This window comes from Melanotaenia boesemani, chromosome 8, assembly GCF_017639745.1.
Source record: "Melanotaenia boesemani isolate fMelBoe1 chromosome 8, fMelBoe1.pri, whole genome shotgun sequence".
Classification (NCBI taxonomy): Eukaryota; Metazoa; Chordata; class Actinopteri; order Atheriniformes; family Melanotaeniidae; genus Melanotaenia; species Melanotaenia boesemani.
The window spans coordinates 33,299,970-33,442,447 of NC_055689.1; the positions used below are offsets into that span (position 1 = coordinate 33,299,970).

At 41.2% G+C, this 142,478-nt stretch overlaps 9 protein-coding genes and 1 long non-coding RNA gene across 14 annotated transcripts; 6 read left to right on the top strand and 4 right to left on the bottom strand.

Annotated features, from left to right (window-relative positions):
* The first annotated feature begins 6,748 nt into the window (after window positions 1–6,748).
* On the top strand, window positions 6,749–13,571 carry cldn15la (claudin 15-like a). Its single transcript, XM_041993573.1, has 5 exons — window positions 6,749–7,102; window positions 9,553–9,717; window positions 11,337–11,418; window positions 12,883–12,996; window positions 13,151–13,571. Exons 1-5 carry the CDS (start codon window positions 6,886–6,888, stop codon window positions 13,230–13,232), a joined length of 660 nt encoding a protein of 219 aa, XP_041849507.1. The 5' UTR covers window positions 6,749–6,885; the 3' UTR covers window positions 13,233–13,571.
* Window positions 13,572–16,118: 2,547 nt separating this feature from the next.
* On the top strand, window positions 16,119–28,659 carry saga (S-antigen; retina and pineal gland (arrestin) a). Of its 2 annotated transcripts, XM_041993534.1 has the most exons (17): window positions 16,119–16,198; window positions 18,888–18,972; window positions 20,393–20,453; window positions 22,646–22,690; window positions 22,868–23,067; window positions 23,303–23,362; window positions 23,701–23,768; window positions 23,852–23,987; window positions 24,102–24,186; window positions 24,258–24,330; window positions 24,660–24,797; window positions 24,882–24,959; window positions 25,043–25,057; window positions 26,105–26,157; window positions 26,312–26,321; window positions 27,988–28,137; window positions 28,246–28,659. In XM_041993534.1, the coding sequence occupies exons 2-16, from the start codon at window positions 18,925–18,927 to the stop codon at window positions 28,112–28,114; spliced, it is 1,197 nt and encodes a 398-aa protein (XP_041849468.1). In that variant the 5' UTR covers window positions 16,119–16,198; window positions 18,888–18,924; the 3' UTR covers window positions 28,115–28,137; window positions 28,246–28,659. The 2 variants fall into 2 exon arrangements, with proteins under 2 accessions (XP_041849468.1, XP_041849467.1); XM_041993533.1 differs by having other exon boundaries at window positions 27,988–28,659.
* Window positions 28,660–31,391: 2,732 nt separating this feature from the next.
* LOC121644996 (inner ear-specific collagen) lies at window positions 31,392–36,256 on the bottom strand. The gene is made up of 4 exons (XM_041993270.1): window positions 35,815–36,256; window positions 34,940–35,020; window positions 32,530–32,610; window positions 31,392–32,348 (listed from the first exon to the last, which is right to left on the bottom strand). Exons 1-4 carry the CDS (start codon window positions 36,254–36,256, stop codon window positions 31,432–31,434), a joined length of 1,521 nt encoding a protein of 506 aa, XP_041849204.1. The 3' UTR covers window positions 31,392–31,431.
* An 8,399-nt stretch (window positions 36,257–44,655) lies between these two features.
* proca (protein C (inactivator of coagulation factors Va and VIIIa), a) lies at window positions 44,656–52,575 on the top strand. Its single transcript, XM_041993524.1, has 10 exons — window positions 44,656–44,730; window positions 44,998–45,032; window positions 45,116–45,199; window positions 45,385–45,542; window positions 46,456–46,480; window positions 47,736–47,846; window positions 48,351–48,491; window positions 49,096–49,214; window positions 50,176–50,293; window positions 51,893–52,575. The coding sequence occupies exons 3-10, from the start codon at window positions 45,130–45,132 to the stop codon at window positions 52,459–52,461; spliced, it is 1,311 nt and encodes a 436-aa protein (XP_041849458.1). The 5' UTR covers window positions 44,656–44,730; window positions 44,998–45,032; window positions 45,116–45,129; the 3' UTR covers window positions 52,462–52,575.
* A 5,304-nt stretch (window positions 52,576–57,879) lies between these two features.
* On the bottom strand, window positions 57,880–62,893 carry dusp28 (dual specificity phosphatase 28). Of its 2 annotated transcripts, XM_041993589.1 has the most exons (4): window positions 62,798–62,893; window positions 62,176–62,214; window positions 61,312–61,728; window positions 57,880–58,400 (listed from the first exon to the last, which is right to left on the bottom strand). In XM_041993589.1, exons 3-4 carry the CDS (start codon window positions 61,654–61,656, stop codon window positions 58,299–58,301), a joined length of 447 nt encoding a protein of 148 aa, XP_041849523.1. In that variant the 5' UTR covers window positions 61,657–61,728; window positions 62,176–62,214; window positions 62,798–62,893; the 3' UTR covers window positions 57,880–58,298. The 2 variants fall into 2 exon arrangements, with proteins under 2 accessions (XP_041849523.1, XP_041849524.1); XM_041993590.1 differs by lacking the exon at window positions 62,176–62,214.
* Window positions 62,894–67,609: 4,716 nt separating this feature from the next.
* Window positions 67,610–72,469, bottom strand: LOC121645127 (zinc finger protein 391-like). Of its 3 annotated transcripts, none has more exons than XR_006011352.1 (3): window positions 72,117–72,469; window positions 69,138–70,658; window positions 67,610–69,036 (listed from the first exon to the last, which is right to left on the bottom strand). XR_006011352.1 is itself a non-coding variant. In XM_041993523.1 (2 exons), exons 1-2 carry the CDS (start codon window positions 72,286–72,288, stop codon window positions 69,502–69,504), a joined length of 1,329 nt encoding a protein of 442 aa, XP_041849457.1. In that variant the 5' UTR covers window positions 72,289–72,469; the 3' UTR covers window positions 69,046–69,501. The 3 variants fall into 3 exon arrangements, 1 of the variants encoding a protein (XP_041849457.1); XR_006011353.1 differs by lacking the exon at window positions 67,610–69,036 and having other exon boundaries at window positions 69,046–69,254; window positions 69,353–70,658; XM_041993523.1 differs by lacking the exon at window positions 67,610–69,036 and having other exon boundaries at window positions 69,046–70,658.
* A 1,097-nt stretch (window positions 72,470–73,566) lies between these two features.
* On the top strand, window positions 73,567–77,787 carry LOC121645125 (oocyte zinc finger protein XlCOF6.1-like). The gene is made up of 2 exons (XM_041993522.1): window positions 73,567–73,835; window positions 75,706–77,787. The coding sequence occupies exons 1-2, from the start codon at window positions 73,667–73,669 to the stop codon at window positions 76,875–76,877; spliced, it is 1,341 nt and encodes a 446-aa protein (XP_041849456.1). The 5' UTR covers window positions 73,567–73,666; the 3' UTR covers window positions 76,878–77,787.
* Window positions 77,788–82,535: 4,748 nt separating this feature from the next.
* Window positions 82,536–90,051, bottom strand: vcpip1 (valosin containing protein (p97)/p47 complex interacting protein 1). Its single transcript, XM_041993407.1, has 3 exons — window positions 87,244–90,051; window positions 84,628–84,714; window positions 82,536–83,608 (listed from the first exon to the last, which is right to left on the bottom strand). The coding sequence occupies exons 1-3, from the start codon at window positions 89,879–89,881 to the stop codon at window positions 82,836–82,838; spliced, it is 3,498 nt and encodes a 1,165-aa protein (XP_041849341.1). The 5' UTR covers window positions 89,882–90,051; the 3' UTR covers window positions 82,536–82,835.
* A 394-nt stretch (window positions 90,052–90,445) lies between these two features.
* On the top strand, window positions 90,446–108,933 carry LOC121645160 (T cell receptor beta chain MC.7.G5-like). The gene is made up of 6 exons (XM_041993566.1): window positions 90,446–90,460; window positions 91,726–91,905; window positions 91,998–92,306; window positions 104,784–104,861; window positions 107,334–107,642; window positions 107,722–108,933. Exons 2-6 carry the CDS (start codon window positions 91,866–91,868, stop codon window positions 107,859–107,861), a joined length of 876 nt encoding a protein of 291 aa, XP_041849500.1. The 5' UTR covers window positions 90,446–90,460; window positions 91,726–91,865; the 3' UTR covers window positions 107,862–108,933.
* A 4,426-nt stretch (window positions 108,934–113,359) lies between these two features.
* LOC121645220 lies at window positions 113,360–125,969 on the top strand. Its single transcript, XR_006011390.1, has 3 exons — window positions 113,360–113,830; window positions 124,763–124,905; window positions 125,907–125,969. It is a non-coding gene; the product is annotated as an uncharacterized LOC121645220 (long non-coding RNA).
* Window positions 125,970–142,478: the final 16,509 nt, after the last annotated feature.

Genomic DNA, 142,478 nt, shown 5'->3' on the forward strand with positions numbered 1-142,478 from the left:
ATCCACAACTGTGCAATACCTATCTTTACCCCTAGATGGTAGTAATTCTTGCACACTGTATCTTTAAAGTGTGTGATAGCACCAGGTTATTCTACAATACATCGTCCAACATTCTCTGAAAAGTTCAACGAAAAGTTAAAAGATTTTTCTTTACAACCCAAAGGTTTTTATTTCCTCTGCTGTGCGGAAACCAGTCGGATCACCAGTTTCAGAGACATCCTTGCGCAGATGGAGGAAGCAGCAGGTTGTACGTTAGTGTGTGTTTGTGTAATGTGTCAGACTTTGGACTCTCATCCTGAACAAATATTATCTCACCAAACATAAAACCATAAAACACACAACCACTCAGACAGCTAACCAACCTTTCTGTTTCTTTATATTTCTGTTTAAACCAGCACACACACACACACACACACACACACACACACACACCCCTGTCACAGATATTTCATCTCATAATAAATACATCTACATGTCCCAGTAGCAGGTTATTATTATTTGTGGTGATTAATTTGCAGTCTAGGACAGCGAGTTCCCTTCACAGATAGAGGAAAGAGATTACATCATGGATGAGGAGAGGCAGCGGACATTATTACATGTCTTTTATTCATCATAAGGAGGTGGAACCAGAGCTTTTTGTTTGTATATGGACACTTCTTTCCCTTTCTCTTCTCACAGTCTTTAACAGCTGATTATACAGAGGAAATACCTGAAAAATGAACTTGTGCTGCAGTTTCAGTTCCTCTTCATGTTCTTTATTTCTTCTTTATTTATTTGACTCAGAACAAATGAAGAATGGGACTGATAAGTCTGATGTTCAGCAGGTGTTTAGGGGACCTTAACTCACTTTCAAAGCAACAATTTCTGCAGCTTCGTCCAGTTTCAGTTTCTGTTTAAGCTCCGTCACATGAACAGTTTTAACCAGTTTAACTTACTTGTGTTTACAAATAATCTTATGCACATTATCTTGCACAAAATGCAAACTATATTATTGATACTTTACTACTAAATCTTTATTTAATCATCCACTGGGGAAAATGTGAGAAAGGGAGAGTCGATGTCATCAATTCTTTCTATTGATCAGTACCGGGAAACAAAAGAATTCCTGTTGAATCTAACTCATTCCTCAGTTAGCTCAGAAACCCTGTGGTCACTTCTACAAATTTAGAAGTTCAGAGCTCGATTAAGAAGCAGAAATTTTTAATTTTCCTCCCATCTGTACCATCCAAAGCCGCTGATGGGTATTTTTCCATCATAGAATAAGACACAAAGAACTCAGAGTGAAGTCAGCTTCATCGCGATGGGGAGAGACGGTGGTTCAGCACTCAGAGAGTGTCTGGTGTCAACTCCGAAGTCTCAACCCCAGTGCACCCTTTTTATTGAGCAGCTATCACACTTCAGAAGAGCAAGCAAAGTTCTCGCAAACTTCAAACAGGGAAGCACATCAGCATACAACACTTTATGACCCTTATCACACAGAGCTGTGACCACCACATCCTGTCCTCTGCAGGGTGGGTGAGACCGCAAATCATTACCCATCCTTAAGGGAGAAAGTTTAAACTGTTAACTTTAAATTGTCAACTTTGCTTACTCTAACATTTACCTCCTGTTTGACATTTAAAGTTATCAATTCCAAGCATAAACCAAACATAAATCAAAACATAAATCAAAAATATGTGAAGAAATGCAAATATAAAACGAAGTCCACTTTTCAAAGCATCAGACTGTATCACTTGTCTTCACATTTTCAATACAGGCATCATAACAGTGAACATTACAGACCTATGTCTGTAGCATCAACTGGGAGTGGAGCATACTCCCGTGACAACGTAAGTTGTTGCGCATAAGCATGTGAAATTGCTCGAGAAATCATGGATTTAAGACATGGAATCACACAAGAAATCAGAATGCAAAACAGAATCAATACTGATAGGAATGGAGCACACACCCTTAATATCACAGTCCACCATGGTCCACTAGTAAGCCATGACCAGAAACCCCACTCAGGGGGTGGCACACGATCTGCAGCCATACTGTCCCTGAGATTCCGCAGGCCAGCCATTGCCTGCGCCACATCTCCATTAACTTCATCAGGAATATAGGTACAGCAGGTGGTATTTATCATCACGCAAACGCCTCCTTGAGCAGCAGTGAGCATGTCCAAGACTATCCGGTTCTGCATGACCATCATCCTGAGTGCATCAATCTCTATATTCTGCCCTTCGTTGATAGCGATGGAAAAGTTCACAAACGTTTTAAACCTGTAGTCAATCGTTTCTAAACGGAGAATGTTCTTACCAACACCGGTCCAGGGAAACAAAGCTAGGGTCACTTTTCCCCCAACAGTCCAGTGCTTGTGTTCTTCAGGTACATCAGTCCCCAGTTTGTCGTCATGTGGAGCGAAGGTGGGTGGAATGATGGGGCTTAAAGCTCTTTTCTTCCTGGAATGTGTGGTTTCGATGTGTTGCAGACTCACCAGAATGGTGTGATCGGACAGATGCACAGGTGCGCAGACACCTGTCCAGTTGAACGGCAGAGCTGCATAGACCTTTCTTCCACACAGCCACCAGCCCCCCTCAAGAAGAAACGTGGCGCCTCGTGCCAGGCTGTACCATTCGTCTTTAGGGCTGGACTCGATGTTGTCGCATTGGCCTGGTGGTATGGATCCAACTGGTACTGTCCCTATGGATTGGTTGTAACACCACGAGAGGTTCACGTGGGCAGGTAGATATGCCTGTTGGACAGGTGGTGGACCACCCTGAGGAAGGCGGCCTCTGCGGGCCACAAAGATATTGAGGTGAGAGATGTTAAACTGTGTTTTGCGGCAGTCACATCCCCCGAAACGGTACGGGTTGTACCCTCTGCTTGTGAGATAAGCAAAACATATGGCATCACAGTAGGTCATGGCTCGTGCATAAAGGTCAGGTTGGCTGGATGACTTTGGTATGACTGAGCAAACATAGCAGTCGGTCTGGTTCTTCAAGTCGGCCAACATTTTGGCATACGCATACCAGAGGTTGACGTCCTGTAGCTCCAAGGGGTTATGGTCTTTCCACAGGTGTGCATGATGGTGCACATACCTCTTGATCATTGTTTCCGGTAGCGGTGCAGGGTAGAACCATCTGTAGATTGTTGGCCACAGCAAGAATAATGCAAAGGACAAGGTGGTGAGACATGCTACAGTCACAGCGCACGCGTAGGTCCAGCAGCAGTGACGCCTTGGTCTATGTCTCTGCTCCAGATCCTCCATTTGTGCTGGTTTCTGCCGCTGTTCTGCTGGTAACTGGTGAGTCTGCAGCAGGTATAACACACCTGATGGAGTTCAGCTGGATAAGTAAGAAAGGAAGGAAAATTTTATGTCTATAGCACCTTTCAAGATATTGATCCCAAAGTGTTGTACAGAAGAAAACTAAAAAAAGAGACACCACAACAAATGAGTTTGGTAAAAGCAGTTGTAAAAAGATGTGTTTTTACAGGTCCTATAAGGGGAGAGAGCTCCAGAGTCCTGGTGAGAAGGCTCTGTCATCTTTAGTTTTCAGCCTCATACATGACTCAACCAGCAGGTTTTGGTCACATGACCTTCGGGACCTGCTGGGGACATACAGACATTAAGAGTTTAAGTGTACTCTGGAGTGGACGGAGAGCCAATGGAGCCAGACAAATCGGGCCGATGAGACTACCGAGCTGATCTTGTTCAGCTATCTAAGCAAACATAAAGCTAAACGTGTTCCTGTGGCAGAATTATTAATTGTTCCTGAGCTGTGTTCAATTTATATGATTAATTTTATGCAATTTTGCAACAGTTTAACATCAGTGAAATATTTCCAGCACCCCCATGGTAACCACCAACCACACCCTCCTCCATCAGCGAGGCAACCATTCAAAACATCTCCCGGGAAATAATAAATCTAAATCTCTCTTTTCTTTTGTTGGTGTGTATGCCACCGTCCAGCCTGTCAGACTTCAGCCATGTTTTATGTCACTCAGAGCCAGAACCATCCATTCAGTGATCAACTGTTCAGTAAAATTGCTTTGATATTGATCACTTGCAAGATGATCTTAAGGAATTGTTTTTATTGCCTTTAACACATCAAATCAAACTTTATTTATATAGCCTCTTTTTTTTTTAGAGAAAAGTAACTTTGTTCTAAAGTGCTTAGAACAAAGCAAACATACACACAAAGAAACAATGTTAGAGCAAAGATAAGAACATAAGAGAGTACAGAGTGTATAAAAGCAGCTTCTCCAAGCAGGAAAAAAATACAATTAAATACAAAATTAGAAGAACAGTCAAATGCAACAGTGAAAAGAAAGGATTTAAAAGTGATTTGAAAGAAGTCAGTATTTTAGCTGACATGCAGGTCTGTGGGAGCCTTTTCCAAATAGAAGGTTCATGAAAACTAAAAGCAGCTTCATGTTTGTTCCCAACTCTGGGAAGAGAAAGCAAGCCTGCACCCAATGATGCAAGCTGCATGGAAGGTTAATAATACATCAGGAGGTCTGACATGTACCATGGCCCTATACAGTTTAGAGCTTATAGAGGCAGAATTTTACATTTCACATTATTGTTGCTTTTTGTGATTCAATATGAATGATGTGAATGTGTTAAATCAGCATGATATATAATCTCATATTGATGACCGGATCCTGAATCAAACTGTGGCAGAGTTTTGTAATATCAGCAAACACTGAATCACTAAACTCCCACCACTTAGCGTGACTCTTCCTATGTGTTCACACAACCATTACACTGGTGCCAATGTGCTAAAAACCTAAAAAAAAAACAAAGATATTTGAGGTAAAAACAGTTTCGTAATGGCCACAAATGTCTATTGCACAATTTATAAACGTGTAAATGATTTTTTAGTAGTTTAGGGAACTTTTGAATGTATGTTTGGATCCACACACAAATATCAGGCAATTTGAGCAAAAGTACAGCTTTACAAGCATCCTTCCTGCAGTGGGACAACTATAAAGGGAAATAACACTTCAAGCCCAAATGACCCAGCACTTCAACACAGCATGTCTTTTATGGAACTGTGATGAGTTCCACGTGCATATGCAAGCTGATATGTGCTGTTCATGCATTTACAAACATCCAACAATCTGTATGGAAAGGAAGCTTTTAAACACCTGAGACCATCTGTCAGGCTGAGGGTGAAATCTGATCCGTGTGCAGATTATTCATATTTGTACAATATTTCATGTATTTGTGTAAAGTTATTTTACGTGAGTTCATATTGTTTGATACATTTATGTTTCAATCACTTATTTGCAGGTACTCTAAGCTCCTCAAACATGGATTCATCCATTTGTAAATCTGTTACCGTTAGACTGATAACTCCGTATGAACCGTGTAATGTGCAAAACATCATTGGTGAAATTAAAATACGAAAAATTAAATAGTTGAGTTGTAGAAGTAGGAAATTTGTTTGCATGACAAGTTGTTTAATGATCACGGCAAGAGACACAAAACATGCTAAATAACAGAGTAATTACTCATGCAGCTCATAAAACCTGTTTTACATTCATGTGATGCTTTGAATCGACGCTGCACTTCAGAGGCCTGAGAATGTTCAGCAGGTGAGGTCTGGTGCAGTGAAATCATGGTCATGTTCTAGAAAGCAGGTGGAGATGATCTGAGCTTTGTGACATGGTGCATTATCCTGCTGGAAGTAGCATCAGAAGATGCTCCACTGTGGTCATAAAGGGATGGACATGGTCAATAACAATACTCAGGTAGGCTGTGGTGGTTAAACCAGGCCACGTTGGTACTAAGGGGGCCAAAGTAAGCCAAGAAAATATCCTCCACATCATTACACCACCAGCAGCCTGAAGCATTGATCCATGTTTTCATGATGTTTCCACCAATTTCTGAGCCTAGCATCTAAATGTGGAGTTGAAACGGAGACTCATTAGACTGAACAATGTTTCTCCATCAATGTTTCTCCAAGGCTGGGTGTGTTGTGTGCTCAGAGATGCTGTTCTGCAGACCTTGATTGGAAGCAGTGCTTATTAGACTTCCTGTTGCCTTTCTGTCATCTCCAACCAGTCTGTCCATTCTCCTCAGACAAGACATCAGTGGTCACAGTTTTTACATTTACCAGGTCCCTCTGATCACTGGCTCAAGTCATTAGAAAAATCAAGCAACTCTGAGTTATTTGACAGAAATTTCTGAGGGAGAAGCTTCCCGTTCAGGGTGGATTTTTCCAGTTGCCTTCAATCAAATCTCATGGTCAGATGCAGCTAAGAAAACAGATGATTGGACATCAGGTTTTTCCACCCATACAGCTGGATACGGTATTTCTTTTGACTATACAAACGTTTGTCAAGCTTGCAGTGGAAAGAGAACCTGATTTTATATTTCATTTTGACTAACGAGTAAATATTTAGAAATAAGTATTTGTTTCTGGTATGACAGAGACCATGCTAAAGAGCTATAAACCACAATAAATACAGCCTGCCTTTAACTTTCTAACAGCATCACTAAGCAACAAGATGCTGTCACGTTAGCAGAAACTTCCCTCAGAGAAGCTGTCAAGTATATCTGGGGTGTGTCCGAGGACTTTCTGTCACCATCATCATCATCATCATCTGAATCATTACAGAAGTGAGGGGAACTACAGGGAGTGGCCCTCTGGTTTATGGCCCCTGGTAAGTGTAAAGTCCTCCAGTTTGAGCCACAGATCCCATTATCAAGACTAACCTGCAGCCGAGAGATCAGAGCCTCCACCTTCACCTTGTCTGACTTCACCTCAGAAGACTTGGTTATTCCTCCTTGTTTGACTTCCTGAGGGCTTCGCTGCTGCTTCCAGGCTACGTTCAGTGACTGGATATCCTCCTCAGAGGCTGTTTTTGAGGGTCGTTTTCTGGAACTTTGCAACCATGTCGACGGCTGTGGAGGCGTCCGGGTTTGTCATGTGTATCATCGGCTGGCTGGTCACCGGAGCGTCGCTTTCTAATGACTACTGGAAGATTTCCACCGTGTCCGGCAGCGTCATCATCTCTTACAGGCAGTTTGAGAACTTGTGGCACACCTGCGCCGAGAACAGCGCCGGCATCGCCGAGTGTCGGGACTTTGAATCTCTTCTCGCCCTCCCTGGTAAGACCACATCATGACCGCCATCCCTGAAACCGCCCTCTCTAAGCTTACAGACATTTTAGAAAATCCCTAGATTTGTTTCTTCAGGACAACTTTTAAATCTTTGTTAGATATTTGCCAAAATAAATGATAAATACGCTTTTCATGCTAGCTGAGCTACACTGAATTAGCTAACGTCTGAAATATATAATGACAACTCAGATCAAAGGACTCTGGGTTAAGATGAGGATGTGAGGCCGAGTTTCTTGTACGACCAACTTCATAAAGCTGCTGAACTGAATCGTACCTGCAGGGTTTGATCTGAGCCGGTTGCTTCACAGAACTTTTTATTCTCATAAATACAATGTGAAACGTCTCTGTGTGGTTCTCTGAACTGTTCCCAAAAAGCAGGTCAGTCTGCCTTGTGGCACAGCTGCTGAACTGGTGGGTCAAAGGTCGGTGGACGTTACAGTCCCCATTTTCCCGCCTAAAACTAGATTCAGATCAGTCAGTGGTTAAACTCTTTTCCATGAAACAACTTTAAACCACATAGTTGATTTAAGAAAATTCTCTTTAAGTAATTTTTCCCTCCATTGTGAGGTTATCTTTTAGCCACCATTTTGAACTTCCTCCTCTACAGGAAGTAAAATGAAAGAAACACAGAAGCAACAAATTCTGCTTCACTTTACTTTGACTTGGATGTTTATTTACAAGGTTTAAAGTAAGTAAGTAAGTAAGTAAATGTGTATTTATATAGCACCTTTCAAGATAAAATCACAAAGTGCTTAAAAAAAAAAAAAAAAAAAAAAAAAACATTGATTAAATGTAATTTTAATGTCCAGGTGATTTTGTTTAGTTCTCGGCCATGTTTGGTGAGATGAACATTTAGGTTTAGATTTTTTTACAGTTTTCAATGATTATTCTGCATCTTATTAAAAATTATCAGTAAAAGTAAATCTGATAAAATCATCTATTCTATACATAACTGTAAGTAAGCTTAGTTTTGTCATTACAATTAAAAAAATGTTAACCATAATTTAATATTTCACCATTTTAAAAAAAATTTTTCATTTGTGACTTTTTTATTCTTTCCCTCATTAAAAGATTAAAATTAAGATCCTGTTTTTTTAGTTTCTAGATAAAAACTAAATATTTGAGGCTGTTATACTCAAATGGAACGGTTTGACTTTTATTTGGACTTGTGGATGAGTTTTAAAGTAAAAAAATATCATATTATTTTGTCTTGAGGTGGTTAGTGTTGAAAACCTGGTGATTTCAGCACGGTGTTACATTCTGGGACTGGTTTGTGTTTGCCAGCTCACTCCTCGTCTCTCCTGAAACTCAGTAGGGTCATAAAAAGGTGCGGCAGGTTTTTATAACCTCAGGTCATTTTTGTTAATAAATTACTTCAACAGCTATAAAACTAATATTCCTCACATTCTTCACTGTTTCTGCTATTTAACATCAGGGCTGGTAAAAATGACGTTTAAACATGTTAAACAGTGAGATTAAGGTAGATTTATTTTTTTAAATTTCTATCTAGCTGTTTTCCTCTTCATGCTAACAAGCGAGTGTAACTACGTGTTCACTGTAAAAACATCAGCGTTGAGTCAGTTTTCAGACAGAAATAATTCCCAAATAAATAGTTTTTAAACTTTAAAGCTTAAATGTAGAGAAAGAGTATTTATAATGCGATTGTTAGCTGGGAACAGATAGCGTGTTACATCATATCAGTTTGGTCTAGTTTTAACATCCTACAGCCTCCTGAAGTGTTGAATTTTCCTCAAACTTAAAAACTTTAATTATGGGGTTACAATTTTCTAACATTCTAAATTTCAGCATATATATATATATATATATATATATATATATTCAAACCCAACTATCATAAATTATATGAAGATATTTAACTCTTTCATGCTCTGTAGTGGCCTCCTATTTAAAGCCTGTTTTTTGGTATATGTGCAGGTGATGATAAGATGTTTGCAAATGATCCACTTTATTGAATGTTAGTTAGTCATCCAATAACACTCGGAATAATAAATTATAAAAACTTCATTTCTATAAACAACTGTAATTACCAAGCTTGTTTCACTTAAACAGGAAAAGTAAATACAGCTTTTTATATAAACATGACAAAATATTTTATAAATATTTCATAGAATACATTAAAAAGCCAAATAAGATTAAAAAAGAAAAATCACTTTCCATGTCTATGGAAGTAAAATATTGTGTGAATAAATTGTTTTTATCTACTGAATTAGATTTTTTAAAAGTTGAATATTCGTTAATTGTAAGAACTTTAGAATATTTTATCATCGATATAAAAGTGCAGCTATAATGTCTTTATACTCATTATAACTTTAATTACTGATGTTAGACAGCAGGTTCATGTTCTGATTTAATGTCTGTTTTGTTTACAGATTGTTGTTCAGTGTTTGTTTACTGACGTCTTCTCTGCCTGTTTGCAGTTCACGTGCAGGTGTGTCGCGCTCTGATGATCATCTCTCTGCTGCTCGGTCTGGCCTGCATGTTCATCTCTCTGCTCGGACTCAAGTGCATCAAGATCGGCTCCACCACCGACCAATCCAAGGCCAAGATCGCCGGAACGGGAGGAGTCCTGGGCCTCCTGGCAGGTCTGTCGAGCAGACACGACGCCCCACATCATCTGGACAGATTTAGATGAAGCTGCAGCTGGGAAGCAGATTGTAGCAAAGAAAAAAAATGCTCTGGAAGAGAGACTCTGCTAATGTGAATCACTACCCAACCTCAGTGTTTTTATTTATTTACGGCTTGTGAATAGAGGGTGAACAGAATGCTGCAAATCTTCAAGGTTTTTTTTGTGTGTAACCTTGAGGGTGTAAAGACACATAGGGGCTTCAATAACAACGGTGGGTGTGGGTCAGACATGCCATTTATTGTATATAACTAAAAGCTTAAAAATACAGAAATGAAAGACAGTATGACAGAGTCGTGCTACGGCTGAGAACCCAAGCAACCGAGGTTATACTACATATAAAACGTAAATCCAATTAATTCCAAATAAACACACTATGCTACAAACTACGTGCAACCACAAACCAAATCACCGTCTAAGTGAACTCCCAGTATCTAGATGGCACCAATGAAAGGAGGACACACCAGCAGCACTAGAAAAGAGGAGGAGACAGGGTTAAAAACTAAAAACAACTTAAACGACCTATACTACAATAAAAAACGTAAAACCAAACCATATAAAAACTAAAATAAATGGCAGCCAGTGCTGTCCCTAAAAACAAAGCACATAAAACAGTAAGCTTCTTATTACAACTTATGGCAGACCCACAATTTAAATGGTAAATGAAAAAACCATCAATTAAAATCATAAAAACAGTGCAAAGAACACACAAAAAAAAGCTCCATCTCACCGGCAGTGAGATGGAGCCACAACCTGCAACCACACCTGCCACCAACCACTTCCTCCTGGTTGATCTCCAGCCCTGTGGATAAATGTCCAGCTACTGAAGCCCCCTAGAGGCCTGCTGCTACATCTGTAACGTCTCTGCAGGAAGTGTTGAGTTTTAGAGCCGAATGATTCAAGAGCAGGAAAGTGAAAGCATGTCAGAGTTGTTATATTAAGGCCCAGAGCTCACGGGCCCCGTGAGTCAGGGGCCCGGGTTCAAATTACAACTACCGCTGACAATTATGAGAGAGGAGCAGCCAAATATTAAACCACTAAAGAGAACTGCAAAAAGAGAAAATAAATAAATAAAAATAAAAATAAAACAGGCCATAAACATCTACAATAACACAAAACACAAAAATACTTTTTAAAGCTGAATAAAAGGCAGAAATGCACAAAAAAGGATTAAAATGGCCAGAAAAAGATACAAATTCATGCAAATATTTGCAAACCTGAGTAGAAAGACATGAAATGACTGGAGGTGTAATAAGGAAGAAATCAGGTGAAGAGAAATGCAAAGTTAAAGTTAAAGAGATAAAGAAGCTGCAAAGTTAACAATAACAGAGTAACTTCAGGAGCAGGATAATAAAAACAATAAAAATACAATAAACTGCTGATTCTAAACAAACTACAAAAGTAAAGGAAACCTAACTGGCATGAGGACAGTTTATCTGACATCTATTTATTTATCTATTTATCATGATGCATTCACTGTCCACAAGATGGTGTGGGAGCATCTTCCACATGGAGGCATCAGCACAATCAGGACATAAAACCAGTTTAAGATAAGAACTGAAGTAAATGTGTTTGCAGGTTTGTGCTGCATCATCGCTTGTTCCTGGTACGGATTTCAAGTAGTCCAGGACTTCAACAACCCTCTGTATGGAGGAGTAAGGTGAGTACTGGCACAAAACTATATTCTGCTTCTTCATCCTAAATATCAGTCATAAAGTCATAAAGTTAGAGGTTAACGGAGAGCTACGCTCATTAATTAAAATGACTAATTACATGAAGTCATTTCTCAGTTATTTATTAATCTTTTTTTATTTTTATTATTATTTAAATGTTGGCAGAATGTTTTTACATCCTTCCTTCTTCAGAAGTTTGAATTTCCAAGTCCATTCTAGCAGGTGTAAACGTACGTTCTACTTATTCCATCAGAAAACACCTGAAGTACATTACAAAAAAACTATGTTTAACATTTTAGAGATGCATTCAGTGTCTTTTGTGAAGCATTTATAGATTTTCTAAATTATTAAGAGAAAACACTCAAGTCAGATAAATAAATAGGTAAATGGATTAATCCATCAATACCACCACGGAAAAACATTAAGAGATACACTCAGCAGTAAATGATAATTAAACAAAATATTATAAATATATAAAGAAGCATTTATATAAAGACTATGTTGAGTATAAGATTGTGTGTTTGAGTTATGGACACGTTGGTAAAGGAAGCGGTCAAGTACAACTGAAACTGTCAACAGCTAAATATTAAAATATTTAGTTACCATCAGTCTAAACAAATGAGAGGGATTGATGATCATCCATCACGCTGTTGCTGTTCAGTTCCACACGTGATGCTACGGCCTGAGTGAGAGAGAGATGTACTGCTGCGCTGGGCCATTTCACATAGGCGGAAGAAAAAGTAGTTCCTGCCAGCTGGGTATAATTTAGAGAATAATCTGATATTAAAGTTACTTTCCACTGTATTCCAGTTTTTTGATAGACTGAATTTTTTATCTCAAATCAGTAAAATATCTATATTCCAACATGAAAATCGATTTTAGAACATAAAAAGTTGGTATTATAGTATCGTTCCGTAAGTATCGATCCGCACATCACTAGTATGTGCAGGTTAAGGAGGATGTGGGGCAGTGGTACAACCATCCTGGAAAATAAGCGTTCGGATGTAAACACTTTACTTTATGAGCTGGTTTCAAAAATGAGCATTTACAGGCTCCCAAAATGCCTAAACCGAGTCTTGCCTCCATGTCGACATTTAGCTGTCAAACCTTCATTTATACAAGATCTACAACGCCTAAAATAAATATAAAATCACAACAAGAATAAATAAATAAAGTTAATAAATAAAAATATAACATATGGAGAAAATTATATCATTATTTAAGAAGTGCACATATTTATTGAAAAATTAAACAAATACACATAAATAATTACATAAGCAACATTAAATGCATTAAGTTTTCTTAGATTTTGTCATTTGTCATCATATATAAAGATGTTTATTCTATTTATTTTGAACTATTAAATGATTTATTTTTATGCTTTTACAGATTTTTCTCCTCAGAAAATGTGTAAAATGTGATTTTGTGGTAACAGAAGTGTGTGTTTGCAGGTTTGAGCTGGGCACCGGCCTCTACATTGGCTGGGCTGGAGCCGCTCTGTCCATCTTGGGGGGGGGGCTAATCTGCACAGCCTTCAAAAGGGCGTCATCTGGTGGCAAAAAAGGGTAACTGCAAGCAGCGCTGACTCCGTTTTATCTCGTTTTACCGTTTAAAGACGTTCTCTGTGTTTTGTTTTGGTGTTTACATAGAGATGATTTTAGGACAGAAAAACATGTTGAAATGTGTGGTGTTGACTCCCTTGTCCTTCTTGTTTTACAGTGGTTACTATGGAAACGCACCACAGAAGGTCTACACTGCTACAGCCAAGTCCGACCCAGATTCAGGCCGAAATTACGTCTAAACAACTACACAAGCGTTAAAAAAACACACACAAACAGATACACAGCTTGTTGTTATTGGGTTTTAAAAAAGAAAAACCGTCCTGTGATTGGACGAGCTGAACGTCTCCCTCTGTCCTCATCACAGACAAACACACTGTCTCATATATTTTTCTACTAACACAGTAAACACAACCCTGATGTGTGATGAAGTTCAGCTGTTTTCTGACCAGTTTCTTACTTGTTTTGAAGTGTTTTTGAGCAGAAATCTTTGCTGCTGAGTTCCTGAATAGAAGCAGATTTGTTGATGAGTGATGGTGATTATAATGAACCTGGACTTTGTTTTTAACTGAATAAAGTTTATACACTAAACGAATCAACAAGTTGAGTGTTTTATGTATAGTAAAGTGACATAACCATGTTATTGTTTTAATTTTAGATGCACATTATGTCATTATCTTAATTCAATTACTTAAAGGTACAATGTGTAAGAATTACTGATATCTAGAGGTAAAGATGGGCACAGAAAATAATTCAAATTCCAAGTACAGCTGTAAATGTATGGTGGTCATCAGTGGCCAAACTTCTTTCAGATATGAACATGTTTTCATCTGCGAGTGGCTCCAGTGGCCTCCTTTTCAAACAAAGCTGGTTCTAAAGCTTTAAAGCTTCACACACACAGTTGTTTGTCCATTTAGAGACACCATAGTGAAAAAGGTGGCACAAATATGGCATCTGTCATGTAATTGGACCCACAAGTAGATTTAAATGGTTAATTCTAAGAGCCAACTCCACACATTTGGTCATGCAGACATGGTGAAGGCGACTGGCTGAAGTTCAAACTCAGAATGAGGGAGAAAGAGGATTTACATCGTCGTTGGTCTGATTATTTACTGGGATTTTCACACACAACCTTCTCTAGAGTTGTTACAACCCTGGCTCTGCCAGAGGAAAAGGGGTGGCAACATTAAAGATAAGAAATAAAATTGTAAAATAAAAAGGTTTATTAAACAACAACAAAAAAGCAATCCCAACAAACTGCTTCTATCGATAACAAATCAAACCTGAGACATAAAGCCGCTCACAAAACTAAAGCAAAAGACCCAAATCAGCTCACTTTAAGGCTTGTTGAAAAGGATCAACCTGGTACATAGCTCATCCAAAAACACACAACACAACACAACACAACACAACACAACACAACACAACACAACACAACACAACACAACACAACACTGAGTCCAGAGACATCTAATGACAGGTTGTACTGAACAATCACAGCTGCCCTGAACGCTCATCAGCAGCCTGCTTAAATAGTCGAGCTCCAGGTGGACGTCAGACGATCGGGCCAATCACAGGCAGGTGATGACAGAGCCAGCCAATCACAGACGGGTAATGGCACAGTCAAGTAGTTGCTAAAGATGCCAGCCAATCACCTGGTTGCAACCAAACACATACATTTACAGACAAAGACCAAATCCTGGGGCTGTAGCTAGGGTTTACAGAGAACGGTCTGAAGAAGAGAAAATATCCAGCGAGCTGCAGTTGTCTGGACCAGAATGTCTGGTTGATGTCAGAGGTTAGAGGAGAATGGGCAGACTGGTTAGAGATGACCAACCAAGGTCTGCAGAACAGCATCTCTGAACACACAACACATCCAGCCATGAAGCAGATGGGCTCCAGCAGCAGAAGACCACATCTGGTGCCTCCCGTCTGTCTTTGGTCATTTTGAACGATGTGTACATGTTAAAAACATGCTGAGGATTTTCTCACGTCTCTTCATGATGTGTTACATTTGATTCCCTTTTTAGCTGTGTGGTCATTTTGTAATTTGTTAACACATTAATGTGTTAGTTGTCTTATGTTCAGCACTTTGTTCAGCAGCAGCTGTTGTAAAGTGCTTTATAAATAAAGTTGGCTTGGCTGGCTTGTATTTCCTCTTTATTAGTAGGAAACAGACACGTTGTACCAACAATACAGTCAGATGAAAAACAGTGTCTTTATAAATCAATAAAAACCTCATTAATTGTATAAAACAACCCACCATGTGCACTATGTGTGATTTAGGTGTGTGTGTGTGTCCTGTAATCTCCTGTGTAATAACGATGATTAATGCAGCAGTAATCCACCTGGGTCTCTCTACCTGCTGACAGGCAGGACGCTGGATTAAAGCTCTTCACCGTCTATCTATAGACACGTGCGCACACACTGCAGACTGGATCAGAACTGCTGCTCAACCTTCAGGCTGCCTGTGCACAAACTCCACATGTCAGAGGTCTGCACACATCTTCAGTGCATGTGCACACTCCTAGTCCATCCATCCATCTCCTACACCCAGTTATTCCAGTTCAGGTTCATAGTGTGGAGGCTGGAGTCAGCCACTGTAAGGTGGGCAATGGGTACACCTGGACTGGTTTCCAGTCCATCAGGACCAACACAGAGACAAACTGTGGTGACCTCCTCTGTGGTCCTTGGTGAGGCGGCTCTTGGTGTGGACAGATCCCCAAGAAATCTGCTTATCGACATGCTTATCTTCAGCGATGATTTTATACTCATGTTCCTGATATACTGATATATATCAGTATATCAGGATATATATGAGATCTATTATGATCTAATGAAATGGTCTATCTACGGTCTAATGAAATGGAAGGAAGCAGAGGAGGAAGTAGAGGAGGAAGCAGGCCGTGGGGATAAAGTGAGAGCTTACAACTGAACCGTAAACTTTCTCCTAGTGTTTGGGTTTAATCTGGAGCCGTTATGCTGACGGAGGTGGAACCAGCTTCAATCCTCTCAGTTGGCTCATTCCCAGGAAGTCTGCATCTGTCTGGATGTTGTTCTCAGAGAGGAGGAGGGAAGGACCGCAGCAGCTTCCAGGGTTGGTCAAAGTTCACATCTGAGACACCTGATTGGCTGATGGGGCTGTTTATATGGAGCTTCTCTGACCGGCGCTGGTCTCCTCCTCTCATTCACCACCTCTACAGCACAGGTGAGCCTCACTGATCCCAGCAACGCTGGTTTCTGGAGACAGGGTCGGTAGTTTGGGTTTAACAGGCTGAACCAGAATCAGAAAACAGACTATGTCTGTGTTTTCAGAGTATTTGTGATTTATTCTGAACCTGAGTGGAAATTTATTCAAGGATAATCTGACATTTGGGGTTTAATCCAAACAGGAAAAGAAGTTTATCGTCTAAATTCAGTGTTTTATTGTTTTGGTCAAAATGTCAGATTGTTGAGTTTTATTCTAGGTCGATCATGAAAATTTTTTTATTTTTTTTATTTTTTTTCCAAAAACTCAGCAAGAAAGAAACGGATAAAAAATGAAGTCAGTGACGTGTTTTTGTTTTTATTACATGTTTTTCTGCAGCTGAGAAGAAAAACCAATCCTCATCAGGCTCAGATACAAGTTTACCGGAGAAAAAAAGTTTAATATTTTGATTAATTTTCATTCAGGATTTAAAGTATTTTATATTCTGACGCAGTATTTCTCTCCGGTGACGGTGAAGTAGTGAATTTGTTGGCGTTTCGTGCAGTGAGGACAAACACATTGCAGACGTCTTTAATTGGATTAAGAGGCTAAACTTCGTAAAGTCTGATTTAATCTGAATCATCTCAACTCCATTAACTCAACTTGTTTATGTGTGTACACAGAGAGGAAATAAAAGACCAAAGATGAAACAAAAACCCTTAAATGGGTGTAGCTGTGGTGTAAATGTTCCGTTATTGTACAAATCATTGTTTTTGATGGTGTTTTTATGTTTTTTTCACACTGCTTCTGTCTTTCTGCTGCATGACTCGTAATGCTTCTATTTTATTCTGTAGTATTATTTTATTATTTCCATGTTTACTTATTTATTTATTCTTCCACTCAGAGTTCTTGTGAAGTTTTTATTTTGAACCCTCATGCTGTCACAACGATGAGCTTTTATCTGTTTACATTAGGATTTAATATTTGGTCAAATGTTTCGGCTGGTGGTGCTTTGGCTTTTTTACATTAATATCTACATACCTGCTAACATGTGATTTAGAAAACTGTTTCATCTGGACTCACATGCAGGGACTCTGTGGGTATTTATCGGCCACGGCTCTGATCGATTCATGGGAAGTCAACACCTTGTAAAACCTTTAGATATGGATGCTGCATTTGAGGCTGAAAGGGAAACAGCTGACTCTGTCTTTGCATTAATACTGAGCTAATAGCGAGAAAGATCCATTTCATCATCCACCCTGCTGTGTAGGCTGATGTGTGTCAGAAAGTAACTTAATTACTTCAGGAAGTGGGGTGATCTCATCGCTACACGTCGCCTGTGCAGGCTCGTCCTGTGGAAGGTGGAGGTTCCTGCTGGGAATGTGAAAGGATTAACTGGCTGGTTTTGGTGGCTGTACTGGACTCACAGGAACAAAGTGAAGACATTTAGTTTTTTGAAAAGAGGTCACATTGAACTAAAGATAAAACTTTAGTCCTTTCCTGAGAGAGCATTCTCTTTGGTTATTCAGTCTATTTGCTCTCTCTCTTTCTCCTGGACGTCACCGAGCAGCGGCCATAAATGCCACAGATGAAGGGCTGCAGAGCCTGATCTCCAAACGAAAAGAGACACCTTACCTCTGCAACAGGAACTGGACTGAGCCTGAATATGAGCAGAGGACGTACAAATTACAACCAAAAATCCAACTTTCAGGGAGATTCTCTCTTTTTTTTTGGTTTAAAATTCTAATCTGCTGACTCAGATTTAGCTGAACTGATGGTCTTTTCTCTGACTAGCTTTTACTCGTGGTGTATTTTTCAGATTTCTGGGCATGCTCAGTGAGGTGATGATGTTGCTGCCAGATGAAGTTTGTTGTTCCAAACGTTCTGGTTGCTGCACAGTCATGTTTGTGTCTAACATGAAGTGTAAAATGAAGGTGATGAAGCAACAAGCATCGTGTCATCAGCTGAGTGACCGGTGCTGAAGCTGTAGAGATGAAGATGCCCTGCTTGGCTTTAAGTCTTGATATAGTGGAAACTTTGTTAACCCGATAAAAGCTTTTCAGATAAAATAGCATGTTTAAGACAGGATGTAGCACATTCTGAAAATACTCAGACTATGTACTTGTTGCTGACTCTGTGATGTTTTATAAATCTACCAATATGACCAAAGAACACAAAGAAACCAAGTATTAACATGTTGTTAGAGGTATTCTGCTGACGAACCACAACATGGATGACCCGACGGCTCTGCATGAATGAAGGGCGTGCACTCCCAGCTGAGAGCTCGTGTCTTTGTTGTGCTGCTCTGCAGGATTATCTCAGCTCATCTGACAAGTCTAAATCTCTGGACAGAGGCTCTGTCTTAATCCAGACCTAAGCTTGCTTTACTCCAGCATTTGCTTTGCACAGAATCTTTATGTTAGAACTGAACTGACAGCTCAGCAGGTCTTCTGCTCCGCTTTCTCTCTCCTGCTCTGTTAATCATCAGAAGAGGATGATGGAGGAAACTTTTTCCTGGAGTCATGCATTCACTCTGCAGCTGCTGCAGCATGAACATCTGGATCATTTAAACATTGTAAAGCTTCTAAACCTGCTGGACGGTGCTGCTTTCTGTGTGGACATTTGTTAAGATTTATGTGCATTACTTAATCACATTTGTTTGTCTGATTGATGATGATGATGTTAATTTGTGTCTCTGTCTTCCCCTTAGGCAGCGCCGAGCAGCTTTTCTTTCAATCTTCACCAACATGAGTCCAAAAAATGTCATTTTCAAGAAAATCTGCAAAGATAAGTCGGTGAGGAAATTCTCTCAGGTGTCAGACAGATGTGAGGTTTTCCTCCACCTGTGGTTGTCACAATGCATGAGCCACATTACAACATCGATGGAACGTTTACGTTTATTTATCTATTTTAATTACTCGAATGCTTTTACTTTTATTTAGAAATCATGTGTAGGATTGGCACCTACACTGATCTCTCCCACAGGTTTTCCTTATATGAAGGGCTGCTCAGTGTTTGGCAAATAAGAAGAAATAGTTTTGCCATAAATTCAGAGAAAATGTGTCCTACTAGAGGAAATTATGTTCTGATGAGACTTTTTAGCAGAAATGTGAAGCACTTCAGATCAGAGCTCAAGCCCACAGTCAGATGAGGAATTTGATGGACAGGGTTTCCACAGCAGAAGGACACTACAATTAAAACTGTCTCAGTGGTTCCTGCTGGTTCAGAGGTCAAACCTCATGTAGTGTCTTCAGGAAGAAAGTCTGGTGCTGCAAAGACCAAAGATCTTTATGGACCAGAACCAAAATACTGTTTACATCAGTGATCTGGAGTGTGGACACAATGTTTTAATGTCGGCAGTTAAAACCTGAATGTGCAGCCATTTCCTAAACCATTTTATAACATATCGTTCAGTGTTGGTGGGTCCTGTAGAGAAAAGCTGAAGGAAGAACTCGTCATCAGAGTTCAGCATACACCAGCTTAAATGTCACCAGGATTTCACAATCATAATCTGATTTCATACAATAATTAATTGATGGTTGACATAATTCATCCCTGGGCCTGATCGATAACACCATAAATGTACTGAATCATTGTGAGAAACAGTTTTACTGAAACTGACATGAAATTCATGACATTGAAGCTCAAAGTAAAACATTCTGATGACAGCTGAACACAAATCTATGCATCTTCTCAGGATGTTTTAGTTTTCTTCTTAAAGCTGTGATTTAATCTGAAAACATCTTTAAACTAATTTTTCTTTTTATAAAAAAAATAATAAAGAGAAAAGTTTCACATGCTCTTATTGGGTCCCATATGCAGATATTTTACTTGTTGTGCATTTTTATTGCATTTAAAGGAACATTATGACTTTTCTCTTTAAATTTTGTAATTACATGACTTTATATGTCTTTATCTTCATTTTTTTCTTTTTCGAAGGAAAATTAAGTTTAACGGTTTTTTGCTTTCTGTGATGTTTTGTATGCTCCTCTTAGTCTTTTTTTATGGTGATAGCTTGTTTATCGTTACGTGCATTTAATTCTGCTCAGCTGCTCGGCAGACTGATGCTCAGGAGGTCAGTGTGTGACAGCTTTACGACACCTCGCAACTTCCCTGAGGCTCCGAGCTCAGATGGAAACTCAGGGGTTTGATTCGTGTCGGCCTCAGCTCATACAATCATTGATAGTTTCTTCTCTGTTGATCCCTTGTGTTCAGGTTGGAGTGTATATGGGGAAAAGAGACTTTGTGGACCGTGTGGACTCTGTGGATCCAGTGGGTAAGTCTCAGACTGTCCATCATCAGGAACATGGTAGAGGTGGCGTTGAACTAATACATGCCAGTCAGAAATTCCCTCTTTAGAAATTCGTGTTAATGTTCTCATATGATGGAATCCGACTCAGATCTGGATGAACTCTTCATTTTATTTGTTAGTAAAATCCAGTTTTCCTTTTCAGACCTGCAGCTGCAAGTTTCTACTGTGTTTTAATGCTGTCCATGACATAAAGAGAATAAAGTGATGAAGAGTTTCTGGTTTTATTTGCCCCATTGTTCCTATAAAACATTTCTTCAGATGTGTATCACTATGGGGCTGTGTTTTGTTCTAAATCCTCCAACATGCCCTGCTGGGACAGGTCAGAACCAGTCTGGCCCGTACCCTCTTCTTTGCCTTGTGTTGTCCCTGGAAAAGATGTGTTCTTGAAGGCAGCATCCGGTGACCTCAGTGAACTTTTCTGCATTAATGCTGCAAAACTCTGATCCCACCGATACCATCACAGAACCCTGATCCAGTCCTAAACCATCACAGAACCCTGATCCAGTCCTAAACCATCACAGAACCCTGATCCAGTCCCAAATCATCACAGAACCCTGAACTAGTCCCATACCATCATAGAACCCTGATCCAGTCCCAAACCATCACAGAACCCTGATCCAGTCCTAAACCATCACAGAACCCTGATCCAGTCCCAAACCATCACAGAACCCTGAATCTAGTCCCATAACCATCATAGAACCCTGATCCAGTCCTAAACCATCAAACCATCACAGAACCCTGATCCAGTCCTAAACCATCACAGAACCCTGAATCTAGTCCATAACCATCACAGAACCCTGATCCAGTCCTAAACCATCACAGAACCCTGATCCAGTCCTAAACCATCACAGAACACAAATCTAGTCCCAAACCATCACAGAACCCTGATCCAGTCCTAAACCATCACAGAACCCTAATCTAGTCCCATACAATCACAGAACCCTGATCCAGTCCTAAACCATCACAGAACCCTGATCCAGTCCTAAACCATCACAGAACACAAATCTAGTCCCAAACCATCACAGAACCCTGATCCAGTCCTAAACCATCACAGAACCCTAATCTAGTCCCATACAATCACAGAACCTTGATCCAGTCCCATACCATCACAGAACCCTAATCCAGTCCCATACCATCACAGAACCCTGATCCAGTCCCAAACCATCACAGAACCCTGATCTAGTCCCATACCATCACAGAACCTTAATCCAGTCCCATACCATCACAGAACCCTAATCCAGTCCCATACCATCACAGAACCTTAATCCAGTCCCATACCATCACAGAACCCTGATCCGATCCCAAACCATCACAGAACCCTGATCTAGTCCCATACCATCACAGAACCTTAATCCAGTCCCATACCATCACAGAACCCTAATCCAGTCCCATACCATCACAGAACCCTAATCCAGTCCCATACCATCACAGAACCCTGATCCGATCCCAAACATCACAGGACCAGGCTTTTGGACTTGTTGGTGTCAACAGTCCAAAAATCCAGTTTAAAATCCAGTCCTCGAGGGCTGTTGTCCTGCAGATATTGGATGTTTATTTACTAGAACATCTGATTCAAATAACTTGGATCTCCACCAGCTTGGTGTCAAGTTCTGCACAAGTCTGTTAAAGAGCTGATCATTTGAATCAGATGTGTTGCTGCATGGACACATCCAGTATCTGCAGGATACCAGCCTTCAAGGACCCTGGTCTAGATGCGGGTGATTGGTCTGACCGCATCCAGGTTTCCATGTTCCATCCCAGATGCCTCCGAGTCCAAAGAAGTCGACTCCGCCTCTGAAACTCTGGACCCGGTTTACCTGCAGCTTCTTTTTAGTGAATATAACTCTGTTTGGTAGAGCTTGTTCATGTGGTTCTGTCGGCTGTTGATGGTTTGATTGGTTGAGAGTTTTTAAGTTGCTGGCTTAAAAATACAAAATTGCATGAATATTACAAATTAGAGAAAGTTGCTTCTGTAGAAGATGAAATATCTGGACTTCAAACAGTGTGTTGGGGTGTTGGTGACTAAGTTTGATTTAAATAGAAAAATATGACAGATTGAATGTTTCATCGTCTGGAACAAATTAACTGGTCTGCAGAGGTCTGATTTTCTGATGGTCTTGTTTAATCTTTGGAGTCATGTTGTTTTTCACCACTAGATGGAGTCGTTGTTGTTGATCCTGAGGCTCTGGAGGGGAGGAAAGGTGTGTATCCAAACACATTTATCATTTATATCATTGGAAATCTTGATCCAGTTCACATTTACACATTACTTACAAAACTTTCTGTAAAAATGTCTGAAACAGTCTAACCTCATTGTTTGTGATGGTGATAAACAGAAACATGCTGGAAATGCCTCCTTCTTCTTTCTCTGCTTGCAGTGTTTGTCACCCTATCCTGCACCTTCCGCTACGGCAGAGACGACATGGACGTGTTGGGTGTTGCCTTCCGCAGGGAGCTGTACCTGTCCACCCGACAGGTGTACCCGCCCCTGCAGGACCGCGACAAGGGGGTCCACACCAAGATCCAGGCTAAACTTCTGCGCAAGCTGGGAAACAACGCGTACCCGTTCTTCTTCGAGGTGAGATGTAATGGGACACCTCAGCTGAGTCTTCCCCTCACTTATATAAAAACAAAGCTGTAAGGGAAGCAGATGTAAAACAAAGATGCATACAGAAAAGAAAACAGAAAATTATCTTTTAAAAAGCCTGAAAGAAACATCGAAGTGGAAAGGAACTGAATGTTTAATTGGACTGTTTTTGGAGTTCAGAAAACTTTCCCTTTGCATGTATTTGAGTCTGTTTTTATGTCTTCAGTTTCCAGATAACCTGCCTTGCTCAGTGGCCCTCCAACCTGCACCCCATGATGTTGGCAAGGTGAGATCCTCCATGTTGAATCAAACCTGCAGCCTGAGCTTCAGGTTCAGCACCTGGTTGTTAGTGGTCCACGTTTTTACCTGGATATGTTACCATGGTGATGCAGCCAGGGCCTTGGTGGATGTCCCCATCATTAAGAATAAAATGAGTCATAAATTCAGGAAAACAGTATTTTTTTGTTTGTTTTTCAAGTGAAGGCTGTGTGCTTCCTTTCAATCTTACTCAGTAGATTCTAAAAATAAACCATTCATGTCTGAGCCTCCCTCTCTAGAAGTGGAAATGTTGCTGTTCAAGCTGCAGCAGCCGTAAAGTAAAACATCTTCTCTCCTCTGCTGCAGCAATGTGCGGTAGAGTTTGAGATCAAGGCGTTCAGCGCTGAGAGTCAGGACGCAAAAGTACGCAAACGGTGAGTCCTGATGCATGTGTGTGAAACTGGAGGAGAAAGAAATCCAGTTTCCTCATCACCTGGTTCTGTGTTTGGTCCGACAGGAGCACGGTGAAGCTGATGCTCAGGAAGGTCCAATACGCTCCAGAAAGCCAGGGCGAGGCACCTTCCGTTGAAACCACCAAGGACTTCATCATGTCGGACAAGCCGCTGCACGTCAAGGCCAGTCTGGACAAAGAGGTGGGCTGCTTCTCGTTAACCTTCTGATTGACACACTCAGTCTTTCAGAGAGAGTCAGGATGCAAAGATGGTCTACAGATGTTAAGATTTTCTGACTCTGCATCTCATCTTCAGCTTTACTACCACGGTGAGCCCATCAAAGTTAATGTCAGCATCAAAAACGACTCCAACAAGAACATCAAGAACGTCATCATCTCAGGTAAGCTGGACCACATCCCTCAAAATATCCAAACTGCTGTGAACAGAGTCTGAATGTGTGGTCTTCCCCAGTCGACCAGGTCGCCACGGTGGTGCTGTACTCCAACGACACCTACGTCAAATGTGTAGACATTGAGGAGTCCGGGTAACAGCACACTCAACATTTACACCACTAATCTGGACAATGTTTCTGGTCCATTTATCATGAAGAAAAGGCTTCTTTAAAAAAAAAACTAGTAGAAGAAATCTTCCTTCTGTGAGTTACATCCCAAATACACAACAGCTACCGTTTAAGAGCTTTACCTCACCGGAGATACACCAGGACAAGTTTCAGTGTAGGTGCCAAAACTCCACATGAGCACCAGATGTTACCCACAAGGAAATTTCTGTAATCTGAGTCCAGTCCAGCACCTTGTATGTGCACCTGCACATTTGGATCTATATGTTATACACCTGTGTCCTTGTTCATGTCAGGGATTCAGTTTCGGCCGGAGCGACGCTGCAGAAGGTTTATAAGATGCTGCCTCTGCTGGCCAACAACAGGGAGCGGCGGGGCATCGCTCTGGATGGCAAACTGAAGCACGAAGACACCAACCTGGCGTCATCCAGCGTGTATGTAGGCCATGGAGCTCCAGCTCAGCAGAGGGTGTCAGGCTGAGACCCTCAAAGTTAAGATGTTTGTGTTTGTGTTTTCAGCATCAAGGAAGGTGTGTTGAAGGAGGTTCTGGGAATCATGGTATCATACAGAGTCATGGTGAAGCTCATCGTTGGCAGGTCAGTGTTTTAAAGAATAGGTCCTGATTTTTTATTGTTTTTTATTGTTCTGATTTTCATCTTTGTCTCCATCACTCTCGCAGCATGATGGGATCGAGGTAAGTTCATTATTTACTCTGTTTAATTCGGTGGGGAATGATGAAAAGTTCAGCATCTTCTTTTGGTTTGGTTTGCTTGAACAATGAATTTTACGGAAGCGTCCCAAACCACCTGGACCCGGTGATGACCCCTTCTAACCCTGAACAAGGGGTGTTATAGCCTAAACCACTGTTTAATCTGTATGGGGACGGCAGTGGCTCAGGAGGTAGAGCAGGTCTTCCAATGACCGGAAGGTTGGCGGTTTGATTCCCACTCCCGCAGTCATCTGTCGTTGTGTCCTTGAGCAAGACACTTAACCCTTCTTGCCTCCAGTGTTGGCATCACTGGTGAATGAATGTGGATGAATGTTCGGTGATGGTCGAAGAGGCCGTAGGCGCAGACTGGCAGCCACGTTTCCGTCAGCCTGCCCCAGGGCAGCTGTAGCTACGTAGCTTAGCATCACCAGGTATGAGTGAGGAGTGGATGATTAATGGATACACCATGTAAAGCTATTTGGGTGCCTTGAAAAAGCGCTATATAAATCTAATCCATTATTATTTGTTGTGATTTCATGTAACCATGGCAACCAAATTTTAAAAAAGCTTGAAAGGCTCATGTAATTTAACTAAGATTATGATTTCAAATACTATCATTTCAAGTTAATTTTTTTTGTTTGAAACCAGGAGTTCTGATAAAAGTAGTTCTGAAAGATTTACAGACCTACCGATCTCAATTTCACGTCTTTTAGAGGCAGCATTTGAGCGTGCAGCATTTAGGTATATATATATATATATATATATATATATATATATATATAAATGACTTAATTTTATGTTTACTTCTATAAACTTTCATCTTTCTTTGTCCGCCTCCCAACTTTGTTTTATACTGATTATCATATTTTTTAAAAAATGGGACAATTTTTCAAGTTTTTTGGAAAAAAGGTGTTTATAATACTGTAAATCTTCTCCAGTTCATTAAGCCGGCTCAATCCCAGTTTTACTGAATAAGAAGTATTAATGAACAAACACATTTACATTCTTGCTGCTATTTTCTTTGTGTTGCAGCGAGGTCGGCCTGGAAATTCCTTTCAGACTGATGCATCCCAAACCAGATGCAGGTAAAGCATTTTAAACCATTTTGTTTTTTTTAACGTGAGGAAAGTATTATTTTTTTCATCAGGCCTCATGAAGTACATTCCTGTTGATGAAAACATTCACACAATAATCTTTCTGTTTTTCTCATCTTTTTCTTCTTCCCTTTGCTGTCGACAGTGAGGGACAGGTAAACAAGCAGAATTATTGTCTTGTTTCACTTGTTTATTTATTCGAGGTTCAAAGTGAACAGATTCATTTATAAAGGGGTTGAAGATGAGAGGTTTCAGATCAGACAGCAGGTTTGCTGAGGATGAGTATTCTTGTGCTTGTGTTTTTGTTGTCGCTCAGTTTTTCCAGGAACAGGATGTTATTCCCGGATCTTTTATCACGGCATCAGCAGAGTCCTCATCAGCAGCATCAGCTGTTCTGTGTTTGACTTTTTAATTCTGTCTATATGTTTTGGGGCGATTCTGCTTCTGTGTTCGGGAAATAATTCAGCACAGACGTACCTGGAATTATTATTTTGATGTAAAAGCTTCAGTTCCATTAAGACAGGATTAATAGAGTGGGATTAATCTCTCCGATGGTTTCTGGTCATTTAATTCATCATTCTGAACAGATTTAGGAATTCTCAGAATTAAACACTTTCACCAAAAATATGCGCTAAACAGAAAACCAGCAGGAATCAGAAAAAACCTGCAGCTAAATTTTCATTTTGATCATCTTGACCTAACAGCTGAGGACATGAAACCTAACTCAGCACTGATCAATCCTAACACAAATAAAGCGAAAACCTTTAATTCTCTCATTGTGGTGGCACCAGGCAGTAAATCTGGTTTACTCTCACCAGACTATTTATTTGGTCCATCATATAGTCAAAGACAACTTTAAAAATCATGGAAATAATTTCCACACAATTAAATGATTAATTTTTAAGATGAAGCTGTTTTGTTGTTTTAATCCAATATACTTTATTTGGATCAATCTAATTCATTTAGGTTTGTTAGAAATTTGTGTTTTTTTTTCTAGTTTGACCCAGTTTAACTAATTTTATATTACCACTATGTACACTAATACTCTAGGTTGATCCAGCTTAATTTGCATGGACAAAATTAATTTCAGATCATTTTCCAATCTCATCGAAAATGCTAAAAAAATGACTTCTCTAAATAGAATGACACTAAATCATAGAGAAGGTTTTATTAACCCTGAGAGACTTGATTTATCCTCACCCCTTGTTCCAGTTCAGGGTCGATGGAAGCTGAAAACTATTCCAGCAGTTAGCCGGTACATTGGACAGGACACCAGTCCATCACAGGACCAACACACAGACACAAACAACCACAGAATTTAGTTAGATTGTCTTTGGGTAGTGGGAGGAGGCTAAACACTTCCCCAGCCAAGGCTCGGACCAGTGACCTTGCTGTGAGGCAGCAGGACTAACCACACCACCATGCAGCGTAAAGTTGGAAATAAATTATTTAATTATGTGGAAATTATTTCTAAGATTCCTTTGAGTTCGTTCAACAAAACAAAAAACAAATCGACTTCTAATGTTTGGCGCCAAAGGAAGGAATAAAAACACCACAGCAGACCTTCAGAGGTCCAGCTCCACATGCTGCTTCTGAAGTGCATCTTATAAATGATTACTGTATCCATGTTTGATCAGTACTTTTTATTTGGATTGTTGGTGTTTTGATTTTAGGCAGGTGGACGTAGTATTATGACTGACGAGTGTTTCACAGTATTAATCCCATCCAAGCCAGGAAGAGAGCCGTGTTTTATTCTACAATTTGATGCTGTCTTCAGTTTGCACTTCTGTTCCCACCATCAGCTGATTCTGCTTTTTTCAGTGAGTTGGAGGAGGAAATGGTGTTCCAAGAGTTCAAGCGCTCCTACCTGAAGGGGATCGTCGGGGATGATGAGGATGAGGAAGGCAACGTGTCGGGGGGTGACGACATGGCGCCCAAAGAGAAGTAGAGGGGAGTCATGGCAGCTGAAAGGTTCAGTCGACTCTGAGTTTGTGGTAGAAAAAGCTGGAACTTAATTAAACGACCGTCCTGTAATGTTATATGTTTTCTGAATGAATTTAATCTGCTCCCATCCTCCAGCCTTTCTGTCAGTCTGCAGCTCGACTGGTCGTCAGATCAACATGAAATAGTTTCAGTTACAGGAGAAAAACATGATGAGTGAAGCAGAAGTAAGACAACAAGAACTGACAGTCGCAGAACTCTGTTAGCATTTAGGCTAACATTTTGCATACCTCCAGCAACGGTCCTTAAATTGAGAAAAGTAACCCTTTAATATGATTTGTATGATTATTTGTAGTGCTGTAGTATTTCTAGTGGCACAGTTAAAAGGCTGAATCACATATGTTCAGATTAAAAGTAACTTAAACACCTTAGGGGTTGGGGTCATGTCATGTCTGTTTTCTACAACAACATTTTGATTGTTTTGTGAGCTGCTGTTATAGTAAAGCTAAAGCTTGAATGTCTCTAAGATAATAAAAGTTTTTCTGTATTTGACTTCTGCCGCTGCTCAGTTTACATTCATGTAGAGATCTGCATTTTACTTGGCACCGAAGAAGAAGTGCCGCTGTGTTTTTCAACTCTGGGACAATAAAAACTGTCTGATATATTCCTGAATCCACTGTTCTTTCTTTCTGTGATATTTTATCATTCTGGTCTGGATGGTTTCTATGAGTCCTATGATCTATGTCCAGGAAAATTCTTTCTTTGAAACCAAATATCTCCACTAACTTAACCAGAAGGTTGGGTTACAAGAGCAGCAGCTTAAGCATGAAAAGCCCAGACTTCCCTCTCTTCCAGCTCATCCAGGGTAATACTGAGGTGTTCCCAGCCAAGAGACATAGTCCCCCCCCCCAATGTTTCCTTGGTCCTTCCCAGGCCCTCCTTCTGGTGGGACATGTCTGGTACACCTCATCAGTGAGGTGTCCAAAGGGTGGAGGAGGAAGAAACTCATTTTGGTCATTTGTATCCCCGATCTTGTTCTTTCAGTCACTACCCATAGTTTGTGACCATACATGAGGGTAGGAAAGTATCTACTGATCTACGTAAAGCTTCGTCTTTTGTCTCAGCTCCTTTTTCACCATGGCAGTCTACTGCTGGCTCTGCACTCCTTGAGTCCAACCTGTCTGATCCTGAAAGTGACCTAAAATAGGAACAGGGCTTAAAGAGTATAGGTGTGTTTTATTTAATTTACTAGCAAAACTAAAAGTAGCTTGAAAGCATTTTTTTTTTTTTTTTTTTTTTTTTTTTACTCTTATGGTTAGAAATTCATTTAAGTTTCTAGCATGTCATCACCTTTAAAAGTAAATAGCAGAACTATGGAAAACAAGATGATCCGTGAGCATCTCCATCAGTCTGCAGCTCAAAAAGAGCCTTTTCAGGTCCACTTTCAAAATTCAAAACTTGTTTCTTGCAAAACTGAACTACACGATGATTTTTTAAAATAATTTTATTGTATAAATTTACAAAGTACAGTTCAGGTAATATTACTTTTCATTTGAAACTGACTCACCGAAACAAAATGTTTGAGCACTTTAAATTAAAGAATCCACTTTGGTTGCAAGTTAATGTCATTTACTATTTATGCATCACACATTTGAAAAGACATGCAGACAAAGGCTCTAAAATGAAGCTTCTGCAAGCAGATCTCAAGGATTAAATGTAAATCTACTCTGAAGTTGCAAAGTGCTTTTAACACATTTAACATTGGAGTGGCTCTGAATCTCCACAACAGTCAGACATATGCAGATGTCAAGCAGGCACATACAAGCAGATGCAGCGTTGAATCAGAAGTGTGAATTTATCTCTACATTTAAAAGAGGGGTATTTTTCTTAATGTAATTTTTTTTCCTTTGGTTTAATCTTAGCTTTAGCATGTAGGGCTTGCGTTTTAAAAAGTTTAAGGTTGATTATCTATATTAGAGAGAGAGAGAAAGAAAAGGAAAAAATTCACATTATTACATAGTTTGAACCTGAAAGAAGAAAGGAGGCAGTGTGGTAAAAGTGATCTAAGGAGGTACATATTTTGTCTTTTCATTGAATTCTGTCAAGTTTGATTCCCAGCATTTCATAGATTAGAAAATAATTGTTAAAACATGTTGAAAATGTTTTTGTGTGGGACAGAAATCCCAACATGATGGCCCACTGGAACCAGTAGGCCTACTGTATAAAAATCGGCCACTGTGAGGTTCAAAAAATGCTATAAGTATTAGCATCAAATTAGCTAACATTGCTATCTAGCTTTGAAGCTGTTAGCTAGCTACTGTGAATATGCTTCATTCATTGCAAAGATGATTTTATTCGTACAGCTCAGGCTTTTATGAAATTTTCTTAGAAATAGAAGATGTGGACTTGGTCAAGAACCAAAATGTTAATGTTAGGGAGCTACTCACTCACAGAACATTAACAAGTTAAGCTAGCCAAACTGAATTTATTTCATAGCGCCACGCTGGAACTCCACACCGCCAGTGTATTGATTTGTTTAAATTGTAATGTTTGGCTTAAAAATGAAACTCAGAACACACGAAATACTGCTTTATACAGTCTTTAAACAAAACAGCTCCTGTGTCCTGGGCTTTGAGAAAAGTTCATCGTTTGCATTGAGGTGCTTTTCTAACTTTAATGTTTGTTTGTTCCAAGTCTTTACAATCATCCTATTTTATTTGCCTAAAACACAGATTTAAAATGTTTCTTTGATATTAGTCCTAATTATAAAGTCTGAATATCTCATTTTAATAAATTTTAACCTGAGCAGGACATTAGGAACAATGAATGACAATCCATTAAACAGTGCAGTATAATGCCCAGAATTACAATTCTGGATCTCATATGGGTGCCAGGGGAGAAATACGACTAATTAAAGCCAGGAGGATTAAGTCAATTAAGTAATTCTTAACCGGTCAGCATGATGACATCAGTTCAGGACACTGTTTTTTTTTTTTTCAGTAAAGTCAAAAAGGATGGAGATTTAGTAAAAGAAAGGGAAGAACGTATGTCGGTATCACTTTCTCTTGGTGTCACATCTCCTCTGGGACATTTCTGGAGTTTGACTTCATATCAGATGGCAGTGAAAACAACCACTTATTTATTGTATACATATATATATAAAATACTATAATGTATTGACAATTATGGTACAAACCTCCATTCAGAAAATAGAAAAGGGTGTGAAGACCCCTCCTTTAAAACATGTAGTTAAAATCACACAAAGAATTTGATTGGGTGTTTGGATGCTTTTGTCTAAAAATGTGCAACTCAATACAGCTAATTTCATGGCATAGGAGTGCTAGGCAGAGGACCATCCCACCCAAAGCCATCCATAGGATATGTTTCCATGAACATGTGATGTCGGCCTAAGGGTATGTCACAGTTATCTGGGTGCAGCAGGAACCCGGAAAACGTGCTGCTGCTTTCACTGTCAACAAAAATGCCATTTGTTGCAGTGTCCTTCACTTGCAGCCATACCCTGTCTCTCATATTGAGGTGGAGGACAATCGTCTGGCTGGTTGAACCCTGGCTGGAAATTTCCGTTATTCTTACTACAGGATAGAAGTTTAGGAACATGCCAACTTTAAGAGGTTTCTGGGAAGTTGCCAGGTGGAAGGAGAAGACATAAGTACCATTGACGGGGGCAGTGTAAATCCCCATTGATGGATCAAAATGTCCCTGCTGGTTGGAAAGGATGTGTGAAAAAGCTATGGGCCAGTTTTGACGTGGAAATGACTCATTGAGACATGCAGAGAATGCTGACTGTATTGCTGGGGTGCAGGGACCAGGTGGCCCCATGAAACCCATATTACCCTGGTCACCTTTCATCCCAATTGGTCCCTGTGTACCCGGTAAACCAAAGTTACCTTTTTCCCCTTTATCACCCTTTTCTCCTGGTCTCCCATCAACACCATTTGCTCCATCTGTGCAATGGCAAATTCCCTGTTCACCTTGGTCACCCTTTATGCCATTTACACCAGGCTCACCAGGTTTACCTAATTCACCCTTATCACCCTTCAAACCCTTGGGTCCCACAGAACCCTGAAGCCCAGGTAGGCCCCGGGCTCCAACCATTCCAGGTGACCCTTGAAGTCCTGGTGCACCTGGGACACTCTCGCAGGAGGCAGGGCACGTACCGGTTTCTCCCGCAGGACCCTGTTGACCTGGGGGTCCCATCGATCCCTGGTCTCCTTTGTCCCCTTGAAATGCACACAACATATTGTCCATTATGCATAAAGTCAGGTGTTTATGTTTCATTTGCCCCTACAGTATCAGATGATTAAATTAATTGAAATAGTATGTCTTCCTAAGAATACATCCACATATTTTTCATATGTTCTGATGTACCCTAACCCTTTAGATTACATAGAGTGATCTCACCTTTAAACCCACGCTCGCCTTTTGTCCCCATTAAACCAACCATACCAGTATCTCCCTTCTCTCCATTGTCTCCCTTCTGACCTGTGACAACAGAAAAACATATAAATTAATTACATATTTGATGGAAACAATTAGTAATAATTGTCTGAATGGTTAAAAACAATTCAAAGTTTAGGTCAGGTTTAGATATAGTGCCAAACTAGGAAGCAACCAAGTTAAATAAGTTTCCTTTGAAAGGTGGATAGCCTCAACCTAAGGACAGGGTAAAGAGGCCATTTGTAAGGGACGATCTCTGGACAGAGGTATTGTATTGAAATAAGCCATTAGAGGAGGCTTGAACATTTGGAAAAACATCAGGTCTTCCGGAGTCTCCACCTTGAAGACCTGGAGGACCTTGAGACTGACATCTTTGCGGACTGGTGGCACACTGGTTAACATGAATGAGCCAGAACTCACCAAACTCATGTGTTCAAATGTTCTTGGAAAGATACTAAATCTCACATGGCCCCTCAGTGTAACTGACTTGTAAATCTCTTTGCATGAAGCCATCTGTTAAATAAATAAATGTAATCTCTGTCTGGAGTTGTAAGGGGTCCTGGTTAGAGATGGACACATGATGGCCCATTTGAAATATTTGACCAGAACTCCAGACTCCATGTCTACATAGAGAATAAACAGTTTAGTTTTTAAAATTAGTTTTTCAATGGAAGATGGAAGCTTTCCCAGAAAAATGTCTCCCTCAAAATTCTAGAGAGAATGTTGCTGTCATACAGACATGGATCTGGTCCTGGCACCGACTCCGTTCTCGATGTCAAAACCTTGGTAGTTTCTGGCAAACTGTTTTGTGTTCATACCAGTTTAATCAAAGTTAGAGAACTTCACAGAAGATCAATGGACAGGGTTTGAATTACAGGGGTACAGCAGCATTGCTTGTATGTTGCGTGCTGTGAGCGTCCAAACAACCAACACTTGATGTGTTTCCTTTTGTGGCTTTTGAAAAAACTTTCCGTAAATATGCGCGTGCATGTGACTTGTAAAGTTGCAGTGCACTCCCAAAATAAGGGTCCTCCAAAAGCCCTGGTGTAATCCAAACCCTGTCAATGGACCTTTAACGTCTTATAGATTTGTTCCTGAAAGTTGATGGGTAAGTCATCAGACTCATTATAACCTATGGTTTCCTAAAGATAAACCATACATTCAGACAACAAGAATTTAGTAAGATGTTAGGATGTCAAAATGAGCTTAGAAACGTCCACCAAAATTTTAATCGGTTGTCTGGCAACATAACAGCACAGCTAGAAAGATGGAGACGTAACACCACATTCAGCTTCACTTTTGTCCAAATCTTTTTTTTCTGTTGGGGCATTCCCTTTTCACTATCTGAAGCTTATTCATTATTTTGTCTGGAATTTATTTTATTTATTTATTTTAACTTTATTAAAACACAGCATGCAATGGAGCATGCAGTGTCAACATTCACAGCCGGTGATGTGAAAGGTTTGTGGAGTGATTGTGTCATTATGTCGTAAAGGACAAAAGGAGATGTGTCTTAGTTGTTCACACCATTTAAGAAAATCAACGGTTTCATACTCCAGACACCAGTTCTGTGTGGACAAAACATCCAAACTGATGCAGAATCACCTAAACTTATTCTCATGTAGGACAATGGGACTGTCAGAGTTAAAAAAGAATTTTCCAAATCAGACAGATTTTTTAAGAAAAGCTCCTCTAGAGCAGAGGTCCCCAACCCTGGTCCTCAAGGTCCATTATCCTGCAGGTGTTAGATGTCTCCCTGCTGCAACACATCTGATTCAAGTCTGCTAACATCTAAGACCTGCAGGTTAGTGGGCCTTAAGGACCAGGGTTGGGGACCGCTGCTCTAGAGTTTACTCGTTTGCAATCGGTGATTCACCTCTCAGCACCACGATGACCACAGAAATTTAGCAGACATGAGAGGAGAACAAGTATCTGGCTTTGCTTAATATGCCCAGATTTCATCCCTGGAGAACATCTGTAGAGAAGCTTAACACAGCAGTTCAAACGCTCCCCATCCAGTCTGCTGGAGTATGAGAGGATCTTTAGATTAAACTGGATAAACAACTCAAATCAAGTCTATAGGAACATCTGATTATCACAGTTAGGTTTTCTCTTCACACACAAGGACGTCGTGTATTTGTGTTGTAGTTGTTTTGTTTACATTGGATCCTCTAACAGTTTAACCTGCTGGTACACAAAGTTTTAATTGTGTCTGTTTTATTCTACAGTAAAATATATGGACTGTGATGGACTGGCGACCTGTCCAGGGTGTACCCTGCGTCTCGCCTGAATGAATGAATGAATGAATGAATGAATGAATGAATGAATGAATGAATGAATGATATTTATGGATGATCCAAGATGTGTAACTCACCCTTTATCCCCTGAGGTCCTGTGAAGCCTCGGTTTCCTTTAAATCCCGTCATCCCTTGTCTTCCTGGGCTTCCAGGTTGACCTGAAGTGACATTTAAGTCAGTTAAAAAAATTTAAATAAAAAAAACAAACAATAAAAAAAAAAACAAAAGGCAATTCAATCAGAATTTGTTTCTAAATTTAAAGATTATTTCTTAGTGAATAATCAAACTATAGTTCCCCAAAGTAAAACAAGAGCCAATGCTTTGTTTGATTGATGTTAAAACTATTATTTCTCAAATGTCCTTTGTCACAAACTCTTCTGACATAAACGTAACGGTGTAATTAATTAATCATATTATCCCAAGGAACTGCAGAAATCTGAGTTAATACTTTCAATTAAACTTCCACTTTAACACAAGGTGTCCGACTGACCTGAAACTGTGCTCAGTGCCATCAGAGTAAACCTGTTTAGTTCTCGTTTTCTGTTCAGGAAGGTCATATGTGGCTCATCGCAGTAGATGTATAATAATAACGTATAATAATCTTGGATGATTTTCTGGTCCAACACAATGATTCAGACTTCTAAAGTCTGAAAATGACTGAATTTTGTGTATTTAGGAAGCGAAACATAAAACAAGCAGAACAGGCAGGAGCAGGACTTGAATCGCAGCTTTAGTTTTAACATTTATCTTTTTTAAAAGACATTTTTGTTTGTTGTCTGTTATGACGATCAAGTTTCAGATTACAGATATGGGTTCTTTAGAAGCTCCAGACGTTACGAAGTAAACAACACTAACAACCTGAAATCTCAGTGTCAGACTGAGATATCAGGAGATAAAAGTGATTTAATCTAAAACTCAAGCAAGTATTAAGTTTTCAAATATTGGAACATGCCTGGAGGGCCCCGGTCTCCATGGTCTCCTTTGGGCCCCACAGTTCCTTTGCAGTGTGAACAGATGCAGAAGAACGGGATCTGGTCGATGGGTGGAGGTACCGGTGCGTTCAACAACATGTCGCAAATGGCTGTGTTGGGCAGCGGAGGCAGCTGCGGGCCGGTGGGCAACAACATCCGCGGCATGTCGGGGCCTTGAGTCATGTTATCGCTGGGTGGCCACGGCTGTCCTGGGGGGGGCATTACTGGGGACATGCTGCGAGTGTTGGACCACCATGAGGGCATTCCCTCAGGCAACGGCTCCTTGCTTGGAGCAGACCAGTGGATAGTGTTTGGATCAGCGGTGGAGCCTTCCTCTTCGGGCATGTATTTGGTGGTGTTTGGTAGCAGCATGGCTGAACCGATGGAGAACAGGACAAGAAGTCCAAGAAGGCTCGACAGCATCTATAAGACATAGTTGTTTTTTTTTACTTCCACTTACTTCCCATATTAAACCTCAATATGTTTAAAAGCTCTTGACGTATTTTCTAGTAAAAATGTCTTTAAAAAAAAGTTAATTTTGTTAAATATGCCTACAAATAGTGTTAAAACATACCAATTAACCATAAATTACACCCCATCACGTTAACAGCTTTCAGGTAAAATCCTCTGAGGTGACAAGAAAAAAAAACTCACCACTTGGTTTGAGTTGTGCAGCATCTTCTCCAGAAGGTTTTTGGGAAGGTGAGCTGGATGGGAGAAGCTTTGATGCATTTATAAGCCTCGCCCAAAACAAAACGTCTTTCAGACTCTGTCTCACCTGGCAGGCTGATAGACAAAAGGATGAGGACAGAGGGAGAAGAGGAGGTGTGTCTTCATTGTCCTGATGAAGAAGAACTGGGCCCCAGCCTGCGATGTGACCTCCTTCACTATGAAACAGCCAAAATATATTCAGAGCAGAAAGGAGAGACACTGGTCTGATTGTATAAAACCTTTTGTTTCAACATTTACTTTCCATTCACAGCCTCTACAGAATGGATATTCTTTTTTTTTCAGCCACAGATTTACAGAAGAGGAAAATCCAAATTAATCTTCTGTTTTCAGGATTCGTATCTCAATATTTAGTACATGTAATACACATATATGTAAGCTGTAATACTCATTAAAGTAGGCTGTAGAGTACTCATTTTATCTCAGGTTCCACATTCAGCACAATCTGATCTCCAGTGAGCCGGACCAGTAAAATAAATGCATAATAACCTAGAAATAATGAAAACTTTTTCCCCTTTTTATTGTAAATAAGTACATGATCGATATATTTACAACAATCAAAACATCTATTTATTTTAGAAAACATCAAACTTTTCCAGACGTAGAAGTTGTTTTTCATCTTTTCAGATACACATAGAACTCCCTGCTCACTGGTGGATTTTTGACTGCTTCTGAGGGACATTACCATCAATATAAACTCTTTGATTGATGGAAAGTTTGACAGGAAGTGGCTTCATCATCATTTCCAGGTCTAAATAGAGGTCTCTTAGCAACACAGTAGTGAAAGTGATCTTTTTATGATGGAATGTGATAAATAAAGCTGTTATCATTGATCGTTGTGGATTTACCAGATAGTCTCTGAATAAACACTACATTTTGTGGCTGGATTATAAACCTCCTAGATGGGATATAAATACCTGGAAAACTTCTGTAGATCACCTAAAGGGTAAACTATCCATCACAGTTTACCCCACAGAGCTACACACAACTGTTCATAAGAAATTGTTAATGATAGAAGCGATCGTACTTGGGGTGTCCCAAATATGTGTTGGAGTTTTAAGATTTGATATCTTCCATTTTTACATTTACCAAACATAGTAGGGCCAGACTCGACCCCCTGATGGGTCAGGTTTGCCCCCAGGCCATGTGTTTGACACTGCTGCATGGGATTTGTGGATCTCTCATTCCACAGAGCTCTTGGTGCGCTGGGTATCAAAGGAGGTGCAGGGAACTTCAAGTGTTTTAATCCTGGTTCCCACCTCTCCTCCATCCAGCCTGTCAGGGTTTTGTTTGGCTGGAAAATGAGTGTCTTGAAGCATTGCTAAAGGATGGCTTGTGCACGTCCCTGGGAATGAAATTTGGAAAACAGGAAAACAGTCATAACCTCATCCTGCTCCTTTTCAGACTTCATAATAGATGTGATTTTTTTTTTTTAGCTATTCTGTTATTTTTGTTCAAATTAAATAAAAAAAAAAATATAATTCCGTTTCCATTTTAATCCCCAGCTACAATTACAGTAGTTAGACAACACGCTTCAGGTCCACTCAGACACAGCTGATGCTAAGATATCATTCTCCCAAATCTGTTTTATCATGTTTTTAATCCAGCTGTTCATTCAAATGATGCAAAGCAAACAGCATACACAGTTAAACCAGTGTGAAAACATAAACTTCAACAAAACTGCAACAAAACCAGCACACAAAATGCAGCAGGACTCTTTTCATCCTCTGAAGACGAATCAGCTCAACAATACAGTAATCTAACACTGTGGAGGCAGCCCGTCTTCACAATGAGCAGCCTACTTTTATTTATCAGCGCATTTTACAGGACAAAGACTTCACTCTGTTACAGCATCTCGGGGGATTGTCTGGACACACATACAACTAATTACACATTTGGTCCTGGACTCCTTCCAATGCTGATTAAAGACGGTGATGTCAAACTGAGTTTACTATGAGCTTGTTTATTTCAGACATCACGAATTTTCTTTTTTTACTGACAAACTGCAACAACTCCTCTTTGTTGCTTTTGGTGCTGATATGCGATAAGACGTTCAGACTGAAAACAGATCTCCTTCAGACGTTTCCATAAATGATGCTCTGCAGGTCATACAGTGAAAACAAACCATTTCAGGAAACGATGGCACGACCGAGAAGCTTAAGGAAAGCTAATCACTGAATCAGAGCTGTTGTTTGCCAATAAATAGTTCCTGGAGACAACTGCTTGTAAAACTACACTCCTGTTGATGGACATCTGGTTCTGATATAAGAGCAGATTACTTAACAGATCCGCAGAAATAGGTTTGGTTGGATTTTTTTTTTTTTTTTTTTTTCCCCCTTAACCTGTCGAGCATCATGACAGCAGAATGATGGTCTGGCCGCTGCTGAACACATTTACTCTGCCAAGAGCAGCTTTCTGGAAATGAGGCTCCCGTTGAATCTTAAATGTTATTCTTTGTTAACGTTTTAAAATAGGTTTTTGCTCATAACCACTGGAACGGACCGGAGAAACAGCATGAGGAAAAAGGTGGATAGAGGAGAAATAGGAAGAGAGAAGGTAGAAAAAGAAAGAATGAAACAAATAGTAGAAAACAAACCACAACAACTGCAATCAAAGCTAAACAGAGAAACTAAACAGCTGCTACACCCAGAAAGAACCAGGAAACATCCTAAAGAGAACACAACAGACCACCTGAAGGGCCCCTGTGAGAAGAAAAACTGTAAAAACCATGAACAGCAGTGAACACAACAACAGCTATGTGTGTGTGTGTGGGTGTTTGTGTGTATGTGTGTGTGTGTCTGTGTGTAGGGACATGGGTGTGTACGTTGGTGTATGTACTCAGCATTAGGGTTGAGTTTTGCTGAATCATGCTAATGCAACCTCAGCCTCGCCCATGTTGCTATTTGTCTCTTAATCTCACTTTCAGGTTTACAATAAGAAAGATAAAGTCAGGCTGTTTCTGACTCAGTCTGACATCCAGCTGCTCGTAAATTATAATTATTTATAATTATCTCCCATCATGAATAAATCACTTCACTTTGGGACAGATTTATTTGTGTATGACCAACAAAAGTAATCTCAAGGTGCTTTTAAAGATTCAATCCAATTTGATTACCACCCTAAAATTAACCTCTGCAGAATCAGAACCCAGCCTTGAACTCTGGGAACAATCAGAACCCAACCTTGAACTCTGGGAACAGTCAGAACCCAGCCTTGAACTCTGGGAACAGTCAGAACCCAGCCTTGGACTCTGGGAACAGTTGGAAACCAGCCTTGAACTCTGGGAACAGTCAGAACCCAACCTTGAACTCTGGGAACAGTCAGAACCCAGCCTTGGACTCTGGGAACAGAATCAGAACCCAGCCTTGGACTCTGAGAACAGTCAGAACCCAGCCTTAAACTCTGGGAACAATCAGAACCCAACCTTGAACTCTGGGAACAGTCAGAACCCAGCCTTGGACTCTGGGAACAGTCAGAACCCAGCCTTGAACTCTGGGAACAGTCACAACCCAACCTTGAACTCTGGGAACAGTCAGAACCCAGCCTTGGACTCTGGGAACAGAATCAGAACCCAGCCTTGGACTCTGAGAACAGTCAGAACCCAGCCTTAAACTCTGGGGACAGTCAGAACCCAGCCTTGAACTCTGGGAACAGAATCAGAACCCAGCCTTGAACTCTGGGAACAGTCAGAACCCAGCCTTGGACTCTGAGAACAGTCAGAACCCAGCCTTGAACTCTGGGAACAGTCAGAACCCAGCCTTGGACTCTGAGAACAGTCAGAACCCCACTTTGAACTCTGGGAACAGTCAGAACAAAACCTTGAACTCTGGGAATAGTCAGAACCCAGCCTTGGACTCTGAGAACAGTCAGAACCCAACTTTGAACTCTGGGAACAGTCAGAACCCAACCTTGAACTCTGGGAACAGTCAGAACCCAGCCTTGGACTCTGGGAACAGTCGGAAACCAGCCTTGAACTCTGGGAACAGTCAGAACCCAGCCTTGAACTCTGGGAACAGTCAGAACCCAGCCTTGGACTCTGAGAACAGTCAGAACCCAACTTTGAACTCTGGGAACAGTCAGAACCCAATCTTGAACTCTGGGAACAGTCAGAACCCAGCCTTGGACTCTGGGAACAGTCGGAAACCAGCCTTGAACTCTGGGAACAGTCAGAACCCAGCCTTGAACTCTGGGAACAGTCAGAACCCAGCCTTGGACTCTGAGAACAGTCAGAACCCGACTTTGAACTCTGGGAACAGTCAGAACCCAATCTTGAACTCTGGGAACAGTCAGAAACCAGCCTTGAACTCTGGGAACAGTCAGAACCCAATCTTGAACTCTGGGAACAGTCAGAACCCAGCCTTGGACTCTGGGAACAGAATCAGAACACAAACTTGGAATCTGGGAATAGTCAGAACGCAACCTTGGACCCTGGGAACAAAATCAGAACCCAGCTTTGGACTCTGGGAACAGTCAGAACCCAACCTTGAACTCTGGGAACAGGGTCAGTACCCAGCCTTGGACTCTGGGAACAGAATCAGAACCCAGACTTGGACTCTGGGAACAGTCAGAACCTAACCTTGAACTCTGGGAACAGAATCAGAACCCAGCTTTGGACTCTGGGAACAGAATCAGAACCAGGCCCTGGACTCTAGGAACAGTCAGAACCCAGCCTTGGACTCCGGGAACAGAATCAGAACCAGGCCTTGGACTCTGGGAACAGTCAGAACCCAGCCTTGGACTCTGGGAACAGTCAGAACCAAGTCTTGGCTGCACACGTCTACAGTTGCTGACTCTGGGTTTCTTTTTGTTTTGAAACGTGAATTGTGTTGTGCTGTGAATCCTTTCAATAAAAAATATCTGTTGCATGACTAAATGGAAATGGATGGAAACTGTTGGTGAGTTATGGACCATATATCAACCTTTTTGTGAAATCCTGCGTTCATTAAGCTGCTAGTTGAAAGCAAATAGAACAAACAGACAGCAGTTGTGACCACAAAGCAGCAGGCGTTAAACAGTAAGCTTAGGAAGGCTCCTCATCCTCCATCACCACTCTCTAAACGCCTGCTAGTCACCTCATCGCCTGTGGAACCAGAGAAGACTCCTTTATGTCCCCAGGCTAGCTTTCATTCTGGAAAAGCTAAACAGAACAGGACACAAATGTAAAGTGAGCTGCCAGAACGAGGCTGAGGCATAAAAGAAGACAAGCAGATGAATAGTTAACCCTAATAGGTGTCCTGGTTTCCACAGCCGGAGGCATTCAGTGACACCCTGGAGGCCAGCCCGGGCTCCTCTACGGTACCCACTTGCTCTCAACAGGGAACAACAAGACCTGCATTCCTGTGTGAAGGGTCTGACTCTGGCAACATGAGGCGAAAGAAGGAAAGAAAAATAACGATGGAGTTACCTGAGTCTGGGAGGTCATGTGACCACCATGACACACACGATGTTTGAGAAACAAACTATATCTTCTATGAACTGAAGGTCCATACAAGACTTAGAAGTCCTGAGTTTCTCCTCCCAACCGCTAGACTTTCTTTTAATCTTTTTAAAATGCTTTTGAGCAACAGTTCTTCAGACTCTGCTGGTTTTTCTCTCATTTTTAATCCAGTCTCCTGTGAATACACCCTGATTTTCTCATGAGCAGGGAAACAGGAAATATTTGCAGTGATTTATGATTAACCTTTTTTTTTACAGGTCGTTCCATTGAGACACACAGTCTCATGTAAAGACAGACCTGGTTGACGAGCCTAACATGCATGTCTTTGGATGAAACTTATGATTTATTTAAACTTGGAAATATAATTGTAATATTTGTCCACTTCTCCAGAGTTTCAAAGGGAATAATTGGTCTTTAGCTTTATTCTTCATCCCAGTCTGAACCCGTTTAGTCATGTCTTTAACTAGTCTCCAGGAGCAGTTCTCCAGACTTCATGAAGGTCTTTCCAAAGCTCTTCTTTGAATGTTTCTGCCTTTTGTTCCGTTCTCTGTCCAGATGATCCCACATTGCTGCAGTAATGTAGAGTTCTGAGCTCTGGTTGGTTTGCTTCTACATCATAACCAAACATTTCCACTTTGGTCTCTTCTGTCCAAAGGACATTGGATCTCATTCACCAACCATTAATATGAACAAATTTGTCCTTAAGTTTTATTTACCAACTTTTTTTAAAAGATTGTGGCATTCATTAACAAGTTTGTGTCTTAGATTTGTTCCTGGGTAAGAATAAATCCTATGAACACTCAAGAGTTCTCTTGTTTGGTTCTGTTGGTCCTGATGCGTTCATGGACCAGACTGCAGGCTGCCACCCATGTTCTGGATTAATCAATGACCTGTTTGTACATAAAGCTGCTTTTATATGATGTGGATCTCACTGTGGAATATCTCAGAGGAAAGATATGAACAAGTCTATGAACACGTTCATGAATCTGATGGAGGGATTTTGTTAAAGAAAGAAAATTAAGAAAATTCAAAAGAAGACATTTGTGAATGAGGCCTGATGTTCCAGATGTCAACCAAAGTTGCTCAGTCCAGGTCCTCAGGACCCCCTGCCCTGCTTGTTTTAGAAGTAACCCTACTTTAACACACCTGAATTAAATGAATAGCTTGTTAAGAGGCTGCAAAGAACTTGATGATGACGTTCATTAATTTGATGTGTTGGAGTAGGAGCACGTCTAATGCTGGGCTTACGCCAAACGATTTTCACAGCCGCAGACTAAAATATGAAAGTCGTTATTAAATCTAGGAGGATTTGTACTCGCGCGGCATCTGTGTGCAGTTTGCTGGAGTCACAGCGCGCTCCAGTCATCTTGATCGTCAGGTTTAAGATGGTAATCTGTGCTGTTTCATGTCAGTCTTTTGCTAGTCTTGGGTCTGCGATAACGTGTTTGATATTATCGCAAGTCGCAGTGACATAATACAATCAACAACCAATAGATGGACTCTGACAAAAGCAGAAATCCTGACAGTCAGAACAATGACAAAAATGGACGAAAACATTTTTTTTAAAGTGGAAGAAGAACTGGTGATGAACAGGTGACCACCGTCAGAAAGAGGAGCAGATGGTTATTAAGAATTAAATGTCTGTTGTGGATCATTTATGTGTTACAGTATAATGATCCAACAAATGAGAGAAGAATAGAAACTAATTCATCCCTCCAGATTCTGATGAGTCGGTGTAACACCTGGTGGAGATGCAAAGGAACAATTAATGAAATAATAATGATGTGTAATTTATTAATCCTGGAGGGAAACTCTCCCCGTGTTTGCTTTGCTGTGGGCAGATCAGTGCTGTTCGATATCTGCTCTCCAACACATCACAAAAAATGCTGAAAGTATCTAGTCTTGTAAATAGTGACCCCACAAGATTCACAGTCTGTGTAAAATCTCAGTCTGAGACCAGGCACTTGTCGTTAAATGTGAGCAGGTATGAGCTGATCATTTTCTAAAGTCTTTCCAAATCTTTACAGTCTTCTGATGTAAGCCGAGCATTAGACATGCAGGGCCGTGGGTCCCGAGGACTTGGTTGAGAAACACTGGCCTAAGCTGTGCTGTCCTCTTCTTTTTAGAGAGAAGAGGCTTTCTCCTGCAACCCTTCCAAACACGTCATACTGGTTCAGGCTTTTCTAACTGGACTGTCATCTTAAATGCTGAGTGAGGCCTGCAGGGTCGGAGATGGAGCTCTTGGGTCTTTTTGCATGGTCTGATCTTGGGGTTTGTTCATATTTGGTTGCATTTTTAAAACTGGTGAGGACCAGATGATTTAGTCTCAGTTGTGTCCTGATGACTCAGAACTGAAGTTTCAGTAGAACTTTTATTACCTAAAAGCCACCAGGGGTGCAACAGACATGAGCCCTCATAGCTTAGCCTGTATTTGTTTATTTGACGTCATTGACAGAAGCAGAATGGTCTCAGGAACAAAGTGTTGGTCTGTACCAGGGTGAGTGGGAGGAGGTTAAAGGGAAGGTTTGTGTGTGTGTGTGTGTGTGTGTGTGTGTGTGTGTGTGTGTGTGTGTGTGTGTGTGTGTGTGTGTGTGTGTGTGTGTGTGTGTTGACAGTATTTGCAGTGGTCGGCTGCAGACTGTGGACTCTCAGTAAACACTGTTAGTTAGCTATTAACACAACAGAATCAGAGGGGATCGCTGTTTCTGTCCACGCCATCTATACTTCACATGTAAGTATGAAAACACTCCTCCGTGTGGTAAACCCACCGCTTTCTGTGTCTTGGTTTGATAACGCTGTAACAGCTTTAGTGTGAGGGGTCGGCTTTCGTCAGGCTCGCGAGGTCAGAGGTTGTAGAGGGTCATCTGAGGTTTACTTCAGAGGCCTCTGTGTTTCCAGCTGAGATGGATCAATATTATAGAAATGCTTCACTTAAGCTGAATTTGAAGCCAGCCTATTCAAACACAACACAGCTCTGACTTTTCTCTCCCAATTTCAGCTTGTAGAAAACTCACCTCTGGCAGGTTTAACTCTGTGAGTATCTGAGTCATCAGATGTGGGTTTTTACTTATGGATGTTTGGGTCACTGAGATGACGCTTCATGTCACTTCCTGCAGGTTTGACGGACATCATGCCTCGCCTCATCCTGTGTCTGTGTGTCTGCATCACACTGTGGTCTGCAGCTGTCATCAGTCTGTCAGGTGTTTGGATGGTTGTTAATGCAAATAATACATGTTATCATTAATTAAAAGACCATTACAAAATTAGTTGATCTTGATCAGTATGCCACCAATTTACATCGTCTCAAGGCAGATTCAAATTAAACTACCATGTCTTGATCCATGTGTGTGTTCCTGCTGCAGTCTGATGCTTTCTGTCCGTGCAGTGTTCTCGGACGCTCCGCAGGCCCACATGCTGCTCCGATCCCGCCGGGCGAACAGCTTCCTGGAGGAGCTAAAACCTGCCAACAAGGAGCGCGAATGTGTGGAGGAAAAGTGTGACTTCGAAGAGGCCAGAGAGATTTTCCAGACCAGGGAAGCTACAGTAAGATGACATTTTAATTAAAGTTAATTCGTTCATCAATACAACTCTGGGCCAATTACACTACTTGTTACAAACCTGCAAACTACACACCCCAAAGATGTTAATATTATTCTAGACCGCCAACTACACGACATCAGAGACCCACACGTCTATCATTTAAAACCTTTATGATCGGGAGCCTGATCTGATCCTTGAATTTAGATCCCAACATCTCTGCTTTCTAACACATTTTGTTCTGAGATGACAAGAAGTGAGTTAAAACTGCATTGTTTTACATTTAGGGTCGGGCAATTTAAGGGCCTTAGAGGCTTCAAGGTCCTCGAGGGCCAATGTCCTGCACATTGTAGATGTTTCTTTGCTTCAACACCCCTTATTCAGATTAATGGGTCACTGTGCAGAACTTGACAACAAGCTGTTGGATCCATTTGATTTGAGTCAGGTGTGTTGGAGCAGGAAGCATCTAAAACTTGCAGGACGGTGGCCCTCAAGGGTCAGAGTTGAAGAGAAGATGATGAGGGTCTGCTGGTAGAAATGAAGCATCATTACTGTAGAAATGTTAAATATAAGAATCATTGTTTCTGTTACATTAAAGGAAAGACTTTCACCTTTTTGTTACTGTAATTACCATCCATCCATCCATCCATCCATCCATCCAACCATCCACCCATCCATCCATCCATCCATCCATCCATCCATCTGCCTGTCCATCCGTCCAGTAAGGTTGTCTGATGAACAGGTTTTCTCTAAAGTTTAATTTTGCTTAACTTTTCTCAGAAAATATTTCTCTAATGAATTCACAGACTCAGCTCTGAAATTCGTTGCTGTTTCAGCCTGTTTTCTTACGGTGGTGTTTACGTGTTGGTGAAGGTAGAGTTTGCAGTGCTGACCTTTTGTCTGCTTTGTGTGTTTTCAGCTGGAGTTCTGGACCGTGTACACAGGTAAGATGAGTTTGTCCTGATGCTAGATGAAGTGTAACACTCACAAAATGCCATAAAGGAATTTTTAATAGTGCAGGAGAAATACGGATTAATATGGATTAAAATCTCACATTGTTTTAAAGAGCAAATGCAGGTATAAAGTAAGTGGAAGAGCTTTACATCCTGTGTTGAAGCAAATCTGATCAGATGCCTCCAGGATGAAATCTGTGGGGTAAATAGTGATAGTTTGCCCTTTAGGTGATATACAGAAGCATTTCTATCCCGTCCAGGAGGTTGACAATCCAGCCACTAAATGTAGTTTTGTTCAGAGACTCTCTGGTAAATCAACAATGATCCATGATAACAGCAATTATTTATCCCATTTCCATCAATAAAAGATCACTATCACTACTATGTTGCTAAAAGACCCCTATTTAGACCTGGACATGATGATGAAGCTGCTTCTTGTCAAACTTTCCACCAATCAGAGAGCTTAAAGGTAATGTCCAATCAGGAGCAGCCAAAGATCAACCAGTGAGCAGAAAATTCTGTGTGTGTGTGAAAAGAAGAAAAATAATGCTCCTCTATGGCTGGAATAAAGCCAAGAAGACGTTTTTGATGCACGGTGGCGCCACAAAGCAGCTGAGCTGGAGGAATAACTGGAAATGAGGAAAAAGTGGAAACATGGAAATAGTCTTTGTTGTGTGTTTATTTCAATGCCAATATTTTTTCTTCTGAAAGCCAAGACTTGAGAGAACGATGTGCAGATGAGAAAAGATTATATCACCAAGTAAAATACAGGTACAGGTCCATGTAGAGCTTTAAAACATAGAAACGGTCTAATCCACTTCTATATTTGATTGGAAACCAGAGGAGATGTAAGACCAGGGCTGATACTTTGGGCTCATTACTGGTATTTTTTGGTAGCAGCAATCCTACCTTGAAGGAATCAAAGCTATAAAAACTTCAGGTCATGACTGAAAAGGACAGATTTTAGTCAATAACACTGGGTTCAGAATCAAATCTAAAGTGGGGTGTTGTCAGGTCCTGGTCTCTGCTTCAGAACTGGTTTTTGACTGCAGAGGGATGTTTGTTGGGAATCCAGGCCAGTATGTTCTGGACCAGATGCTGCTGAAGGAAACTGGTGACTTGCAGCTTCACAGCTGCTCTGTGAGGTGAAAAGTGAGATGAGATCATCAGTATCCAGTCAGTCGGGAATGAGAATGTGTTGCCCCTGCAGAGCATTGTGGGTAATGTTACTCTGACTGTGTTTCAGATGGGAACCAGTGTCAGTCCAACATGTGTGCTCATGGCGAGTGTGTGGACATGTACCAGGACTACGCCTGCCGCTGTTACCCTGGATACGAGGGCAAATTCTGTGAATACAGTGAGTCTTTGTAAAGACAAGTTTTAGAGTTGGATGTGAGGACGCCAGAACTGGTTTTAGAGTTCAGGTTGGAATCAGCAGAAGGTTTCTGAAGAACAGTCTTATTGCAGTTTTCTGCAAACATCCTTAAACCTTCACAGTTATCTGAAAAAAAATGTGTCAATTTACAAAACAGGTGGATTTTTGCATCGTTAGTTTCACTAAATCTGCTGATGTCTTACACAGATTTTTTTTTTTTTTTTTTTTTTTTTTTTAACTTCTTAAAGGGTTTGTGGAGGATCTAAAACTGATGTTTAGCTTCAAGATCCTAAAAACAAAGTTCTTTCTAAAATACAAAAACTGGACAATATTCTTTAAAAATTGTAGCTGTTGAACTCGATTTAGATTTCTTGTAAACTCAGATGGTGATGGGTTTGGAGATAGTAAGCTGGTTCCCTCTTAGTAAAATTAAAATTAGAGAAGCATCAAAAGTGTAAAAGTTTGTTGTCTCATGTTCCTGATCAGATCAAACAGCCACCAATTGCTCGGTGGACAACGGCAGCTGTGACCACGACTGTACGGACAGCGCGAACGGCAAGTCGAGGCGCTGCAGCTGTTTGAACGGATACAATCTGGAGAACGACAGCAGGAGATGTGTCCCGAAAGGTGAGACGGCCCAGCTTGGGTCTGAAGGAAGGTCTGCAGCTGAACTGCAGGGTGGTGGGATTGAAAAGACCATTTCCTCTGAATCTACTGGACACAGTTCATAAAGATATTTTAACCCCTAACGCCTACTATATCATATCTGGTACAAACCGCTTCTGAGACCTTTTCCATCACTTTATGGTAAAAACTTCATAATTCTGTTGTTTACAATCATATTTATGTCCCATGGTGGATCACTTTTGCACTACAATAGTTCTAAAATTACACAGTATATATATGCAAATTATTATTAGTAAGTGAAGCAAAGTGACTTTTTCTTTGTTAATTAACAAAAGGAGTTGATAGGTAATAATAGTTTCAGCTCTATCAGATTAAAATTAAGGAAATTCTTTCCACATAGACTAATGCATTACGGAGATGCAGTCCAGATCAGATCTGCAGCTGTTTCTATTTACAATCACATTTTAATGAATTAAGAAGGGAAATTTTCCTTTAACTTAGCTTGATGAAGAGTGAATCCACTGTTTATCAGTTACTTGACTTATGGTTCCAGCTCTGTGAGCTCAGTGAACTCCGGTAAATCTGAAATGTGTTTTCTGTGCAGGTTCTTCTACTTGTGGTCAGCTGCTGATCAACCGGTCAACGTACAGCAAGCCCATAGACGGGCTGCTGCCCTGGACGATCGGAGGAGAGGTGGGCAAGAAGGGGGAGAGTCCCTGGCAGGTAATTGACCACCACTGTGTCACAGGACACATCAGGAGTAGAGATGGGATTTATGGCTCTTTGAAGAGAGCCAAAGCTTGAGGAGCCGTTCCTTTCAAAGAGCCATTCAAAAGACTCATTCCTTTATTTATTTTTAGAATTCAGTAAAAGGTCATTCATTTTTATCAAGAAAATAATCACTGGTAACAATTAAAAGGTAAAATTTGGATCAGAATAATTCAAACTTACACAAACTATGCAGAATATAATTAACTTCCATGCAAAATAACTTTACTCCTACATTTTCCACTTAAGGGCATTTTATTAATGCAAAAAAAATAAATAAATAAAAAAGTCACAATATATAAGAATAATAAACCAAATCAAGTATGTACCCATATAAAATCTACTATATAAGATTTTTAAAAAATAAATAGGAAAAACATAAATAAAAAAGAATAAACCTGAACAACATCAGTGCAAAATTTAGTAAACATTTTGAAGAGAACTCAGAGTATTTGTTTCTGAACGCTACTTTCTGCCCTTGGGTGCATCGTGTAAATGGAACGTGTTGGATTTCTGACTCTTATGATGGCTCACGTGTCATGTGAAAGTAGAGGAGTTCATGTTTATATAAAAAGAATGGCTCACAAATCAATGGCTCACAGCTGCGGCCCATCATTCTTTTAAAAGAGCTGTTCAAAAGAACCGATTCTTTCATGAACGTCACATCTCAAATCCAGAGTCAGTGTGATGCATTCACTGCTGCCCCAGACTGTTAACATTAGAGTTTTATCCAGACAGCAGTTCTTAATACCTCAAAGAAATCAAGTTTAACTTTTTCTGCAGCTCAGAGCAGGGCCAGCGAGTCAGTTTGCATGTGCATGTCAGCCATTAGCTGCTCCAAGATAAGAAAAATGAGCAAAAATGTTCGTCTTTGGTATAAACAAAAATTCCACTGTGACACTCGCTGTTGTAACAGGTGCTGCTACTGAACGCCAGAGGAGCTTTTCACTGCGGAGGTGTCCTCATCAGCGAGAGCTGGGTCCTGACGGCCGCTCACTGCCTCAAAAACTACCACAAGTTCCGAGTTCGACTTGGTGAGGCCTCAGTCTGCACACAGCCAATCACTGAACCCAGGAAGCACCCAGTTACACTCCAGTTAATGCATCTATAGCAGCCAAACGGATAAAAACTGTTATCCAATAATCATTTCCATCATTAACATCTACTTCAGATTCAGCATATCTATACATTAAACATCCCTCTTATGTTACATTTGCAAGGAAAGTTGGTCTCTGCAGGTTTCTGTCCATAAAACTCTGATAAAAGTTCCCAGAACTTTACTTGATGTTTATTCTCCCTCCTGGTGTTGATATGAATATTATATTAGAAATGTAAAATCCTAGTTTCCACATAAATACGGATGATATAATATAATTAGAGGTGAGACTTTAATACGTTCATTACAATGAATTATTTACAAAAAAACTTAACGCATCTAATCACAGTTTGTGTTCCAAACAACACGGAACAGTTTCCAGTACGCCGATAATGGTGACGGACATGTCAGAGCTTTCAGATCCCCCTAGCAATCCTTTTTTTTCTAAGTGACTAACAAAAAATTTGAAGACATTTTCTGGTGATATTGGAGACATTTTGAGACTGACGTGAAAGCATGCATTGCTTACTCTTCTCAATGAACAGCGGTGCTGCCTCAGGCCCCACCCAAAAGCACTGGACAGCCTCAGTCCTCACTCAGTCCCAACTGTAGACTCCTAATCAGAGAACAACTGGAGCTGCTAGTTAAAGTACTTAAAATGGCACTTTAACTTTAGGTCTGTTCAGTTTTGGCCAGGGATCTTTTCTATTTCTTTCTCTGCTGTTTTAAATTAAAACTGGCTGGCTGGCTGGTTGGTTGGTTGGTAGGTTGGCAGGCTGGTTGGCTGGTTAGTTGGTTGGTAGGTTGGCAGGCTGGTTGGCTGGTTGGTTGGTTGGTAGGTTGGCAGGCTGGCTGGCTGGTTGGTAGACTGGCTGGCTGGATGGTTGGCTGGCTGGCTGGCTGGATGGATGGCTGGCTGACTGGCTGTTGGTTGGTTGGTTGGTTGGTTGGTTGGTTGGTTGGTTGGCTGGCTGGCTGGTTCATTGGTAGGCTGACTGGATGGCTGGTTGGTAGGCTGGCTGGCTGGATGGCTGGATGGCTGGCTGTTGGTTGGTTGGTTGGTTGGCTGGTTGGTAGACTGGCTGGCTGGATTGCTGGTTGGTAGGCTGGCTGGATGGCTTTCTGGTTGGATGGATGGTTGGTAGGCTGGCTGGCTGGCTATTGGTTGGTTGGTTGGTTGGCTGGCTGGTAGACTGGCTGGCTGGATTGCTGGTTGGTAGGCTGGCTGGATGGCTTTCTGGTTGGATGGATGGTTGGTAGGCTGGCTGGCTGGCTATTGGTTGGTTGGTTGGTTGGCTGGCTGGATGGCTGGTTGGTAGGCTGGCTGGCTGGCTGGCTGGTTGGCTGGTTGGTTGGTTGTCTGGCTGGCTGGCTGGTTGGTAGCACAGAAAACGAGTTTCTGTCCTAATGTTTTGTGAAACTGGGTGATTACAGTGAATGAGGAAAATTTTTGAGTTTTGAGTCCGGCTATGAAATGTAGAATCGAAATGGTGGACCCTCCTGACCAGCAGGTGATTGTTGTAATCTGTGTTGCCAGGTGACTACGAGCGTAAGAGACACGAAGACACAGAGGTGACGCTGAATGTCATTAAGACCTTTACACATCCCAACTATGACACCCAGACGGAGGACAACGACATTGCCCTGCTGCGCCTAGAGACGCCCGCCCCCTTCTCTAAATACATAATCCCCATCTGCCTGCCGGGGCGAGAAATGGCGGAGCGAGTGCTCCACCTCAACGGCACCGTCACCGTGGTGAGCGGTTGGGGCAAAAACGACAGCGGTAAGTACAGCTCCGCCCTCAATGTCATCAAAATCCCGCTGGTCAGCCACAGCATCTGCACCCAGCAGATGCTGCCCCATGTCGTCTCCGACAACGTCCTCTGTGCCGGGATTCTGGGTCATAACACGGACGCCTGTGAAGGCGACAGCGGCGGGCCAATGGTCACTCTGTACAGGAACACCTGGTTCCTGGTTGGCCTGGTGTCATGGGGCGAGGGCTGTGGCTTGGAGGACAAGCTGGGCATCTACACCAAGGTTTCCAACTACAATGATTGGATCAGCCAGGTGCAGGAGGAGTGGGACAAAGGCCCCCAACCACAATGATGCCAGAACACTGGAGCCCCCCAGAGCCGGTCCAGTCTGCTTGTTTGAACCCACAGAAACACCTCAGTGTGTCAGACATTGCACATTTTGTTTAATAAACTGATTTTCTCCCAACAGGCTTCTGTTTGCTTTTTCACCACAGCTGACCTCAGATCAGTGTATCACATCACTCAAATTATCAATCTCCGTCAGTCTGCATGGGTCCACATGGATCTGAGGGACTTCTAGGATCAAATTCTAGATCTAGGGACAAAATTCAGTCAGCCAACTGCTGGCTGAGCTGGTTATGAAAAGTGAAGCTCTGAGCCACTGCATGGGACCAACAGGTCAGCTGATGTTGTCTGTAGTCAAAGCATGAATCTTTATGTATTTATTTATTAGTGCAGAGCAGCACAGTAAGAGCAGGCAACAACGTTCCGCTGCCACTGTATGCAGCCGATACAGTCAGAAACATACCATACAGAGACGAAAAGTCCTTTTAACAAACACAAAAAGCAGCAAATGAATTGGTCAGCACTTGGGCGACACAACAAACAAACAATGTTGCTGCAGTCGCTCCTCATCCGGGGCCAGAACCAGACAAAGAGAGCCCCAAAGAGGTCAACACCCAGAAATTACAACTTAGTTCGAACTGGGAAATGTTCAGTCAATAACACAATAAAAAGCTTTCTCACATCCTGGTTGGGGTTAGGCAATAAGATCCCTACAGGTCTAAATGCTCTGTATTCTGTTACCCATTATCAAATTTACAACACTAATCTGATAACCCCTGGTGATGGTGAGATGAAGCCTGCCCGGTTGAACCCACAGTCTGGACGAGATTGCCCTGCTGCGCCTGGAGACTCCTTGAGCGACTGCTCCACCTCAACCATACCGTCACAGTTGAGATGAATGCGTCAAGTCTTTCTGGCCAACTGCTTTGCCAAAAGTTAAATTTTTGTAAGCCCCATTTAACAGCTCATTTGGGAGTACTGCCATCTGCTGGTTATTTGATGTACAGCAGTCCTAAAATTACACACGGGCAACACACCAGCGCATCTGTAAACATAATGTCAGAATCCCCCTTTTAAGTATTATAAAGTCAAATTAAATCAATCTATGCAGTACGTAGCATGTCAATAAAGTATCAGTATATCAGTTCTGGTATATAAATAATGTTTTATAAATCAACTATATCAATAAAGTTGTAATGTTTAATAAGTTGCCAGTTTGGAATTTTTGGAAAATATCATGTGAAAATACTCAACCCGCTGATGTCCTTTGCTTTTTTTGGTGGTTCAGATTTGGAGGCAGTGCTGTCAGTCAATCTCTTGCATGTTTTCACTGACTGTTGCAGCTGCATGAAAAACCCGTCTGGTTGTATTTGTGAGGACTAGAGTCGTAGCTCACTATATGTTTCCGGTTGCTGCTTCTAGGCTTTAAAACAGCACTGCGCAACAGTAACTGTGTTTCCATTACATTATTTTGCAAATAATGATAATCGATAAAGTGCAATTGCGATTTGCAGGTGTTTCCAGTGAATGGTGTTTAGCGCAGCAGCCATTATTCTTGTAAAATCTCATCCCGCGAGACTCCACTTTGAGGAGGATAGAGATTTCTACATCTACGTAAAACTCTTGCATTTCACTGTTGTTTGCTATGAAGGATGACGATTAAATTTTTTTCTTTATTTTTTTTCCTCCTGCGTCTACTCAGACTGCGCCATCTCTTTTTGAAATGAGCTGGCCATGTGACCCGCTACGTCATGTCTGGTGAAGGGTAAATGTGAGACAAGTGTTTCCATTACACTTTGCGACATACTTCTATATCGACACGTCTGAAAAACCTCCTCATGAGAGTGTAAAAACTTTTTAGCAATATTTGAGTTTTTTCGAAATGTAGGTGTTTTCATTGCTGTTTTTTTATTGTGATATTTAGCTTTTGAGTGATTCTAGGGGTAATGGAAACGCACCTAGATGTGTGGCGCCCCCTAACGACAGCTAATCCAGCTTCATCCTGTCTCTTCTCTGAGCTCTCGCCAGCCAGTTAAAGTCAGTCTGATGTTGACTCTCGTCTTATCTCTTGCTCTGCTCCTTCCTCTCTCTTTTTCTCTCTTGTTTCAATAATGTCTTCTTGCATTTCTTTGATGAATCAGTAACTGTGGGTGATGTTTGTGTGTGCTCATGTGGGTGCTGTAAAGCAAAACACAGCTGTAATGTGACCCTCTGGGGGAGAAAGAAATTTATGAAGTGTAGTTTTTCAGCCTTGGGATGCTGCAGGAATGTACATAATTAATGTCCCTCTGGCATCAAAACAAGTCAGGAGCTCAGAGGTTTATGGTCAGAAAGTTGTGCAGTGTTACTCAGTGAAGTTTTTCCACATCAGTTAAAAGTCAGACATTATTCCTGACCAGCATGCATCACTTCAGCATCACCAAGTCAAATGAGTCTGCAGCACAAGTCAATGAACACACACTCCAACAAAACACAAGAAACCTGTGTGTTTAAAAAAAGCAAAACTACTAAAATCAACAAGGAATAAATAACTGAATGGATAGATTCATGGAAGATCTGACTCTAAGAAAGCTGCTGACACCAAAACAAAGAAATGTCATCAACAAAACCCAGAGAGCCGGTCAAGGATGAATAATAAACTTTATTCCATTTTTACACCCATACAGAGTCTTAAAGGGACAGAGCGACACATTCAGGAGTGTTTAAGGCTTTTTACTCAGGTTGGACTCTAAAACTTCACACACACATCTGGTACATTACAAACTGAGGTTTTATGCGTTATTAAAATTATTGCTTGAAGATTCAACAGGAAGCACCAAAGAACAAAAACACACCTGAGAATAACACACACTGAGATATCCTAGTTTAATAATCACAGTTTCGTCTGTCCAACATGAATCTGAAGGGACTTTTTTTCCTCCTCACATCAAAATGTTTGCATGTCTACAACCTGCAGTGACGGTGCTCTGCTGCTGTTTTTATGCTAAATATCTCTGTTAGCTTGAGTTTCTTTTATAGTCACAGTTTATGGAAAGATTCAGACATTATTTTCTAGTTAAAAGGTTTATTTTAAGTTAAATTATCCTCCTGCATTGTAAATAAAGTAAAAACTAAAGTAAATGTTATGATTTCTCTAATAATTCTGTGTAGAATAATGAAGAATATTTCCCTGAAAGTTGCAGATTAGTGTGAATTTTAAAGATGGAGGAGAAAATTTTTCTGCTGTGAAGTAAAAATGAAACACACCATGTTGGTTTTTTTTTGTTTGTTTTTTTAACATTTTTTTACAGCCAAAAACCATAAACTTTCATTTGTCTGCTGCTTTTGGTGAAGCTGTACTCCTTCCTAAAGTACCAGCTTCTAATGGACATTTATTCATTTCCATATTCAGAATCAGCTTTATTCGCCAAGTATGAACATATAAAGGGATTATATGCTGGCAGATGTCACTCTAGTGGAAGTCATGGACGTTTATTCATTTTTAACTGATCTCATTGCAAAAACTTATACGAACAGATTCCTGATCTCCCTAAATTTCATCATCATGGTTTTTCTTTTATTTAAAATCTTTAAGAAAAAAACTTTGCTCTTTTAATTACACGGGATAAAGAATGATGACACATCCTAAATCAAACCTACAGAACTGAAGGTGGGTGGTGGTTTCTCTGTTTTCTGAAACGCTGCTCATGTGTGTCTGCAGAGGAGAGACTGAAAGGAAAAGCCTGCATGGAAACAGGATCCCTGTCTGAACCTGATCTGGGATCAGTGTCGGCCCCCTCAGGTTATTTCTGTTGAGTTTAACTTTAAATAATTTAACTTTAAATTTTGCTTTTCACTGCCGATTTCCGAACGTTTTCTTTTATTCTGGTCGTGTTTGTGTGGAAGCGGCTCCACCCAGTGGTCAAGTAGCACTGCATAGCATACTAATAATAATAATACTAATAATAATAATAATAATAATAATAATAATGATAATAATAATAATAATAATAATAATGATAATAATAATAATAATTATTATTATTATTATTATTATTATTATTATTATTATTATTGTTGTTGTTGTTGTTGTTATTATTATTATTATTATTTGTATTTTACCGGAAAATTAGTTGTTTACTATTTAGGGTAAAAATGAAAGACTTTTCTGATTTAATAATCATGAAAATCAGTTAATAAAAGGACAAAAACAATTTTTTTCAGCTCAATTAAATTTTCTTACATTTTTTTATTTGTTGGTTAAATAAAAATTCATTTTAATTCAGTTTAAGGGTAAATTTTTTATTGAGCTACTACAGTTGTCATGAAGAATGAGAATCTTCCTTTTTGTATTTTATCACTGTTTTAGACTAAAAATCAAACTGTAATAGTGGCTCAGCTGTGGTGGCTGTGGTTCCTGCAGCAGAACAAGGATCCACACAGCCGAGGAGAAGTCTGGAGAATGAGTTGGTGTTAAACCTGCTGCAGGAGGAGGATCTGCAGCGCTGATCCACAAACTGCATTTACACCGTGATGCCTGCATGACTTGCAGGATCAAACCTCTGCTCATTTTCCTCTTTCACTGCGTTTCATTCGCCTCAAACGTCAGAAGTCAGAGTTGGGAATGACTGGTCAGTTTTCAGAAATACAAACTGGGAAATTCTGAGTTTAAATAGAACAATTTCCCTCTTAGACTTTGAGATGTTTGCTGCACCAGAGTCTTCATCACATCCAAATCCCCAAAACAAGGATCATCACTCTTTACAGACCTGCTTCATCAAGCCGTAAGCATGATGGAACATTTCTTTTCAAGTGAATAAATAGCTTAATGTTGTCATGTTTTACTCCAAACAAATACGTCTGGTTTTGTGGGGTCATAAAATCTGTTTCATGGCTGCATCTTCAGTATGAGCTCCTTAATCCAGTTACTTCTAAAATCTGTGGTCCCCCAATCGGGGGACTTTGAGAACAGATTGTACCAAGAGAATCAGAAAATCAGCACATGTGACGTAAATGAAATGTTTGACTTTGGTAACTGAGCTGCATCTCTAAACGTTAATTATCTCAGGACGAGATTAGCTGGAGGATTCAACGGGGTGCTCAAACTTTTGCACATGCCATAAAATCTTCATTTGCTTTTTATTTTGTTTAAAGTCAATGAAAGAAAAAGTTTTAAAAAAAAAACTTTACTGCAGATAAAACTAAATACGCTTCACTTCAGGAACTCAAAGCCTCTTCATCTGTTAACGGATGATTGTATTAACGATGGATCAGGACATTGATTAGATATTGATTGATCCCAGCGTCTGCTCCTCTGGACGGAAACGGGGGATAAAGAGCAGGAAGTGTGTGTGATAATGTGCTGTTATCTAAACTACTGCAGCAGAAATTCAGACTTTTTTAGATGAAATTTCACATTTTACAAAGTCCATCTGAAATTATTTTTCTTTTTATTTTGAGCTTTTATAATCTGTTTATTTATTTATGCTCCTTATAATTATGTTAAGTGCTACAAAAATAAGTTAACATTAAATATAGTTTGTCTTTTGGACATATAATATAATATAATGGATATTTTCTGTGTCCTGTGCTCTAATATTGACCTACTTTCTCCTCTATTGTTATGTCTTATTAGTTGAGAGGTTTCTACAAAATTCTGCTTTAAAACTACAACTTTATGGAGTTTTATGTCATGTTTTGTTGCCATTGTAAGAATAAAATACTTTAAATAAATGAATAAAAGTGAGTTATTGTGTGCAGAGGTTAGTTTTTCCAGCAGAGTCGGACCTGAGAGGACGAGATCCCACTTGTTGGTTCTGTTTTCACATCGATGCTCTCAGGACTCGGTCGGTCTCCGCTCGTGGATCAGGACTTTCCTCGCCTCCTCTTCAGCTCCTCTTCGTATCTCTGCAGCTGAGCCATGAAGCCGGGGTTGGGATCGATCACATGACGGGCCGTCTTCACTCTCTAGGAGGAGAAACGGGAACAGGTGAGACATCAGCTGCTTTCATGCTTGGATTCTCTCTTCCTTCCAGCTCTGTGCTTTTACGTGAGTAACTAAATCTGCATTTTTTAGAGGGAAATCTGATGATCCTTTATGTCTTTGTTGCAGACTCAGGAAGTTCTACATCCACCTGATCAGCACCACTCCTCTTGTATTCAAACCTTCACCTTTTCAGTCCCGTCTCCTTGTGTTTTCTGCATCCTGACACCCTGATGAGGCTTCTTAAAGCCTCGAAGCTTCTTGAGGTTTGTTTTAACTTTAAACATGAGACTGTTCTCCCAAACACAACCATGTGTGGTGTTTGTTCGCACTGAAAATGGTTTCACTTGAAACATGTTACTCTGAAGAAAAAGTTAGGTTGGTAATGAACGTCTGTCAAGGACGTGATCCTGAACATCCATCCATGAGTTTGTGATCTTTCATGGTTCTAGGACTCTTATTTCCCCCCTGCTGCCTGCAGGGGGTTATAGTTTACAGGACGCCATCCTGGGTATCTAATGTCGCACTACATAACTTTAAAACTTTAAAACAATGTATTTCCACACTGTGACATTTATTAGTTACAGTCCTGGAGCCATCGTTGCCCTGTAGAGAAACCACACTTCACACCTTTAATTTCCTCCAGAAGTCCATCACCATCTCTCTGGTCTTGGTGACATTCAGATGCAGGTGATTCCTGCCAGTCCAGCCTACAAACCCGTCTACCAGGGCTCTGTCCTCCTCCTCCCCTCCCTCTCCTCTACACCCAACAACAGCTGAGTCATCAAAGACTTTCTGAAGGTGGAGGACTCAGCGCCATGACGAACTGTGTGGTTTTCAGATGTGTCGTCCTGCAGCGTCCTCTAAATGAAAGGCTGGAAAACTGTCAGAAACTTCATAAATGAGAAGGATGGTGCTTTTTAGTGGATCATGCTCACTGTGATCAGCTTATCTCGCCAAGATGACGCCAAATTCGGATTTTTAAAGGGACCAGTGTTTGTTTAAAGTGGACCAAACCGCACCAGTATAAATGCACCAGTTTCATCCTGAACACAGACGATGCATGACGACATGCACAAAAAAAATTCATAACTTTTACTGTTAATAAGCAATCAGAGCCGGTTTATCAGGACCAGGCTGAGAGAAGAGTTGCGTGTTCAGCACTGATCGTCTGGATTGGAGCGTTTGTTGGACGTGAGCATGAATTCAGGCCCACAGCGACACAGAGGACACCGTGGACAGCAGAAGCTTGGGTGTCAGGAAACAAACCTCTGTGCTGCAGCTTTCTGACCTTCAGTCTGCAGAAAAGTCTGCTGATGGCAGCTCGCAGCACAGCGACAACAACCCGCTCATGAAACTGGATCATAGGAAGCTTCGGCTCATCTGACAATATCAATGATCCTGGTCTTTAGTAACACACTGATGTCACTCATCATTCATTCATTTGGTTTATTTGTCAGGAAACATGAACAAAAACATTATAGACGGGGTAACGATGCTCTGTACCAGGTTGTAGCGGACTCAAACATTTCCATCTGTTTTATTAGACCTCAGCTGGTTGAAGTTAATAGTAAAAACTCAGCTAAAAACCTGTTGACTCTTCAATCTGCTGTCTGACCAATAAAATCTCGCTGTGTGATCTAATTTTACTGTACCCACCTCAGAGAAACCACATGCTTCAGATCCTGGTTGAACCAAACTGGGACTAAATGTACAACACCTACAAACTTTAAAAAATGAAGAGCAGCTTTCATTGTTTTCTTATTGAAACATGTTCTTACATCCAGACCAAAGATGCTGTATTTATAAATACAGCAGGGACTTTTTAAAAGGGCTTATTTTCTTTAAACTATAAGAAATCAAATAGTTCATAGGTACTGATACGGAACTATTTTGTTTAACTGGCAGTAATGTGTCCCAGCCACCACAAGGAGGCAGTGGTGCACTGAGCTAGCTGTGGGTCTAAATAAGATCCATGTTTGATGTATTTTAACGAGGCGGTTTACATGGACACCAAAAACCTGATCAGATAGTTTAAGTGGTTGTGTAAACAGCATAATCTGATACCCTTTAACAGATAAATGCCAGTAACAGATTATGTGTGATCGGCTCTAATAGTCTGACGTCTTCAGGCACGTAGACCCGTATGTTTGATTTATTTCAGCTTTTTACTCGTGCAAAGACCTGCGTTGCTTCCATTGTTTCATTTCATCCTACGAACGGAGACCTGCGACTTGTGCCTTCTGCGCATGTGGACAAGAAAACATCATTTCAACGTACACTAAGGACACGCCCATAAATCTATGCTACCCAACATATGAGCTCCCTTTTCTTGTCTTCTTCTTCTTTAAAATAAGTAGAATTCATCTGCACTGTGGCTTAATTTAAATAACACGGGCTCTGAACAGTAAAAGTTTCGGGGACCCCCTGTGCTGTTTGGAAGGCCCCCTTGGGGCCCCCTGCTCTACACGATGTTACGTCATACTGCAGATTATACTGTTGTCAGATAAGTAGAATTACCTTCTGGACAACGTATAATTTGCCATTATACACGGGGAAAAACTATGATGTCATCATGATTGTTATTGGCCAAATGACAACGCTGATGTATTCCATCAGATATGTTTTTATTGTGAAGATGAAAACGGCCCCCATTTTTCTTATGTCCCGTCCCTAAGGGAGAGATTTTACGACACCTTTGATTAACAATTAAAACTGCGTCATTGCAAATAAAATCTCTTCCAACCACAGCAGTCGCCCCCTGCTGGCCGTTACAATGAACGCAGATTCAACTTCAACTTCATTTGTTCTTAAAAATCAAACTTCACGTACTTTATTGTTATTAACATAACAATGAAGGTGTGTAAGGAGCTAAATTTGGTCTAAACACCTCACCTGAACAGCCTCGGTCAGCGTCAGCTTGCGGTGTTTCATCAGGTAGGCGATGCAGATGGTGGCGGATCGGCTGCGTCCGTTCTTGCAGTAGACGACGCTGCGTCCGCCGCGGTTGGCCTCCTTCTGGATGGCGTCGGCGCAGCGGTCAAAGTGGCTGTAGAGGTCCTCGTTGGGGTCATCATAGACGGGGATCTGCAGCTTGGTGACGCTCGCGGAGGGAAACGGCTGCTGTTTGGACACGTTGATGCAGAGCGTCACCGCCTCCTGCTGGATGAGCTCGTCGCTGCAGGCTGAGCGGGCGTTGCTGATGAACAGAGAGCTGGTGACCTTACACAGCTGCAGCATGTCGCTCAGTCCCTGGCCCTCACAGGCTTCCTTACTCAGTCCCTGGCCCTCACAGGCTTCCTTACTCAGTCCCTGGTCAAGAAGAGAAGATGTAGATTTTTTTATCCATCCGACATGACTGATAGCATCTCAGTAACTACACAGATAGTTTAAGTCCAGTAAGTACAGCTAGTAGGTATTCAAAATAAACCAGTTTTATATCCCAGGTGTTTATTTATTCAACAAATCCTCATTTACCAGGAAAATATTTAGTGACAACAAACAGAATAAAATTAAATGCTAAATCAAACCCTCTGAAACTGAATCTATCATAACATTTAAGAGATTATGAAACTTCTATCTTTATATTCAGCATCTGTTAAAGAAACTGTAGTTAAATGTGGATCAGGACTTGTGATAAATATATAAAACTGCTTTAGACTGTGAATTAGCTTGCACATTTCATTTAGGTCTGCCACAGATATATGAATATGTTGCCATATGTGTACATCAGGGGAGTAATGAAAGAATATTTCTCACCTGCCTTTGGCTTCAGGCGACAGTGGTGGCTCATTAGATCTGGAACAATTAGAAAATTAGTTCTTAAGCATTTATAAGTTTGAAAAAGAAATAAATAATTGCAAACATTTTTAGAAACATTATTTGTTTGACTCAGATTTTAAGTTATTTTGGGTAAATGAATAAATCTGTGGACTACAGCTGAACTTGGTGGACATTTTTCATCATGTCCTGAAATCCTTAACAGCATTACAACTTCAGTACTGAGGAGATGATGAAAAAAAATCAACAGATATCTTTTAACATGTTCACTTCTTGCTTTTAATTAAAAGATAAATTTAAGTGTTTTTAAAAATTTACTTTTGAAAAATCAAATAGTTGCAGAGGGAATAATCTCAAATTCGCATTAATGTTAATGTAAACTAAACAAACATATCATTTAACCTTTCTGTTTAATTTATTTATTTATTTATTTTGCTTTCTGATCATGTCTAATATTTAATAGAAAATAAAACTTATTTAAATGAGGTATTAGTAAATAATCTACAACATAGTACCACAAGGTGAATATTCTGGAATTTGCAGATCAGATCTTCAGTGAACCAGCAGTCAGTGAACGCCGCACACGCGCTGATCTACCCACTGATCTGCAGCCTCCTCCTGATTGATCTGCTGTTCTTCAGAGGACCCTGTTCGGTCCTGCAGACGGACCCGAAGCTTCAGCCTGCTCCGGTCAGTTCCGGCCTCCACGTGACCCCAACTGATCTGATCAACATACTGACCGCTGCTATATTTACTGCTGCTGGCAGCTGAGCCGCTCTGGGTCCTAGTGCCGCTCAAGTTAAGGGCGGAGCTGTACGTGCGTAAAATGATATCAGATCATCCACGATCTAATAGTTTATTTTTCATTTTTATTCGTCATTTTTTCTTTTTTTTTTTTTTTTTAAATATCAGTCAAACATGGATACAGTAAGCATTTCTATGAAGTTTTTAAGCAAGAACATGTAACAAGTAACAACCAAAATGTCGTATTTTAAAAAGATGAGGGAAATGGCCACCCCTATCACAACTAAGATTTTTTTGAGGCACTAAATAGGAGTCACTTTGATACTACATCCTTCTTTAGTGTCTATAATTTATTTTCTGATGTGAACATTTTAAAGCTCAACATCCAGAATCAAACACTGAATCGTAATCAATCAAACTGATATAATATCATAACATGACCAAACTAGTGATTTTCACTCTAACAAACAAGCGTTCTGATGACAGACATCCAGGGTGATACAGCAGGGTAGTACTGTATGATACAGCATAGTAGTACTGTGTGGTACAGCAGGGTAGTACTGTATGATACAGCATAGTAGTACTGTGTGATACAGCAGGGTAGTACTGTGTGGTACAGCAGGGTAGTACTGTGTGGTACAGCAGGGTAGTACTGTATGATACAGCATAGTAGTACTGTGTGATACAGCAGGGTAGTACTGTATGATACAGCAGGGTAGTACTGTGTGGTACAGCAGGGTAGTACTGTGAGATACAGCAGGGTAGTACTGTGTGATACAGCAGGGTAGTACTGTGTGATACAGCAGGGTAGTACTGTATGATACAGCAGGGTAGTACTGTGTGGTACAGCAGGGTAGTACTGTGTGGTACAGCAGGGTAGTACTGTGTGATACAGCAGGGTAGTACTGTGTGGTACAGCAGGGTAGTACTGTGAGATACAGCAGGGTAGTACTGTGTGATACAGCAGGGTAGTACTGTGTGGTACAGCAGGGTAGTACTGTGAGATACAGCAGGGTAGTACTGTGTGGTACAGCAGGGTAGTACTGTGAGATACAGCAGGGTAGTACTGTGTGATACAGCAGGGTAGTACTGTGTGGTACAGCAGGGTAGTACTGTGAGATACAGCAGGGTAGTACTGTATGATACAGCATAGTAGTACTGTATGATACAGCATAGTAGTACTGTGTGATACAGCATAGTAGTACTGTATGATACAGCATAGTAGTACTGTGTGATACAGCAGGGTAGTACTGTGTGGTACAGCAGGGTAGTACTGTGAGATACAGCAGGGTAGTACTGTGTGATACAGCAGGGTAGTACTGTGTGATACAGCATAGTAGTACTGTATGATACAGCAGGGTAGTACTGTATGATACAGCATAGTAGTACTGTATGATACAGCATAGTAGTACTGTGTGATACAGCATAGTAGTACTGTATGATACAGCATAGTAGTACTGTGTGGTACAGCAGGGTAGTACTGTATGATACAGCATAGTAGTACTGTGTGATACAGCAGGGTAGTACTGTGTGATACAGCAGGGTAGTACTGTGTGGTACAGCAGGGTAGTACTGTGAGATACAGCAGGGTAGTACTGTGTGATACAGCAGGGTAGTACTGTGTGGTACAGCAGGGTAGTACTGTGTGGTACAGCAGGGTAGTACTGTGAGATACAGCAGGGTAGTACTGTGTGATACAGCAGGGTAGTACTGTGTGGTACAGCAGGGTAGTACTGTATGATACAGCATAGTAGTACTGTATGATACAGCATAGTAGTACTGTGTGATACAGCATAGTAGTACTGTATGATACAGCATAGTAGTACTGTGTGATACAGCAGGGTAGTACTTTGATACAGCATAGTAGTACTGTGTGATACAGCAGGGTAGTACTGTGTGATACAGCATAGCAGTACTGTATGATACAGCATAGTAGTACTGTGTGATACAGCAGGGTAGTACTGTATGATACAGCATAGTAGTACTGTATGATACAGCAGGGTAGTACTGTGTGATACAGCAGGGTAGTACTGTGTGGTACAGCAGGGTAGTACTGTGAGATACAGCAGGGTAGTACTGTGTGATACAGCAGGGTAGTACTGTGTGGTACAGCAGGGTAGTACTGTGAGATACAGCAGAGTAGTACTGTGCGGTACAGCAGGGTAGTACTGTGTGGTACAGCAGGGTAGTACTGTGTGGTACAGCAGGGTAGTACTGTGTGATACAGCAGGGTAGTACTGTATGATACAGCATAGTAGTACTGTATGATACAGCATAGTAGTACTGTGTGGTACAGCAGGGTAGTACTGTGTGGTACAGCAGGGTAGTACTCTGTGATACAGCAGGGTAGTACTGTATGATACAGCATAGTAGTACTGTGTGGTACAGTAGGGTAGTACTGTGTGGTACAGCAGGGTAGTACTGTGTGATACAGCAGGGTAGTACTGTGTGGTACAGCAGGGTAGTACTGTGTGATACAGCAGGGTAGTACTGTGTGATACAGCAGGGTAGTACTGTGTGGTACAGCAGGGTAGTACTGTATGATACAGCAGGGTAGTACTGTGCGATACAGCAGGGTAGTACTGTGCGGTACAGCAGGGTAGTACTGTGTGATACAGCAGGGTAGTACTGTGTGGTACAGCAGGGTAGTACTGTGTGATACAGCAGGGTAGTACTGTGTGGTACAGCAGGGTAGTACTGTGTGGTACAGCAGGGTAGTACTGTGTGGTACAGCAGGGTAGTACTGTGTGATACAGCAGGGTAGTACTGTATGATACAGCATAGTAGTACTGTATGATACAGCATAGTAGTACTGTATGATACAGCATAGTAGTACTGTGTGGTACAGCAGGGTAGTACTGTGTGGTACAGCAGGGTAGTACTCTGTGATACAGCAGGGTAGTACTGTATGATACAGCATAGTAGTACTGTGTGGTACAGCAGGGTAGTACTGTGTGGTACAGCAGGGTAGTACTGTGTGATACAGCAGGGTAGTACTGTGTGATACAGCAGGGTAGTACTGTGTGGTACAGCAGGGTAGTACTGTGTGGTACAGCAGGGTAGTACTGTGTGATACAGCAGGGTAGTACTGTGTGATACAGCAGGGTAGTACTGTGTGATACAGTGAGTTGTCAGTCACTTGTTTCAGAGTTTCTTCTCAGCTCTGTCAGTCGCTCTTTATTGCGGTTTGTTTTTAAAAGAGACCTGATTAAAACTAAAAGTGTTTTTTTCTTTGCTTTTGCAATTAACAGTCATCCAATGGGCTCGCTGGATTCATATTGAAACAGAACATTTATAAACAGAACGTGGACACAGATTTTTTATTTTTAAATAAGGATATTTGGTCTTTTAATTATTTTATTTATTTATTTTAATTATCTGCTGTATAGTTACAGATTGACCACTAGAGGGCGCCACCATTTGGAACAGCTTGTTAGACTGAAGCTCAGGTTGTTTTCTTAAATCTAAAATTCTTTTTTCAAAGCTTCAAATCAAAGTTTTGATGAACATCTTATGGAGCATCTTCAGGTTTCCAGTTTTTAATTAATGTTTCCTCTTTTTATTTTCAGTTTCTTTTACAACATTGTCAACTTACTGACTCATAACAAGTGCTGTATTAGTCAAGATAACGTTACATGAAATGCAGATTAAACTCGCATGGGGAAAAAGTCTTCATGATCAGCTGGTTTTACAGGAATCGAACCACCGAGTTCCAGTGAGAACTTGTGTCTGCTGAAGTCCTCAAACCTTGAGAGGAAAAAATGCTGCACAAGCCACAACATTCTTCTCCCTTCATGTCAGCAGTTCCTGCTTCTTTTCTCCTCTTTCAACACGACGACTGAACCAGATCCAGATGCTGAACCTCAGACGCTTCAACATCTGGAGGACAGACTGAAGGAGAGAGGTTTTATAAATCCTCAGCGTAATATTATGCTGACACGTCTGAACTCGTGGTTACAGATTAATAATCTTAAATGCTCCACTTCATCCTCAACCTTTGACCCAAACTGACTTTATTCAGCTCTGAATGTTTGCTGTGAAGACATCTTGGGATGAAAAAGTTCCCGGTCCGAGCAGCGATGATGTACGAGGCTGAAAACTTTACAGAAACCAGATGGACATTTTCATGCTTGGTTAGAAATCTGCAGTTTTCCAGACTTTTCCAGGTCATTTTGGAGCTTCTTTCTTTCTGTTAGATTAATGGTGCGTGAACACTGAAACTGGCTCTAACAGACTCAAACTGCTGCAGCTCAGTGACGTGTTACATCTGGATAAAAGTGTGAAGCATGTCTGTTGCAGCCCAGAGTCACATCAAGCTTCTCATTAAAATGAAGTTAAATTTCCTGTGAGGTCAAATGTTTTAGGTTAGAAGAGCAACATTAAGCCTGAGTGTGACTCCACCCGGTCGGCCTCTGCACCGCCGCGCTGAGCACAGTTAAACCAGCAAATCTCTCCATGTTATACATTTGTTTAGTTCCTGTGGTCAGTTTAAGGGTCCGGGGAAAAGAGCGGCTCCCAGACATCAGCCACATTTGGGCCGAACCTGGACTGAAGTGCTGCAGCCTTTAAGCAGACAGGTCTCCGTCTCAATTCAGGAAACTTTCACTCCACGTTGTGTAAATTTTTTTTAATATGTGGATTGTCTTGAGGCAGCCAGGACATGCAGCCACAATACACACATGAACTAGCAGCACACACACACACACTGAGTACAGGCTGATGACGTAATGTAGCTCACAAGCCTACATGTTCCTGCAGCAAACATAACAGAAAATACAAACCGAACAAATGACAAAAAGAAAGAAAAATGACCATTGCTGAAGCACTTCTGCTGGACGATGTCTGGATTAGAATTTAGGATGCCTTAATATTTCCACTCTGCATCACTGGCAAGTGTTGTGTGGGCCAGAAGTGGGCCAGATGTCCGTTTCCAGGCTGGCTTGGCTTGCAGGAAGTCTCCCGTGGGCCACATGTGACATGTGGTGGTCATGTGACTGAGTTTTGGAAGACACACTCAGATTTAGTCAACCTTTAAGTCAAGGCCAGATCTGGGCCAAACAGTTTTTGTTCTCTGGGCCTGGTTCCAGGAAGAAGTTCGAGGCTAATAAGATAAAGGCCGTTCAGGTAGAAAATAAATACCGTTGATCCAACTGCAGACAAACTATGTGTGTGTGCTTTTTTAAAATAAATAACTTCAGCTCTACATGAAATTAAACAGACATCACATTTTCCTCTAAAAGCAGCCTGTCAGTGTAATCATCACATTTTTCTTCTTCATCATCATCATCACTTATTTACAAAGCTCTTTAACAGCAGCCACAGCTGAGCAACGCGCTGAGCATACAATGTAGACCAAATTAAAAATGATTAAAATAACACCAAATTTTTACAAATAAAAATTAATAAAACCTAATAAAAGTAGTCAAATAAAAAAAATCAAATTGTCAATAAAAACTAGATAAAAATAAATTAAAAAACAAATAAGATCAAATCTCATGTTAGATTCGAGGCTAATGAGTGAACGTGATTTTGAAGATGGGTTTTATAAACGGACAGTGTGTGAGCTTGGCAGGTGGATCAAAGCGAAGTTGTTTCAGGTCCAGGTACGCAGAAGGCCCCGCCCCTTCTGAGCTCCCAATCAGAACCAGGGACAACCAGCAGCTGATCAGCTGACCTGAGGGTCCAAGAAGGAATGAAGCGGTGGGGAAGCTCAGATAAATATGGTGCAGCACGGACATTTAAAACTTTAAAAGCAAACACGAGGATTTTAAAATAGACTCTAAAGCGCAGCAGATGTGCAGTGAGGACGGACTTGCAGAGGCAGTTCCAGTAATCCAGCCACCAGGGTACAAAGGTACGGATCTCCAACTGCTGCCTGTCCAGTCTGAACCCAAGACCTATAACCAGCTCCGCATGAGCCACCAGGTCCAAACACACTAGTTTAAAAAGATAAAGGCCATCCGTGCTTTAAAGTCCTGAAGACAAGCTAAAAGAGATTTAACTGACCAGGTATCTCTTCACCTTTAAGGTACAAACCTTTAGCGGTGGTCTGCATGTGGATGGAAAGAGATCTGTTTTCTGAGGATTCCGGTGTTACTGAGCAGGTAAAGTTATTTATTTCAATTAATACAAAAACAAGACGCCACAATATACATGAATTTTTACAGCATATGATCGTATTCATTCATTCTCTGTACCGCTTCTTCCAGTTAAAGGTTGCGTCGAAGCTGGAGCCTAACCCAGCCAGGAACAGGCGAGAGGCAGGTGCACCTGGACAGGTCCCAGTCCATCGCAGTTTATCATCACACACATGACTGTACTGAACGTAAAATGAACCAAAAATCTGAAAAGGATTTAAATAAATTCACACTGATATTCCAGCTCATGTTTATAATATGAAGTCTGGTAGCACCATGTCCCCGGTTTCCTCGGGTTCTGGGGGTCTTCAGCTCTGCAGCGCTTCGGTAAGTTTCCCCTCATGAACACAGACAAACAGACCATTAACATGCAAAACGCTTTCAAGCTGAATCTGAAGGCTCCACTTTCAACACGTACAACTTTTCACACGTTTTCTTCAGGCTTTGCCACCCAAACCATTTCCCCCGTGGACGTCTCGGGGCTACACTCCTCCCCCGCGTGAGGAGTGCTTCGAACGGAGGAGCTGCTGCTTGCAGGACCTCTCCCACACGTTTCGCAGGAGAAGGACTCGTCCTCTGCGTGAGTTCTCATGTGCTTTTTCAGCGCGGACGCGTATTTGAAGCGTTCTCCGCAGGTGTTGCAGGGGTACGGCTTTTCGCCGGTGTGTGTTCTCATGTGGACAATCAGGTTGCTGCTCCGGCTGAAGCTCTTCTCGCAGATTTTGCAGGAATAGCGCTTCTCCCCCGTGTGTGTTCCCATGTGAGCGGTCAGATTGCCGCTTTGCGTGAAACTTTTCCCGCATATCTTGCAGGAGTAGCGCTTCTCTCCGGTGTGGATGGCTGTGTGCCACTTAAAAGCTGATAAGTTCGTGAATCTTTTTCCGCAGGTGTTGCAAAGGTACGGCTTCTCCCCCGTGTGGGTTCGCATGTGGACTAAAACGCTGTAACTACATCGGAAACTTTTCCCGCATGTTTGGCAGGAGTACGGCTTCTCGCCCGTGTGAGTTCTGGTGTGGTATTTCAGCGTGGACGCGTCGTTGAACCGTTTTCCGCAGTCACTGCACGCATACGGCTTCACGCCGGTGTGGATTCTGTGATGCATCTTCAGGTGGTACTTATTCTTAAACACTTTACCACAAACGCCACATTTTAATGAAACGCTGCCAACGTCAGCGTCACAGTGACTCTCTGACATGGAACACGGGTCATCTTCATCGTTACTGGTGCTGATACCTGGACATCTTTGTTTTGCCTTCATCTCCGTACTGCTGCTCGATCCCAAGTCTGCATCCTCACTTCCTTCCCGATCCTGATCTTGGAGCTGGTCGTCGTTTGGTTCTGGATCACTGTGGTCACTTTCCTCATACGTAAGTGTCACCATGAAGGCATCGCTCTCCTCCTTCAGTACAAAAGGCTCTCCTTCCTGATTGGTGCAGAATTCCTCCTGTTCTTCTTTAACCTGGGGAAGATCTGGTTCCTCTTGGTCCAGAATGGGGTTCTTCTCTTGGTTAGAAAGCTGGTCGGGAGGAACTTCCTCCACCTCCTCATCCTCCTCCTGACACACATGTTGCTGTGGAACATCTGCAAGAAGAAAAAAAAAAAAACTAAATGTCATGACATACTTAATTCACACACACATGCATCCAAGCCACACCTTCTCAAACACACACACACACACACCTCCATCCTTTAATATTACTGTCTGCTTTTAATTCTTTCTGATGTTCTGTAAATATAGAGGTGTTTTATATATTTTATAGCTTTATTTTTTACTTATTTACATACTATTTTCTCATGTATGTGTGTTTAAGCTGACAGACTCTGTTTGTTATCCACACATAATAACAACAAAGACCTTGAATGAATTGAATAGTTGGTTGAATAGTTTAAGACGTTAGCAGAGAAGCGCCACTAACATGACGTCTCAGTCTGGTTAAATCCACCTGCATTGAGACACACTCAACTTCTTCTTGATTATGTCTCTTTTTTCTGCCTCCAGTCTGAAATGACAAACCCCAAAATAAACAAACTACAAGGGCTGTATGTAAAACCTTAAAGTAATCCTAGGAACGAGTAAAGTAATATCTGAGGAGGAACTGTGCTACAGTAGAAGGTAAACAGTGAACCTGTGCAGTTAATAGAAGTATTACACAGGTAAATATCTCAGGAATCCATTGGCTGATGATGATGATGATGATGATGGCCACCTCTATCAATGGTCAGTCAGGAGGATCCAGGGATAGCTGCCACATTCACCTTAGAAACACCATGAGAAAGAAGTGAAGCCCAAGATAGTCTATGATAGGAAGAGTGACTCCTTCACTATAAAACCTCCTTCATCTCCATGGAAACCAGCAGGACCTTCATGATTCAAGTCAAAGGCAGAGTCACAGGAGAACACATAGCAGAGCTTTTAGAGCTGGAATCAAACTCTTCACCACAAAACAGCAAAAGTAAGACACGGTTTCTGGTTCTGGTCCCAGAGTTTCTGTCCCACCGCGATGAGACAGACATCTTTACAGCTTTGCTTGAAGTGGAGAAAAAGTTCCAGTCCGAGCCTCATGGTACATTTATTATTAGCTGTTATTTATCAGACAGAAATGTTCGCCTTTAAAAAGCAGAAACATTTAATATTAAACATCCAATCTGTGGAAGACTCAAAGGAAACATAATTAGAAGATGATCACATTGTATTGTTATTATTTATCTTTTTATTTTTTCAGCATTTACAATTGTATTTGCATAAGAGCAAACAAAAACATGCAGGTTAGCATGCTAAAGAGGCTAACTACAAAGCTAACGCAACAGAAATTGTGTGTAAAGACATTACAACAGCACGCCATCATTTTTTTATAATAAAAATAATTATATTTAATGATTTTCAGTTTCTTTTTGTCTTCTACAGATTGGATGGTTCATATGAAATGTTTCTGCGTGATGCATTCATGTTATTTCTGTCTGATGAATAACAGCAGCTCGTTTTCCTCTAATAATAAATGTAACATGAGGCTCTGATCAGGATCCTCCATCGTTTCATACCTGCTGTTTTTAACTTTCTCTGAGGTTTCTGGCTAACATCCAGCAGCCTGCGCTGACGGTCGATCTCCTCCTCGTACTGGACGATGGTTTTCTCAAACACTCCGAATATTTCTGCAGCAGCAGCTGTGAGTCTTTCGCTGATGAACTCTTTCAGATACTGAACGGAAGACATTGTTTTCCAGCAGCTGAATCAGCGACCCGAGGTGCGACAACGCGGCCGTCTCCCAGCTCCTCCACGCAGGAACCTCCAGCCGTGGGTGTGTTAGCGGCTGCTGGCCTTTCTCTGTTTACTTCCGCTGGCTGTCACCTCACCGGGACATTACTGTTACTTCATGACCGGATGTGGCGCCGGTATTTCCGGTTGAAGCGAGCGTCTACGTCCCACTGCTGCTGGATGTGACGGGAAACCGACCGTGAACACATCACGGTTGTTTAAAAGTGAAGTCCGTGAATGTTGCTGCTGTGTTGTTGATTCGTTTGTAACTCAGTTGCCCATGATTTGTTTATTTATTTGTTTATTTTGTTTGTTTCTATTCAGGTAATATAATGGTATTTCTTGGTATCATAGATAAAATATCAGCTAATATTATGTGATGTGTTAAGCGACAGGTGGGTTTTTGATACTTTGGCTGCTTGGTCTGTCCACAGGTCCACATCTGTCCACATCTGTCCTTGCCCAACTCAGAAACAGCTGTAATCTTTTCTATTGAGGAACATTTTATTAGTCCAGGTTAAATGCTAATGAGGGAACATTTTAACTTAATCAGTGTGTCTCTGTGTTTATCTGGTTGTTAATGACCTGGTTGCAGAGCTTATAATTTACAACTTCATTGGTAGTGTGTGTTGGTGGATGTGTATCTGTTTCCATGGTAACGACTTGGCTTATTTTACTGCATGAAATATTTGGTGGGTCCTGCTGAGTCAAACATACCTCCACAGGTGGGTCGCTGCATGATACAGTTTGGGAACCCCTCTTCAGTTTGGACTGTCTCTTATCTAAGTTATCTAAGGGACGCAAATTAACGCCTTGCCTACCGAGTAGTTCAATAATTCAGCCATGACAACGAATTAAAATGACCACTGTCTATTTAATAAATTACCAATAAATCATATCATTTGCACTTCATAGTCTAAACACAAGCAGTCAAAACAATAAAGCAGCAACATCTGATACCGTTCCTAATTACAGCAAACTTCTTTGTCTGTACTTGTAATGAACCCGTTACAACAGATTTTCTCTGTTAACATGAACAAACTGTCAGACGTACGTGAGAGTTTGATTTTGTCAAAGACTCGCTTGAATATAATTGTCACCTTGCAGTTACTGATGCGGGGAGCAACAGAATTAATGAATCAAATATACATTTAATTTAGTATCTATGTAAAGATTATAAAACACACAAAATTGGAGAATATAAAAAGCGGAACAAAAGTTTAACATCTTTCTTCCACCGGAACTTGACAGCGTGACATTCAGCGGAAGTAAACAATCGCGTTAGTAGCATTAGCTTGATAGATGCGCACATTCAGCTTTTTTGCTTCTAGCAACAATGTCTTCAAATCAGCTGAGAAAGGTTATAATTGAGCGTCAAAGTCCAGCTCCAGAAAATGACGGAGTCTTTGTAAAAAGCATCGTTCTGCACGAGGAAGAGATCAATAATCAGCGCAGATCGAAGAAGAAAATCAGCTGGAAACCACGAATAAAGTTAAACACTGCAGGTAGGACCACATGAAGGACTTAACAAACCAACAAATGAATACGACTAATGGAAGATCCAGATAAGAGCTCTACGTTACAGTTATTTGTTGTATTCATTTATTTGTCAGACAGAACTAAAATGAATGCATCTGTTTAAGAGGAGAAAACGTTTGATAAGAGGAAGCTGACAGGACCGAGAGATTAATACAAAATTTAAACCATGTTATGAATCTGGGAGCAAACAAATCTGTAAATTAAAGGCTTCAGCGTGTCTTGATCTGGGAATTATGACGGGTTTTCTGCCACAAGGGGACGCTGGCAGGCTGCATTCACTTCCACCAATCTTCATCTCTGCTGTCCTTTTCTATTGATCCCAGACTGACATCTTCAGTTCAGTTATACAGTTCTGGTTCTAAGGTGCAGTTTGTGCGAAATGACAGTGTGTGACTATATGTATACACACACATATATTTGTGATTTACTGTGATTTGCACATATATACATAAAAATCATTGAAAGAAAAAAAGAAAACAAAAGAAACATGTTAAAAACACATGTTTAAAATGTGCAGGAAAAGTCACATTTTATATATATATATATATATATATATATATATATATATATATATATATATATATATATATATATATGTTTGTATGTATATCTACAAAGTTTATTTCTGAAGCACTTTTCAGACAGAAAATTTGTAATTTAAAGTGCTTTCCATTATTATAACCACCCAAACAATTAGGAAAATAGATAAATAAAACCACATCCCAGCTGCATTACTTTACCCATTTTTATAATCACAGTGGTGAGCATCAGAAGTACTAATTCAGCCGTATTGACAGAGAATATTGATATGTATATGAAATTATTTCAGTTAAAAGCTTTACTAAAGGTAAGTCTTATGTTTCTTATTGAAAATCTAAACACCTTTCAGCTCCCAAGGAAGGATATTCCATGAAAGAGAACCATAATAACTGAATTATGCTTCTAAATAAATGTTTGGTTAAAGTTAAGAACAAATAAAAGATTAGCTGCGTGGACCTGGCACTCCGGGAGGTTCATAAACTAAAGGCAGGACGCACACATAATTTGGAGTAAAACAATTAAGAGCTTTAAAAACTAATAAAGAACTTTAAAGTCAGTCCATACTCAAACAGGAAGCCAGTGAGAGCTCATAAAACTGGAGCAGTAAGAGCTCTCTATGTGGTCTTCCTCAGCACACGAGCAGCTGGATTCTGTACCAGTTGTAGTGGATTTGTATTCTTGTCTAGGAAGACCAGAACGTGGTTGGTTTTTAGCCAGAGTCGGCCCTTTTTAAATGAACTGAAACTCAAACACACTTTCAGACCTTCTTTTAAATGTTCTGTTTGTACCTGGTGGTAGTTAAACTCACGGATTGTGACTGTTTACATGTAAAATGACTGAGAGGAAACTGGTTTACATGTGCAGCTCCCAGCAGTGTGAAGAGGAAGAATCTCATCTGTTGCTACAGCAGGGACAAACGTTTCTTTCACCTCATCCAGCCATATCTACACCTCATTGTTTCACCTATACAGCTCAGTGTAAACAACGAGCTGAGGGGTTCTTGGAGAACTTAAAACTTAAACTAAACCCTTTTCAGCCTCTGAAGAAACCTGAAACGTTTAAGGCGCAAGTTTAAGAAGTTAAACCTTTACTTTTGTCGTAAATGACTGTCTTTGGCTTCATGTTTTTGGTTGTACAAAATTATAACAGTGTGTCTTAAAAATATTGTTGCAACGCATCCATCTGTCACACCAGTTTATAATGGGATAAATGGTATCACTGCAAATGTGTGTAATATCTGCCTTACCCCACTGAAATCAGGTCTCGCTTTACTAACCTCTGTTCTTTTCTCTCCAGACCTCCCTCAGGAACACGTTTGTAAGCGGGAGGTTGTCGTTGATGACAAATTCAGTCTGGACCAGGAAGAAGAAGAAGAAGAAGAACCAGAGTCTCCACAGATTAAAGAAGAACAGGAGGAACTCTCCAGTGATGAGGAGGGAGAGCAGATTGTTGTTGTTCTGAAGGAGGAACCTGAGTCTGATACCTTAACGGGGGCTCCTACTTCTGAGGAAAGTGACCACAGTGAACCTGAATCCAGCAGAGACCAGCTCTTCATTCAAAGTTCTCCTGTAAATGGGAGAAGCAGCTGGGATGGAACCAAAGTTGGTGACTCCAGATCACCAAAAACCGCAGATCTGAAGCCAAATAAGCGCCACAGTACCAAGGCTGCTGCCCTTCCCCTGTCAGAAAGTCTCTGTGACACTGAGAGTAATAAAACTTTAGTGAAATGTGACGTATGTGGGAAAGTCTTTAACTCAAAGCCTAAAATGAAGAAGCATTGCAGAATCCACACGTGTGAGAAACGTTATCCATGCAGCACTTGTGGGAAGAAGTTTAAGGACGCATCAACGCTAAAGTACCACACGAGAACCCACACAGGTGAGAAGCCATTTTCCTGTAAAACCTGCGGGAAATGCTTCTCATGTTGCGGCAAGTTGTTGGTCCACATGAGAATCCACACAGGGGACAAGCCTTACCTGTGTAACACCTGTGGGAGAGGATTTTCTCAGTCCTCCGCTCTGAAGCGGCATTCAGCCATCCACACAGACGAGAAGTTCTATTCATGCAAAATATGCGGGAAAGGTTTCAGTCAGAACAGCGACGTGACGGTGCACATGAGAACGCACACGGGCGAGAAACCGTACGTCTGCAACACCTGCGGGAGAAGGTTTTCTGACTCATCGGCGTTTAAGAGGCACATAGCAATCCACATAAACGACAAGCCTTATTCTTGCAAAATATGCGGTAAAAGCTTCCGGCAAAGCGGCCACTTGCTGCGTCACATGACCATCCACACCGGAGACCGGCCCTTTTCCTGTGAAAAATGTGGTAAAAGTTTCAGGCAGAGCAACAATTTGCTGCGTCACTTGAAAAGCCACTCAGATGAGATTTCTTCTGCTTGCAACACCTGCGGGAAACTTTTTATTCGCCCTTCATGGTTGAAAAAGCACCTGGAAACTCACACATAAGACATTTTAGTCTTAGAGAATCTTCTAGAGGGTCTTTATATTCCTGAGATGCCTCTTAAAAAATCTGTCACCATAGAAACAGTTCAGGGTTGTCAGTCTATGCAGGGAGTCTTAGGAAAGACCGTTTAAAGTTTACTTTTACAAGTATTTGATTTTTTTTTTCAGGAAAAGTCAGTTCTTCAGTTTTCTTTGTTTACATGTTCATCTGTTCTGCATGTTGAACTGTTAATGCTAATATTTCATCATTTTGGTGAACTGGTCTGTGGTATTGGTGGTTTTTGCTGTGCACCATGTACCGCTGTTACTGGATTACTATTATAGACACGCTGAGTTTTCTTGTCATCTGTTGGCTCTTATTACAGCACTACAATGTAAATAGAAGGAAAAAGCAGGGAAGGCAGACCGAACCCTAACCCACATCTCGTCTGTGAAAACGACTGGATGTTCGGCTTGTTGGATTTAGTGTCCTTAAATAGCACATATATTGATGCATTAGTCACTTTCGTGGATGCAGACCTGCTTTGTGTCTTTGTTTGTTGTTTACACTCTGCAGATGTGTGTGGTTTGGCTTTGCTGGAGTGCCCCCTTGTGGAATCCTGTGGAATCACAGGCAATGAAAAGTACACAGACATGGAGCCAAAGATAAAATATAGTTTATTTATTTTATTATTATTATTTATTTATTATTACATTTATTTTTGACTTTAAAAACAAGTTGATGCTCGCTGTGGGATCTTCTGTTGGAGGACCTGCCGGGTAAACGTACAGAAAACTCTGCTTATACCTGAGTGATGGAGTTTTATTTAATGCTTCTGTTTTTAAGAGTACATGAACTTTTCTTGTTTCAAGCCTTAAAGTGAAACAGGTCATGGAAGATGTACCCTGTAATAAATTTAAGATGCATGCAGTGTCTTTCACATCACGTGGATTTATAAATTACTTTTGCAGTTTTGGTGGGAGTTCGGTTATTCACCATGTTTTGTGTAAAACTACTAAAACTGCGTTACTGTATTCCTTTTTTCATGTCAGCAAACATTCTGGAATTATTTCCTTTTATTATCTACAAAAACCAGCCATGGGGAAGAAAAAAAAGTAGAATTAAGAACCTTTACAAATGATTTATGAAATAAATTTGATGTATTTTTTTCTGTATATCTGCAAAACTGGTGCAAAATAAAATAATTCATTATGGGAAATAGAATAAAAATGAGCTTAAAGTACAACACTGAACCAAATCTGACATATTTGTCCTTTTTATACGAAATTAAAACATTTTACACTCATTCTTTGGGAGACGTGTGGGTTTGACTGTTGGAGGAAGCCGGAGAGAAACCAGAGATGCCGGCTTTAGTTCTGCTCGTGGGCCAAACGAGCTCTTTAACACGAGGAAGAGTTCATGAATGAATTCACTAATGCAGGTTTTTATTTTAATTTTAAAACGGCTTCACTTCACACATTAAGTTTAATAAATGTACAGATTTACACCCAAACCACATTTCCCAAAGTTTTCTTGAAGTTTGCTTAAGTTGGAAAAAAAAAAACTTGGTTGTAAAATCAGACGAGTCCCCAGAACAGACGGTTCTAAGGAATATTTACTGGAAACTGACCTTCGATGTCAAAGTGTAAGTGAATGCATCGTAGATCAGCTGTTCCAAACACAGCAGTCCCAACGTTCAAGGGTCACATATCCTTGTAAACAGTATATAGCCTACATTTATGAAATAAATTTGTTTTTTTAAGGCTCTTATAATTAACATGTTAATCCAAAGAAATTCATCTGTAGAAAAACAACGTGTTATTTTAACACATTAATGCACCGACTACAGTTGAATCTGAATTTGTTATCTGGGAAAGAAGCTGATTCTGGGCATGTAGACGCTTTGTCGTAGCAGCGAATAGAAAAAACTTTATCCTCCTTATTTATTAAGACTTTTCATAAACCATAAAACCACCAGATGCGACGACTGACGTGAAACAGCCAAAATGAAGAAACGGATTTGGCTCAAAGTTTTTCTGGTCGTCCATTAACTGGAAGTTTGTGTAGCCGCGGTTGAAGACGAACGATGCTGAGTCATCCTCAGTAAACAAGAAGTAGCATCAGCAGTTTGTAGCTCTACTGTTTACATCAGAGGAGTATTTTAGTTTCTATTATCAGTTCATTATGTCCTAACATGTCCATTATGTTTCATGTCCCAGTCTGCCGCCCTGATCACAATGTTCTAGACCCGGTCCTGGTGGCCAGGGAACAGGATCGGAATCAAAGTTCAAATTTATGTTGAAAAATAAAAATAATGTTCAGAGAAAAAACTTTTCCTACAAATATGTAATTCTTCATCAGTGATTTATAAAAAAAAAAAAAAAAAATTTTTTTTAAATTTATGTTTTGTTTTTTTTTTCCTGCCTGTACTGGATATTTTTTTTAATTACAACTTTATTCAAATTTACCGAGCCATGTTTTCCAAAACAAGAACAGCATGATATTAATTAAATATTATTATTAAATAAAGTTGTTTGCTGTCATATTTTGGTTGAGACTACAAAAAAAACATGAACGGCATCAAAGTGAAGATTCCACAATTCCTGCTGCAATCATCGACCGCTGGTTTAAAAACCTCGACATGAAGACAACACACACACAAACATCCACGTTTCTGACAAACAGAGAAATCAGCGACAAAATACAGAAACAAGTGAAGGAAGTGAGTTTATTGTCGGGTCGAAAAGTCGTCACACATGCAAACAGCGATGTCGAAGCTGAGTATCGTCAATATTTTATTAGCAAACCAGAGAGAAGTTAACAAAAATGAACTGAAGGAACTGAACAATCTGTGTTTCTGTACAGGTCCAAATATACTACAATATATACTATTATACAGCTGGGTTACATACATGTCATCAGTACGAGGACGGTCGAGTCCGTCACAGCCGTCGTCTCATCAGAGACTTTTCTTCCTTCTGACTCGACCGTTTCCTCCGACTGACTGATGGGGAAACAGGTTCAGTCCGTATGCTACACTCACATTCCCTCTTTTCCTGAAAACAAAGTGCTAAGTCTGACATTTGTTCACTTCAAACGCCTCACAGCCGAAAGCTGGACGTCAGCCACTTTCTCAAATGAGGTTTTTACCAGAAGAAAAGCAAAAAAGTTCAAACTGAGATTTTAAAGTCAAATCTGAAGGAAATGAGACAGATAAACGTTAAACAGAGAGAAGCAGGTTGTAAAACAGATTTCGTGGATCTTTAAGGCCTGACGATCAGATCTTGTGGTCTAACAGCAACAGAGACGAGGAGAAACAGGACAGTAGAGCGACCTTCAGCTGTAGAAGCAGGAGTTTAACGTTTCTAGACGAGAAGCTGGATGTGACTCCGTCTGCAACACAAACATGCATGTTTCTGTCGTCACGCCAAGCCCAACCAATCACAGCGCATGAACACGGACCTCTCGGTGAGGAAGAAGAATGTTTCCGTGCAGGAAATGCTGCAGGTTTCCACACAAGACTGGAAAAACATGATTCAGCTGATTTTCTCATAGTCTGGCCAGACATCGTCATGGAAACCAGAACCTGAACCCCGGACAGTGTTGTGAGGGGCCGGCGATGAGGACGAAGTTTGTTCCGATTTTCATCTTCGGGTTGAACGCTCCAGATAACCTCACTGATGATGATGATGCCGCTGTGCTTCATGAAGCTTCATGAAGCAGAAATGAAGCTACATGAGCCGAATGTTTGGATTCATGACACAAACGACCTGGTCTGCACTAAGAGAAGATCTTAGATTTAAAACACTAAATGTCGGAACTCGGTGTGTCACGAGACGTTCACCAGAACCTCCGATCGGCCCGCGGTGTTGTTCGTAGTACCGATGGGACATTTCTCTGTTTGGGTTTTACCGTTTTCCTGTGCTTACTTTAGTTTTATCCTAAAGCAGCTCATTACGAGCTATAAACGAGGAGGAAGATGTCAGATGACCGGAGATGTGGCAGAAACACTGATGATGATGATGAGGACCGAAAGGAAGGGAGGATTCTCACGTTTTTGTTTTTTTGGTATTTCAGGGGAGATTTTTGCATCGGGTAGCAGCAGAGCTCTGAGTGGGAAACTAAACGTCTCAAAGAAAAAGCCGAAGCGACTACTGAGCCAACAGGACGACAGGAATGTGGTTTGTGATGCAGACTTTTAGCAAACATTAAAAATGAAAGCAAACTAAAGATGGAGTCTCTCCACATCAGGGTGAAGCTGTTGTTTTCCTTTTTATCCCATTTCCTGACTTGGGAACAACTTGAGCTTTGAGGAGGCTTCCGGATGGAAAATGTTGTTGGAGGATAAAATGATACTCATGTCACACTGACCTCCAGCTCACATCTGCTTCGTTAACTTGGAGTGAAGGTTGTCGTCTGCACGTCAGTGTAAGAGGAGATGTAAGCAGAGCTCCTTCCTGCCTTCTAAACTGACCGAAGAGAAGATATGTGGGTAAAATATGGAGGCAGGACAGGGACACCAGTCCTCTAGCCTGTCTCTCCATATCAAAAAACTGTAACAAGTACAGGTACACATTCCTACTCAAGAACCAATCAGATTTCTCTAAATCCCAACCAACTGTGGTGACAGGAAGGTTGAAACGTCCACAGTCAAACTCTACATCATGCGTCTGACCCAGGCCAGCTGCCTAAAGGTGAGTTGGTTTAGCTTTCTGGAAAGATTGTCTAACAGCCGTTATTCCACCCTCTGTCTGCGATGCTTTGGGGATTAGAAAAATCTGATTGGCTCTTGAGAGAAAAGTGTGTTTTGTACTTGTTACAGCTTCAGATACAAGTTAGAAAGCATCGGTCCATATCTGAGCTCCGCATTAAACCAACAGCAGCCGTTCCTCAGGTGACGGCTGGAGTCAGTGCTGCTAAATCTCATGCTGCTGATGTCAGCTCCATGTCTCTCTGAGACATTAAGTGTTTAAAGATTGGTTAAAAAATGAAGTTAGAGGTCTCTAATCTGACTTTGGGGCAACAACATTAAGTAAAAGATTAAAGCTGCTCCAACCCTGCACACATGGTGGATCTAGATCTACTTGTTGTTTTTTTTTCTTTCATTTGTGGCCCATCTGTGAGACCGAGGTCAGTGTAGACATGTTTGAAGCAAACAGAACCTGCTTTCACTGGTTTATACCTGTGGACATACCTGTCCCTGGTCTGTTTGGTCAGAACCGTGCAGACGACAACGTTGACGTCACTCCGGATTTGTTTGCAGACAGACGACATGAAACATCGTGAATCAGCAGAGTCGTCTCTTCCTGTTGGAGGTCGTTCTGAAGCTGCGTCCAGCTCCCTTTCTGGATTCATTTTCATAAAATCAAGCAGACAGACCCAGCGCTCCTCAGACAGACAGACGGACGGTGGGAAAGCAGAAACCAGTGATGAAGGCGTTGGTGCGTGCACTCCTCAGAGCGTGCACGTCAGTGGAAGCATGGTGGCAGATTAAGACTCAGGATCAGTTTTTATCTACAGGAATGCGTCTCACACATGAATCCAGGTGGATATGTAGGAGGGACGTCCAAACCTGAAGACACAACTCGTCCCCACGCAGGACGTCTTTCCCCCATACGCCATCGCCTGAAGAAGAAGAAGTCCAAAAAGGCAAAAAGAATTTCCTCCAGAAGCCAGAATCAGACATTTGCTGTTTTTATTTTCTGCAGCTGAGATCAAGGTGTGCACGGTGTAAACACACACACACACACAGCTGTAGTAGTGCGACAGAGCTGTGACGTTGGTGAGGATGATGTATCGCTGACAGCGTGTCTCACCGCCCAGCTGGACGCCGCCGCGGGAGGACGGGCAGCTCGCTCTGTAGTCATGCAGTAAAGACGACGCGACACGATGAAGACCAAAGCTTTGGGATCCGACCTGAGGCCGTGTGACCTACAGACGCTGGTCAGGCGGGGTGGGGGAGGGGCGGAGCTCAGGAGGGATCAGGAATGATCCATGGGTTCGGTGGCGTTCTGCCCAGCGTCCTGGCTCTCCATCTCCTCCGGTTCCTCCAACTTCTCCTCGGGTTTGCCAGACGCCGTTGCGCCTGCTGCAGCTGGAGGATCCTGATCAGCCACGGACGCCCTGGTCCTGCCCGTCTGCTCCTGCCTGGCCCCACCCACTGCGGCGGCTGAGCTCTGCTGCTCCCTCAGGTGGCGCTCCATGGAGGCCTGGATGGAGGAGACCATCTCCTGCAGCTTCCTCCGCTGCTGCTCCATCACGCTGGGGTCCAGGCCGCGGCCGTCCTTCATGGTGACAAAGCCCGGAGCCATGCGGACCAGTTCCCTGGTGGCGTCCTCGGGGATGTCCGACAGGTCAGGGGGTCCCCTGGAAACACTGGCGCTCAGGTCCACACCGCTGCTGTGCTGCCGTGTGATAGGCCGGTGTTCTGGAGGGGAGGAGCCTCCGGCGCTGCCCAGAGAGTGGCCTTTTCCCTGGAAGGCGGTGACGCTCTGCAGCTGTTCCTTCTTCCGGACGACGCCGCCACTGCCTAGCCGCAGCACGCCGTGGGAGGGGCTCCCCTCTCTGCTGCCCCTTGAAGCCGCCTCTGAGCGCAGCTGCACCAGCGCCTCCTTCACCAGCTCCTCCACGTCAGGGCCGATGGGAAAGTGACCTGCAGCATCCACGCAGAGCTCCAGACGCTCCTCCGCCGCGTTGTAAACAAAAGTTTTCCCAGTCAGGTGGGGCAGCGTGCAGTGCTTCCCGTCCATCAGACCTGAAAGAGGACGACCAAGAACAAACACTTGACAACGTTCCTCCAGCTGGTCTGGAGCGAGGATTTCCACCTCATGCAGCACAAAGCAGAAACTGGCTGGTTGTGGCTGGATACTTTCAGTATCATTTTGGATGATTTTAATGAAATCCTAACTGAAATGAAACCATGAAACGCTGCACTTTGGTTTCTGCTTAAAGATGATTCACCTTAACCATTTTAGCTGCTGACCAATCAGCTTTCAGGAACCACAGAGCCGTCAGACAGGACCTTTCATCAGTGAAGATGGATTTAAAATAATCTAACAAACACACCCTGTGATTTCTGTAGAAATCAAACTCTTCTTCTTCTCAACCCTTAAGCAAATTTTTCAACTTCCCTAATAAATCAGTTTTTTTTTTTAAATGTGGGAATAAACCTGCCTGAGCCCTCTCTACCACTTTGGTTGGGTTTGTAAAGTAAGCAGGTTTTTTTTTTAACCCATTACTTCATCATTTATTTCCTATTTAACTTCTATGTTAGCAGGTTTTTTTTAAAGTTTTGAGAGATTCAGATTATGTTTTATTTTAGGTATTTTGCTGAATGTATTAGGTTGCTGTTGTTGTTGTATCTTTAACCCAGTCATGCCGGTCATCTGAGGTTAAATCTGAATTATTACAGGAAACAGGAAGGACTTCTCAGCATTTGTTTCATTATGTCTGAATCTGCGTCTCATTGCTCTGATGTCACAGCTCTATTCTGCAGTTTGAGGTAAAAATGTGGCTTATTTTCATCAATGAAACTCAGAAAAACACCAGAACACACTGAACTGGGCTGACTGTGTTCACACACCTGATACCTGTGAGCAACATCAGCTCCTGATTGTTTAAGTCTTTTAATTCATTAGCAAAGAAAACCTTTAAACTTTTACCAGAGCAAAGTTATTCCAGGAGGAACAGATAAACACTTACTCATCTAAACAAAAACCCTCTTTCTGCTTTATAAAACAGATAAAAAAACAACATGCTTGGAAACACACTCACCCATGTCTTTCTTGACGATGTTGTAGAAGACGCCTCCCTGCTGGAATAAGTGTGGCAGCTTCTTAGCGTACGACCACACATCCTCACCTGAAACACACACACATTTTTACACGGTGAGGAGGATGTAAACACTGCTGAAGCTCCAGATTTAACGGTCTGACATCACTATGGAGCTTAGTAACGTGAAACCATCACGGCAGCCACCTGATGATGTCATGATGACGTAAACCGACAGCAGATATCAACAAATGAGAATAAAAGTTCGATCTGAAAGAAGTGAACAAGTCAGTCATTACACAGATCTGAAATCTCAAAGACTCAGAGTTTTATCTGAATCTGGAACAGAGACATCATGTGAACAGATTCAGTTAACCCTTAAAACTCCGCTAGATCTCCTTAACCACCGAGTGCTATCCCTTATATCATCATCAGTGTCTTAGGAACGGTGGTGTGTAACTCTGAGGAGTGAATTGTGATGGATAGTTTACACTTTAAGTGATATACAGAAGTTCTCCAGACATTTATATTGTATATGTTGTTTACAATCCAGCCACATAATTTTGTGTTTTTCATGTATCACAATGATCTATGATCACAGCATTATTTATAACACTTTCATCATAAAAAGATCACTATCACAATTATGTTGCTAAGAGACCTCTATTTAGATCTTAAAATGATGATGAAGCCACTTCCTGTCAGACTTTCCACCAATCAGAGAGCTTAGATTGACGGTAACATCCAATCAGGAGCAGCCAAAGATCAACCAGTGAGCAGAAAGTTCTATGTGTGTGTGAAAAGAAGAAAAATAATGCTCCTCTATGGCTGGAATAAAGCCAAGAAGACGTTTCTGATGCAGCTGAGCTGGAGTTGGTTTAGTGAGGATAGCAGGTAAATAGTAGCAGGAATAACTTGAAATAAGGAAAAAGTGGAAACATGGAAATAGTTTCTGTTGTGTGTTTGTTTCAATAACAATATCTTTTCATCTGAAGGCCAAGACTTGAGAGAATGATGAGATGAGGAAAAGGCTTGGTCACTGTGTGTTATTTCTACAAAGTTCTGTTAGTAATAAATTCTACTTTCTTCTTCTGGTCGGCCTTTATGCTGCTATATCTATTCATACATTCATTTTACATCATTTTAGCCTCATAATCTGAAAACTGAATCTGGAAACATCATGTCTGATGCTGACTGAGATTAAAAGCTTCAACTTCTACATGTATTTTTACAAAAAACAAACAAAAAACCCAAAGCATTTACAAAGCAGGCGGAATAAATAGCAGAGAATGGTTTGGAGTTTGGGAGTTTTCTGGGTTATAAAGCCAGTTTTTGCTCCGACTCGAGAAGTGAGACATGAAGGTTTGACGTCGCTCTGCTCGGTGTCCAGGAGCTCAGACTGGTTGAACTGAGCAGGTTCAGGTGAGAAAAGAGAAACTAAACTGGAGGAATACAGAGCAGTACATCCAGCAGCATCAGTCTGAGCTCAGTGAGATAATGAAACCATTTCTACTCTCAGAAACATGACTCTGCAGTTTTATCTACAGACATTCTGATTTCTGTAAATGTTTCCACTGACAGTCGGCTGCTTGAACTCTGCATGATTCCCGTTCGGAGGCGTTCTCCAAGGCTTTTTTTCCTTGGAAGGGAGGAATACTGAACATTAGCTGACAGGAAGTGCAGCGTCAGGCCTGCAGATAAAACGTTCCCGAATATCGACAGCGGCTCTCTGTCACGCTGCCCGCTGGCCAGTGGATCTGTTTATCTGAACGCAGCCGCGACCTTTGACCCTATTGGCAGGTGAGACGGGGAGGGATGCCTGAGTCAGCACATTTTCACAACACACACCCACGCAGCATTTCTGGCAGCATTCATGGCAGCTTATCAGAAACCTGGGAGTTGGATCAGCTGCTGAGTTGATACCTGCAGTTTGTTCTTTACCTGCTTGCTGTGGGAGCCAATCAGAGAGCAGCAGCATGTCTGCTGCTCACCTGTAAAGGTTAAAGTGCACCTGCTCGCAGTTTTCCTAAGAAAGTAAGCAGCATGAATGACGTAAAGAGAGTGGAAGGAGTAGGAATCAGTTCAGAAAAAAATTACTTGTGTTGCCTTGAGAAACTGGAATTTCCTGGTAACATTCTAATGACTGAGATGCTTCGTGTGCAATCCATCGAGACTTTCAGCTGATCCATCTACAGTTGGCTGAAGCCTCGTCAGAAATGGTCTCCAAGGAAATGTGGCAGTCAAGAAGCCATTCTTGAGGAAGAAAAACAGGGAGAAAAGGCTGAGGTATGTCACATGACGCAAGGACCGGACTCAGTAGCAACAGGTCTAATCCTCCCCAGAACCTGGACCTCAACATTATCTGGATCAGCTGGACAGAGAACGGAACAAAAGGCAGAAACATCCAAAGAAGAGCTTTGGAAAGCCTTTCAAGAAGTCTGGAGAACTGCCTCGTACACCATTTCTACATTCATGTGAAAAAACCAAAAGTGGCTAAATATTTTGCATAGTTTTTAATGAATGAATAAACAATCCATCTCACTTAAACTCTAGCTGAAGAAGCAACTGACGTGACTAATTTCTGCCTTAAACCTCCTCTCGCCAGTAAAATGTTCTTACCCATCAATGTTGCTAGGAGACAGAGGGAGGACATCTCCAGGTCTATGCTCTCCTGGAGCTCCCGGCTACTTGTCCTGCCAGATGTCATAGCATCGTCGCTCTTCACCGAGTGCGAGCTGGACGCCCTGGTTATGGAGATGGCGGGGCTCTTGTCCTCGGGGCCCCTCAGGATCTCCACCGTCACCCTGTCCCCGTGCTGCAGCGCCACGGGCTCGTTCTCCTCGCCGTCTTTCGGTGGGACCAGTTCTTTAGGCGGGAAGCCGTAGCGGATGCACTGCTGCGCGGGCGGCACACCAAACTGGTTGGTGATGCTTCGTTGCAGCTCGGAGAAGCTGGTGTGGGCTTGCAGGGTCAGCATGGCCTGCCTGCCGTCGCTGGTCGTCACACGGATCTTCTTCTCTTTAATGGACGAGGATGGAGAGGAGGATTTGGTGGGCGTGGCTGGAGCTGAGTAGGAGGAGGTCTCTGGAAGCCCGCTGGGGGAGGACGCCCGGCCTGGACTTTTCTGCTCCTGCTTTAGCTTGTCCGTCCTTCTCTTCTGGGTGACGAAGGCCTGCTCGCTGATGCTCTGCTGGAGGCTGCGCTCTGTCCGGCTCATCGTCAGCTCCTCTTTGTGAAGCGTCTTCGCCTTCTGACCAGTCAGGATGATCTTTGTGGGCGGCTGTGGGTCTGCTGCCGGCTGGCTCTCTGTGGCGTCGGTGAGACGCTGGACATGAGCACCGTCGATGGACACTGGGTTGTATTCGTCAGGGTTCTTCTTGGCGGTGTGGTGCAGGATAGTGTTGACCACTTTCTGCACCAGGATCTCGCTGCCAAACTCACCCGGGAAGTGTTTGGTGACCAGCTTCATGGCCACGTCGTAAACGTTGCTGTTCAGCACCGGGTCAGTCTCATACTGGAACCAGTACACCGTCTCTCGCACCACTCGACCGCCCCACTCCAGGGTGATGGGGAAGGCTTCGGGCAGGTTGTCATACTCCTTCCCCTCCCAGTAATGCTTGAAGCCGCAGCCGCACTTCCCGCCCTGCGAGCGGGTGTTGGTCCTGTCCCCGTCCAGGTAAACCACTGAGCCGTCACCGCGGATGTGGCGCACCGACGTGCCGTGGCACCAGTTGCAGGTGCTGAGGGAGCTCAGCTTGTAGTCCGGGACCAGGAAGTCTCTCTTTGGGTCATAAGAACAGACCACGTTGTTGAGAGGGAAGCTGTAGTTCTTGTCCGGCCGCAGTTGGCCATGCGTGGATTTGGCCAAGTTGTAGAGCTTCCCCCCAGGAACCAGCCACTCGGCTGGGACATGTAGTTCAGACAGGGCGCCACAGATCAGGCAGCGGTGCAACCGGTTGTCCATTACTGACTTCTTTGCTGCTTCTGTCACCTCCTCAGGCTGGACACCGATCACCCCGGTCCGCCGGTAGACGTACTGGTGAACATCTGCCACCAGCGAGGGGTGGATGCTATGCTTCTCCATGAACACCTCCTCCATGGCGTTGACCAGCCTCATCAGGTATTTATCCTGCAAGCTGCGCTCGCCACCAATTACACAGCTCCCATCCAACTCCAGTTTGATGTACTTCTTGATGAGCTCCTGGGGGATGCCCCAGGCTTTGGGCAGTAGGTGGGCCGGCAGCTTGGGCAGCACTGTGTTCTTGATTCCCACAAGAGGAATGTAGTGGTTCCTGCTGGAGCTGCTCCAGGCGATACAGATGGGCTTGTTGAGCTTCCCGTCTTTACCCCTGCACTGCTCCTCTGCCACCAGCCCAGGCAGGAAGGTGGCAGAGTAGTCCCCGGAGCTCCTCATCCCACTCAGAGAGTCCAGCAGGATTATGGGTCGGTGGAGGACATTGGCTAAGCCAAATATGTGGATGTTCCGAAGTCCAAGCGGGACACCTTCAGGGGGGATGAACAGGGGGTCACACTCATTGATGATGTCTTCCCACTCTGCAGCATCAATAAAATCCTGAAAAAGCCGTTTGTAGCGGTCCAGGTTCTGCTTGAAGTTCTGTTTGAGGTTTTCTCTAAGGGCGTGCCAGAACAGTTCTCTGCCCACGAGCGCTCTAGACACAGCATGGACCAGGCAATGCCCATCTCCATCCACATGGACCGGGATGAGACACTCCCTGCTGCCATTGGCCTTCTTGACCTCTTCCAGGGTGTCATGGAGGTATATGAGGCTCCCAGACCTGTCCTTACCATAACCCATGGTGGACACATGGTCCGGCTCGATTAGAAAGGCTCTATCTCCCAGCAGCGAGCAGTCAAACATCTCTCCTTGGTTCATTTCCCTCAGCAGCTTGGCTTTGCCGGTTTGTTTGTCCATGCCGTACCTGGTGAGGACCGGGGACAGGAGCTTGCAGTGATAATTAGAAAGCCCCATTACCTTCACCAGCTCCGTCCCTTTCTTCGGGGCCCCGGTAACACCTAGTAGGGCATTTCTGAGTAGATTATGAAGCACCACATCTGGATCAGTCACCTCTTCGACATTTAACAGGTTCTTCTGCTCGTGGCGTTGACCACACTCTGTGCACTCGATGCTAATGGAGCCGAAAGCGGGGAAGAAGAGCCTCGCCTGACATTTCGGGTCTGGGCAGGTACCAGACAAAATACGCTTGTCTTTTTTCTTTGAGCTTTGAAGCAGCGACATTTCGAGAGAAACAAAAGCTGAAAGTGTCTGTCAGCTTTATAAAACCATGATAAACACACTGTAAAGATGCTGCCAGACGAGCTTTGACTCCACTAACGATAGTTATTTGCCAGAATAACACAAGAACAACACGGAAGCGGCTGTTTTTTTCCTTTAGCAACTGACCGTTTCCTAACGTACATACGTAATGACGTCAGGTTGTGGGATTTGTAGTTCTTATGTTAAACTTCTTAAAATGTATGAACACTATATCCCATTTACCAAAGTGTATATTTTCTTATGACAATTCTAAATTAAAAAGGACAGTTCATATTGTTAAGAAAACAATAATCTACAGTCAGCAAGTAAAAAGTGTCACAATTGTATACTACTTGACTACATTTCCCAGAAAGCACTGCGAGGGGTCGCGTTTTGTTGTGTGAGGAAGTGAGTTCAGCTAGCAGAGCCCTGTACTTTGGGTTGGATAGAAAGCTTATTATACAACATAGCCTGCACATTCACCATCAACGCTTTATTAAAACACATTTTTGTCGGCTTCAGTTGCTTTTTCATTTTGGTGCTACAACGTGCACAGTAACGGTAAACTAACTCAGTTTGGACTCAGTCATCGGTACAGACAACAGGAAACAGGAGTTTCCTGGTTAGCTTAGCCGCTAGCCTGCTGAATCATTAGCAAAGTGCTCAGCAGCGTTCGCATTGAATATTAATTATTCAATTTAAATGAAGCGACGGTTGTTGCAGGAACCAGCTCTAACTAGATTCAGGGATGTTTAGGGAACCATCGCTTGGATCCATTAAAAAATTAGTTTATTTTAGACTTCCTTACTTAATGTACAACGTACACGACTCAAAACGTCAGACATAAATGTTTATTAAAATTTGACTTTTTAACAAGTACGTTATATTTTTGAATAATGAAAATTCACTTTATATAAGCAAATATTGGAGGAAACCTTGGTTACTAAAGGAGTAATGTTTGTGCACCTGAACAACAGAAAGGTTCATTTTGTAAATGTGTACAGTTTAGCCACTTATTAGACATTAGGATTTTCTTTCATCAGTCTGAGTTTAAAATTTACACAACAACACCGGTAGACAGCACCAAAAGGTCACATGTAAATGGAAGAAAAAAAAATTATACAAAAATGATGAAGAGGAAGGTTTAACTCCTCGGCCATTATAAAATCTAGCTATGGGTATAATAAAATGGCCTGAATCAGGCTTTACAACTATATATTATACAACAGCAGCTGAAATCATTAAAGGGGATAAATAACCCATCAAACACTAATTTCCTTACTTTTTGTGCCAAGTTTAATTTATGTTCTTGCAGTTCTCATAACTGACCACATGATGGCAGTGTTTAATATCTTATTTCAATTCATGCTCCAGGAACAATTAAACAACCCTGTAATTTATTTCTATTTTGGATCAGATGCTGATTGAAGTTTTATTTATTGTGGTAACAAAGAGAGAATGAAAATAAATATGCAAAATGAAACACATTCCTTACATGTGTTGCCAGCCTGTGAGGTGAGATGTGCTTTACATGCTACATAGCTTCTGATTCAGTTAACGTGAACAGTGCATTAAGTTAGTTTCAAAATAACATCAGGATCGTGTCAAAGTATTTCAGATGCATGAAACAAAATACTCAAATTATGTTATAATTACACATCCATCATTATTATGGGTTTTTATTATGGAGGAAGTTTTCAAGGCTTCAGTTTTAGGTTGCTGATATTTTACGTGCCGGTTCAAGTTGCTTCATGACAAAAAAAAAAAAAAGTTGAACTGAAACACCTGTTGGCCTTTCGTCACATAGCAGCCTTATCTGTCCACAGCAGGGGCTGATGGGAGCTTTGAGGACCTGTTAGAAAGCACGTGGTCCTGCTCTGATCTCACAGCTCGTCCTTGTTTGGCCTCAGCTGCATCAGAGCACCACTTCTCCCCAGGTTCACCAGAGGAAACACCACTGCACACAATGCTTTTCCTCCCAGCTGCTCTGTGCTGGCTGTGTTCAGGTGAGTGTTTCCAGCCAATCAGGAGCCAACAAACTCCACCTGGAACAAACACTGTCACACTAACCTTCATCTGTCTGGCTTTATCTCTACAGCGCTGGTTGCCATGGCAGCAGAGCTGATTCAGGACCAGCTATCAAAAACTACAAGAGCTGATGCTACAATCTCCCTTAAATGCACTGGAACCAACCAATGTGACAAAAAGCAGGTTTACTGGTACCAGCAAAAAGAAGGAGATTCTCTTCAAACGATTCTACGGGTTGATCTTAATGATGGAACAGTTAATAAGCGCTACGGCCATTCTCAGAGAGATGATTTTGAAGCTATGATAACAGCAGATTTGGTAATTAAACAAGTTAAATTTGAGCATGCGGCCACCTACTACTGCAGCTGTTATAAATCTGGTCTCCACAGTGAGAAACGATCCCTGCAGCCTGAACAAAAACCGTTCAGATGTCATAGAGCAGGAAACCGCAGCTCAGATCTACATCTTTCACCTCTATCTCACACACTCAGCTGTAGACATGACCTTCAGCTGCTTCACAACATGTTGCCAGATTCCTTCGTCAAGCCGTTTATCCTGATTTTTTTCCCCAACAAAAGAGGTGGAATCATTATGGTAAACCATGAACTAAGTGTTGCATTAAATATTTTTTCTAGGGCAGTGGTTTCCAACCTTTTTTCCTCTGTGACCCCCTTCATGCATATACTAAAATGCCATGGACACCCTGATCCACCCTGTGCTGGAACCATGCTGGTTTAGGCTGTCAAAGGTGAGATTCTAATGTATTCTGGTTGAGTTCTGTCCTTTGATAAAGCCAAAGTTAAATGAACAGCATACAGCCTTAATTTTTTTTATTAAAATAGGGACAATTTGTGGATATTAATCACAATGGCTCTACTGTTCAAAGCCTCAGGGACCCCCTGTGCTCTTTGGGGGACCCCCTTGGGAGGTCCCGAACCCCAAGTTGGGAATGACTGCTCTAGAGTTAAAACTCAGCATGATCCAAATTCCACACACAAAAAAAAGATTGGGAAAAAGGAAGAGATAAGAAGGAAAGGAAGGAAAGGGAGGAAATTGTCTTTATTATTATTATTATTCTTGTTATTAGTATTATTATTATTATTATTATTGTAAATGCAAGTTTATAACATTGGTTGTTTGCTATTTTGGTATATTTTTTTATTGTATTTGGTCATCATCTTTTGTATTTCATGCTTTATATTTACATCTGAATACTGAATAGTTATATTCACACTATAACAATATATCCACATGCATACACCACATATCTATATTCTGTATTATTTGTGTTATTTAGCACTTTTTAGTATCAATGTGTAACTTTGTCATGCCTTAAAAAATGAAGTCTGTGTTCAGTGTAGACTCAAAGCATTATTATCTTCAGTTGTGCAAACAAACTAAACAAAATTGAAATGTCTTCATGAATGCACTTTTCTAATAGGTTCATTACTACTTTCAGTAACAAAAATAAAAAAATAAAAATAAATTTAATTAAAAAAATAATGTTTTTAAAATCATCTGCCTTCATTAATCATTTTTATTTCTAGATGTAACAAAAAAGAAAAAAAAATGATTTTCACATTTATTAAAACTGATAAAACTGAAGCCTGAACCACTCAGTTCATTTTTCAAGGCAGGAAATGAAAATAAATAATGACCTCTGACTGGTTTTCAACATGACTCGTCCTAAGACTTTCAATCATTTAACTATTTATGATCGTTCATGATTGTGGTACAGCATAAATGTAGCGTTATGCTGATGATATTGTTGTTTATATAACAGTGAAAAACAGCAGGCAGTAAACTTTAAACTGAATATAAACCTGAAATAATCCTCAGTAGGTCATCTCAAGGACAGATGGAAACTTTGCACTAATTTTTTACAAATGCACTAACTGTGTGCAGAGTGACCTTACCTGTATATCCTACAGTTCAACCCTCTCCATCTTCAACATTGTTAATATAGTTTGGCTTATTATATTCTGAATGTGATTTAGGAGCCTAGGAAACCTTTTCTGGATGGAATGTTTGAGAGAAAAACAATGTGAATTTTCCGTTCATATCTCATAGCATAACCCAGTGGGAAGGTGCCATAGTGCAAATTTTTCTTATTTCCCACATTTCAACTCCATCTTGCTGCTTTAAATGCTGCTGCTCAGAAAAATTCCTCACATTGATGTCCAGCAGTGACAAAAATCTACCTTTTACTTCAGACCGCAGTTAAAACCATACAATCTGCTGTCTGAGAGGATCTTATAAGTTTCATAAAAATTAAGTGTCTGAGGATAAAATTTGTTCACTATTTGGAGTAAAATCACCGATTGATTTCCTGATAACTTGTATTTTATTCTTTATTGAGCAGTACCACAGTATGGAAGGAGAATTCTTTGAGGATGACACTGTTATAAAGAGACATGCAAGAACAGAAAGATGAGCTCTAAACCTAAACCACATGAAACACCCCCACGTGTCCACAGCAGGGGCTGATGGGAGCTTTGAGGATCTGTGAGAAAGCATGTGGTCCTGCTCTGATCTCACAGCTCGTCCTTGTTTGGCCTCAGCTGCATCAGAGCACCACTTCTCCCCAGGTTCACCAGAGGAAACACCACTGCACACAATGCTTTTCCTCCCAGCTGCTGCTCTGTGCTGGCTGTGTTCAGGTGAGTGTTTCCAGCCAATCAGGAGCCAACAAACTCCACCTGGAACAAACACTGTCACACTAACCTTCATCTGTCTGGCTGTGTCTCTACAGCGCTGGTTGCCATGGCAGCAGAGCTGATTCAGGACCATTCAACTTTGACCAGGAGACCTGGTGAAATTGTCTCCATTGGGTGTTCAGGTGCTGATCAGTGTGGCAATAATATTGTTTACTGGTACCAGCTGCCAGAGAATAGAATATTCACAGCGATTACTCGCTTTGATCGTAGTGGCGAAAAAAAATTTAATAATTTTAACCATGACCTGAAAGAGACTTTTTCAACATTGAGGACGATGAACGGAGGTGATCTGATAATAAAAGATGTAAGTTACGCTCATGCAGTCACCTACTACTGCGCCTGTTATAAGTCTGCTCTCCACAGTGAGAACTGATGCCTGCAGCCTGAACAAAAACCTGTCTGTGACTCTGAGAGCAGTAACCACAGAAAACTCTCATCCCGTCTCTACATGAATCATTCAGGCTCAGTCTGCTCCTGATACCCTCACTTTTCCAAAATGAGGTTAAATACACCTCAGCTCTCATCCTGTGATTCTCTATTGGCTTTAATGTCAAGGGTTGTGTTTTGTTTTAATCATTATATGTAGATAAGTATTTTCTTTGTGGCTAGAAGTGTTTGGTTATAGCACACATGTAACAAGGATGATTTAGTGTTTTTATTATTATTATTATTATTAAAGCTCATGATTAATATTACTTACATCCGGCAATCTTTTGCAGTGTTGGTTAGGGTTAGGGTTAGGGACATGTCATTCAGGTTCTTAACCCTTAAAACTCTACATAATTTTTGCTACTATTTCCTGCCTGATTTGTTTAAATGTAAAAATTCATTCATGTTTCTAGGACAGCCTCAGTTGTCTGATCATGAGGCCAAAATGATGTAGAATAAATGTATCAAGAGATACAGCAGCATAAAGGCCGACCAGAAGATGAAAGCAGAATTCATCACCAACAGTGTTTAGTAGAAATAACACCAACAGTGACCAAATCTTTTCATGAACAATATAGTGATTTATTTTTATGTTAGAGTCTCTGAAAAAGTGCTAATGTGTGGAAACAAAATTTCCATGTTTAGACTTTGTTCCATGGTTTGTTTTCATGTATTGGACTGATTTTCATGGCTATTCTGTTTGCTGTGAGTTTAAAATGGCTTGTTTTAATAAATGTGTCTTCTTTAGAACGGATGGCTGTGGTCCAATCAGAGATGTACAGGGAGGACTCCGGGGACACACGGAAGTTTTTACACAAACTGCTATGTGGTAAAGTCTGGAACAATGTAATATCACCAGACTCTTGATGTATCTAGACAACAGGCAGCCTCCGCATTACAATCCACCTTAACACCATCTAATAATTAAAAAATACATTATTCATCCCAAAGGGAAATAGCAACACGGACATATGTAAATGTCATTGTGCTTGTACTTTGTAATCGATAGAAATATAGTCAGTGCTAAGTTGGGCTACATGTTGTAGCTAATGGCTATAAACATTGTAACATAACTGAATAAACACCTTTCTCCTTAAACGTCGTTTTTGATAATCAAACGTTCACGGACAGCCATGAACAGATGACTCATCCTCCTTTCTTCTTCTCAGGGCAGGTGCATTCAGATGCGTTTCGGATGACGTAATGATGCAGCACCAGCTTGGCTGCATCTGTGTAAAACCGAACAGGTTCTTTGGACCAGCAAAGTCCCGGCTCTTTTTAAAACCTTCCCGAAGACTCGTTTTGATCTGGCCTTCAGTCTCACATGAGACTTTTTTTTTTTTGTTTTATTTAATTGTTTTAGTGTTTTATCATTTTAGTGCTATTTTTTCTGTTTCTACTTTGCATTTTACTTTACTTTTAAATTTATTGCTTCTATGCTGTGTTCAGGGCGTTGTTCAATTCATGTTGTCTCATTTATCTTACATCGCCGTGTCTCCTGATGACCTAGAGCCAGTTAACACCCTTTTAAACTGCATTTTAGACATAAAGTCATGGATGGCAGTGAATTTCTTGCAGCTCAACCAGGACAAGACTGAGGTTTTAGTCATCGGTCCTGAAGACAAGAGAGAGATAATTTCCTGCAGACTGAAAAACTTCAAACCCTCTCAGTGTGTGAGAAATCTGGGTGTCCTTTTCGACTCTGAGCTGAATTTTATTTCACACATCAGAAATGTCACAAAGACAGGCTTTTATCATCTTAAAAACATCGCCAGAGTTCGCCCATTTCTCTCTCTTGCCAGCACGGAGGTGCTAATGCATGCTTTTATTTCCAGCAGGCTAGATTATTGTAATGCCCTGCTCTCTGGTCTTCCCAAAAAGACTATTTCTAGTTTACAGTTACTGCAAAACTCGGCAGCACGAGTTCTGACGAGGACCGAGGGGCGGGAACACATTACACCGGTTTTAAAATCGCTGCATTGGCTCCCCGTGCGCTTCAGGATTGATTTTAAGGTTCTCTTACTTGTTTATAAATGTCGTAATGGTCTTGGGCCTTCTTATTTATCTGACTTGTTTTCAAATTATGAGCCCTCGCGGACCCTGAGGTCCTCTGGTACCGGCCTTTTAACTATTCCCAAAGTTAGATCTAAAACACACGGTGAGGCCTCGTTTCATCATTTTGGTCCTCAACTGTGGAACAGCCTGCCAGAGAGCCTCAGGGCTGCAGAGACTGTTGATGTTTTGAAGAAGAGGCTCAAGACCTTCCTTTTTAGTTTAGCCTTTTGATTTGACTTTATTCATTTTCTGTTATTTATCTCATCTTATCTTATCTTATCTGTCTCATTTATCTATTTTATTTTATTATATTTTATTATAGCTTCTTAACTGTTTCCCTATTTTATCGTTGTTTTAACTGTTTTAACATTTTTAACATTTTTAACTCCAGTGTTTCTTTATGGGGATCCTAAACTCTGGGAGTCAAGCCTGCTTCGTCTGCCCTCTGCAAACATGGCTTGACTGGCTCCTGGTGTAAATGGGTCCCCAAAAATGCCGTTTCCTCACAGCAGCGCCAAGCCAAAGACAGATATTAAGAGTTTGTGTGTGTGTGTGTGTGTGTGGATGGGTGAGGGGGGGTGGGGGGGGGGGGGGTGGGAGGTGTTTAATCTGTCACATAACTGGGTGTGTAAAGGGCTTATTGTTTTTGTTCTGTGATTTTCTTTTTTTTTCATTTTAATATGCATTTATACTATGTAAAGCACTTTGTGTTGCCTTTGCATGAAAAGCGCTTTATAAATAAAATTTGATTTGATTTGATTTGATTTGTGTTAAAATGCTCTATAAATAAAGTTGAGTTGAGTTGCTTAGGTTTGTATTTAGTTTATTTTAGGTATCTTAGCCTCTCTAGAGGCTAGAGGCAGACTAGGGCAGCCCAGAGATACGAGCGATCAGCCGCAGTCTTTGAGCATGAACACAAGCCACCCCACCAAGAAGAGTACCTCAGACCCACCCAAAAGGTGGCAGAGGAGGGCCCCAGCCAGAGTCCCTCCCCACCGCGGTCACGGGGCACAGGCCCCAGCTGGCCAAGATCGTAGGAGCCACCAACCCCTCCCAAGCACATTCAGGGTGGCCACAGTGAAGGGCCCAGGGCCCCAAGAGTGTTCATAATGACACGTATAAAGAGAAACTTTACTCTTATAATTTAGCAACTAAGAAATGCAAGGAAGTCCTATCTCTCTGACATTATTAGCAAAAACTGTCATAATGCTTGTGCCTTATTCACTACTTTGGACCGGTTAACAAACCCCCCTGTGTCAGTAGTGCCTGAACTTTATTCCACCAAGACCTGCACTGAGTTTGCCAAATTCTCCACACACAAAATCCAGAAAATCAGACAAGCAGTTGGTTCATCAACAGCAGGTCCAACAGACATACTGTGTCCATTGAAAACCAGTTTAAGCACCATGACATAGTTTAATCCCATTAATAGCAAAGATCTGGGGGACAGCTTATGTCAGCTGAACTCCTCTTCTTGGTATTTGGACATCCTGCCCACTGGGTTTTCAAAAAGGTCTAAAAGACTCAGCTCTGTGAGCTTATGTTTAATTGCAGGTGTCTTCCCAGAGCTTCTAAAAACAGCTGTAATAAAACCTCTGCTATAAAGGGACAATCTAGACAAGACTTAAATGAACAAATACAGGCCGATCGCAAATCTTCCTTTTCTAAGTAAGATATTTGAAAAAGCCGTTTTTCATCAACTAAATGACTTTTTAACACAAAACAACTGCTATGATGTCTACCAGTCAGGTTTTAGATAGCACCACAGAACTGAGATGCTCTGACCAAAGTCATTAATGACATGTTTGAATACAGATGATGGAAAAATGTCAATCTTAGTCTTACTGGACCTCAGTGCTACAGTTGATACAGTCGACCACAATATATTACTTAAACGACTGGAGAACTGGGTGGTTCTCTCTGGTACTGCACTGCTCTGGTTTAAATCTTATTTACAGAATAGAAAATACTTTGTGTCAATAGGTAATTTTACATCTGAGCAGACAAGAACTCCATGTGGAGTTCCCCAAGGTTCCATCCTGGGGCCTCTTCTGTTTAACATCTACATGCTCCCACTGGCACAGATTATAAAGAACAACAACATTAGTTACCATAGCTACGCAGATGACATATATATATATCATCATATCATATATATGATATATATTGCAATGCCACCAGGAGACTGAGGCCCCATACAGGCTCTTGGTAAATGCATTGAGGAGATTAATGACTGGATGTGTCTAAACTTTCTTCAGTTAAACAAAAACAAAACTGAGATGATGGTTTCTGGAGCCAAAGAGAAACGATTAAAAGTCACCACAGACCTTCAGTCTATACACCTAAAAACCACCAACCAGGCCAGAAATCTGGGTGTATTGATGGACTCAGACCTAAATTAAACTAAAAGGGAATCACAAAATCAGCCTACTATCACCTTAAGAATATTTCAAAGGTAAAAGATCTGATGTCTCATCTGGACCTGGAAAAACTAGTCCATGTTTTCATCTTTAGTCGGCTTGATTATTGTAACAGTCATACTTTGTAACACTGTTTTTACAGATTCTACCTAAAAAAAACAATCAGACACCTGCAGCTGATTCAGAACTCTGCTGCTTGAGTCCTCACTAAAACCAAGAGAGTGGACCACATCAGTCCAGCTCTGAGGTCTTTACACTGGCTGCCTCTCGTCAGAGAATAGACTTTAAAGTTCTGCTGTTGGTCTATAAAGCTCTGAATGGTTTACGACAGGGGTAGGCAAGTTCGGTCCTAGAGAGCCACAATCCTGGAGGTTTTCCAAATTCCCCTGCTCCAGCACACCTGACTCAATTTAAATGGATCCAGCAGCCTATAAGGATCTGCACAATATCTGTTATAAAGAGACATGCAACAACAGACAGATGAGCTCTAAACCTAAACCACATGAAACACCCCCACGTGTCCACAGCAGGGGCTGATGGGAGCTTTGAGGACCTGTTAGAAAACACGTGGTCCTGCTCTGATCTCACAGCTCGTCCTTGTTTGGCCTCAGCTGCATCAGAGCACCACTTCTCCCCAGGTTCACCAGAGGAAACACCACTGCACACAATGCTTTTCCTCCCAGCTGCTGCTCTGTGCTGGCTGTGTTCAGGTGAGTGTTTCCAGTCAATCAGGAGCCAACAAACTCCACCTGGAACAAACACTGTCACACTAACCTTCATCTGTCTGGCTGTGTCTCTACAGCGCTGGTTGCCATGGCAACAGAGCTGATTCAGGACCATTCAACTTTGACCAGGAGACCTGGTGAAATTGTCTCCATTGGGTGTTCAGGTGCTGATCAGTGTGGCACCAATATTGTTTACTGGTACCAGCTGCCAGAGAATAGAATATTCACAGCGATTACTCGCTTCGATCGTAGTGGCGAAAAAAATTTTAATAATTTAAACCATGACCTAAAAGAGACTTTTTCAACATCGAGGATGGAGAACGGAGGTAATCTGATAATAAAAGACTTAAGTTACGCTCATGCAGTCACCTACTACTGCGCCTGTTATAAGTCTGCTCTCCACAGTGAGAACTGATGCCTGCAGCCTGAACAAAAACCTGTCTGTGACTCTGAGAGCAGTAACCACAGAAAACTCTCATCCCGTCTCTACATGAATCATTCAGTCTCAGTCTGCTCCTGATACCCTCACTTTTCCAAAATGAGGTTAAATACACCTCAGCTCTCATCCTGTGATTCTCTATTGGCTTTAGTGTCAAGGGTTGTGTTTTGTTTTAATCATTATATGTAGATAAGTATTTTCTTTGTGGCTAGAAGTATTTGGTTATAGCACACATGTAACAAGGATGATTTAGTGTTTTTATTATTATTATTATTATTAAAGCTCATGATTAATTTGACTTACATCCGGCAATCTTTTGCAGTCATTCAGGTGCTTAACTCTTAAGACTCTGAGTCATTTTTGCTTTTTACTTTTTGCTGCCTGATTTGTTTAAAAGTAAAAATTAATGTTGAAACGAAAGCTTTTAATCCCAGTCAGCATACAGACATGATGTTTCAAATGAGAAAATTATCTTTAACTGTTTGCCTGTAGACCATGTTTTCTCTTGAAATTAGAGCCATGAGAAATATTATTTATTTATTGATTAATATTGTTTTTTAGGCAATAACTAACAGGCTCTGTTAGTTACAGCTTCAGTTTGGCAATAAGGTCATTTAAAAAAAAAAAAAAAAAAAAACTGAACCAGTCCAGCCTGTAACAAAGGACCTCTCAGAGACAGAACTGATTACGTCCAAGACTTTAATTACAATTTACAACCCGGCTTACGGCTAAAACAAAACAACCCCAAACAGCAAATAAGGCCAATTATAATTATTTGTTAACGAAAGAATAACCATGGAGTGTGGCTGTCTGCAAAATCAGAAGTGTAGGTGCGTGCATGGTTGTGTGTAAGAATATAATGAGTGCAGTGTTGTATGGTGTAAAACTACACTAAAAGTAAAGCAAAAGCAAGGTGCAGCGGGCGCAGGTGCAGCCTGGGAGCGGAGCGTGAGTGACCATGGATGCTCACTACTTTTCAAGATGCATTGTGGGTAATTTTAAGTGCCCTACTTTTTTCTTTCTGGACATTCAGACACTCCGAAAAAATGGCGTGACCCTTGTATAGGGCACTATGTAGGGAGTAGGGAGCACATTCAAACACAGTGCGTGTGGAGCAGGGGTGTATGAAGCCGGGTAGGGAATTGGATGCAGGTGTCATCTATCAGTAATCAGGAGACTGACTGCAGTGAAGCCTTGCTGGAGTGGGCGTGTCCGTGACAGAGCCAGGTGCGGGTGTGACATGGCCCTCAACTTGTTCCAGTTTTGATCTTTTTGGCCCACTGTGCATTTGAGTTTGACACCCCTGATTTAGACCTTTGAAACTACTAAGTTTGCATATCAAAGGACACATTATCACACTCGGTTAACACCCACTGAGTTCTAATGTGAAAAAAAAAAAAAACTATCTGAGGCTCTGTTGTTGTCCAGCAGGCACACGCTTCATTAAACCCTTAAAAATCCACAATTATCAAATATTAAAGAATTTTAATGCCAGTGTTTAACAAACATGTTTTTATTGTACTTAATATTTGTCACATTTCTACTACAGTTAGGAAAAAAAAACAAAAAAACGTAGCTTTGTTGCTCATTCTCTGTCATCTTGTGGGAAATGAATTCTGGGAAATAAAAGGCCACAAGGATGCATCGCCAGCTGCCTTCGTTTCAGGCCAAACGGAGTGCGGGTTTGTAGGGTGGATTCAGAGGCGCCTTCCAAATGGGACAGTGCTTGGCACCACGATGACGTATATATCGATGAATCTGCACTTAGAAGTGTGCAGACCATGAATTGGGACACAGCTAAAGTTTGAAACGAACGTCCCTATTTACACCCGTAAGGGAGCATAAATGAGCCTTTAAAGAGCTCTATAAATAAAGATGAGTTGAGTTGCTTATGTTTCTATTTTATTTATCTTTTAATAAACTCTCCTTTTATTGTAACTCTGAGCAGTTGTCCCTCTTCTTCAGCAGTGGCTGGTTAGAAAGAAACTAACCGAACTGAACATCACTGACATTAAAGGTAAGTTCTCTATCAAAGTTTTAATTACAAACACAAGCTTTAGAACCAGCGAGCTAATGGAGTTTTAAGGATTCGTGCTCACAGTCTGAAATGAAAACATGGAAGCAGAAATCCAGCAACCAGGTCCAGGACTGTAGAGCAGCGAGAATCCTGTATCAGACCAGAATGGGACAACATTCCTCTTCTAAAACTCCAGCAACTGGTCTCCTCACTTCTCAGACGGTTTTTATGTCAGTTCAGAAATGTCTAATTTCAGGTTTGTAATAGATGAAAATACTGATCTAATCCTGTAGGTTTTGAGTTTTGGTTAAATTAATTCTCAATACACTTTATACAGATTTATTATATGCTCTATTAATTCCATTAAAACCATAGTTTAATATTGCCTTTCATTCTTTTTTCTAATGAGGACCATTTTTGGAGATGAATCTGATCAGTTCCTTGGTCAGCCACAGGTCTCTGCAGTCCAGAGGTCTGGTGCTTTAGGATTTTATCTCAGTCAACTAACTCTGCAGTGCTTGAACAGAATCCATATTTTCTCATATGCTGCGAGCTACAAAGCCAAAAAGAGTTAAAATGAAAGAAAAAATTCCAAGAGGACAAAAATGCTGACAGACAAAAAGGGTGACCTCCAAAGTAAAATGACAGGAAAGACTAATTTCCTGCAGGCCTTGTGTTGATGGACCTAACCCTGAACATGTCATGGTTGTTAGTCTGAGTATTACTGGGATTTTCACACACAACCATCTCTAGGGTTTACAGAGAACTGTCTGAAGAAGAGAAAATATCCAGTGAGCAGCAGCTGTCTGGACCAGAACGTCTTGTTGATGTTAAAGGTCAGAGGAGAATGGGCAGACTGGTTGGAGATGATAGAAAGACAACAGGAAGTCCAATAAGCACTGATTCCAACCAAAGTCTGCAGAACATCATCTCTGAACACACAACACGTCCAACCTTGAAGCAGATGGGCTACAGCAGCAGAAGACCACACTGTGTGTCTCCTGTCAGCTAAGAACAGGAAACTGAGGCTACAATTCACACACACTCACCAACACTGGACAATAGAAGATGGAGAAACATTGCTGGTCTGATGAGTCTCCATTTCAGCTCCATAAAAACATGGATCCATCCTGCCTTGGATCAACGATTCAGGCTGCTGCTGGTGTAATGGTTTGGGGGGAGATTTTCTTGGTCCACTTTGGACCCCTTGGTACCAGCATGGCCTGGTTTAACCAGCACAGCCTACCTGAGTATTGTTGCTGACCATGTCCATCCCTTTATGACCACAGTGGAGCATCTTCTGATGCTACTTTCAGCAGGATAATGCACCATGTCACAAAGCTCAGATCATCTCCACCTGCTTTCTAGAACATGACGATGAGTTCACTGGACTCCAACGACCTCCACAGCCTCCAGATCTCAGTCCAGTAGAGCAGCTTTGGGATGTGGTGGAACGGGAGATTCTCATCATGGATGCAGCCGACAAACCTGCAGCAACTGTGTGATGCTGTCATGTCAATATGGAGAAAACCTCTGAGGAAGGTTTCCAACACCCTGTTTAATCTATCAAACCAAGAATTAAGGCAGTCCTGGAGGAAAAAGTGGGTCCAACCAAGTACTTCGGTGGACCCGGTGAAGTGTCAGATGGATGTCGACTTGTTTCAGTGAAGTTTTTGTAACCGACTGGAGACGCCGTGAATAAAACAGAACCAAACAAGGATTCTCTCTGATTAAACTGTTCAACACTAAATGACATGTTTGGGTTTTCTTTGCTAAATTTGCACCTTGTCTTATTTTCTTTGTGGCCCCACAGACTTTACTACATGTTTCAGTGTGGAGATCTGACCCTTGTATAGTTCAGGGACATCAGGAATTTCGCATCTCTCAGACTTTTCATTGTGAGTTAAATGATGTGTTTGAAGAATTTAACAAAATATTATGAAGCTGACCACTTCCAGCCACACCACCCTCATTTCACACATCCTGAAAATCCTGAAATAAGTTTCAGCTTCGGGGTTTGGACTCTTTCACGGACGCGGAGGTTTTTGTATCAGCGTGTTTCACTGTGGGAGGATCCGACGACTCCAAGAACTACCTCATCTTTGGCACCGGGACCAAGCTGTTCGTTACAGGTGAGAACAAACATTTATTTCATCCTGTCGTCTTTTAAAAGTCTCTGTTGCTTTGTTTTTGTTGTTATGTCGGTTTTCAGAGCCTGACTGAACTTCAGGGGCGTCCTGAAACCACGCGGGCGTCTGAAGCGCGTTCATCATCGTCAGAATTGGTTCTTCCTTCTTAAAACGCTGTAAATCTTTTCAAGTCAAGACAAAATAAATCAGCAGCTCCCGTTAAATAAAACCGCAGACGCTGCCGTCTCTTTCCTGAAATAAAAACACTCGTAGACATAAATCATGAGAACAGACGAGCAGCTTTTCCTGCTCTGCTCTTCTATAAATGCTTCACACGAAGATTCCTAAAGACTCACGAGCGTCAGACTCACGCGGGGTTTCATTTATTTCCACTGAGATTCAGCCTCATTAATGCTGATTTATTTTATTTAACTGTGAAGTGCAGACAAACTGTGAGTATTACAGAATGTAATTAAACTGTAGTTTTGTTTCTTATTTTTTTTATATAAATCAGTTAGAATATTGTTGAATGGATTAAAATGATTTTATACTAAAATATTACTTCACAAAAGTTTAGGAGCATATAAAGTGATAATAATCCGATAATTAAACATATAGTTGTTGTAACTCTAATGACTTAAATAATGAATATAATCTAAATCACAACTAATGAGCTTTTATTTCATGAGGAGATTGTAAAACGTGACAATGTGATTTATTCTGGATAAATAAAGTTATATCTTCTCAGCTCATCATTAATCAATAATCATAATTAAATTTTTAAAATGAAAAATTTGATCATCTGTTAGGTTGACAGATGTTAAGCGCAGCTGTTAGATTCCTCGAGCTGTTATCTAACCGGTTTAATGCTTTTGTTTTCTTTGTAAATTTAACTGATTTCATTTTCTTCATGTGTTAATTTTCTATTATTTAATATAAATAATAAGCAGGTTAGTTTATTTAAGCTGCTTCAGCTTTTATTTTGTCATGTTTTTTATATTTTGCATCTCTTACTTGCCTCCACAGTAAAATGGAGCAATAAACTCAATTTAATGAATCAATTAAAGGTGGTTACTGATGTGTATAAATAGGAATACAAATGCTGAAAATACAATTATTACAACTTTATGGCCAACAAATAAAACTATAAATGCTGCAAAACTCAGACATGTACAAAATAACTATAAAAATAATAAATTGTACCAATAAAATTAGAATGGTTTTCTAAAAGTGTGGAAACAAAAGAAAATATGTTTAAAGTCTTTTCTCCCCACTTCGTCCCCACAGAACCGCTGGTGTATTATTTGGATGATTTGGAGTATTTTCAGTATATTTATCTGAAGATGGTGAAATTAATGTTTCATGCTGCTTTATTGGAAGGTTCTGTCTATTTTATTTATTTCTTTAGCTATTTCAGAGGCTCAGTATTTTTTTATGGTGGAAAAACTCTTTGTTGTCCTGAGGATTATTCATGCTGCTTCTACAAATTTAGCTTTACATCCTTTTAACCCTTTAAGGTCTCGGCCGTTTGGTGGAGCAAAGTCTTCAGTAACTATGATGAACTTATTTAAATACTGAAATAAACCTGCCTGAGCAGGAAAATGCAAAGAAACATTTTTCTCTTCCTTTTTTTAAACTCTAAAGGGATAAATCATACGTGGAAAAAAGGAAAACATGAACATCAAACTAGAATTTTTTCTAAAATTTCATTTTTAATTAAAAAAAGGGAAAAACTATAAAAACTGCAGGAAATTCTAACGTAAAATCAAGTGACAAAGAAATGAACAATTAACATGATAATCAGTAATTTAATATTTTATTCAACTTCATTAATTGAAAGTTGGATAAAAAAAAACATTTAAAATATTAATTATTCAAAATAAGTTTTATGTTAAGATTACAAACTTTATCTAAACAGGAAAAATTTAACCAACTTATTTTTTCTTCAATGATAACATCAACTCCAACACGCTGTAACCATGGTTACGGCACACACCTGCCCTACAAATATCTAAAAACACAACGTTTACACAGAAATCAGAATTTCACTAAATCTTAAAATCACATCTTAAATTTACTAAAACACAACATGTAAACACACAAACAGCAGAACAAATGAAACTTTTCTCCATTCTAAAAATTTGTTGAGAAAAATAGTTGAAAACAGAAGAACTCGTGTAACTCATGATTAAAAAGACATAAATAAAACACGGCATCGCTGTAAATGTCTGTAGAGGTAAAATATTATGAAAAAAGTGGCACCGTTTTAAGTAAATGGGAGATTTGAACCAACAACCTGTAAAACCTCTGGTTTATTTTGGCTTTATTAACCATTTTGTCAGCCTCTGTTGTACTTTGGTCTTTGTGCTTCATTTAGTTGCATCAGTGTGTTTAACCTGCCGTGTGTGGGTGTGTGTGTGTGTGTGTGTGTGTGTGTGTGTGTGTGTGTGTGTGTGTGCTGCTGTTAAACTTCAGACAAGCCGGTAAGGAAGCCCAAAGTGATCGTGTACAAAGCAGCATCAAAAGGAGACCAGGAGAAGAAGAACTTCCTGCTGTGTCAGGCCTCGGGTATGAATCCTCCTTTCGTCCAGTTCTCCTGGGAAAGACAGAAGGAGGACGGCTCTCTGGAGGAGCTGCTCCCTGCTGAGGGAGATCAGCTGGAGATCAAAGAGTCGGCCAGCATCACCGCCATCAGGGTGGTTGATCGTGATCCTCATTACACGTATAAATACATCTGCTACGTCAAGCATGAGGGGACAAAAGTGGAGGCCCAAACTCATCAAGGTAATGAAGGCTTGGAGCCTGTGTTCAGCAGAGATTCAGGAAGCAGATTAACCTCATATTTTCCTTTTTTCTGTCTCAGTGGTGTCTGCACATCCTCCTCCACCTCCTGCTACAGGCTGGTTCAGAGAGCGGCTGCTCAGCCTGCTGTACACGCTGCTGATCGCCAAGAGTGTGGTCTGCTGCTGGGGCCTGTCTCTGTCTGGCATCTGCAGGAAGTAGGACACGTCCAGCAGGAAGTAAGACATGTCCAGCAGGAAGTAGGACACGTCCAGCAGGAAGTAAGACACGTCCAGCAGCTTCAGCTGCAGCTCACAGAGAGCTGCTGCTGCCAAGCTCCACCATCTAATAACCACCATCCAGCTAGTTCACAACAAACTCATGTGTTCATGTGCAGTAAAACCTTCCAGTTCAGGTTATTCAGACCCGTCAGGCTCATTAAAAAAACAAAACATCTCATTTAAACGACTTTTCATGATTTGATCCATTTTTATTGAAAATAAACGTCATTGTGCAGAAAATTTTTATTTAATAACAGACGATAGCTGTTTTATCCTGAATGTAAAATATGTTATATTCAGTATTTCTGAGAGTTTCTACAACTTTATAACTGATTTTATGACTGATTTTATGACTGATTTTATGACTGATTTTATGACTGATTTTATGACTGATTCTATGACTGATTTTATGACTGATTTTATGACTGATTTTATGACTGATTTTATAACTGATTTTATGACTGATTATCTTCCGACTTTTTTTTGTTGCTTTTGTGAAGCTCATTTTTTAATATCTGATTTAATCTTTATGTCTCAGGAAAAGTTTCTTTGTTTTCTTGATTGTCTTGTTTATTATTTTAGAAAATGTTCAGTTTGAAGAAGTAAAAAAAAGTGACACCAGAATATTTGTTTTGTTTAAAAAAAAAAAAAAAAAAAAAAGGAAATATTTATTTGGATTTGGATGTAAATATATAATCATGTGAAATAAATAGAAAAAATAATTTTGTATGTTTTGTATCGAACATGACTTAAATATTTGGAGCAAACTTGATTTTTATTAAACGATAAAACTTTGTTGGATTTTCTGCTGGACTGAAGCAAATTTATTTTTCTGTTTGTTTTTGTTTTGATGTTGTTTTTAATGTCAACTTGGGTTTTGATTGAAGAATTCAGTTTAAGTTACTGCAAAAAATAAAATGATTAAACTATGTTTGACATGAATCAATATTCATTTACAGAAAGAAAAAAAAAACGCTTCTTTAAACAAACACATTTATTTAAGGAATCGCTCAGCATGTTGATTTTTAACAGCTGGTTTTGTAAATCCAGGGTAGATATGTGCTGTGTTCTACAGATGGAGTGTTTGAGTGTAATGTAGAAATGATAACTGGCTTCTGGTTATTTCTTTTCATACATGTGAATGAAAGGAAATGTGAAATATTGCACATGTTGTTCATAACAACAGTTTATCTAATTCAAACTTGTAGAAATCAAATCTGTAAATTAAAAGTTATTAATCTGGAAATCTTGTCTTTAGTTTCCAGTTGGAGTTTTTTGAAGTCACTGATGAACTTAAAATTGTTCTTCCAGATGTGCAGCTGCTGCCTGATAATTGATACGAAACACAGACGACAGTAATGACGTGTAATAAATGGATGACTTTAAAGTGAAGGTGAGTTACCTGCAGTCACCTGACACTTCTAATTAAATAAAGTTAAAATCCCTTCATCTTCATCATCATTCTAACATTCTAACGTTTTCATGTGTAAAACGTGATGATTATACGCTGAAACTGTGGCCAAAGCTTTATTATTGCTGTAATTAGATCAATATGGAGACCAGAATATATTTTCCTGTTTAACTGCTGGATCATTTAAACTATTGTTAAACTACTGAACTAAAAGACCAAAGTTTCAGACAAATAGATGATTAATAAAAACCAACGGATCAGTCCAGAAATCCTGGAGTCATTTTAAACTCTGAGCTAAATTTTCACAGCCGCATTAAAGCAGGTAGCAAATCAACCGTTTACCATCTGAAGAACAGAACTAGAATGAGGGGACTGATGGCTCCGAAAATTCTCCATCATCTGTTTTTAGTCGTCTTGACGACTGTAAGTTTTTATGTGTCGCTCTAAAACATCAGGACATCTGCAGCTAATCCACTCACTAAGACCAGAGAAAGGGAACGAGTCACTCTGGTTTTCATGTCTACTCTGGCTACCTGTGAGACAAAGAACTGACTCTAAAATGTTGCTGCAGGTAAACAAGGTTCTGACTAGTTCTGATCCAGAGCATGAAGCTGATCTACTGATGCCACATGAGCCACATATACATGTAAGATCATCCAGGGCAGGTTTGCCTAGACTGTGTTATTATTATTATTATTATTATTATTATTATTATTATTATTATTATTATTATTATTATTATTATTATGTTATTATTATTATTATTATTATTATTATTATTATTATTATTATTATTATTATTATGTTATTATTATTATTATTATGTTATTATTATTTTATTATTATTATTATTATTATTATTATTATTATTATTATTATTATTATGTTAATATTATTATTTTATTATTATCATTATTATTATTATTATTATGTTATTATTATTATTATTATTATTATTATTATTATTATTATTATTATGTTATTATTATTATTATTATTATTATTATTATTAACATTATTATTATTATTATTATTATTATTATTATTATTATTATTATTGTTATTATCATTATTATTATTATTATTATTATTATTATTATTTTGTTATTATTATTATTATTATTATTATTATTATGTTATTATTATTATTTTATTATTATTATTATTATTATTTTGTTATTATTATTATTATTATTATTATTATGTTATTATTATTATTTTATTATTATTATTATTATTATTATTATTATTATCATTATTATTATTATTATTATTATTATTATTATTATTATTATTATTATTATTATTATTATTATTATGTTATCAGAGCTGAGTGATAAAAACTAAACACCATCTGTGTCTCACTGCTTGTTTCTGGATGACTGAAGAAAAAATGAACCACATTAAACTTTATTTCTATGATCACGGTTGCAGAAACATTTAATAATGTTCATGTTATTTACTGATTTTTATTATTAAAAATGTATAAAATCATTAGAAAATTTATTTAGGTATGTTTTTACTCATTTTTTAACATAGTGCATTGTACAAACACAACAGCTGTACAAACAGGAAGATTTAGATGAATCACAAACACAAGATAAGAAAGTTTGACAGCCACTGCTTCTGCCTGCTGAGCGCCGTCTAACTCGGTGTGGGTGGCGGTCACACGTTCAGCAGCAGATATGAATCTGTTGACAAATTAGCAGCGTTTGCGTCTTTCCTGCAGCCGTGTGGCTTTCTGCTCTGCAGCCTCCACACCGTTAGCTGTGGCTTTTCACCTTAATAACACAATGACAGTTACAACCATCGACTGTGCTTAAAGAGTCGTTCCAGGAAACATCTGTGTTCTTCATCTGTGAGAGAAACAGCTCAAATCCTGAACTCAGAGCTGAGAAATGAACTTTGATAGAAGAAAAGTGGAAAATCTGATTTAATGTTTCAGGAAAAAATAATTTATTTTGTTCCGAAAAATCTGTTCATTACAGAAAAACTGTGCAATATATATATAAAAAAAAAAACATAAAAGTGGAAAGAAATCTGAAAATAATCAAAAGACAGAAAGGAGACATAAAATAAACTTTCAAGACCAAATTTTCCTTCAGAATTTACATTTCATGACAGCAAATATAAATGTTAATAAATGGATGTAAATTCTGACAATAACTGTAAAATCTGCATAAAAAGAGACATTTTAAAGCGACTACAACTACGACTTGGTTTAAGAGCGTCTGAAGCCAGGGACAAACATCTGAAACAGAAAAGGATTCAAATGTTGGAGTTACAGTAAGAAATGTCAGTCCTCTGCTCCTCTGCTCTCTTTGACAGCGTCTCCACATGAAGCTGAATCTCTGCTGAACACAGTCTCCAAGCCTTCATTACCTTGTTGTGTTTGGGCCTCCACTGTTCCCCCCTCATGCTTGACGTAGCAGATGTATTTCTGTGTGTAGAAAGCATCACGATCGACCACCCTGATGGCAGCGGAGCGTCCCGACTCTCTGATCTCCAGCTGATCTCCCTCAGCAGGGAGCAGCTCCTCCAGAGAGCCGTCCTCCTTCTGTCTTTTCCAGGAGAACTGGACCAGAGGAGGAAACATGGCTGACGCCAGACACAGCAGGGATCTCCTCCCCTCCTGGTGGACTCTGGATGCTGCTGGGTACACGCTCACCACGGGCTTCACTACCTGCTCATCTGAAGTTTGACAGCAGCAACAAGCAGCACACACACATTCACACAGTCAGCAGCAGCTTCCAGCACTGCACTGCATTCAGTCTGATCCTGGAAACATGGACTCTGATCAATAAACTCCTCATCAATACAGCACAAAGTTCACTTTCACTACATACACTGGATTCAGCTTCATATCACACACACTCATCACCTCATGGCAGCAGGTGGACCACGTGGAAATCTTCTTTAGAAAGTCAATAAAATTATTTTAAAACTTGTTTATTTTTTATTGGTGATTTCTAAATGAAAATAATAATAAAAACTATTTATAGTGGTATGTTTGTTATTTTTCTGCAACACTTTTCTTATATTAACTGTTTCATGCATCAATTATAAAAACTACACTGATGCTTTTAAATTGAGAAATTTATAATTTACTTATTAATTTTGATCTGTTATATAAAAATATTTATTTAAATATAACTGTTTCTTTTTCTTTTCCTGTTTATTACTGATGCAAAGTACTAATTACAATCTGCGTATCCATATACTATATTTATATTTTACAGCTTTTACACTACACATGAAAATGTTTAATGAAACATGTAATAAATATGTTTCTGCCGAGGAAATTTCTTTCATTTTATTTAATAAAATAATGAAAACATTTAGTTTTTACCACCAGTTAGTCCAATCAATGAAAACAAAGCAAAATCTTTCAGTTTATTTTTCTTTTATCCTCTCACTATCTTTTAAATTAAAAGTTATAATTAAAAAATTATTGTATTCAATGGCTGCTAATTATTGTTTAAATAACCTAAATGATAACATATTAATTAAAATGTAAATTCATCTTTCATGTTTACGTTTTCTTTAAAAAAAACAAGTCGTACACAAAATTTTACTGAATTAATGAACAAATATTTACTAAAGCATACAGTTTTTAGTTTACAAGTTAAAAGAATTAAATATGTTCTCTAAAACATTTACAGACATTTTCAGATCATTTTTAAATTTTAAATCCTTGATTAAAAATCAGCAGATTGTAGATTTATTTTTTTGCTTCAGTGTATTTATTCTAATATTGAGTGTTGTTCAGTGAGATTTGAACATGTTTTCAGGAATTATTGAGCTTTTCTTCTGTAACAATGGCTGCATGATGAATTCTCTACCAATGATGAAAAAACTAACATGTAAAGCCTGAAGCAGCAGAAACTGACTTTAAACACATTTTAACTTCTACAAGAAAACAAGTGAAGGAAAAGAAATGTTTGTTCTTACCTCTTACATACAGTTTAGTCCCAGAACCAAAGATGGCGTACCACCTTCCTCCACACAGTGAGAAAGACTGGTACAAAAACCTGCTCGCTGGTGAACGTGTCAGCTGAGGTGAAGGAGTTCAAATGATGAAGCAGGATCATATTTCAGCTCCATGATGTGTTTCTCTAATGTTCATATCAACATGACTGTCTCTTCTTCTCTTCTCTTTTAGCCACACTAGCAGCATGGCTCTGATGTTAATGTCAGTCTGTTGGTCAGTCCACTACTTTAGTCCAGATGGACTGGATCTGGACTAAAGGATGGAGGGATGGATTGACATGAAACCTTTAACAGACATTCTTGGTCCCCAGAGGATTAACTTCATGAAGGGACTTTGTTGATTCTGACTTTTTATTCCAGCGCCACCATCAGGTGGACGTTTGTGGTTCAGACTGAAATATCTCAACAACTATTGGATGGATTGTCTGGTTCAGACGTTCATGTTCCCCTCAGGATGAACTGGAATAACTTTGGTGATTCTCTGAAATTTCATCTAGCGCCACCATCAGGTCAGCATGGGTTTGATCGGATACTTTGCTTTTTGATTAAATACCTGCAAAACTAATTTCTATCTGACTATTAGCTGTCCAGTAAATACTGGTTTCCTAATCTGTATCACAACTAAAGAACAGCTAACAGCTAACAGCTAACAGCTAACAGCTAACAGCTAACAGCTAACGGTGCTGACGTTGTTCTCTGAGAACACTTGGTGAGTATTTTAACAGTGTGTAAATGATTAATGATAAATGGTGTGACCAGTGGGATATTTGTGAATAAACGTCTCCACTTATGCTTCTAAACAATGTGAAAACTGCAGCAGTTTCTATTATTTGTGTCACCTTTATATCATTAGCCTAGCTACTGCTAATTTCCTGTCTTCTTTAGTAGAGTTCATCCTCTTGTGTTTCTGTTCTCTTTCCTTCCTGTTCTCTACACACCTGGTCTTCATTTACTGATCACTGCACCTGCTCCTTGACTGATTATTGCTCCTTTATTGTATATTTACTCCTTGGTTTCTATTGTTCTTTCCAGTTCATTGTTCTTTCTGTGGTCCAGTGTGTCGCTCATCACCATCACTGGATTCTCTGTAGTTTTCCAGTCAGTCTGTCTTTTATCTTTTACAGTCAGTCCTGTGTTACCCTGAATCTGGTTTGTCTTTCCAGTTAGTTTCTAAAAATCCTTCTGTTGCTTTGCTTTTGGTTTGTTTCTTATAACACCCTGAAAATAAGTTCACCTGCATGAACTCTGGGATTTTGGGTTCTACCTGCTCTTTGGATCATGACAAACTTTTGGTTGCCTGAAACATTTTTAGTATTTTAAGCTGTTTTCTTTACTTCTCGCTGAATTTGCAACCACCATTTTTTAAAATCCACACACAGTGGACCAAGTTGATAAGAGACTGATCAAGGAGGTTAGGAAATATGCTTCAAGATCTGAATCAAAATCTGTGTTTTCTTCCACTTCCGACACATTCTCCTCTATCTCTGGTCCGGTTTCAGTGCCCTCTTCATCATGTGCAAAAATCTGGACCAGAACCTTTTTAACAGAGAACCGCTTGGTCAGTCGGCTGCTCATTATGCTCAGAGTAAAAGGAGTGCAAGACAAACATCAAGCTATATATATGGGGTCTGTGTGAAGATGATACATTGATTAGTCTGAAAGTTGTGGTTCACGTGGGGAATAGGCACAAAGTGTGGCAAAGAGACGGGTTCACATAACAGACACCTGTCTAGTCTGTGTGGAGATATGATACATGGTTTCATCAGGAAGTTGGTTCACGTGTGAGGATCGGCACATAAGCGTGAGAAAGAGATGTGTACCAACAAAAGACCTTGTAAATGGTCTGTACTTATATAGCACTTTTATCCAGATCATCATGATCATCACTTTTATATGTTCAAGTGCATAGTGTGGAGGATGTCATGAGGCCTTGAGGCAATCAGATGTAAAACACGATGTTTATGAGTGTTTTAAGTTGTAAATCGGTCAGATTTGACCCAAACACAACAGGAAGGTTAATCGTGCTTTCCAGTTGTCTCGGATCTCTGAGGAAATGATGAAGTGATCTCGGTTTTCTGAACGGAAACTTGTCAGTTTCAGAGGACCCGAAGAGTCCACGTTCAAAGATGGCTGCACCCAGAACCACTTCTAGTCATTGTTGTCTTTATTAAACCATTAATCAAAAGATGAAGCTTTGAAATGAGCATCTTAATTGTTTGACACATTAACGCATAAACAACAAAGTTAGTACACATTAAACATCTGAATTTCACATTATCTCCATGAGAGAAGATGATTTTGGGCATGCAGGTTCCTCGTCACAGCGGTGAACCACCAAAAACCACTTTATCCTCCTTATTTATGGAGATTCAGTTTTCCAGCCTTACATTTAGAGAATGCTGCAAGATGATCACATAATTAATCAGTAAAGCTGGGCTTACACCAAACCACTTTCATAGTCGCAGACTAAAAACTGAAAGTCCACAGTAAATCTAGGAGTCTTACCGGAGTCACAGCACGCTCCCGTCATCTCGATTGTTAGGTTTAAGCTGATAATCTGCGATATTTCATGTCGGTCTTTTCCTAGTCTTGGGTCTGCGACAATATCAAACATGCTTGAAATTAACACAAGTTGCAGTGACGTAACACACTCAACAACGAATATGAGCTCTGACAAAAGCAGAAACAGGAATCCTGACAGAATAACGACAAAAATGGAAAAAAGAAAAAGACTAAAAAAGACAAACAAGAACCGGTGACGAAACGTTGTAGGTGGACCGTCCAGAAGGAAGAGCGGATGGTTATTAAGAAGTAAATATCTGCTGTGGATCATTTATGTTTTACAGTATAATGATCTAACAAGAATAGAATAGAATAGAACAGAATAGAACAGAATAGAATAGAATATAAAGCCTTTATTGTCATTTTAGAGTACAATAAGATTTAAAAGCAGCTCCGTAAATGTGCACACATAGTAGTAATTTTTTTTTTTTTTCTCTGTTTTTTATTTTTTTTAAGGTGTAAATAAAGAGACATAAATAGCAGCTATAAGACTCAAAATGAATGGATTACACATGTATGAGTAGGTGTTATTACACCTAGTTGGTATTATTACACCTAGTTGGTGTTATTACACCTAGTTGGTATTATTACACCTAGTTAGTATTATTACACCTAGTTGGTGTTATTACACTTAGTTGGTGTTATTACACCTAGTTGGTATTATTACACCTAGTTGGTATTATTACACCTAGTTGGTGTTATTACACCTAGTTGGTGTTATTACACCTAGTTGGTATTATTACACCTAGTTGGTATTATTACACCTAGTTGGTGTTATTACACCTAGTTGGTGTTATTACACCTAGTTGGTATTATTACACCTAGTTGGTATTATTACACCTAGTTGGTGTTATTACACTTAGTTGGTGTTATTACACCTAGTTGGTGTTATTACACCTAGTTGGTATTATTACACCTAGTTGGTATTATTACACCTAGTTGGTGTTATTACACTTAGTTGGTGTTATTACACCTAGTTGGTGTTATTACACCTAGTTGGTATTATTACACCTAGTTGGTGTTATTACACCTATTTGGTGTTATTTCACCTAGTAGGTATTATTTCACCTAGTTGGTGTTATTAGACTTAGTTGGTGTTATTACACCTAGTTGGTATTATTACACCTAGTTGGTGTTATTACACCTAGTTGGTATTATTACACCTAGTTGGTATTATTACAGCTAGTTGGTGTTATTACACCTAGTTGGTGTTATTACACCTAGTTGGTATTATTACACCTAGTTGGTGTTATTACACCTAGTTGGTATTATTACACCTAGTTGGTATTATTACACCTAGTTGGTGTTATTACACCTAGTTGTTGTTATTACACCTAGTTGGTATTATTACACCTAGTTGGTATTATTACACCTAGTTGGTGTTATTACACCTAGTTGTTGTTATTACACCTAGTTGGTGTTATTACACCTAGTTGGTATTATTACACCTAGTTGGTGTTATTACACCTAGTTGGTGTTATTACACCTAGTTGGTATTATTACACCTAGTTGGTATTATTACACCTAGTTGGTGTTATTACACCTTGTTGGTGTTATTATTACTGCCGTCTGAAGCCTGATACACACATAACGACTTTTGGGCTGTTTTTGTCTCGATTTTGCCTCTTCCCAACCTCGGACGGCAAACGCCCGATTACCGTGAGATTTTTCTGTCCAATCATCATTCGGTCTGTGGTTTGTTACAAACCGATTTGTCCCGATAATCCGCTCTGAAACGGGTCATAGCCGACAATTGGGAACATTGAACATGTTTAATATTTCAGTGCCGATTAGTTTAGTCATGTTTAGTTATCTAGAAAGTGATCAGCGCAGGAGCATCAGTACATGACATTAGTGCAGGTTTGAGCTCAGTACGGTAACAGCTTTGGGAAAGAAGCTTTCTCTGAGTCTGTTTGTTCTGGACCGTATGGACCTGTAGTGCCTGCCAGAGGACAACAGGACAAAGAGGTGAAAACTGGGGTGAGTGAAGTCCTTCATGATGTTTCTGGCCCTCTTGAGACAATGGAAGTTATGGATGTCAGACATGGAGGCTGCAGAGGGCAGCCGATGATCTTCTGCTGTGTTTACCGCCCTCTGCAGCCTCTTTCTGTCAGCCTCGATGCAGCTGGAGCGCCACACAGCAACAAATGAGAGAAGAATAGAAACTCATTCATCCCTCCAGATGCTGACGAGTAACACCTGGTGGAGATGCAAAGGAGCCAAATTGTAGGAACCGAAAAGAGCATCTTATTTCACTATTCATCCAACAGCATGCAACTATGCCCCCTTGAGGTGAGGAAGAGTACTGCCTGTCTCACCTGCTGACTTTTCTCTCTACTTTATTCTACGATACGATTGCCCTGGATTTGATCAGGAAATCCTCAGAAATTTAGCGATTTTTGCGTAGTCATACTGAAAATACATTTTTAACAAAAATCAGTGGAAAATATTAATATTTATTTTATGTTTATTTATGTACTTTCTTTATTTTCTTTTTTATCATGACGCCTCTTCTGACTGCACGTCACTGCTGTCAGTTGTTGATTTTACTGTCCTCATTTATTTATGGTCTCCTCTTGTTATAAACCTGTTTACAGATAAATTATCTCTGTATGTACTGGCCCTGTTCAATTTATTAATAATCCAATAATTAATATGCATCACCTTTGTTATCATTGTGTGTGTGTCTGTGTGCTTGTGCTTGTGCGTGCACACATGTGTGCGACCTACATTAATTCTGCACTTTTGCATTTCAACAGCAGCAATCTTAACAGTGAAAATCGTACCTGCAGCAGGTGAAAGTAAAAGAACATATTTCAGAGTGGGAGGTATCTTTGAAGAAATGTGTTTGTTCGAAACGTGTTGAGCTGTAAATATGTTGCTCTGTAGCTACCAAAACAACGTCAGAGACCACTGCTACTGGTGGGGGTCCTTCCCCTGAAAATCAGTAGGGATGGTGGCCAGAATGAACTTTGAATTAAGCGTGTGCTCTCTGCAGGGACATCAATAAAAGACCAAGCCATGGTAACCAAAAAGGAACTCTGTCTCTATCTATCTATATCTTATCTGTCCATCTCTTTAGATTAGCTTTCTCTTTCTCTGTCTCTCTGTAAATACCCTCGGCTTGTATGGACGGGGCTCAGCTGATCCCAGTTTTACTGTTAGCCAACCAGAGGCAGTGGAGGCTGAGTTTTAGTGTAATTGGGGAGGGTGTTTAATAAGGTATTAATTAGTTTAAATGAATACCATGTTCTTTTTCATTTAATTTCATGTTCAGAAGTGGTATAGTTACTTTTCTTTAGTTACATTGGTGCTGACAGATTTATTGATTTTTCAAGACAAAGTAGTAATATGATAACAAGTGGTTTTTTTTACTTTTATACCAGAATGAAGGCGAGAACGCAGCATTCTACCAGGTGGAACTTTCTTTAGGGAGTCTGTATCAGACCTTTGAGACACAGCTAAGCTAAGCTTGAACGTTAGCCTGTCCCCGAGCAGGCTGGTTCTGGTGCATCAGTTACCATGGTTACTCAGTGGACATTCAAATAAGCCACATTTATGAAACGGAAATCTGGCTTAAATGGACCAGACTTATCAAGATAAACCAGGCTTTCCGTTAATCCAGCTTCGTGGAATACCCCTCAGGTGTGAGCTGGTAGTTTTCTAGAGTCCTTCTGATGTGAGCCCAGCATAAGTCATCGTGTAGGGGTGGGGGGTCATGAACACCAGCATATGTTATCTTGTGGTTTGTAGCTCAAAAAGAGAACCACTGTTTTATAGGATACATTTTTGGAAGCCTGCCATGGTTTCCTCTAAGTACTGTATAAAGTACATGATTCTACTGTTTTTCTAGAGTAAAGATACCAGTACTGTGATCATCGGAGCAAATCCATCAGTGTTATTCTTTCTCACCTTTCTGTGTCTCCTTTCACTTTTTAAAGGATTCCATGTTTGAGAAAATATTCTGTGTTGCTGTGTTGAGTGTTGCTGCTGTTGAGGTCTAAGATGACTTTTTATCGATGCGATGAGTCTTTAAAAATATCATTCACTCAATCACAATCTTTCATTTATATGTGGCGAGACAGTGGGAGTAGGTAAACTTCAGTCAAAATAAAATTCAACAACACCACTCTGGTACTTTCACTCAGAGATTATCAACTTTACTCAACGTAAGGCATTCAAGTTCGTTACACTAATGAGGTATGAAACAAGGATCCAATTAAAATGAAAACAACCTTTATTAAATAAAATACATAAAAATAAGAGCTGAGGCTTACAGGGGGCAGGTGGGCTGAAACAATGTGAGGGAACCCAGTGAAGGGCCACCGCTAGCACACATACCAAACATGCACACTACCAACCAGCACAGGCACATGTAATAAGCATGCAGAAGACGGAGTGTCACACTAAAAAGAGAGCCGACACCAAGGAGGCACCACCACCCCAAGGTCTCAGACCACTGGAAATAAAACAAATACAATAAATTCATAACACACAAACTAAGTAAAACTGCCTTAATTTAAATAATCAGAATAAAAGCCAGCTGTACAATGCAGTGCTGGACCCATGGAAGCTAATGCTGAGGACAAAAGTCCAGGCCCTCTTCATGAGCATGAGGTAACACGACTCGCAGGTTTACCTATAAAAATACCGACATTTAATGTTACATTACATTTTTGGATCACTCCAAAAATATAATTACTTGTTCCTTTATTCCATTTCTGATATTTCCTACAGCAGAAAACATAATAAAAACATGAGAGAAGAATGAATGCAGAATAAACTTAGACAGAAGAAATGATGGATGAGATGAAACCTGCTTCCAGTTAAAGTGTAGAAACTGTCTCTGTGTCTGCTGCTGCTCTTCTCTTCTCTGTTATCTCAACCACGTTTAACTAAAGATTGAATGGAGATTTTTTTTCTTTTTATCATAATGATGCAGTCAGGTCCAGAATTTTTGGATTTTCTGGTTATTTTCTCCTCTCACTGGGCAGTACGTGGGCCATGAGGGTCGACGTGGGGAATCAGCTCCACTTCTTCAGGGAGATTGTGGAAACATCACTCTGGCCAGACTTGGTCATGTGGTCAGAGGCTTACAAGACAGTCCTTCTGGTCGAGCTCATTGTCCCATGGGAAAGGGAGCTGGAGGCTGCTAACGAGCAGAAGCAATCCAAGTATGGCGGAGTGCAGGGAGGCTGGCTGGAAAGCTTTTACATGCCCTGTGGAAGTGGGGTGCAGAGGCTTTGTTGGTTCCTCAACTGCTCACCTACTCCACGACAAGGGATGCAAAAGGGTGGGGCATCAGAAAGTCATGAAAGAGCTGGCTGAGGAGGCAGAGAAAGGGAGCTTCTGGCTGTGGTAAAGGAGGAAGCATAAGGGGTGGGAGCTGAACAACACCTAGGGCTTCAGCAGGGGTAGCAGGGAGAGATCCCTGCCATGGCTCCACCATCAGTAGACATACTGGGGCTAAAGGAGCGATGACTGGTGGTCCCCAGCTGAGGACCTACGTAGGCCCACTGAGGTGTTCAGTGAGGTGTCATAGCACACCTGTCCAAAGGTCCTGGTGGAGGTGTGTCAGGCACCAATACACAGCAGGATAACATCACCTGTATCATGACATTTAGTGTCCATAAACACCAACACAGAAGCTGCCTGTGACATATTTTGACCCAAAAGTGTCCGACTGTCCCACAACCAATAACAGAAAGGCTGGTAAAGAAAATCTGACATTAGCTGACTCGCTGTTAATGTTGATGAATGACGTTAGAAAATGTTTTCACTTTCAATGAGATGGTTTAGTTCAGAAAGACGTTAAAGAGCTAAATTTAAGATTTGCTGTTTTAACCAGTGAACTAAACCAGTTAACCAGTAAACACAACCAGTTAACCAGTGAACTAAACCAGTTAACCAGTGAACTAAACCAGTTAACCAGTAAACACAACCAGTTAACCAGTGAACTAAACCAGTTAACCAGTAAACTGAACCAGTTAACCAGTGAACTAAACCAGTTAACCAGGTAATAAAACAGCTGTTTTATTTGTAAACAACTAGCGTATTCACTGCTAATTGTTAGCATGTTCACCCCTAATTTGCTCGTATGGACCAAACTTACTGGGTTTACTGGGACTCTTTACTCATAGCAGGAGATCAGTGATTTAGAGTAGTGCAGCTTACCATTATCATCATCATCATCATCATCACCATCATCATTATCATCATCATCATCATTATCGTCATATTCATCATCATGATCATCATCATCATCACCATCATCATCATCATCATCATTATCGTCATATTCATCATCATGATCATCATCATCATCATCATCATCCACAGCAACCGATGAAGGTCCTGCTGCAGTCAACCTGTCAATCTGTGGAAGTATTAATGTATCAGAGTTGTAATGGAAAACAACAGGTGTACTGTCCTTGGTAAGCAGAATATTAATAGTATGACATTATAACATGATATCAAAATGATGTCAACCAGTCAGCCCTAAAAGGCTGTGTGTGTGTATACAAAAATAGAGTCAGGGAAACTATATAAGCTTGGAGAAATGAGTGTACGTGGTCTTTGATCCTGAAGGGGTGTCCCCCTGTTCGGCCGAATAAAGGAAGATCATTAAGACCTCTGTCTGCAGACTCTTAATATCAGCAAGCCCTTTTTATAAAGAATTTATCGACGACATTTGGCGAGCCAGCCAGTTAACCGCTGGGGCCGGACGTGTGGGCCGCTTTGACTCACCGCTTAAGAAGGTAAGCCCCATTTTAAATCCTTCTGGGTAGGGTGAGTCGGGGGGGGCCCGTCCTGGCTACAAGTTGAACTTAGTTATACAGCTGCTGTGACTCTGCTGACAGATAAATTTGTGTGCACACAAATAAAGTAGTTTTGTGAAGACAGGGCCTCACCAGAAAGTAGTCTGGGAGGGAGGTCAGAATAAGGCGATACGGGGTAGAATTACACAGGGCCTTGTCGGAATAGCCGATAGGTAGGTCAGATAAGGAGAGATTAAGTAGTTTATGAGGGGCTCACCAATTAGTGGGAGGGGGCTCAGTTTTAAGGAGATATTAAGTAGTTTATGAGGGGCTCACCAATTAGTGGGAGGGGGCTCAGTTTAAGGAGAGATTAAGTAGTTTATGAGGACCTCACCAATTAGTGGGAGGGGGGTCAGTTTTAAGGAGGTATTGGGAAATATTTCAGGGCCCTATCAAAACCTCGGCGTTACTGGACGCGGTCGCCCGGGAACTTTGAGAGGAGGGTCAGTATAGCGGCGAAAGAAGTAAATTGGCACCAAAAATTAAGTAGTGAAAGTGTAAAGTAAAAAGTGAAGTGATGTGAAGGCACCGATCGATCCGTTTCGAGTTCAAATTTAGTAAAGAGTTAAATACAGGGCTCATAAGATTGCGAGCTATAGGCTGGTCTTATAGGGAGTCAGTTTAAGTGGGTTTGAGTAGCTTATGACTAGGATCATGAGAAAAAAGGGTGCAAAGATCGATCAAATATCTGATCCCAAATTAAACAGAGCCAGTAGTGAAGGATTATAGCTCTGTAAACCCGGGAAATCTGCGTAAAAGGGGCTTAGCGCAGTACAGCTGTGAAAAAAAAAAAAAAAACCTTGTTGCAACATTAAATAATAAAGAAAAAATGTTTTATAAACTGACTGTTGACATATCCCTTCTTTTGACTGCTCACTGAGAGCGAACTTGTGACTTTTAAACTGGTTTTGACTGTTTAATTCCCCTCTGACTAATGGTGATTTGTTCAGCTGTTGAAGTGTGTGTATGAAGCGGATAGTGTGTGATGCACCGGACAGAAATGTGTGACTGACTGAGTGTGTAACTGTCCTTTGACTGCCTTACCCCTCTCACTGAAAGTAAACTTGTGACTTCTGTGGGAAAAAATAAGGGAAAAGTTTTAAACTGTTTGTTGACTGTTACTTCCCTTCTTACTAAGGGTAATATGACAGCTGATGACTTCTCTGTGTGTGTGGGTGTAAGAGCATAGTATGTGATGCAATGGATAGGAATGTATGACTGGTGAGCTGACAGTGTGTGTAAACCGCCAAGTGTGTGTGTAAGGCGCGTCTGAGCGAAACTTGAGACGAGTGTGTGTGTCACTCGCCTCGAGTGTAATTGGAGATTGAAGCAGCTGCTGAGGATACTGGAAAAAACTTGTGCATGAGCATGTAGAGAGGCCTCTGTTTGCAGTAAAATGCATGGTGTTGTGAAGAGATATAGCATGAACTGAAGTGCATAGATTGACTCGTTCACCCAACTCACAAGATAGTGGTCTGGTGAAATCTGACACTAAGCTACTTGCTGACGCGCATAGACACAAGCACTGACAAAAATAAAATAGTGCTCTTCTCTTGTGCAGCTACAAGGATGTAGCTGTTCTATTCTTACGCCTGTTAAAATAAAACCGCTGAACTCCTTTGGTTTCCTTCCAACAGAACACGACTCCTCCCATTGGGTTGACACCAAGAAACAGGACACGGAGTTGCAGCACACCCAAGTGGATTCCATTTGAGTTGCATGATTATCATATTGTATTAAAGCAGGGTTGACTGAATAGGATAATGATGAGTACGCCCGAAGCTATTGTTTGTATCTGTTACCCCCGCAGGATGAAAGAGGTTCAACACATGTCCCAGAAATGGCATAAAAGAACAAAAAACTTTAAAGACCCGTGGCCTGCTACAGGAACCTTCGATAGAAATATTTGTGAATTGATGCAACATCGCATTGAGGATTACAAAGCTGGAAATAATTCTAAGAAACGACAAAAGAAGCGAGAGCTTGAGTTGGAAATTTTAAACTTATTTAGAATCAGCAAGCCAATTAAAAGAAATGTCAAAACAATTGTGTCTTTTACAGATAATCCTGGGGAAACTGAAAACCTTACTGATGCTGAACTCTTCCCAAACTTAACAGGAACAATAAAGATAGATGGAAACTTTAATCTTGATGACCAGCAAAGCCTTCCAGGGGTACCAACTAACGCTGGCACAACGGGAAATGTAAGTAATATCCAAAGCAGGTCAACTGCTGCTTTAGGGCTGGCTTCCACGGATGCATTGGCCCAACCGGACACACCTAATTCCAAACAGGGAAGTTCGCCACGGGGCACAACAGAGACACAGCCACAGGTAGGGAGGCATTCAACCTCTGCCCATTCTCCCCAAAGGCAGGAAACTCCTCCCCACATGACAATCCCAAAACATTGTAGCACGCAGCGACGTCAGTCTGGAATTATTAATTGTTATCAAGATCGAACCGAATTGGTTCGAAAGGGCAAGGCTGAGGACAGTTTTTGGTTAAACTTAGGGCCCCGTCAACAAGATTTACATCGTGAGTTGGGACGGAGCCAGATAGTTGAGATGGAACAGGAAATAGATGACTTAAATGAGGAGGTGGAGGGGGCGACCTCGGGGGGTGGGACTTCCATGCCTGCGTGCCTGCAAAAGCCCGGCGCGTCCACAGGGGTCTCCAGGGATGAGTATGACTTAAGATATAGGCCAAATATTAGACCTCCTGATAGATTCACAGGTGGAGAATTCCCAATTCTGATTAGGGGAACGAGGGCCGATTATCACCCTTGGCCAGCTCGGGACTTGACAGGTTTGGTCTCCGGGCTCCCACAGATCACCGCAGGAGGGGGCAAATGGGTTAAAGCTTTTGAATCAAACACGGCCGGAACACTACTCTCACTGGGCGACATCAAGGCTGTCCTCACGCAGGTTTTGGGGTTGTCTAAGATGCAACAGTTTTTCAAAGACAATGAACTGGACTGGATTTTGAGTGAAAGGGCAGATGGAACAGAACTGGCTGCCTATAAAGGGGTGATTTGGAAAGGAATACGCACCAAGTACCCTAATAAAATTGATGTTGATGCTTTAAAAGGGGAACCTCTGAAAGATGACCAGAATCCAGCAGCATACATCGACATACAGTTGAAAAGATGGCGCCTAGAGACTGAAAAAGATGTGGAAAATGACCCTGTTTTGCTCACTCTTTTCAGAAATGCAGTGATCACATCGATGCCAAAGGAAGTCACCCGGCGCCTGGAGGACGTTGTTGGCCTGGCGTCCATGTCCTCGCAGCTGTTCCGTGATCATGTGATTCATGCAGTAATGCGATACAGAAGAGATCTAAGCAAGACTTCTGAACAGGACCTCCAGATTCAAAGGAAACTGACTCAGATGCAACTAAATGATTTGCAAGGCAAGCTGAAAGAAAAGACTCAAGCTGTTGTGTTCACAGATCCAGGTGCGGGTCAGACTGCTGGAGTTCCTGAGTCAACACAGGCCCCCAGTGGTCCCCAGCCATTCCGCCCTTCATACTCAAGGCTTGGTACTCCCTCGTCTGGGGCGTGGCAGGGATCCCTCCGCTGCTGGTATTGTGGAATGTTTGGACATTTTGCTAAGGCTTGCCCACGGTTTATGCCCCTCTCGGCAGGTGGTCCTGGAAGAAACGGAGTTGTCCCCAGAAGAGGTGGAGGTGGGGCCCTGGGTGGCACTCGGCCAAGACCCTCTCAGTTTTAGGGGGGTCCCGGGAATCCTATGGGCGAAGGTTCGTACCCGTTGATCCTACACACACGCACTGACCCCATGATAAATGTGAAAGTTGGGGATCAACAGGTTTCTATGATGATCGACACGGGAGCTACTCACTCATGCATACAGGAACACCTCGCCAAGAACCTTCCCCTGTCAGATAACTTTGTCAAGACAGTAGGATTCTCGGGAAAAAGTCAATTGGTTCCCATTACTGCTCCCGTTAAAATGAAAGTAGGAAATGATGAAATTAAAATACCCATTTTGGTTTCAGACCAAACACCCGTCAATTTATTAGGACGAGATGCACTTTGTAAACTTGGGCTCAAAATTTTATGCTCCCCTTCGGGAATATACGTGGAAAATATTGGATTGGATTTACAAATGACTGCTCAAGCAGAACCAGCAATTGTTTATTGGTTGGGAAACATGGAGGGACCCGTGGGTTCAGTGTTGGAAAAATGGGAAACATGCGTAAGGGCCCAGGCACCGAGAGGTTTTCCTCCAATCTTACCTCCTCACTGTACAATGTTTTTTGATCCATCAGCCAGCCCAACCTTTCAGGATAGGTGGGAAAAGGAGACGGAGGGTGTAAAGGTTGAATTGAAGGCTCCATATATCCTGATTGGAGGCCAAGGCGCAGCATTAAAGGTAAACCACAATACTTTTATTGATAAATGGTACTGTGTTACTCAATCCTTACCACACATTACACTGTTGGTAAACCCAGGATACCATTCCAGGGACCTCGGTCCAATGGTAAGAACCGCAGAGCACTTGACATGGAACAGTACAGAGAACCCGTTAATTTCTCTTTCAGATGATGGATCAATGCTAAGGATTAGGTGTGATCTATCTATACAAGCAACACCTCAGATGGTGGTACTCCCAGGAAAAAATATAATGATGGCGTGTAAGACCAACCCCCTTGGATTTAACAATGGTATGGTAACTGATGTGTTGACACAGGTTCCAGACCAACTGTGGTCCAGACATGAGACGGATGTGGGACTGGCAGTTTCAGCCAGCCCAGTTACTGTCAAATTAAAACCAGGTACAGTGTTACCCTGGCGGCCACAATACAAACTTAATCCCGCAGATGAAGAAGGGATTGGAATCCTAATTGATGGGTTGTTAAAACCAGGAGTGTTGATTGAGATTTCTAGTCCTTGTAACACCCCGATTCTTGCTGTCCTAAAAGCAGATAAATCAAAGTACCGACTGGTCCATGATCTAAGGGCAATCAATGCCATCCTGGAAGATGTCGCTGCAGACTTCTCCAATCCACACACACTGTTGAATGCCATCCCTGCTAAAGCTAAGTTTTTCACAGTAGTGGATCTTTGTTCAGCATTTTTCAGTATCCCTCTGGCAGAAGAGTCACGATATCTGTTTTCGTTTACCTTTAGAGGTCGACAATACAGCTACGCCAGAATGCCCCAGGGACTGACAAGCAGCCCCGCGTGGTTTGATCGTGTGGTGAGTCAGGATCTACAGGAGCTGGGTTTGAGCGGGGTCCTAATCCGGTATGTAGATGACATTTTGATTTGCTCAGACTCCATTGAAGATTGTCAGCGCGACTCGATCAAGGTGCTGCAGATACTAGCAGAATGTGGACACAAAGCTTCTCGAATAAAGCTGCAGTTCTGTCAGTCTCAAGTGGAGTTCCTCGGTAGAGTAATTTCCCATGGAACTATAGCCCTGTCTCCTGACCACCTCAAAGGCATAAGTCAAGCACCGCGTCCACAGACTTGCGCGCAACTAATGACCTTTTTAGGTATCACAGGATTCAGTGCGGAGTGGTTGGAGGATTATGCAGTAAAAACGGCACCACTCAGGGATCTCCTGAAGTCTTCTGAAGATAGGACTTTGAGGGGATCTTTGGAGTGGACCACGGAAGCACTGTTGGCTTTTGATGTGCTTAAGCAGGAACTGCAGAGTGCCCCAGCCTTAAAAATGCCGGAATATGATAAACCTTTCTATCTTTACGTTTCAAACAGATGCAACATGTATGCAACGGCTGTATTGACACAGGATTCATGTTCTGGTGGAAAGAAACAACCCATCGCTTATTACAGTACAAAACTGGACGACGTAGCAAGAGGGTGGCCCCCGTGCTACCAGGGTCTCGCAGCAGTACACATGGCGTATGAAAAGGCGTCTGCAATAACTAAATCATATCCTGTGGTTATTTTTACCCATCATAAAATCACAGAGTTGATCAATCACAGTAAACTTGTTTTAACACCAGCACGTTGCCTTCAGTACCTACCACTGCTCACCTATCCAGATGTAACGATTAAGAGGTGTGAGACCACAAATCCTGCTAATATGTTACCTTTTGATTTCGAAGGTGATACACACGAGTGCGTCGCTGAGACCACAAGGTACACAAAACTGAGACCGGACTTGGAATCTGAGCCGTTGAATGATGCACAGGTCACGTATTATGTGGATGGGTCATGCTTTCGAGACCACATGGGAACTCATGCAGGCTACGCCGTGGTGGAACGGCAGGAAGGGACGTTTGTAACTATAAAAGCTGAACAGTGTTTACAACCTTGCTCTGCACAATTAGCTGAACTATACGGACTTACTGCGGCATGTGAACTTGCTAAAGACTCCTCTGCTAATATCTACACAGATTCAGCATACGCTCACGGAGTCTGTCGCCTGTTTGGAGCAGTTTGGAAACTGCGCGGGTTTCAAAAATCAGATGGTAAACCTGTTCGGCATGGGAAACAGATTATGAAGTTAATCTCGGCCATGATGCTTCCACATCGATTGGCCATTATCAAGTGTCCTGCTCATCGAAAAGACAACTCCATCACCACGATGGGAAACAATGCGGCAGACGAAGCTGCAAAGCACGCTTCAGGTTGCAAGGTCGCCGTCTTGGCCCCAGCTGTGGAGTTGGAACCATCTGTCACACCCGACGATATCACACTAATGCAAGCGCGTGCCAGCGCAAGTGAACAAAACATGTGGGAAAAAAGGGGTGCTACAAAAGATGGGCGAGGGTTATGGCGGTCACATACCGGCCTGATTGTCGCTCCAATCTCGCTTTTGTCTCTGTTGATTCCAGAGTGTCATAAACCAGACCACTGTGGGCGAGATGAGGTGGTGCATCGGGTACAACAACAGGGTTATTGGGCGCCGTACCTGCAGGCATTGGTGACGGATGCTCTAAATCGGTGCAAGATATGCTCGCAAAATAACATTCGAAAAGGTATTGTCACCCCCACAGCGCGAATTCCTGTCCCGGAAGGCCCGTTTCGTCATCTGATTTTAGATTTTGTGGACATGTTGGTCCCGGTACACGGTAAGCGCTACCTTTTGGTGGTTTTTGATCATTTCAGTCGTTGGGTGGAGGCCACTCCGTCAAAGGACATGGGGGCGGGAACAGTCATAAAGTTCCTGGTCCGTGAGGTGATCCCTAGGTTTGGCTTACCATCCATCCTTTCATCAGACTCGGGACCAGCATTTATCAATAAAGTCTACGAGGGCGTCCTGCGTCAGCTGGGAATCAAAGTCCGCCATGGGAGTATTTACACTCCCTCCAGTCAGGGAGGGGTGGAACGAGTGAATGGCAAAAATTAATAAGATTTGTGCATGTACTGGCTTACGGTGGCATGACGCATTACCGTTGGCACTAATGAGTTACCGCATGCAAGCTCATCGGGTCACACATTTGTCTCCTCATGAAATGTTAACAGGTCGTCCCATGCCGGGCCCCCAGTTTCGGGGTCCTTTCAAAGGACCCCCGCTGGAACAGTTGGAGAAGGAGCTGCACAGTTACATGAAACAGTTGTCTGCTATCCATAAAGCAATTTATTTTCAGGAAAAAGCAAACGAGCCCAAGCAGGTCTCGGTGGAATCGGGTCCAGTGGTGCCCGGGGATAAGGTGTACATCAAGGAATTTCGGAGGAAGTGGAACACTCCTAGACGCCGAGGTCCCTACACGGTAGTCCGAGCCACCCCGACTGCGGTCCAGGTAGAAGGAAGCTTCGCTTGGCACCACCTGAACCATTGTTCGTTGGCAACTACGACCAACAACTGCAAAACGGGCCCTGGGGACTGGTCGGATTGTGCAGCGTTCTCAAATGACCAGTCCCCCAAAAGGGGAAGTATCGCCTGGCATGCATCTGACAAAGATAGTCCTATCAGGGCAGATTCAGAGTTGTCGCCCGATGATGTTGTGTCTGAAGTTCCTGTGGTTTCTTCTGTTGTTCGGGACAGTAATGTGGACATGGGCAAGTCATCCAACCCGGACCCGAAGCAGCAGCCACTACGTCGTCCCATCACCAGGGCCTTCTCAAGGGAACAGAGGGGCGCCAGCTCAAAGACGGAACGCCGACCTCAGTGATCAGGGGAAGTACGATCCACATGCCAAATGCCATTATCAGTCAGGTCTTTTGCCGGCATGCACCCGCACACATCTACACACTACCCGTGACTCGGTATTTCAGACAGATGTTGCGCTTTTATTCCAGCTAACACAGCGCCAGATGGTTCCTTTACATCTGCCATGGACGAGATAATACGGGTGGGGAGGGAGGTGCGAGAGCATGCTGGGAAGAGTGACTGGTCTCTTAATTGGTTGGACCAGTTAATGGCTGACTGGAAAAATGTGTTGATAAAGGTGGGAGTTGGGTCAGCTTTGGTTCTGATCCTTCTTTTCTTGTTTGGCATGTGCATCGTTCCCGCCCTGAGGAAAGCATGGAGTACGAGTCTCAAGAAACAGACCTCTGTCATCATGGCTGCCCAATTGGTCCGTACTGAGTTGGACCTGTGACGTCTCAATATAACTGCAGTCGGTTGGACGAAGGGGCGTAGCCAGACAAGGAAAGGCTGGTGACCCAATGCTCCTGTTTGCCTCCGGACTGGAAAAAGACTCTATCTTGACATACTAAATGATGATAACTTGTGTTATTCACGTGTGGTTTTTGTAGTCAGTAATCTTCTGTAATAGGTTATCCTTGTAAAAACGATTGTAATGTAACTTCTTTGTTGTGTGTGTATGATTAATTTCTGTCATAGTACTTAGAAGGTCTCCTGCAGGGGTTCACTGGCCTACCCGTGCCTGAGTGTCAAGTAAGATCAAAAGTTACCGGTGCTCGCCCAGAGGGGGGGCACGGGGGAATTTTTTCTCCCTTCGGGGTTTTTTCGCCCTCGTACGGGAGGTTCAGATCGGCTCCTATGTTATGCTTGAGACCTGCGTGTGTGGACAAGTGTGCATAAAAAGGTTTCCCTATTGTAAGTTTCAGAGTATCATCTTAGGGCCGATTACTCTGAAATATTTGAAAGGGGGAAATGTGGAAGTATTAATGTATCAGAGTTGTAATGGAAAACAACAGGTGTACTGTCCTTGGTAAGCAGAATATTAATAGTATGACATTATAACATGATATCAAAATGATGTCAACCAGTCAGCCCTAAAAGGCTGTGTGTGTGTATACAAAAATAGAGTCAGGGAAACTATATAAGCTTGGAGAAATGAGTGTACGTGGTCTTTGATCCTGAAGGGGTGTCCCCCTGTTCGGCCGAATAAAGGAAGATCATTAAGACCTCTGTCTGCAGACTCTTAATATCAGCAAGCCCTTTTTATAAAGAATTTATCTACGACAAATCATTCTAGGAGCTTCCACCAGCATCATTTTTTTCTTATTAACTCTTTTCCTCCTCTGACCTTAAATGTCGCTGCATCCTCTGGCACAAAGCCAGACGGGGATTAAAGTCATTTCTGCTGTGTTGGTATAAAAATGACCCTCTGGTGGTTCTGGGGTTACTGGAGTGTTGGTAGTTCTAGAGTTAAAAAATTCCTACATCCAGATGTTAATCCAGATCAACCTCAAAATCAAATATTCGTGAATCCATTAAGAAGATTTCGTAAAAGTTTCCTGAAAATTCGTTCATTACTTTGTGAGTTATGTTGCTAACAGACTGACAGACAGAGAGACCAACGTACAGCGCTGGAAACACAACCTGCAACTTGGAAGAAGAAATGATGAGCTGGAATCTGCTGAAAGCTGTTAAACAACAAGAGCTGCTGGAAGTGTTTTCATGAAGAGCTCATTAACATTGTGAAGGAGGAATGGACTTTATTCCAGCAGCAGCTCAAAGCAGGAGATTCATATTTATCTGGATATTTGAAGGAAAACATTCATTATTAACCAAAGATGCTGAAAATGGATTGATTTGATTGATGGTGTGTTGAGGTTTCATTTCATCATTTAACACTGCAGATATCTGAAATCTTCACAGAGTTGATGGTTTGAGAAAATTCTGCTAATAAGAAAAAGAAGAATAAAATGTTAAATCCATAAAGACAGCAGTAAAGAAGAAACTCCCTCAGCTCAGTGTGTTTGTGACTCTGTCTGAGATGGAGGTGAACTATGTGAACCTGGGCTGTGCTTTACTGCTCTCTTCCTGCCACTAACACTGTTTGACATCTGCTCATCTGAAGGTTTTTGTACAGGCTGCAGGGATCATTTCTCACTGTGGAGACCGATTTCTTTCCCACAGTTACAGTAGTAGGTGGCTGAATGAACCAGTTTAACTTTTTCTATCTGCAACTCACAGCTGTTCAGAATTGTCACAGCTGAGAAATCATCTTTCTGAGGATGATTGTAACCATTGTAGACAGAACTGGAGTTTATGTTAATATCAAGAATTGTTGTCAATGTTTCTTTTTTCTGGGACCAGTATAAATAATTAAAATCACACAGGTGAATGTCTCCACATCTGAAGGAGACACTTTGACCAACTCTCCTGGTCAATGTTAAATCCTCCTGAATCAGCTCTGCTGCCATGGCAACCAGCGCTGTAGAGACACAGCCAGACAGATGAAGGTTAGTGTGACAGTGTTTGTTCCAGGTGGAGTTTGTTGGCTCCTGATTGGCTGGAAACACTCACCTGAACACAGCCAGCACAGAGCAGCAGCTGGGAGGAAAAGCATTGTGTGCAGTGGTGTTTCCTCTGGTGAACCTGGGGAGAAGTGGTGCTCTGATGCAGCTGAGGCCAAACAAGGACGAGCTGTGAGATCAGAGCAGGACCACGTGCTTTCTAACAGGTCCTCAAAGCTCCCATCAGCCCCTGCGGCCCACAGATCAGACTGCTGCTGCTGATTGACAGCTCAGCTGAAGCTGCTGTGTGCTTTCATGCTCTTGATTTCAATCTGACAGCAGATGAAAAAAATCTGCCTCACATGATGCAGAAAGACTAAAAACATTCATGTTCCCACAAACACGTTCAGGTTGGTGGTGAATTTAGTACCACACACTGTTATCTGTTGTTTAGCAGCTGGGATGAAAATACACAACTACAAACCCACACAGCTCCTCAACTCTCATTCAGCTCTTCAATGTGGGTCTGTGGATCTTTTCATCTTTGTTGTCACCAGACAAAGGAGCTAAATTTACTTTATTTTTACTGGTCCTGGAGTTTCTACTCAGCTGAAACGTCTTTGTAAAGCTTAAACTTCTGTTATCTGGAGAGATGGCTGTTTGTGTCACAACAAACTGGGAAAGTGGTGAAAAACCACAACTGAGGTCTGAAGCTGCTTCATCACACTGTTCATTCTTTGCTTTTTGCATCTTTGTGTAGATGTGTGTGTGCCTGTATGTGCAGCACAAGTGTTTAAAACAATTCAACAGACATATTTTATACCCACCTGTCATGATTACAAATAGCTAAGGACGTCCAGAAAACACGTCTTCATCCACAACCAGTTGGGACGGATCAGAATTATAAACATGTGTTCTGGATTAGACTAAAAATGTCATTTCATTAGTTAGAAATAGCAGCTTATGTATAATCTGGCTGATAAACACTCAAATGACAATGAGCTCATGTCTCCTAAAAGTAAGGAACAAACCACGTGTTCTCTTCTCCACCATTAACCGCCTAATTAACCCTGTTTTTAACAATCCTGCTGATACACCCACTGATGCCAGGTGTGAGGAGTTTGCAGCCCACTTCACAGATAAAATAGAGAAAATCTGATCTGACCTGTGTCAGCATCACATTGTAGATTTTAAACGGTCTGGAACTTTGTCTATTTGTGAGGAAACACTGGAGAGTTTTGCCCTGGTTGACACTGCAATGCTTAGGGATGTTGTTTCACAGTTAAGATCTGCAACTTGTTTTTAGATCCCATCCCTACTGCCTTTTTTAAAACTGTCTATGGCTCTTGTGAGGAGGATTTACTGAGCATTGTGAATTGCGCTCTCCAGACGGGCGTCTTCCCTTCCTCTCTAAAGACAGCCGTGGTGACCCCTGTTCTGAAGAAGAGCAATTTAGATGCCTCAGTCCTCAACAACTACAGACCAGTACCTGTCGTTTTTAAGCAAAATTTTAGAGAAATCTGTTTTTTATCAGTTAAATTATTTTTTAATCTCACACAATAAATTTGAGAAGTTTCAGTCAGGTTTTAGGACCAATCACAGCACTGAGACGGCACTGGTCAAGGTTGTGAGTGACCTTAGGCTCAATACTGACATGAAAAAACTCTCTGTCTTAGTGTTGCTTGACCTCAGCGCAGCCTTTGACACAGTTGACCACACTATTCTTTTAAACAGACTCCGCGACATGGTTGGCCTGACTGGTACTGTTTGTAACTGGTTTAAATCCTATCTAACAGATAGAGAGTTCTTTGTTAGCATGAAGGAATCCTCGTCCAAGACCTATAGACTGACCTGTGGTGTACCCCAAGGCTCAGTTTTAGGCCCCACCCTTTTTAATCTTTACATGCTTCCTCTTGGTGATGTCATCAGGAGACACGGCACAAATTTCCACAGGTATGCTGATGACACACAGTTATATGTTGCCGTGACTCCTGATGAGCACGGGCCCATTGATGCCTTGTTAGATTGTATTTTAGATATCAGAGGGTGGATGGCAGAAAACTTCTTGCAGCTCAACCAGGACAAAACAGACGTTTTATTGATTGGACCTGAAGCTGAGACAGAGAAACTGGAGGCCAAACTGAAAACAATAGCACTCAACCATTTTAATCAAGTAAAAAACCTGGGAGTGATTTTAAATGCAGATCTCAGTTTTGAGCCGCATATTAAAAACATAACTGAGACTGCTTTTTATCATCTAAAGAACATCTCCCGCATCAGGCCGTTTCTCTCTCGAACCAGTGCAGAGACACTGATTCATGCTTTTATCACATCAAGACTAGATTACTGCAATGCTCTTCTTTCTGGTCTTCCAAAGAAGTACCTGAACCAGCTGCAGCTTGTACAGAACGCAGCTGCACATCTGTTGGCAAAGACCAGAAAGAGGGCCCACATTACACCCATTTTAAAGTCTCTGCACTGGCTCCCTGTCAGCTTCAGAATTGATTTTAAAATTCTTTTATTGGTTTTTAAGTCTCTTAATGGTCTTAGCCCACCTTATTTATCTGATTTGCTTTTATCTTATGAGCCCACGAGACCCCTCAGGTCCTCTGGTACTGGCCTTTTAACTGTTCCCAGAGTAAAAACAAAAACCCACGGCGAGTCCTCCTTTTATTTCTACGGCCCTCGTATGTGGAACAGCCTGCCTGAGGACGTGAGGGGAGCACCTAGTGTGGATATTTTTAAAAACAGACTCAAGACCCACATTTTTAGTTTAGCATTTTAATCATTTCTTTTATTATTACTATTGTATTTATTCATTTCTTTATTCTTAACACACAGGCTGTATTCAGCTTCTATTTATTTATCATTTATGTATTTGTTTTATTATTCTGATTCTCTTATTTCAGGGGTTCTCTTATTTTATGGGTCTTAGCAATATTACTTTTATTGTTTTATCTCAGTGTTTCCCCACACCACAAGACCCCAGAATTTATGACAGCTTTTGCTTGGTCCTTTTAACCTGCTTTTACCCTCTGTGATGTGTGTGTGTTTGATGGGAAGGGGTGGGGGGTGGACTTGCTGCTATTGGGTTGGGGTTCTGGGGGATTTTACTCTCTGTAAAGCACTTTGAGTTGCTATTTCTATGTATGAAAGGTGCTATATAAATAAAGTTTCATTTGATTTTGATTTGTGATTTAAAGTCAATCACAATTTCTATCTTCCGCCGACTATTAGCTGCAAATGATCAGAGACAACATGAAGTTCACAACAATCCCATAACAGCCACATTCACAACCTGCATTGTCCCATTTCATGATCAATATCAGCTGCTATGATTGTGGAAAGAGGAAATCATGGTGATTAGTTCTTCTTCAGACTGGTCCTACCTACAGAAGAAGGATGTTGAAGCTCTGTCTGGCCTTGAAAGGAGTGTGTGCTGCAGAAAAATGAATTGTAATGATTATTTTCACACATTGGGGCGACACAGATGAACAAGTGACAAAATCAAAGCAAAGTGGATCTTTTCAAATATAGACGTCATGTAAACTTTGGAAATAAGTCTTCATGTTTCATCTGAATGTCGTCCTCATTCATTCTAACACGTGTCTAAGAGGAAATGACTGAACACCAAAGTGATCTGGAAGCTTTCTGTCTGAAAGTTGGACACAAATGAATTTAGCTTTTCTTGTTGCTTCCACAGGTCTGCAGTACTTACCTGTGGAATGTGGGATGAAGTGTGTGTGGATGACGGCCAGGAGTTTTATCTCAGGTTGTTCATGCAGGAGCTGCTGTCGACTCATGGCTAGAATCAGGAAAGAAGGCCTCATCTGCAGACTTCATCCACAACTTTGTTTTCTACAAGAACATCTGACTTATTTTCTGCTGCTTTCACTTCATGCTGGAATTCTGGCTTTTAGCATCATTCTGGCTTTTGCAGCCATTATCTACATTTTCTTTCCTGTTCCAGTCCTGTCTGATTTGAAGAGGAAACACGTCATTAAACAGCATGAAATCAACAAGAACAACTTTCATCACATCAAGTTCATCCTGAACATCTGCAGAAACATCCACACTGGAGTTTATTTCCACTTTTTCCTCCTAAAACTGATCCTTTTCTAGCACAGCTGTCAGTGTACACAGTATCTGGTTGGTCAGTATGCAGAGTTCCAGCTTCATGAGCAAAGCTGCTGTTTATGGAAATGTTCATATTTAATGAGAATTCAGCTTCAGGACATTTTTCCCTCTTTGACTTCATCATGTCTATTTTTTATTAACTGAGCAGAAGAAATGAAGTGAAGACAAATCTGTTTCCAGAAGCAAAGAGTTGAAGGAATCTGGTCAGAAGTCAACAATGGTGTCAGTTCCACCCTGAAGACGGTCCTTCTGCAGCTGGAGGATGAAGAGGAATTAGACATGGATGATAATCTGCTCAGACTCTGTCTTTCCAACCTGACTGAGCAGTTGTTCCTGATCCTGAAATGTTCATCTTGGAATATGCTGCTTCCATCAGAGGAAAAACTCTGGATGGAAAAAGCTGCTTCCAGTTTCTTCTGACAGTCGGCTGAGCTGATTTTTCTGGAACATCATGTTGCTGAACCTGGACCTGAGCAGCTGAAGCAGCTCCAGATCATCTGCTGAGTTAAATCCAGGTGGAGACGTTTTTATGCTCAGACAGTGAATGTGTAAATATGGAAGACAGAATATTCCAATCATTCCCAAAGAAACACAAACATGAAACACTGGAGAAAAATCCAGTTTGATCATCATGTTAATGAATGTTAATTATGTTCAAAGTCACTTTTTAAACATGTTCAATAGTAAAGAGATCAATGATAAAGTTCTTTGTCTGGAGGCTCCAAAATATTCCAGCTGACGTTCCCACATGTCCCAATATATTTGATTCTGTTCCAAGTCGGGTCGGACTGGAGAAACTTGTTGGAACCAGTAAACATTTAGTAAATCAAGTGGTTTCATCTTTATTGAGTCGTCTATATGAAGAATAATGAAATAATCAGCTGATTGTTTTCCATGAAGATGGAAGCTGCAGCTCCTGAACTCTGTTTGATTCCACATTTATCTTTGAAGCTGCTTTGTATATTGTCTACACTGACTGTGAAGCCAAAGTAACACAACAGCTCCATCTTCAGTTTGTTCTCAGTGTTTTCAGCACAATCATTCAGCTGTGCAGCAAAGCTGTTTTCATGCATCAACATAATCCAGTAACACCAGTGTAGCCATGTTTGTTTCTATGAAGAGCTTCTTACAAGCAGAATGGAATTATTTCTACATGTCAACATACAGTGTAGAACATGGTTTATAGTCCAGATCTGACTGTGAAAGAGCTTCAAATGACAGAATCTACATGGAAATGATGAGAAAGTGTCTTCCTGTGGATGCTGTAACATATGTCCAGTATGCACACTGGGATCCTTTCCCACATGTCCCAGTATGTTTGATTGTGTTCCCAGTGAGGATCCACAGACCCACATTGAAGAGCTGAATGAGAGTTGAGGAGCTGTGTGGGTTTGTAGTTGTGTATTTTCATCCCAGCTGCTAAACAACAGATAACAGTGTGTGGTACTAAATTCACCACCAACCTGAACGTGTTTGTGGGAACATGAATGTTTTTAGTCTTTCTGCATCATGTGAGGCAGATTTTTTTCATCTGCTGTCAGATTGAAATCAAGAGCATGAAAGCACACAGCAGCTTCAGCTGAGCTGTCAATCAGCAGCAGCAGTCTGATCTGTGGGCCGCAGGGGCTGATGGGAGCTTTGAGGACCTGTTAGAAAGCACGTGGTCCTGCTCTGATCTCACAGCTCGTCCTTGTTTGGCCTCAGCTGCATCAGAGCACCACTTCTCCCCAGGTTCACCAGAGGAAACACCACTGCACACAATGCTTTTCCTCCCAGCTGCTGCTCTGTGCTGGCTGTGTTCAGGTGAGTGTTTCCAGCCAATCAGGAGCCAACAAACTCCACCTGGAACAAACACTGTCACACTAACCTTCATCTGTCTGGCTGTGTCTCTACAGCACTGGTTGCCATGGCAGCAGAGCTGATTCAGGAGGATTTAACATTGACCAGGAGAGTTGGTGAAAGTGTCTCCTTCAGATGTGGAAACATTCACCTGTGTGAAAACACTGGGAGAGTGTACTGGAGACAGCATAAAGAGGGTGATACATTCAGGACGATACTGGACATCAAAAAAAATACCAATGAAATTAAATCTGGTTACAATCATCCTCAGAAAGATGATTTCTCAGCTGTGAATATTCAGAACGGCTGTGAGTTGCAGATAGAGAAAGTTGAACTGGATCATTCAGCCACCTACTACTGTAGCTGTTATAAATCTGGTTTCCACAGTGAGAAATGATCCCTGCAGCCTGTAGAAAAACCTTCAGATGAGCAGATGTCAAACAGTGTTAGTGGCAGGAAGAGAGCAGTAAAGCACAGCCCAGGTTCACATATTTCACCTCCATCTCAGACAGAGTCACAAACACACTGAGCTGAGGGAGTTTCTTCTTTACTGCTGTCTTTATGGATTTAACATTTTATTCTTCTTTTTCTTATTAGCAGAATTTTCTCAAACCATCAACTCTGTGAAGATTTCAGATATCTGCAGTGTTAAATGATGAAATGAAACCTCAACACACAATCAATCAAATCAATCCATTTTCAGCATCTTTGGTTAATAATGAATGTTTTCCTTCAAATATCCAGATAAATATGAATCTCCTGCTTTGAGCTGCTGCTGGAATAAAGTCCATTCCTCCTTCACAATGTTAATGAGCTCTTCATGAAAACACTTCCAGCAGCTCTTGTTGTTTAACAGCTTTCAGCAGATTTCAGCTCATCATTTCACTTTATTCCATTTTAAAAGACAAATCTTGGACTGATCTCAATTTTTTGTTTAATTTTTAATAAGAAAAATATAAGAGAGAAAAATTTTTGAAAGAAAATAACTAAAAAATCATAGAAATGAAGACAAAGAAAACAAATAAGACATACAAATACATATTTAAAAGGGAGTAAGAAGAAGTTTAACTTGTGAACTTTGACCCCTTCTCATTAAATAATAAATACTGGTGATAAGTTTCCTGGTTTAAATCTGTCTAGAAGCCAAGGCCTGATATTAGCAGTTAAATAAATTTGGTTTCTGGCCTTTTATTGATAAATATGTAAACTTAATTAATATACTCATAATACAACAATGTTAAATGTAAATGTACACATACATACACACACCTACATACACACATGCACATACAATCAGAAGACGAAACCAGAAAAATGAGCCCTGAAGAAAGAATTAACACCAGCACACTATCCTCTTAACCATTAGTGCTACCCAGCACCTCCCTCATCCCTATACCTCTGGAAAACAGTGTCTTTGCAGCTCATTTTAAATTGTTTCATGCTTGGACGCTGCTTCAAATCCATGGTGACCCTGTTCCATAGTCTCACCCCAATAACGAAACTGTCAGCATCCTGCCTGACTTCCACCCCTTACCTAATCTGGAGGAGAGGCGGCGCTCTCAATCTGGGCTACTCAGCTGCAGCACATTCCGGCTCATTAGAAGACAAGCATAAAGACTCCTGGACTACGTCTAGTCTTCGCTGGATCGTACTACTCTTGTGGTAACCAGCTCAACACAAATCCAAGTCTGAAATCCTGAATCTTGCATGCTAACCTTGATCTTGATCTGTTCGAAGCTCTTCATCCTGAATCTTCTACCGGACTGGTGCTACCTGCCTGCCTGCTCCTCACCCTGCCTGCCTGCCTGCCTGCCAGCCTGTTCTCCGCCCTGCCTGCCAGCTTCACATCTTACAGGATCTCCCTGCGTGCACATTCTGATATTGTAAATAAACACTCCTCACTAACCCACCGTGTGTTCCCCTCCTTGGGTCCTTCCACCGATCGTGACAGAACGATCCAGCCACAACATGGACCCAGTAGGAGCGACCTCCGCCGGCTCTGGCAAACCTGACGCCTCTGATGACCTATTTTTCGCCGTATCATCTCAAGGAAACCTGCTCGGCCAACATTCCCAGGCACTCCGGTCACTCAGCAATAGCCACCAGGCATTACAAGGTCAGCTAAATGATATCACCTCCAGACTGACAGACGTTTTAACCCAGCTCTCCCAGTTTTCCGCCCCTGCAGCTCCACCGCCTGGTCCCGTGCATCCACCACCGACAGCTAGCCGGGAGGTACATATTCCAGATCCTAAACCTTTCGCAGGAGAGCTGGGCAAGTGCAGGGGGTTCCTTCTTCAATGCTCCTTGGTTTTCGAGCAGAAGCCGTCCACCTACGCGGATGACAGGTCAAGAGTATCTTTCATTATAGGTTTGCTAACAGCAAGAGCGCTAACCTGGGCAGAAGCCTTTCTGGTAACCACGCCCCTTCAAACACTCACTTACAACAACTTTGCCCGTGAGTTAATGAAAGTGTTCGATGATCCTGTGCGTGGTCGGGAGGCATCCAAACGCCTCATGACACTGAAACAGGGCACTTTGAGTGTGGCGGAATTCTCCGTTGAATTTCGAACTCTGGCAGCTGATTCAGGCTGGAATTCAGCCGCATTAAAAGACCACTTTGTTCATTGCTTGACAGATGTGTTAAAAGACGAACTGGCAGCCCGTGACCTTCCCGAAGACCTGGATGGACTGATCGAGACGACCATCCGTTTGGACAACCGCCTACGAGAGAGACGCCGGGATAGAGAGGGGTCCCGGTCAGCCCTCGGTTCGAGAGGCGGTACAACATCTGCACCCCGGTTGCTCCAGGAATCCACGACTTCGTTTCCCTCGACCGAGGAGCCTATGCAGGTGGGACGGGCTCACTTAACGCCAGCTGAACGACTGAGACGGCTACAGGCCGGGGTTTGCTTGTACTGTGGAGAAGCCGGGCACTTCCGTGTATCCTGTCCTGTGCGCCCAAACGAGAAAATCCGTCAGTAAGGGTTGGTGTCCTGACGGATCACCCAACCAGGTTACCAACTAAAACTCAGATACCGGCAACCATAATATGTGCCAATCAATCTCTAACTGTTCCTGCCTTATTAGATTCCGGGGCCGAGGACAGTTTTCTGGATATCGACCTGGCAAAGGAGGCCCACATCCCACTAATCCTGCTGCCACATCCCATAACAGCTAACGCCCTCGATGGTCGGATACTAGCTCAAGTCACAC

Excerpts from the sequence above, each read along its gene's own strand:
- LOC121644996 (XM_041993270.1), bottom strand. The coding sequence starts at position 36,256 with ATGCTGTCGAGCCTTCTTGGACTTCTTGTCCTGTTCTCCATCGGTTCA. Across the intron at positions 35,021-35,814 it reads TGGAGACCGGGGCCCTCCAG|GTCAACCTGGAAGCCCAGGA; the intron begins GCATGTTCCAAT and ends ATGTCACTTCAG. Across the intron at positions 32,349-32,529 it reads AGGCGAGCGTGGGTTTAAAG|GGGACAAAGGAGACCAGGGA; the intron begins GTGAGATCACTC and ends GTGCATTTCAAG.
- vcpip1 (XM_041993407.1), bottom strand. The coding sequence starts at position 89,881 with ATGTCGCTGCTTCAAAGCTCAAAGAAAAAAGACAAGCGTATTTTGTCT. Across the intron at positions 84,715-87,243 it reads TCTCCTAGCAACATTGATGG|GTGAGGATGTGTGGTCGTAC; the intron begins GTAAGAACATTT and ends TGTGTGTTTCAG. Across the intron at positions 83,609-84,627 it reads CATCGTCAAGAAAGACATGG|GTCTGATGGACGGGAAGCAC; the intron begins GTGAGTGTGTTT and ends GTCCTCTTTCAG.
- saga (XM_041993533.1), top strand. The coding sequence starts at position 18,925 with ATGAGTCCAAAAAATGTCATTTTCAAGAAAATCTGCAAAGATAAGTCG. Across the intron at positions 24,187-24,257 it reads CAAGAACGTCATCATCTCAG|TCGACCAGGTCGCCACGGTG; the intron begins GTAAGCTGGACC and ends GGTCTTCCCCAG. Across the intron at positions 24,798-24,881 it reads AACCTGGCGTCATCCAGCGT|CATCAAGGAAGGTGTGTTGA; the intron begins GTATGTAGGCCA and ends TTGTGTTTTCAG.
- proca (XM_041993524.1), top strand. The coding sequence starts at position 45,130 with ATGCCTCGCCTCATCCTGTGTCTGTGTGTCTGCATCACACTGTGGTCT. Across the intron at positions 46,481-47,735 it reads GTTCTGGACCGTGTACACAG|ATGGGAACCAGTGTCAGTCC; the intron begins GTAAGATGAGTT and ends ACTGTGTTTCAG. Across the intron at positions 47,847-48,350 it reads GGGCAAATTCTGTGAATACA|ATCAAACAGCCACCAATTGC; the intron begins GTGAGTCTTTGT and ends GTTCCTGATCAG.
- cldn15la (XM_041993573.1), top strand. The coding sequence starts at position 6,886 with ATGTCGACGGCTGTGGAGGCGTCCGGGTTTGTCATGTGTATCATCGGC. Across the intron at positions 7,103-9,552 it reads ATCTCTTCTCGCCCTCCCTG|TTCACGTGCAGGTGTGTCGC; the intron begins GTAAGACCACAT and ends GCCTGTTTGCAG. Across the intron at positions 12,997-13,150 it reads TCATCTGGTGGCAAAAAAGG|TGGTTACTATGGAAACGCAC; the intron begins GTAACTGCAAGC and ends CTTGTTTTACAG.
- LOC121645160 (XM_041993566.1), top strand. The coding sequence starts at position 91,866 with ATGCTTTTCCTCCCAGCTGCTCTGTGCTGGCTGTGTTCAG. Across the intron at positions 91,906-91,997 it reads TCTGTGCTGGCTGTGTTCAG|CGCTGGTTGCCATGGCAGCA; the intron begins GTGAGTGTTTCC and ends TTATCTCTACAG. Across the intron at positions 92,307-104,783 it reads CTGCAGCTGTTATAAATCTG|CGTGTTTCACTGTGGGAGGA; the intron begins GTCTCCACAGTG and ends TTTTTGTATCAG.
- LOC121645125 (XM_041993522.1), top strand. The coding sequence starts at position 73,667 with ATGTCTTCAAATCAGCTGAGAAAGGTTATAATTGAGCGTCAAAGTCCA. Across the intron at positions 73,836-75,705 it reads AATAAAGTTAAACACTGCAG|ACCTCCCTCAGGAACACGTT; the intron begins GTAGGACCACAT and ends TTTTCTCTCCAG.
- dusp28 (XM_041993590.1), bottom strand. The coding sequence starts at position 61,656 with ATGCTGCAGCTGTGTAAGGTCACCAGCTCTCTGTTCATCAGCAACGCC. Across the intron at positions 58,401-61,311 it reads CGCTGACCGAGGCTGTTCAG|AGAGTGAAGACGGCCCGTCA; the intron begins GTGAGGTGTTTA and ends TTCTCCTCCTAG.
- LOC121645127 (XM_041993523.1), bottom strand. The coding sequence starts at position 72,288 with ATGTCTTCCGTTCAGTATCTGAAAGAGTTCATCAGCGAAAGACTCACA. Across the intron at positions 70,659-72,116 it reads GAGAAAGTTAAAAACAGCAG|ATGTTCCACAGCAACATGTG; the intron begins GTATGAAACGAT and ends TTCTTCTTGCAG.